Consider the following 104,566-nt stretch of genomic DNA (forward strand, 5'->3'; position numbering starts at 1 on the left):
CTGGCTGATGTGTTCCAAGGCAGCAGAACTGCAATCCCAGCCCTTCCCTTCCCCCTTTATCCAGCAGCTGTTTGCTGTTTGTGTTTTAATCCCCAGAGAGCAAGAGTTTTGTGGGAACACACTGAAGAACAATCCAATTCCACTCTTACTAACAAAATTGAAGATGCTGACAAGGCTGAGCTGGCTGATGTGTTCCAAGGCAGCAGAACTGCAATCCCAGCCCTTCCCTTCCCCCTTTATCCAGCAGCTGTTTGCTGTTTGTGTTTTAATCCCCAGAGAGCAAAGTGCAGCTTTGAGCTTCTACCTGTGCAGCACTACAGGGTCCATCTGACCAGTTCATGTGGCTCTTTTATTCTCCTCCAGCCCTGCCCACCTTTTTTTGTTTTTTAATGTACCACTCCTTTTCCCCCTGTATTTGTCTCTAACAGTGAGAAGAGGCATCCCAGTTGACCAGAGGGCACCCAGCTTTCTGCTCCCAGGGCCTGGGGTTTGCTCCTTCGAAACAAAAGCATGAGAGGCAAAGCAAACTGTAAAACAAGTAGCTGTGGATTAGACTGGTTTTCATTGCACTGATGAAAGAGTTCAAAAACTTTATTGACCTATAACCTGATTAGAATATGCCAGATGAGAACCAAATATTGTACAGAAAGTTGTACAGAATTTTTTTTTACATAGAAAACTTTACATATCTGTACCATATACATTTTGTCCATCTGAAAAAAATTTCTACATCCATTGTAATACAGAATGCTTGACAATCTCGTCTGTTAACCATCAGAGCACAATTCACAGTATGAATACATTTCCAATAAATTTAACCATCCCCAAACCATGCCAGATTTGTTACTTGAATATATCCAACATTAAATTCTGTACATAAGAGTGAAATCTACATCAAACAAAAAACATCTGACAGCAGACACAACCTAGACTTGTTTGCAGTGATTCAAGTTCCAGTCCTTGAAGGATCATCATTTCAATGGCTCGTTATATTTAAAAGCCCTAAAACAAGTATATTACAGGTAGTTATGTCAGTCGTGATATTTCTACCGCTGTTCTTGACAAAAGTCAGCAACAATAACTTCTGGGCTACAATGAAACAAAACAAAACAAAACAAAAATAACAAAAAAAGGAAGAAAAAAAAAATCACAACCCAAAAAAGAAACCCAAACTTCTAGTGCATTTGGTAAACAAGGAAGAGTTATGGGCTTTCAACAAATCAGTATTAAAGAAATAAAATAATTTGGGAAGAACTGTATAGTGTTAAAGAGTTTATATTACAGATCTGCATCTCTGTACATTTTCACAGAAGGATGATTACCAATGTCTCAGACAGCCTGAGTGTGCAAAAATCTTAGAATATCAGACATAGTTGCTAAATATTTTTTTTCCATGAACAATAATCTCCATTTTCTTTTCACTATAAACATTTTATCCTTCAAAATACAGCTCTCCTGAGTTGTACTTCTCGCAGAAGCTCAAACCTTTACATATATATGTTTCTTTGGGTACATTTCACTTTCACACCCGCCATAAACATCTGTTGCTATGCTGCTGTCTAGGACAGTAAAGGACACCGCAGCCCGTGCTGACAAAGGGGACTGTGCTATAAACTGGCTCCGTGCTGAGCAGGAGCCAGGCAAGAGAAACCGATGGGAGAGAATCCGCCAGGAAAGAGAGGGGCTGGAGTGTTGCAAGCCGTAATTACAGTTGGAAGCGTCTGTACCGTTAACCCTTGGATACACGTTGCCAGAGAAAGAAACCATTTATATGGAGATCCAGACAGAATGGCCCAGCTACCTGGTCCTTTTATTTAGCTGAGGAATATAAACTTGGAAAGAGAGCGTCACTATCTGCTAATGCTTGCTTATTCCAGGCTCTTGTTCTGGTGGTTGGGATATTTGGAAAACCACACCGATCCGCAGGAAAAACCTTCGCAAAACAGCCCGAAGCTCAGGAATAAGGTCAAACTGCATGATTTCACACAACAAAGGATAGTAGAATGAGGCATGGGCCTTGAACTGAGGAGAAAACAAACAAGAAAGAACTCTGTTATACATCGGCACACCTCAGACAGCACACTGCAAAATCAGAATTTTAAATACCCTCCCAAATGAGGGTGAGAAACCCACAAAGTGACAAGCAGAAACACCTTTACAACAGAAATCAGCAGTGCCAGAATAAGGCTAAGACAGCTGTGATATACTCTGACAGATGCTCACCAGCTATACAAAGCTCCTTACTAATGCTTATTCTCCAAGAGGAAATATTTTTCTTTTATGAGCTTTTTTCTTGCAGTTGGCCTTTTTCATCACTTAATTATTCAGCCAAGTGTTCTTAGAGGAGGATTAAACAAGGATTTATTTTCTGCAGAATTTCTTTGGAGAAGGTCAAGGTATACATATACCTGCAGCACTGGCAGCAGAAACAAGTTAATTCTTTGAATAAAATACCATCACTAATTGTCTTCCTCAGCAGGAGAGGGTAAAAACAATTTAACACACACTTCTAAAGGATTCCAGCATCTTTAAACTTCTCCGACACATTTTATTTTATCACTCACTGCACCTTCACACTGAATTATTAGTGTCAGTATCTGTCAAGCACAGTTTGAATGTATATTCCCTCAACATAAGAGTGTATACAGAGCAGCAGGAGCTTTTAAAGTCAAGTCTGTAACTGTGTGTGATGAACCAGTCTGGAACTACTTCTTACCTGTACGTGGCATCTCAAACATCATTCCAAACAGTTACTTACCCTTTCATCACTTATCTTCAGGACTTTAGTCAAAAATAAGAGTAAAAGGTTAGTCCAGGCTTCCCGATGACTTTCTGATGTAAGAGTAAGGAAATAGCTCAGAGCCTCGCTGCAGACACTGGAGACAAAAGACACCAAAATAACAACAGACTTTTCCTTCCGAGGTCTACTGCAGAAAGAGAGCTTTGGCTTTGCAAATTCTGGCAGTGTAAAGCCCTGGTGTAGAACAGCATTGCTTTATGAAAGCTGCTCTAAGCCTGGTTAATGACAGAAAGCAGTGACCTTGTTCAACTCAAACCCAAAGTCCTAGGACTTCAGTAATAAATAAGCTGACCAAACGTGATTATACTGTCTGTGAATGTATTTGAAAAGTATCAAGTGCTCTTTGAGAGGTATGTGACAAAACGCTACGTGGGCTTTAAGAATATCTCATGTTGATGTAACCAGGCAGTTTTCAGCTCTGCTTCCTAGGCTGTGAACCTTGAAGACTTAGCCTCAAGTGTTTCTGCTGAGGTTTAAAGCCCTCCCTTAGTCCAACAGTTGCTTGAAAACTTTATCAACAAAAAACATTCAGATCAATAACCAAAGAGCCAAAGGTCTCTGTATGCTCATAAGGCTGCTTAAGCCCAGTATCCATTTCTGAAAATGAGAATAAACAGTGACAGTTCCCTAAAACACCTGAGGTTAGTAAAAGGAAAAAACAGGGTTTAAGTGATAGCTGCTTTCCTTTTTAAAGAAGAGCCCCCACCTACCCACATGACAAAAAAAAAAAAAAAGGTGAAAAAATCTTTGTTCTCTCTGCAAAGCATGCAATGAGAACAAGAAGGAGAGACAGCATCAGTAGCTGGAGGCACAGCACTCCCCAGACAACATAAAACTCTTAATATTAGCTGTGACCACTACACACCTGTGCTGGATCTAGACGTTTACTGCAAACAGAGATGGTCTATCCTTTTAAATAACCCACCCCCTTTCTTTAGCATCAGAAATGACACAAACAGGCTCAGCTCCATGGGCCTTACTTCAGCAGTCTTTGCTGGACTTCCTCCCAGGCGCTGGTGCGGCTCTCGTCCATGTACATGCGGAACAGGATGCGCAGCCCACAGGCCAGGCTGCTCGTCTCCTGCTTCAGCAGGTTGGGCTTGGATTTGCCTTTGAAACCTACAGGAATTCCAAGCATCCATTTAGATTTTTGGTTCAGCTGACATTCTTTCTTACCAGTCCCCCACTTCTCTTTCTAGGCATCTTCTGCACACAGACAAAAGAATCACCTCAGGTAATTAATTTCTCATAATATTTATTACAATGGAGCATTGATAAAAATTAACCTATTTATATGTGCCATAATTGTGTTTGGCATCCGTTTTTAGCATCAGCTTACAAGTGGCTGTGAAACCTGTGTTTGTGCCTGCAGTTTCCAACCATGGGACTCACACCTACAGCCAAGAATCAGCGTGGCAGCTGTACCTCAGTGAAATCTTAAATTTTAGCAATACCAGAGGTATTTGCACCTCCATAGTTTAGGTCTCCTCCCTTTATGAACCCTTCGCTTGTAGAGCTAAAGTTTCAACTTTTACATTTGGTATCAAAGTACTTCTGACCTATTTTTGGGTCAATTCACACTGTCACAAAGTATTTCTTCAAGGGGACTGACTCACCTGCTTTCCAGAGAGCAGTTCTTTGTTCATTGTTTGAATTAAATGCTTTAGCAAATCTGTGAGATTCTAGCAGACAATCGAGAAGTTTGAAAAGCTGCTGCGATGTTAGGAAACGATACATCCCTTGATCCTGTGTATCCACATGGACATCAAAGTCTACTGCATCTCTCTATTGGAAAAAAAAGGAAGAAAAATATTTGACGTAAAAATTCACAACTGTTTTCAGCAAGCTCCTGTGATAACTCAATCCTACTCTGTTTACATCTGTATTTGCACTTAAACTTAACGCTGTATTAAAGGTTGTATCCACATGCCAGTTACATAAATCCCTTTGAGCAATACATGTTTTATTCTCCACAGTGCTGCCCTGGCACAGCAAATGCAATTTAATGGAAGTTGTAAAAGATGTCAACAGTCCAATGGAAATTCCCAAACGCATGTAAAAATTGTGAATTAGCAGATGCTACAGGAGTTCAAGAAACTTTACATTAAAATCTTTGAAGGAAAAGGTGTTAAAAATAGAGGTACCTATCAGTTCCACTTACTTGTGCTGCTGCTAGATTCTCTGCATCCTCTTTTTTGCTAGTTGCTGGGAAGAACACAATGTTGTCGATGGTCTGAATGAGTTCCAGCTGTACAACACATTTGATCAAAAGAGCAGCAAATAACTTCTGTTCTGGAAATTCTGTAAAGGAAAGAAAATTACTTGTTAACTAAAGAACTTTTCTGAGCTGTTTTGAGGGCATGTTGAAGAACGGTTTAACTTCTAGCACATGTGTAACCCAAACCTGGAATCCACCTGTTGGAATTACTAACACCAGGACAGATCATCATGTTACCAGCTGAACTTCTTAAAAAACTGTTTCCTGAGGTTGTCTGTGATATTGGATCAACCTGGTTCAGTGTTACCTAAAAATCACCAAAATGAGTGACGTGGACCTTCAGTGCTATAGCAAGAGCCAGAGGTTGTTCCCAGGCAGGAGGCTTAGCACAGCTTTGGCATCACGCTTGTTTGCAGCTGTGGCAAGTACTAATGTACCACATGACCATTTTAAGCAATGAAACAAAGCTGCAGAAGGATCTTAAATAAGGGTTTGATACACTCTCTTCTAATCATATACAGAATTCTTTGTCAGCTACTGCTTCTGTTGCATTTTGCACTGAAAAATCTCTGCTCCTAAGAAAAGAAATCTCACAGAGCACTGTAAGAAGACTATTTAAATATTTTGCTTTGGTTAAAAAGCCTAGAAGTTTGCAGTTGAACTCAGATTTTTAAAACACAGGCAAAAAATGCGGACCCACAGGAGTCCAAGAGAATTCTGTCATACTACATGAAGACAGAAATGTGATTTCTTCACATCATATTTCTGAAGTCACAGCTGGGACTGCAACTAATATATCAAACATCTAGTACACACTACTCTGCACAGACACCAGATGCCACAGCCCTGTGGAACACGCACTTGCTGCTGGCCTGGCTTTACTCGCTTCTTCCGCTACCGTGGCCCCTGTGCTGGGCTGATATGGGCGTCCATCTGCAGATCGAGGCTGGATGGAGTCATGGATATCCACTGACTTCTGGGAGATTGTATCCTGAAAAGAAAGAAAACTTCTGGTTATTGGTAATAGTGCTGTGCTCTTCAGAGCTGAAGACATTTGCTGTTTCAACACTGCACTTTCATTCTCTTTAGTCATATTTGCTATGAGCATTCATGAAAGATGTACCAGAAAGATGAGCAACTAAAAAACAACTGAAAATTTAACAAGTAACAAATAGTTAAGTACACAGAAAAGGCAATGAGCAGCATTTTTCAGATAGGTTTTTGTACTCCCTCCAAGCTTTTCTCCTATCACCCAAGAGCTACTACAGCTTTTACAAGATCAAGAGTAGGAGGTTTACTGGCAGGTTCCTGTAAAGAACACCTCAGCTTCTTATATCAGTAGATAACCAAAGTTTTCATCTCTACTAAGTAAAAATATATATTTTACTAAGTACCATGTCTAATGATAGCAAAACACTCCATCATATTTGAGCAACCTAAAGAAAAATGAGATGAAATTATCCAAAGCCTGCGAAGATTCCATCCTACTAAATGAGACAGCCAAAAATATTTTTCCTTTAGTATCATTTATTTCACCATTCATTTATTTCATTATTTATAAATTTATTAAGTTCTGTTAATTCTGAAGTTGCAAAATATCACATTTATTTGCCATTTATGCATGCTATTATATTTGATAAATGGATCAAAAGTATAGCCAATATGTTTAGATCAAACCATATTAAATGAGTCACGGTACAGCACAAAGGTACAATACCCATATAATGAAAACTGGCCTTCACAAACATTTGCTCTGTTTAAGCTGAATCATGGTAACACTTCATAAAGATAAATGGAGGGAGTCAGGCTCTCTCAGTAAAGCTCATTTGGGACCATTATCCTTGAGCAACTTGTATCAAGTGCTTCATTAATCTATAAAAACCTTTATGGAGCAATCTTGTGAGAATGTCCAAAAGCTAAACTAATTCTCATCAGCAGCAAAGCAGCTACAGGAGCTGTCACTTGCAGGCAAATCCAGACTTCACATCAGTTTGTTCAATCAACACTAAGAAATCTGATAGTTATACAAATTTTCTATTTTAGATAGATATTTAAGGTCTTACTACAAGAGAAAATTTGGAGGCCAAAAAAAAATCAATCTGTCAATCTATCCCTCTTCAGCAGTTTCTCTTTTTTCCAGTACATCAAAATGAAAGAAAACCATGACCCAAACCACAAAAAAACCCAAACCCCAAATACAGTATTAGAGAAACCTGCCAGACACAGGACATTACCTAAAACAAACACTACCTACAGCCAATTTATGGAAGTCATCTTTGCTGCAAACAAATACATACTTTTTTATCAATTAATTCCTTGCCATTTTTAAACATTAAATAGCACTTGAGCTGGAAAAAAAAATCACACAAATCAAAGCTGAAAAATGTATTTAAACCAAGTATATTTTTCACCTATCCTACATCACAACACTTTTGTACTGAGCTCTTGCAATCTTAAATTATTGTTTATTTATTTCAGCAGCTTACCAGTTTTTCTTTTCCATCAGAGGGAGAGCCAGAGCAGAACTCCCCACCGACCGGTCGCCAAGTCAGCAGCCTTGAAAATACAACACCAGTCCCAAATTTACTATGTTTCAAATACAAATCAGAACCAACACTCTAAAAAGTTCCCTGCAAGATGGTGTGGGTTTTTTGCATTAATTTTAATTCTAAGTGCACTTTATTTTTTCATCTATGTTTAAAAGTGTAAGTACTGTGTTTGTTGAACTTCAACATTTCTGCCAACTATCTTGGATATGGACAAGTGGACTGTATTTGAGGTGGATTAGCTTTTCTCAGAAATACTGGTTTGTCTTAAGGCAGTGTTTTAGTGCCATTAGTGGCCCTCTTCTCCCACTCTGCCTTAAGCCTGACCTAGAATAAGGAATGAATCTACTCCAGAAGAAATCACACAAACATTTGCATTCTCTGTCTGGGGTATATTCCAGGATAATGTTTCTAATTCCACTTAAAAATTCACCTCTTCCACTCAGGATTCATTGCCATTAGAGGTATCAAATCACTGACAGTATTTCTGATCTCTTCCCCACTGATTTCCTACAGGACACTGCTGTCTTGAGGATCTTAACCTTAGCATTAAAAAATTTCTACACTAATTGTAACTTACTGAGCCTGACTGTTCCTGCCAAGAATTGAGGGAAATTGGATGAAATAACCTAAGTTGTCCCATCATTTCTTGTTCTATCCAATTTACTGCTGCAAAGTAGGATTTGGGTTACTTGTCATTGCCGTGATCTCAAACTCTAGTCTCAATCTGCATGAGGTAACACATATTGGACATTTGTATCAGCATTTCCTAAGGGAGAGCTTTTACAACAAGTTAAGCATCTTAAGTGAATATACCACTGATCTCCAGAAAACTGAATACTGGATAATGAAAAAGAAAAATTGGAGATAAGAAAAGATAAAATCTTGAGGCAGGTCATAAGGCAACAAATAAAGTAGAACAGAGAACTGAATTGATTCTTGAAAGCTGCAAGAACATAAATTGAGGCATTGGGATAATGAGCCATTGTGAGCCGGTAGAGGCCAGACTATCATAATTTATGCAAGGAACCAATTCCAACTCTCGAATTTTTTGAAGACAAGAGGACACTCACACTGGATTTCTCAGCAACAGAAAGCCAAGACTTGCCCTCATGAAACTTCAGAAAATTTAAATTAACAAAAAAATATAAAGAAGAGAAATTAAACTAAAAGAAAAATTAAAGAAACTATAAAAATAAGCAAAAAACAATAGGCTAGATGAGCAAACAGTGAGGTGGATTGAAAATTGACTGAATAGCTAAGCCAAGAGGACGGTGATTAGGTGCACAGAATCTAGCTGGAGGCCAGTGGTACTTCCCAGGAGTCAATACTGGGCCCAATCTGTCCATCCTAATGACCTGGGTGATGGGGCAGAGAGGACCCTCAGGAAGCTGGATGACACGAAAGTAGGAGTGGCTGATACACCAGAGGGTCATGCTGCTAATCCAGAGGGACCTCCACAGGATGGAGAAATGGGCTGATGGGAACCTTGTCCAGTTCAGTGAGGGAAGAACAAAGTTCTCCACCTGGGGAGGAATGAGGCCACGCCCCAGGACGTGCTGGGGCCTGCCCAGCTGGGAAGCAGCTTGGCCCTCAGAGAAGGCCCTGGGGATCCTGCTGGACACCAGGATGAGTGAGCAGGGTGCTCTTGCTGCAGAGAAAGCAATGTCTGTCCTGGGCTGTGTGAGGAGAGCTGCCAGGAGGTGGGAAGGGGACCCTGCTCAGCACCATGGCCAGTCCTGGGCTCCCCCGTTTGAGAGACATGGACCTACCGGAGAACACTCTGCAAAAAGCCACAAAGGTGAAGAAGGAACCAGAGCATCTCTCCCATGAGGAGAGTCTGAGACAACAGGGACTGTCCAGCCTGGAGTAGAAAAGGCTCAGGACATCTCATCAACATACTATAAATATCTGAAATGTGGGGGCAAAGCAGAGCCAGGCTTTTTCCAGTGATTCACAAAGCCAGGACCAGAGCCAATGGCACAAACACAGGAAGTTCCCTATTAGCATAAGGAAACACTTTTTCACTGTGAGGGTGATCAAACACAAGGCAGAGGCTGCCCAGAAAGGCTGTGGAGCTTCCCTCCTTGTAGATATTTGAAAGTCAGGACATGGTCCTGGGAAAAGCACAGGGGTTGGGTCACCAAACCTCCAGAGCCCTTTCCAACTTCAGCCATTCTGTGTCTTTCTGTGCTGTATCTTCAGCTATCAACACCTCAGTAATCTGCAGAAGCTTGGCAGCAGCATGGTTTGTGGTTTTCTAGTAACTGATCCTTGCAGAAATTGGTGGCTGAGTAAATGTTATAGTACATTTTCCAAACAAGGAAATATGATCCACTCTCTTTGCAAAAAAGTAACTTGCCAAGAACCAGCAGAGGCTGATACTGCAACTAAGAACTCTGCAGCCAGTGTTGCAGCTCTTAAATTAGGGAAGATGCACAACACCTGGAAGATATTTCACATGAATGCCAAGAAAGAACAAATGTAACCCCATCTGATCAGACTAATAAGAACTTCTGCCAGAAGATACTTTACACTCCAGAGACTTGCAGCCTCTGACTATTTGAAGACAACTGGCAATAAAGCACTTGCCCATGAAGTTTTCATATATACCACCGTGTGATTTGTCTGTCTTCATTTCAACATTAACTACTGTGTTACTTCTAAGCATAGAAAAACAAAGGTAAAGAGATCATTTGCCTCCTAGGACTCAGAAACAGAAGGAAAAAAAGATGAGTACCCTCACATAAAATCAAAATAAGACTACAAAGGTTGAGAACCTCCCAGATATTTAAGAAGGAATAATATAATGAAGTTCTCAAAAGATGGTACAGAAAAATTAAAAGAGAAATAAAGAGAAAGTAAAAGGAAGGAGTTGGATACTCTCCCAAGGAAAAGAACCCATTTGAGAAGCAGAAGGGCCTCAACATCAAAGCAAATAATGCACATATTTCAAATTAGATATAAGTAAAGGCAACAGGAATATTCTGAATGTCTAAATATTAAGCTATCCAAAATGCTGCTCTAGAAAGGTTTCTAATATTCAATTATAAGAATACACAGAAATTTAAGTTTTGATCATAAGCTGTAACCAAAGCAAATGTTCTGCTAGTGAAAATTAACTTCAAAATCTTTCCAAGTATAGGCCATAAGAAGTTAGGGTTAATCCAGCTGGACTTCCACATCCAGAGATGTGGCTTACAATTTTATTTTTGGCAGTTATCAAAATGCAAAAGTATCTTGCTAGCTCCCAAATATTTCAGCTTCATTTTACACTTATTTTTTGATGGAATTAATTTATACCTACTTACTTTAAAAAGAAAAAGGTGAGGTAGTGACAGATTTTATCTTTTAATGTATGAATGAAGTTCTCTTACAGTGCTATCTGATTTACAACTCTAAAAATAAGGAAAGACTGACATGCAGAAGGTTCCTTTTGCTTCAGTTTTCTTCAGGCCTGAAGTAGGTCCCAGAAGCAAAGAGTATGAACTGGATGAAGCACAGCACTCAGATTGCTGCAGCCTTACTCCAAGAAACCTCACGCAGAGTCATTATATGAATGGAAAGAATTACCAAATATCCAAGATAATTTTCACAAAAATATTAAGATTCCTATGAACATATGATGGAAATTAACCATCAACCACAGAGACTTAAATCTGTAAGACTGTTGCAGTATTTTAGTATTTTATGTCAAAAGCTCTGCATGTAATTACAAACAGCAAAGCCTGCATCTTCTATTACAAAAAAGAAAATAACAAAAAAACCAGATAGGACTTCTCCAAAAATCCAAGACCTTAAAACTGATTCATGTTACATTCTGGGGGTTGTTGGAGAGTTTTTTCTTATCTCCTATACAGTATTTTAGTTTTTAACACTTCATCATTGACAATACAGAAGAATACCTACACCTAATTTATCATCATGTTGCAAGTAAGTCTGTTTCTCTTTAGTCCACTTAACAGTTTTTTGTTCACCCCACCTATATCTAAGAGTTTGAAATGAGTAAATAATCTAGTTAAACTATTTTACAAAGTATAAATAATAAGTTGTCTTACGCATGAGGGATTGTAGTTTTGAAAATATCCAGCATGCAAGTGCAAGTTTTATCCCAGATTTCTAGGGTAAACTTTTCACCATTAAGGATGACAACATTCTCCAAACAGTTTGTACCAGATCGTGCCAGTTGTTCATTGTCTGTAAGAGACAAACAGGGTATTTGTTCATTCACATTCAAGAGAGTAAAATGTTAACATTGTTTTAACATAATTTGTACAGTTCCTACCTTGCTGCACACACCAGTACAGCTGTGCAAATATATCATCCAAAAGAACATCACTAAGTACTTCTAAATACTGTGTAAATACATCACAGATTGCATAAAGTGCATGGTTACAAGTAGTTGTCATCCATTCAGCTTTCTAGGAGTCAAAAAAAAGAAGAGTTACAACCTGAAGGTGAAACTTCTGGACAAACATTTGTATTTATTCCATTTGCTTTGTAGTGACATGAAATTCATTTCTGTATCTCAAAACATTAAAATTTGGAGCCTTAATTCCAGCTTTGCTAACTAGCAGGTTTAAAAAGAACTACAGGAACAGACAAACAACTGTCTTAGTGTCCAATTCTAGCTCAATGGTTTAACACCAAGCTAAAGCTGTGTTTAAGCATTTTCCAGGGGAAAAAAAAAATTAATGAAGTGAGACATGTCCTACTACAAATAGCCAGACAAAGCCTCCCAAACAATTGACAATTTTGATCTAACTTCTAATACCAATAATTTACATATTAGTTACATTTTAAAGCCCATTTCAGTTTTTCAGAGCAGTACCTGGTGCTGGTTTGGCAGATCAAAACCCGAATGGCTGGTCAAAAGCGTGCAATGACAGCACAGTGCTGTTTTGGGTGGCTTATGTTTGTTTGTGGGCTGTTTACGGGCTTTTTTAGTTTCAGTTTGCCTGAGGGGTTTTTTTTGCCTTGTCATCAAAAATTTTGAAGTAACAGAACTTACTTCTAATTGTGACTTTACTGCTGACTACAATGCTCACTCAAGTGAGCATGTTGCGTGTCTCAGATTCCAAACATCACACATAAAAGCTACAGTTCTTCTTACAAACCCTAGATACATTGCATTTTATGCTATTCTTCTGCTGTTCCTAGTGTAAACTACTAGGTATTTTACACATACGCCTTTAAAAAATGAAAAAAGTGTCAACACCTGCCAACAGAATGCCATTAAAACAAACAAAACAAGGCTACTAGAACCACAGGTCACCATCCAAGTTTTGAGGTTTACCCTACATTACTTGACTAAGTTATATTACAGGTTTTCTACTGTAAATGTAGTTCTCATGTAAATTATCTTCCTCCACTTTTATCACCTCAGTCTGCTGTTCTGGCAGTTTCATGTTGTCAAATATCCTGAAGACAATCCGAAACAAATCTTGCCACCAGTGTTTTTCATAAGTATGGCCATATGTCTTCATTATTTCAAACATTACTGTTAAGCCCCTGAAATGAAAAAAGAACAACTTATACCAAGAGTTACAGAAAGACATGAACAAGACCAAGTAAGTACAACTACAGCAGCAGTAACAAACTCAAAATACTGTTGAGAACATTATACATACACATGAGCACACAAAATATAGGTAGAAAATCAGCTTATAAAAAAGCACTTTATAGTTGTAGGCAATAGCCAAAAATAGTTTTGAGAGCTGAGGTAAATTAAAATTAAAAGAGTAAATCAACTCTTTTACCAAGAGCCACAAAACTCAATAAACAAATATTTTATTAATTTCCAGTTTAAAAAGTACAAAAGTCTAGAAACCATTATTAACCTTCACCAGCTATAAAGGGAGTCCAGATGCACAGCTCCCATGCCAACGTGTAAATTTAAAGTTATTTGTGTGTAACCCCTCATATTTCACATCAGAACTGTAACTGAATACACTTTAAAAGGGAAAATCATATTCCAAGAAAACAAGCAAGTTTTACAAGAAATCAGAGTGCAGCTTTGCTTTTTTTAACCATTTCTGCTACCCTCAACCACTTAATGAATCATTGTATAAAACAAGTTTTAAAATCCCCAAGGTAAGTGGGATAAGACAGAATGCAATCACAACTACATAACTTTGTTGTTTATTATAACAGAAAATCAAAATTTCAGTTGTACAGAACACAGACTTAATTTCTATATTCCAGTGACTATTTAAAAAGGTGTTTGTTGTTTCCACAGTGGTATCACCCAAATTAAATACGCAAGTCATTTTACAGTGATTATATTTACCAAGAGTTGGTTTTGTTTCAAAATATAAAGTAAGCCTTTTAAAATTTGAATTACAAATACTGATTGTTACCTGGTTCTTACATCTAATTTGCATCTATTGATGATACAGGATAACTCAAAGAGAATTGGGAACCATCCTCGCACCCACACTCTGTCTTCAGGAGCTACATTCATATCATCACTTGTGTATTCCTTGAATGCCTTCAGAAGGAAACAGAGTCACACAGTCACAGAAGGTAGAGTCTTCAAAATAAAACACAATTTGGACTGTAAGCAACAATCTCTCCTGCAAGAGTATTACACCCTGATACCTCATGAGTTGGCAATCAAAACAGTAACACTGGGAAAGTGAAGTGTTTTTCCAACTAACGCTTAGTTTATTATGATGAATAAAGTTAAAAAAATAAACAAGATTACACATTCAAGTGCACCGGTTTTTGCTTGCAGTTCAGTGTGAGTCTCTTGTTCTCATTTTTTTATAGAGACAGCTCTGAAAGTGAGGACCTAACCATAACATTTTGAGGATATCAAGTATTTTTGGTTATTCATTTCTTCACATTTCCCTGCAGAGAGCAGATCCTGAGATATGCTGATTTCCAACAGCTCTCAGAAATGCGAGTCACCAGCTGAACAACTGGGGGTCGGGATGGGCAAAGGGGAATGAAAGAAGAATAGAAAAATCACTGATACTTTCAAAGCCTGTGGCATGTTAAACTCAATTGTTTCTGAATAAAATACATTTCTCATTAATCCATGAAACTTGGAGGGAAGCCAGTAAGTTTAGCATAACTATTTTTCTTTATAAAAGCACTTGTAATTTAGTTAACACGGACTATACCTGAGGCCTGTCAGACACATATTTTGCACAGTGGCGAATGAGGCGGATCGCTTCCATACTGGTATCTGGAAATGCTGCATTGCAGGCAAATTCAGACAAGCACTTCACTGCATCCTGGAAAGAATCTATGGTTGCTGGGAAGTGTTTTTCAAACACGATTGCTGAGAGAAAAGTGTGAACAGGAGAAAAAAAAAAAGTGTCATGCTTTAAAATCTATTAATTCTAATATGAACTGTCTGTAACAGAAATCATGAGAGACTGGTTCATTGATTGGTACTGTCAAATGCCTGAGATGAAAGAAAAACTAAAGAAAAAGAAGTAATAAAAAAAATTCCCAGAGGGCATTTAATTTTGACAGTGAGTATTTAAAATAAACGAAGGTAGCACCTGGACTAAAGCAGGGAAATGTAGCAGTTAAGCAAGGCTAGAGCAATAGGCTTAACTGTTTAACACTAGTCTGTGTCACCACAGCTTAAGAGGGACACATGAAGTTTGGAGCTCCATCTACTAATGGACCTCCTCCCCAGCAACATGTTGCCTTGTTTTTAAATAGCTGCCTTTGAAGAAAAAAAAAAGTGCTTCATCGAAGATGAAACAGTTTTATTAACTTGCAGACGTTCAGACAGAATAAAGAGATCCCTTAAAGCCTGGGATCTAGATTAGAACAGAGAGAAAAAAGAAATTATCATAGTGCTGATCTAGGGGGCCACTTTCTCCTAAACTGTACACAAGCACAAGTTCAGAATAACAGAGAAAGATAAGCAAACAACATATTAGTAAAATAGGTACATATTTTTCTTTTTTCCTAGGGGAAACCCCAGAATACTTCACTTAAATAAAAATGTACACATTAAATAGAATTTTCTAAGGCCTAATTTGTTTTACGACAGAATGCAACAAACAGACAAGTTTTTTTAAGAAGGCAAAAAGAAAACCAGTTAACTCTAATCTTATTGAATGACTTTGGTAAGCATTTTCCCAGAGAACTGACTGGAAAGTGTAAATCATTGGTTCCAAGACATGAAGCAGGCTCTACTATGCAGGCTGTGAGTCCACAGACAAAGCTTCTTGGACTCTGGAGTGACACTGGCTTCCATGATGTCTGAATGTTGTTCATACTCACTGACAATGTGTCCTGTAGTCTGGAATGCCAGTTCCACTATACTTTCATCCTGATCTGAGGCTGCCAGATGAAACACTGAAAAAATGTTTTTCCAGCCAGAACGAATGTTAGCAGCCTGGGAATTCACCATCTGTGCAATACACCGTACAACCATGTCTCGAATAGTAGGAGACCTAAATTAGGATAATAAACAATTTTTTAAAAACTAAATTACATAATCAATTAGAATAGTATAATTCTCTAACGACTGATTTTACAAAAGCAATTTGAAACATTGATTGCAGAAGTTGATGCTTGTGATCCCAGGCAATTCAGTTAATTGAATGTTATTACCTGTTTCTCTTCATGATATGTTCAAATGGTCTTAGGAAGTCCTTCTGGAATCGGAAATTAGCAAGTTCTCCTTTTTCCAAGAACTTCATTGACAATTGCCTTAATGAGTCCACTGCAAAAATAGCTACATCTTCATTGGGATTGCAGCCAACCTGAGAACGCAGAATAGAATGCAGAGTAAGCTTGCATCAGAATTCACATGGATTCAGCACAAGCTGCCTTTACAGTTGATAACAGAGAACTAAGCAGTACTGAAAAATGAATGAAATTAAACAGAAGTCAATTCCAGAAACCACACTGTTTATGCAATTCAATAATCCCTAATTCCAGCTATTTTCTATGTTAAATAATCTGGCATTTAAAACCTCCCAAAAATAAACAATCCATCTAAAAAAGACTTCAATAGCTACATTAAAAACACATGTCAAACATTCGTTTGATAAAGAGTCAATTTAGACTTGAAGACATTCTCTTCATGAAACAAGCATCATGAAACACCCCCAAAAATTACAGCAAAAAACTAACAGCAGCCAGTTTACCATGACTCAGGTCATGGTGAATAACTTAATGTATATTTTTGTTTTTATGTTTATTATACTGTGTACCTCTGCCTTCTCACAGGTCTTTCCAGCTTGACAATTTTTGTTAGTTTAAGCTTACAGAGAAGGACAGAAAAACCACTACGATTCATATAAGCATGATTTTCCAATAAATCTCAAAGTAATCTGTATCAATAACTGAAGGAGTATGCACTATAAGCATTAACAGGGATACCTTATTAAAATGATCACCAATAACTTCCCAGATCCTAGACCACTGTAACCGTATCCGGCCCATGTTGTAATAAGAAATCTCTACTATCTTCTGCAGACTAAACATTCGAGGGTGGGTAGCAGACAGCAGCTCATCCATAGACACAGCACAAAGCCAGCGAACGAAATCCACTGTTAAATGACCACAGATTTTAATGCAATATTTTTCCAAGGTTTAGTTTACAGGGGTGGGGAGGGGTAGGGAAGAGATGAAACCTACCAATAGCATTTCCATCCAACCTTGTAGATCCAGTAAATATTCTGTAAAGTGCAATTAAAGACATGTTAAAATTTCGTAAGAAAAGCATCTGTTAAATGTATTCAAGCTTCCTTGTCTTATTATTCTTAATATATAGATAGTCTCTGATTACTTTTATTTATTAAAAAAACAATTAGTTTTTCACAATTGTAAAGACACAGTGTGAATACTGTCAGCTTTTATCATCCCTGATTGAAATACAAACTCAAATGTCTCCAGAGTGCATAATAAGCATCTGCCATGAAAAGTAGATATTTGAAGCACTTCCCCATTATGAAGCAGGGAGGGACACTGCAAACCTAAACAGCTATGGCGTGTTTGACATCAAGCTTCCAGTGCACTTGATGTAATATTACTGCAAGACTTTTCATCGATCTTGCTGCCTGTACTTCAATCACAGAAATATTTGTAAGCCTTCAAAATGATATCTCTTCACCAATTTTGACAACCATTAAGAAAATTGTATGTTCTGATTTCTTAGATGCTGAACAAGCAAGATCCATGAACACCAGTCTGATCACTACTGTATGATATAAACAGAGAATGTTCATAATATGTATTCTGCCTAGCCAAATCCAGTTAAAATAAATGTGATTCATAGAACGGAAGACTGGAATAATAATTTTGGTCATTTCAGACAATATCTACATAACCTAGAGGAAAGCAGGGAGTCAGTAATTACATTTAGGAGAAAAAGAGTCAGACAATAATGTCCTCAGTACTAAGGCAAAATGAGATTTGTAATCTGTTACTATATACAGCAAATCAAGATCCAGCAGATACTACAGCAGACTCCATTCTGTAAGTCTTCTGCAGTAATTTTTTTATCAGTAAAAAAGCTTCTTGTCTAATCTTTGTCCTACTCCTTTTTGCACAAACACCCATGATGCAAAAAAATCCGTCCCTCCACAACTGAAAAGCGCTTTTCTATGGTAGTTTTTATGTAGGCTTTTTCCAAATACATTTATAAATTAGTAAGGTCCTTTTCTTAGCAGAGTATCAAATACTGCCTGATAAACTTCAGGTGGCAACAAGAAATTTAATACAGTACCTGTCTACAGCAACAACAACACTTTGGGAGCTAGTTTCACCAATGGACTCCTGAATACTTGCTATCTGCTTCCAATCCACGTTTCCACCAACTACAAAAAAATTGAAAAATGGGTAAGAAAGAATACAGAATGGGTTGGGAAGAAAGAGGAATAAAAGTTGTGCCATTACCACTATAATTAAATATCTTTTTAATTCACAAAAAAGAGAAGCACATTATGAATTTGCCTTGCATGAGCTGGCCATCTCAGTGAACAGTTGCATGTTGGTGTAAGTCCTAATTATCCTAATTACCTAATTATTATATCTCTATCCATGTATAAATTATATCACTCCCCCAAAATTGTCCACATTTGGAGCAACAGATAGAAGTGAAAAAATAAAACCCACAAGAATCACCTTTTTTTCCTCAATTTTTCACTGAAACTTTAGTAGTCTTGCCACTTAGAACACATAACATATGACATAATATAGCTTAGAATTTTTCCACACTTAATTAGCATCAAGTGAGTAAATCCAACCCAAAAGATTTTATTTCTTATCATTCAGAAAGAAGTGCTTCCACCAAAATTCCATCTTTAAACTACATCTAAATTATAGCAAAATTATCACCCAAAAATAGTGAGAAATATCTATAAATAAAACCAGCAATTATTTATTTTGGAGGAGGCTTGAAACTGCAACTCACATCTGGGAAAGCTCGTATGAAGAAACTGCTAAAAATTCAGATTTTTTCTCACTGCAAAGTTAGCAATCTCCAAACTCCTCTTGAACCACCATCAAAAAACGAGCAGGAATCTTGCAATCACTTTGGGTAATTCCACATACCCTGTATGCAGGTTTGGGGGGTTTTTTAAGCAATATAGAAAAGAACAAAAGACTGAAAGAAGGCAAGTAGTTCTGATCTCAGTGGTTTGCTGAGAGAAAAACTTCTCTTGTTTCAGCCTGCCTCAGAGTCTTGATGTGTTCCATCCCCACTTGGAGGTGGCTGGAGATGACTGTCTGTCAAATCTACATAAAGTACTGACCTACATGAAGTACTTTTCTAGGGCATTTATGGAACAACTTTTCTGTACATACAGATGCAACCTCATGCTAGTATCTCAGCAATGTATAATACCACTGGGTTTGATCAAGACTTCTGTAAGAACACAAGCTGGCAGTGTCAATTAGTTTGAATCTTGGTAATGAGCCAGCTAAGAAACAACAAATGAGCAGCAGAGTGTGAAGAGAATTTGAAGGGCTATTTCCAAGGAGTCAGAGCCTCAACCAGCTTTACCAGCTTACATGAGAATTCCTTGTTATCACAGGATTTGTAATTGAATGCTTGAAAACCTGAACAGACAGCAGACTTTAACAGTTGTGAAATCTTTTACAATCAAACACAGGAGTCAGCTAAGTAACTCTACTTTACAAAAAAGAGATTTCTCAGATTCCCCCTCTCCAAAATAGGATTTCTGGGTGCCCAGGAGGTACACTTTGGCTATGACCTACTCACAGCAGCAGGTTTTGTCTTCCAACTTTGTGAACAGAAACTGACATAAAAGAAATGTGAATTTCACAATTACAACTCCAAGTAAGGCAACATTCCTACCAAAGGAGCAACAGATTAGATGCTCATTCATTCATTTTTACAACCCCCATGCTTGTGATGTTTTGAATTTCCAAGTACAACAAAAAAAAGGGTCACAACAGGAAGGTGATACAAGAGATAAAGACATTTGGATGCAGATGCCTGAACAGCCACAACTGAATCCTTGCTGAGGCAGTAAATGAGCAAAGGAGTTTTTGGGTCTGGTTTTGTTGATCTTTGTTTTTTTTTTCAAAAAACACATTAACTTCATCAAGAAGAGTGAGTGCTGCTGCTTATCCACATCTGATTTTGCAAGTAGGTCTGAAAGATGGAGCTTCTGTGTCACCAGACTGCAACTCGACTCACTCTAAACAACTATTTTCCTGTAGAATATGTGTCTGTGTATATGGACATACACATTATGTGTTTGTGTTCTTCACAGGAATTTCGGTTTATAGAAAGCTTGCTTAAAACCCATAGTTCCCATGCATACTTTGGAGTAATCATAGAAAATTAAACTATCTGCAAAAAAGGATTTGTGGAAAAAAGTGAAATAACTAAAAACAGTTGAGAAAATATTCTAACAGCCCCTAAGTGCATAAAAACCAAGCTAAGCATTTTCCTATAAGACTGAAGCAACATTATTAAAAAAAAATAAAAAGAAAAAAAGAAAATGGTCAAGTATCCATATGTGCACTGTAATAAGCATTCCATAAATTCAATTCAGAGAAAAACATTTTATGCATTTGGGCATAAACTGTTTTCTCTAGAAATGTAGCTGACAGCAGCAAAAGGTGTTTATGAGCTGGACCTACACCAATGAGTGGCAAGTATGATTTAGGGACACCTGAACACCGCTTACATTCTTGAGTTATGAGGACTTAAAACCTTTAAAGGCCAGTCACTGCAGCACAGAGAAACTGCCAGGATTTGGAAGTAGCCAAGTTGCACAAGTCATCAGGGAACACTGAACTGAAGGATGCATATGGGAAGGGCAGGAAGAAGCTCAGTGTATGAGATGCTGGCAGACTCATTGATTTCCAAGCCCAAGTTTTCCCTTCATCAATGCTTGGCAAGGTGAGGGGAGTACAGAGAGGCAGGCTGAAGGGGAGCAGAAGAGAAAGAAAAGGAATGACTATAGAAGAAGAAAAGTGCTGGATGATTAGACTAGTTTGGGGGCTAAGATCAGCGAAAACAGAAAATTATCATCACTCAAAAAAAAAAAACCAAAACAAAACAAAACAAAAAAAAACCATAAAAAAACTGAGGGAAGAAAAATATTTTGTTTGGCTGTGAGTGAAGTTCAAAAGGCAAGAGATACTGAGCATCACACCATAACTGAAACTTTCTCATAGTCAGAAAGACTTGTCACTTTGATGCTTCCAGTTTTTAAATATCCTACACCTATATATCTTTAACTGTGTTCCCACTTAAAACAAACAAATAAACAACCCACCACGACCCCCCCCCCCCCCCCCCCACATTCTAAAGTTAAATTTAAGGTAAGTCCTGTACTTTTCTAGAAGATAAGAAACAATCTCATTTTTGCAGTATATTTTGATGCTCAAGCCTAAAAAGGGTACTTACTGAGTACCAAAGTAACCAGAAAGGGAAATAAATGGAATTTCAGAATTTAAGCTAAATTAAATCTCCCACTTGGTTTGAATTCTGTGTATTTCTCACAAAGCTCCACAACAGATGCTTAACCTACACATATTGACTTGCTTGCTTGGTAAAGTACTTGGCACACTAATGTTGCAATATTATTAAACCTGGTCATACCATCTGCAATCCATTTTTAGTTGGAAAGCGATATTTTAATAGAAGTGAATAATATATATAATCTTCTTACATTTTCCACCCTAACAATAATAACAGAGCAAACTAAATATTCCAGAAATTGGAGTAAGTCTACTCAAAGCATACATTTTACAAGGACTACTTCATGGTCTTTTGTCAGAAACTCACATAAAAACACAGAATAAATTTAAATAGTGCTCTGAACAAAACCAGTTAAATGAAATACTTCGTATCTGCATCACTTACCCAGTCCCAGCCCCACAAATTCATCAGGTGCCTGATCTTTTGTTCCAGTAAAAGAACCTTCCCTGCCACGCACTGTCCCTGAGATGTAGCGAGGTTTTACTCCAGTTCCTATTAACTGTGCCAGTTCAAGTTGACTGATGCATTTCAGAATCTATTCCAGAGAATAAAGAAGTTGTTTACCAACAAAAAGCAGTTTGAAATAGTAAAAAGCAAGTAAAGATCTTTAGGAAAAAAAAAAAAAATTCCAATACTTGAGGTCAAAAAATCTAGTTTTTTTGTCTAAAATGATATAAATTTAGATAGTACTGGATTAGTCTCTCTCAGTTTTATTTCTCACTTAGACCAGTTTTGCTACTTTAATAAGTATACATGCAGCACTTAGCAAAACCCCACTGTGTTTATGCACAACAAGCACACTACTGTGTTAAACATCAGTGAACATGCTTTCTTACTGTTTAAGGACAAATGACTAGTACCTCATGCCAAGAATTTCCTAAATAGTTTCCATCTGTATGAGCCACCGTGATGAGAGTTTTAATGGTGTCAATGTTCTTCTGCTTCATTTCAGTAATACCAGAGCTCACTGTAAGCAACGTAAATCTTGCTAATGCTTGAACATAGGCATCTCTTTCAAGCTACAAATGGGAAGGAAAGAAACACAAGTCTCATAAATATTTTTGCCATTTCTTGTTCTTAGTACAATCTGTGTGATTTCATCAACTATACCATTTACCTTTCTCTTCCTAGAACCGAATTTCCAAAGCATAGTGAAAATATCTCAAGTTCTTCACAAGTAAGAAGATATCTGTGGGATGAAATCGGGTTCCTTCTATTCAGGAACATGAAGGGTAATGTCTGACAGCACAGAACACATCAATGTGTTTAGGCTTCTGGTTTGGTCTTTTTTTGGGAAAACAGGATGCTGTTTCAGAAGAAATGCTGCTACTTAGCTAAGTTTTCAATATTCTTGTACCATACTCAGACCTACTCTGAAAATGCTGCCTTAAGCAGGCCCACTGAAGCTTTAGCATTTTTTGGTCAACAATACCTAAAAAATGTATCTAAAAGGCCTGTTATGCCAATTCTATGGAATTGCTCAAAACCTTTTTGATTTTAATTTGCACCATTTGGAGCATCTCAGAAGCTTCTGAGGCAAGTGTCATGGGTAAACAGCAAGTGACCAAAATGTAGACAGATCTCACAAAAGAAAATTCTACCCAGTTACCCAATTTTTATGTGTATGGTATCTATAAGCAACAAAGAGGTCTCCTCAGATCTCACATTCTCACATGAACCAATTACAATGGTAAAAAAGGGATTACAGTTGAGCCCACAATGAATTTTATTCTTCTGTTATATATCAACTGAAGGCTGTAAAGTGAAATGGTTGTATACCACATAAACAAATGACAATTATAAAATATATTTAACTGTTTGGATATTTAGGGCTATTTTGAAGTAAAAAATCATTAAGCACAGAAAACAATGAAATATTAAAAAAAACAAACCCAGGAAGAATGGGATTCCACAGAGAAAATACTAACACCACAACAGTGGGCTATGGTAGAAGGGACAGACTGCCACTGAACCACTGACTACAGAATAGCTGCCACATTCAAACCCAACCATTACTGCAGGGTACACTGGCAAAGGCAAAGAAAATTATGTAGAAGCACAGAAAAACAAAGTCTCAAAGAAAGAGTACTAAGCAACGAAGCTTTAGTTTACAGACTGCATATTTTCTGTAAAACATTTTCAGTCCTACTCATTCATGCAGGTATTCCCACTCCCCCTCCCCTTTTTCTAAGCCAGCACAGTAGAAGACAAACAACTGAACAATGTGTCCATCACCCAGAAATTTAAACTTGATGATATAAGTAGATTAAGTACATCCTTTTGATGCATATCTTTTTTCAGATGCTTAAAGACAAAAGTCAGACTTGGTGGCAAGTCCAAGATTAAAAGTATAAATAATTAAAACCAGAATTGAGCTTTTAGCGGTGAACATGCATAACTTAAACTATATTGTGTACTTTGGAAATTTTCTTAAAATTAAAGGAATCCAGGTCCCTCCATTATCTCTCAAGGTGTGTAAATGTTAACTCTTAATAGACACCAATCTTAATTTCTGGACATTTACACAATGAAAATTGGAAAGTTGCCATCACTGGTAAAGCACATGAGGAAAAATTTCATTCCAACAGAAAACATCCTTAAATCAGCTCAAGTACTCATGTGCCAGTCTCCTTTAAACCATCAGAGCTATGTGGTGTCTGCAGTCAGACAATATCCCACCTAACCAAGACCCTGTGAACTGGAATCATTCTGTAATACTGAAATCACCAATAAACCAGTACTGTTTTTAATTATATCAAAAACCCAGAATTTCCACAGAAAACCAAGAAGTAATAATGCTTATACTGAAAATGCAAAAGCAATGCTTCCCGTTTTCTGAAATTTAAAAACTTGGTTTTGGAACACCTCCAGTTCAGTCATGTCCCAAGCCAATGGAAGGGTACAACTGAAGCATAAGGATCTTAGAGCAAACATGTCCTTGCTCTCCCCAGCAAGGCTGACCACTGCAGGACTGGGAGCTAAACTCTGCAGCTGCTGAAACTGGTATTGGTACCAGTTCCACTTTTGCAGCTTAGAAACAAAAGTAACTGGAATATGTTCCACTGAACACCTGCAGGCTCCAGGGAAGGCTTTGTTCATCACATTTTTAAGTCTGTCCAGCTCAGGAACAGGTGGTCATGCAGAAATTAGGTGGAAAGAAACCTCATATGATCTCAAATGGGCTTTTTAAAGCAGCTGTATCACAGGTCCTAATGTACTTTTTCACATTTCCACATTAGTGGTAAAAAGTTAGCTAACTTGCCAAATACAAGGGGAGAAGAAAGGAAAGCGTTCCCTATTGTATCACAGTTCAACATCTTCTATTTAGTTTCATACAGTTGGTTTCTAGGTTGGTGTGTGTTCTCTTGGTAAGCATTTTCAACATACACATGAAATAACACAAAGCCAAACATAAGGATTTTCCCTATCCCTCTCTTCAGCTATGTCTATTAGAGACTTATGGTAGACCAGTACTCCATTTATTAACTAATAATTTACAATAACATAATTGTACTTTCCCTACCATTGGTTTCTAAATAGAAAAACAAAAGCCAGAAAAAGCCCAAGTTTAATCACCACCACCCTCTGGAGCCAGGGAGTCTGGCATTCTTGGCATTGCACTTCATGCAAGATCCATTCATTCATTACATCAAGAATGCCATTTTTAGTGCCATAACTGTTAGAAGGGTATCCATTTATAGACATCTCGGATTAGTATAATCTCTCTGAAGTTGAAAACAGTATTTCAAATACAGTTCACAGAGATACTATGTTTACAGGACAGAGACACTCATTTTATAGAACAACACAACACATCTAAGCAACTTGGTAATAATGCTAGAAATAAAATACTTTGACATACAAGTAATCAATTTTTAGGGAAATAAACATTCAGTGTTTCTCTAGAAAAACATGGAAGCACTTACCACAAAACACCAGGAAAAATAAAAGTCACTTCATATACACTTCCAATCAAATATCAGATGAAATAGTAATGTCAGAAGCAGGCAGCCCGTATCTATTGCAGTGCACAGCTTCAGCAGCAAGGACACTTAGAATCCCACTAACATCTTGCTGGTACATAAATCAAATCATTGTCTAATCTTACATTTTTTACCTGAATGTTGAAAATGCAAGCAATCCGGATTGCACATCGTATACCCTCCAAACAAAGAGAGGCAACTTCGGTGTCATCGCAGTCCTGCAGACCCACGCTGAATGCAGCCAGGAAAGGCGTCCATGCCAACTGCAACGTATGCAAAGCAAGTGTTACACCAGCTATTGTTGGTACTTAAGGGAATGTTATAGTTTCACCATCTTGCTGAAGTGTAAATTCCATTCTTAACTTACATAATCAACCTTGAAGCTGTCTTTTGACAAAAAGGAAAGAGAATATACAGACATTAAATATAATAGTAGAAAGTGTGGTTAGAAGAGACATGAGACACAAAATGAGGCAGAAGTAATGCAGAGTGGAGCTCCCCTCAAAAGCACTTGTCCTCTCCCTCAGCAACAAACACACAGGCACCTTCAGATAGTTGTAAAAACCAAATGCTAAAGCTATGTCAATCAGATCTCTGGTAAGAGTTTTAGCATTCCCAGGATGACATTTATCTTTGCACATTGAAAAATAAGAGTAAACAGTTATTCTAATAACCAACACACCATATAACAGATTTATGATGAAAAGCACATACTTAAGTAAGACTACCTTATCCTGATAACACCAGAAAAAAAAACAACAAAAGAAGGGAGTGAAGTAAAAATAAGGCAAACTACATTAATCATACTAAAATCATAGTAAGCTAACAACAACAACAAAATACAGGGCATGACTCTTGCCTTATCTCTCTGCTACTAATTTTGTTGCCCTTTTCCCTCCCTCTTTTTGTGCCTAAGACACTACAGATGTTTCTCATTCCTCCTGCCTTAGGTGGCACTGAGTACTGCAAGAGATCACACAGTACTTTCCTTGTGGTTAAGGCTCCCTCTCCCAAAGGAGGAAAAAACAGTGAGAAGATGCAGAGGATCCTGCTGTAACTACACGGAGTTATGGTGAGGAAAAACATCATGGAACCCAGAATGATTTTAGAAACAGTTTTACCTGAAGTCACCCCAGATGAAATACAGAGTCAATGGGCACAGCAAGGAGCAATAGATTTCACACTTAATTTCATAATAAAATGATGCACCACAGAGGTTTGGCTTCATTTAACCCAACAGCTCCAAAAGCACTACCTTCAAAACACATTTAATGCTTGCACATATCAAACTCTAACTATGGGACAGTATTAAAGGCATTGGATGAATTCATAGATTCAGGATTTAATTCCCTACTGTATCACCTTTAAAGGTCCCTTCCAACCCAAACTATTCTATAATTTTATGTTCAGAAATGTATGTTTTTCCCCAACGCCTTCCTAATTTTCCCTGCTATTGTAACCAAAACTAATCTTAAAAAAATCACAAAACTGAAATAATTTCTTTAGAACTATCTAATGGTCTGTATAATGTGCTTTGTAACTACATGTACACTGTTATTTGTAGGCTGAAAGAGGTGAAAATCAAGCCTCAAAACTGGACAATAAATTCTGGGCTGCTTAGATGGATGCATAAAGTGAATTTTTTCTGTTTTAAAAATTCAGCCACTCTGTATCTGTAAACACAGTTACAATGATCAATTTTATGTGGACATCAATGGGTGAGATACCCAGAAATTTGTAAATTTTTACTGAAAATTTAAGTCTAAATAAAAAAAAGGTGAAATTAGGCATTCAAATTCCACAGTTCTCACTTGTTTTTGAGAAGAGGGCCCTCTGTTCAATACATTACACTACCATCCTCAGTACTTTAATTACTTCATTAACATCCTCAAGTAACTTCAAGTAACAACTTCTTATTTTTTGTACCTTCATGAAATATGTTTAGGGTGTTAATTTAACCAGTGCTTCAGATTTTGCTCCTTTGAAAATGAGCTTTGAAAATACACTTTTCAGATAGTAAAGGGTAGGAAGTATTAGGGCTGATATCCTGAAGAAAATCACACTATGAATTTTACAGATGCCTGCATGTGAATTATTTAATTTCAGCCTTTAGGAAGTTAGCAGAGAGAAAGTATATTACATATCTGCTATGTGACACCTAAAAGTAAATTGTTAACAAGGTCAGTGCTTAGCGTTCCCTCCATAAAAATCAAATACTATGCTAATTTTTTTAATAAGGTGGCAACTTGCAATTTTGCCTCATAGACAGCAATCTTACACAGAGATCCTCAGTGTGCCCAGGTGGCCAAGAAGGCCAGTGGCATCCTGGATGGTATGAAGAATAGTTTGGCCAGCAGGACCAGGGCAGTGCTCTGTACTCAGCACTGGTGAGGCCACACTTTGAATCCTGGGTTCAGTTCTGGGCCCTCACTGCAAGAAAGGCATGGAGATGCTGGAGTGAGTCCAGAGAAGGACAATGGAGCTGGTGAAAGAGATGGGAGTTGGTCCCAAGTTACTTGGGAGTTCTCCCAAGTAACAAGGGAAAGGATGAGACACGTGGCCTCAAGTTGCACCAGGAGAGGTTTATATTGAATATTAGGGAAAATTCCTTCATAAACGCAACTGACAAAAGTTGGAACAAGTGTCCAAGGAAGTTGCAGGCAGCAACCCTGGAAGCATTTAACAGACATGTATATGCAGCACTTCAGGTCATGGTTTAGTGGTAGACTTAGCAGCACTGGGTCAACAGCAGGACTCAAAGCTTTTAAGAATCTATTTCAACCTAAAAGTTTCTGTGCTTCTTGGGCCTGGAGCTCCACCTAACCTCATAGCACATCCCCCTAGGGAACCATTTGCTTATTCAGTGATAGTGGTCTGAGACTTTACTTCCCTGGAGCAGTTCACAAAGGGGTCATGTGAGCACCATGACTTGAACAAGGGCACAAACAAGAGCATGGTAAAGCTGTAACAATTTATCTCAATGGCAGATGACTGCTGTGAGTTAGGTATGCCGGAGACCACATCCAAGAGCCCACTGAGGCATCCTGCACTGCTGAATATACTCTATGAATCTGAATCACTGCTATGGAAAAGGCATTTGGGACGCAGACAGCTTTGCACTTACACAATAGCAGTCAGGTGCTTAGAATAATAGTTTAATACATGTCCAGCTTCCTCCCCTACACTGGACCAGAGTCCCAGCTTTCTGAAGTATTAATTTGCAACAGACAACATTAGATAAATGTTTTTCCTGATAATTGCTCAACTGCTTCTTGTACCAGCACAGAAACTTCTTAAATTCCAGGGTAAGTGAAACTAGATTAGAAGGTTCAAAATCCTCTCTTTCCTGTAGTAAGTTAAATAATTCACAAAATGAGCAAAACACAGTGAATGCAAGTCCTTAGTATTTTTAATAAATCCTGTCAGTCAGCATTTTGTACTAAGAAACTGTGATATTCTACATGATTATCTAAACGTGTATCTCACCTTAAACATGGGTCTCACATGCTCCAGGTGTGTTGCACTGGTAAAAGGGGCCTGAACGTGGCTCACTGCCTCCATAAGAGCTTTAGCTGTTTTAGCCATTTGTTCCATTTCCAAGTTATATAGGAGTCTCCTCTGCTTCTCACTAGCAACACCTGCAAACACATTTTTTCTCTCATTTGTGCATCTTTAGCAATGGTGTCTTTAGGAATATAATAATTTTATGTTTTTCATTAAGTACAATATTCAGATGTATTTTTGTATCTACTTTCTGAAATTATCACACCAGCCTTCTCATATTTCTTTTACAATATAGATAAAATTTAAGACAAACCTGTATTTGAAATGTAAACTATTTTTAAGCCTTTACAGAATTTTAAGATTTGAACAACAGAGATTTCTTCTCCATCACCTCAACTGACAGCATAAATATCACATCCACTAAATTCAAAAAGAAGAGATATTTCATAGGAATCCATCAGCAGAGAAAATAACAATAAAAATAACTGGACTACCTTTTTCAGTGCGAGAACTACATTAAACCTTTTAATTTACATAACTGAACCTCCATCTCATGAAGACGGTGAAATCCAAGTTGCATGCAATAATAATATTTTTAAAAATTACAATAAAATATAATGTTAAGTGAATGAATACTGAAAACAAGAGTATTTCTTTTTCCCAGATGCACATTTCCTATAAGCAATCCATTCATAAGGCTAACCTAGGGCTTAAATTGTAGAAATATGCTGGGAAGAAGTTAAATCTCTCATAATGTTCTCTGTAGAAAAGCTAGAATGAGTAACATCTCAATCTTCACACTGTGCAAAACACAATTTTTCTGTAATCTGAGAGGAGAAAAGATAATTAATAATTAATAATAAAAGATAATTAGTAATTAATGAATTAGGGCCCTAAGAATCAAACATTGCAAAATATTTGAAGACAAATTGGTTATTGCAGGAAATCACAACAGTTACTTAAGAAAAAGAAGACACGCAAAGTGTGTGTGCTCTGCTCTGTACCTATTGACAACCACGTAACTTCATAGAGCCCTCCAATTTCTCTGTGCTGCTGCTCAGCAGCAAAACCTGCCTACTCCATGACCAATGCACTGATTGCCAGGAATTCAGATGCAAAGGGAAGTGAAAATAAGCAGTTGTATTTAATGCAGTTTTGAGGTTAGCATCATGTATTTGTGTTAAAAAGAAAAGGATATGATATTAGAAGCTAGGACTCACTGTGAGTTAAGTAAGTGGTGTTTGCTCCATTCAACTCCTGTTTTAATTAGGAGAACTTCATGAAACTTGAAGAAAGCTAACAATGCCACTACTTACTTTGTTTACTGGATTTTGTGGGTATTGTTAATTCTTTTGTTTCTTTCATTGAAATCTTCTTTCCAGCTATTTCATTATAGATAGCAGACAAATATTCTTCAGGGAGATCTTTACTGTCATTGATACCTCTATTCATTTTAATATACTGTTCTTTTGTCATTTTATTCTTAACCTGAAATGCAGAAAGTAGCTGTAAATATCAAGAAATGAGGCAAGCTTATGAGTTACAATGCTCCCTATAAAACTGTCCAGCCCACAAGAAGTTACCATCAAGGATAAACCTGCTGATTCAGAAGACATTTTAAAATATTCAACACATCCAAGACTACACTGTCAAATCTACAATCTGCCACAAAGCCATGAGGACACTCCAACACTCAAACGTTTGGTAGAATCCACAGATCAAATGTATGTCAAATTAGATGTACATTAAAAAGATAAAAAGAAAAAAAGAAGCTTTTTCTTGTCATACAGACTAAATTATCTATCATAGAGAAATCTACCTTACAGAAAGGCCTAAGCAAAAAAACTTCAAAACCTCAACACCCATGAAACATAATACTTAAAAGATGCATGAATGTACACTACCTTACTTCTTACACACATACTGGTGTTAAATTGGACATCAAGCTTTTACAAATACATTGTCACAAAGCCTGAAAGTTACATGCCTATGAATTACACAGATATTTATTCCAGCAACATACCTGTGGACTGTGAAGATCTGTTGTCAACATGATAATTGAGTAAGCTAAAACATATGCAGTATCTGCACTAGCAAAAAGAGTTTGCCTGAAGGCAAAAAGGAGAGAAAGAATAGCAAATTAAATTTATGAGGATTTTTTATTAATTACTCAGCTTTCCAAAGTTCTGAAGAAGTGTATCTTACCCTTGGTTACATTCTAAATATCTAGCAGCAAATTTCTCCATTAAGCGATCAATTTTTTGAGCTTCTCCGGGTAGACGAAATCCTTCTAGAAACATGCGCAGAGCTGAAACAAAATCCTTTCCCGAAAAGTCATGTTGGTCTACATATGCATACATGACTTCTTTGTTAAATTTATCATTGTCTCCCAGGAACTCCCCAACCTGAGTCTAAAATAAGAACAGAAAAGACAAACTAGTGCATTTATATTTGAAAAATAGATAACAACAACAGTCAAATGTCATACAAAAAGAGGCGTGTATTGCAGTTAACTGTGACGAATTCCTGCTTCTCCTCTATTGTCTGAAGCAAAGTATTTTGGCCATATCATCATATGTAATCATAATGAGCAATATGAGCATGTAAGAGCATCAGAATGCTCTTACATGCTCATATGTATCTGCCTACATTCTTCCTTCTCTAATGGCTTTTACTCACATGCCATTAGTACTGATCTCAAACAGATGCAAGGGATGCTAAAATAAAAATAGCTGGTACTCAAAATACATCTGAGTTGATCACTGTCAACAATACAGTACAATGAATACAGTACAATGAAAAAGAGCATGCATTCAGATAAAGATGCCTGGATATGTAAACTGAGGTTTACAGAATGTTTTAATGTCTGATTCTAAGCATTAATACTGAAATTTGTGAATTCAGCCACAGCTGCAAACTTAGGCACCAGTGGGTGTGGCCTTCATGCATAATGGTGAGAACTGCTGTACCAGAAAGTTAGGTCTCTCATGACAATATTAACATGAGATATTCCCACCCAGATATTGCAGGACTCTTCCAAGTCCAGCAACAGCTGCTAGCTGTAAATAAAATCAAAGAGCTAATCTCAATTAACTAACTTTCCTCTGGAGGCAGAAAAAGGTGCTTTTAATGTTGTTGCACCACATTATTATTTTCACCATCTCTGAAGGACAGATACTTCTGGCAGTTCCTTACTAAAGTATGCAGGATTTACTAAGTTGCTTCAAGCTATATTAACAACTAAGTACAAGTTCTGAGTCAGCTCAAGTAGCTCAGTCTCTTGCTTTACACCTTGCCGAACCACAGGATGCACAGAGCACAGAACAGAGCTCTACTGCACCCTCCAACTCAAATTCCTTGAACTTACAAATTTTAGAAGAGAGAGAGAGAAGTTTCCTTTTCTTCATTCCACAATAATGTGACACACACTCTGAACACTATCAACTGATTTGTAATTAGTATGAACACATGAGCATGAGCACAGACAACCATCAGGAAAACAGTTTCCTTACTGAATCTAATCTTTCCTCTTGATGCAAGAATTGAGCAATATCTTCAGGGGTAGTGCCAAGCATTCCTTGTTCTTGCAGGTACTGAATCCCCCTCTTTGGTTTCTTGTTGAATCTGTACAATGAAGAGCAAGATGAAATGAGAGTTAATCCTTTTACCCATGAAAAAAAGCTGTACCAGCCTAAGTAAAGAAATTCAGAAATTTCAGGTTAAGATGCTGAAAAATCTACATATTAAGTATTTTTCCTTTATCAAACTGCCCATTAGATAGGAATGAGCCATTTCCATTTACTCTGGCACTCATGAAGAAAAAAAATATTCCACAAAGACAGCAAAATCTTGAAAAGAATAATTATGGTGTTGATTTTTATCTTAATCTGTATGAAACAATCAACAAATCCATTAGTTGCCTGTAAAAATGGAAACATACAAAACATAGAACCAGGAAACTGAAAGAAACCGAAGCCCTAAAGGACTAAGGCATATTCGTGCAGGGTCCCAGAACTGTATGACAGGAATCTTCCATTTTTGCATAAAACTGACCTCACTGAAGAGATTAAGGCGACAAAGATAAAATCACATGGAAGATTCACGTCAGACTGCACTGAGAAATTATACTATCCTCCAGTTCTAATTATGGCAAGTTAATTAATCATAAGGACTCATCAGCATAAGCATACAGGCATTTTCACCAGTAACATGTACATGAAAACGGGTCACATTCAAATGATCACAAGTTCAATGTTCTTTTTATCCAAATATAAAAACCTTATTTTTAGACAAGCAGGTCTGGAGAAAAAAGAACAAACATTCAGAGTACTCATCTTCTAGCTGTGAGGAATTAGGTTAACACAAAACACTGTTGACAGGCTCCAAAGGGGACACCATTCAGCACTCTTTCACCAGAGGAAGTGCTGTTACATCCAGAGTTTTTTTCCTAACACAAGGTGAGTATCTATGAGGAGAAGGAAGAAAAACCCAGGAATCTTCATAGCTCCAAAAGAATCCACCCTCCCATGGGTGATAAAAGGGCACTCACAAGTCAATTCCTTGTTCTATTATTTCCTTTTGCTGCTTTAGGACTTCAAACTGCTCTGGGTTGTCAGTGCCGGACATCTGCGTGCTGTAACTGCCAATTCCTGATGAAGCAGTAGAATCCAAAGAATTTAAGCTTCCATATCTGTTAATTGTTTCAGGATGTTTGGTTTCACTGCTGTCCTGTTCTGTGGGTTTTTCTTGGCCTATAAATTGGACATTCAGTGAAAATAAATAAAAATCACATGTCAAATCTTCAATGCAGGCTTCTAAAACTCAGGGTTATCTTCAATTATGTATTTATTTTATATATATATATATATATATATATATATAAAGGAGAATTCATTCAGTTCATCACACACTGAAATTTAAGTCTTAAATTAAACTGTAATTTCTGGCACTTGGGAACAAAGCCCCAGCACCTCGGATAACCAACTACAGCTTTAATATTTTATTTTCAAATCTAGTGTCACTTTTAACCTGGAGCAACTGTTCTAAGTTTTGGAAACAAAGTGTCTAAAATAATTTAGGCATGTCAAGGAGCAGGTACACTCAGCTCAAGAAGCCAGCCATGCTAACCACTCCTAGAAAGTTTACTACTTCACCTACCAACTTTAAGTGCCTGACCTGAAAACTTCAGCGTAACCTTAGGCTGGATGAAAACAAGATTAAAACATGTAATTATTTAGTTACTTCATGGCTTACAACAGTCAAACTTGTACAGCTATAAAATGTATAAGTAAATATTCAGTAAATAAGTAATTCTTAAAATAACCAGTAAATAAGTAAAAAAATGCTCTCTATTCAGCTTGCTTTAGCAGTTATTTAATCAGGATGAAATTACATAAAAATTAGGGGAGCTTCAAAGAAAGTCTTCAGACACTTTTAAAATTAGAAATACAGAAAATAACAGGATTTAGATGTTTTTCAGTCCAGTAGCCTTCTAGGAATCCACAAAATTAGGAAAAGACAACTAAGAAAACTTGTTTAAATGACACCAAACTTTTCAATATTTCTACCAAAGGAAAAATACTCTGGACATTAACAGTACTGGAAGAACACACTCAAGTCCTGTAGCATCTAATTACTCAAGGCAGAAGAAACACATCATATGTCTTACCAAGGGTTGTTTGGGAATTGGGATTTACATATTGATCCTTACTCCACTCCACCATGCATTTCAAGATCGATACTAAGCATTCCAACCCTTTTTTCCTCAAACTTAATTCCTAGAAGAGATTTCATAAACAGTTAGTTAGTGGACTGGAGAGTTTAGTCTCAACCTATCGTGCCAAGAAACATAAAACTTCATAAAGTTTGGTGCAACTTTTACCTGAACATTGGACATGCCAAGTTCTTGGCTACCCCTTCCTTGAGCAATCTTTGATAAGTCATTAACCAGCCTTTCAAATATATTTGCTGCATTTAAATCACAATCATAGTTCACATAGATGTCCACCACGCTCTGAGCATCTATAAATAAAATGACATTGTCAACCTTAGAATAAAAACTAGGTAATTTAATGAAAGGCAAGTATAGTTTTATGATAAAAACCAAAATCTAGAACACAACAGTCCTTCATACCTGCACATATCCTTGTCAGTGTTTGTATAACCATCCACTTATGATCAAATGAGCTAGTAGAAGTTTCCAAGATATACAGGAAAATTTCTTTGAAGAAAACCTAAAAAATATTCCAGGAAGAGGGAGAAAAAAAAATCTATTACAAAACAGTCACTAACTTTGATGGTCAAAATTCTGACATAACTGTGAAAGCAGCACTTTAGAAGTATAGGAAATAATGAAAAGGCAAAAAAAAAAAAAGGAGGAAAGGAAGAAATACAATTGATACATGAAAATTAGGAATTGGAATTATTTACTTTTGTGAAAGCAGCACTTTAGAAGTACAGGAAATAATGAAAAGGCAAAAAAAAAGAGGAAAGGAAGAAATACAACTTACAATTGATACATGAAAATTAGGAATTGGAATTATTTACTTATGTGCTTCTGCAGTGCTGTCCAGGTTTATTTTCTAAGTGTACAAAAGCAGAAGAATTTGGAATAATGTCAAATCCTGAAGGACAGCTCAGCCTAAGAAGAAGCCTAAACTGCTGTTAAGAGTTCCCTCAGGATTTTGAAAGAAGAGGTATCACCTCATGACAAAAATACTTTATCTAAAAGATGATGACATTATGGCACAAAGATAACAAACAGCTACTTATGCAAATTTGAAGTATTGGACCTTGATTAGAAGGGAAACATCTTGACATGAAAGAATCACTCTATAATATTAGATTACTACTGGAAGAAGCATACTGGTCAAGCACAGCATGCAGCACCTCCATTAATAGGAAAGCTACTCTTCACTAGAATACTGATAAATTTGCCCTGAAAACATTTTGGTACAGGTGTTGTTGTTTGGAACAGAAACTATTTTGTCCCCTATCAATTAGCTCCTCACCAGACTCATCAGCACCATAGGCTGACTAATTCAGCCAAGCTTGCTTAGCAGCTGAACTAAAGTTTCTTCTTGATTTTTCCCTGGGCAGCTGCAACTGCTGTAACAGCACCTGAACTCAAAAGTGGACAGGGCATTACATCACTGTTCTGTACTTCTGAGAGCTCAGCTCTTCACAGCCACCTGTGGCTTCCAAATGCACAACACACAGTTTTTTTACTAGAGGACTGCTGAGAGTCTCAAGCCACTCAACTTGTCCAATAATATCACACAAATATCCAAATATATAAATACCCTTTTTTTTAATATTGACTGTTCCTTCATAGCACAGAATTTTTACAGAGATTTTTTACACTATTAACCAGGTAGAGAAAAACATAAGCTGTTTCCACTTTAAGTCATACACCTGGGGAAAAACAGCAACACTGATTTTTAGGCAACTTTGGTTGGTAAGGTATTTCTTCAAGCAAAATGTGCTAAAATAGTTACATTTTATTGATCTCTTTAGAGAAATAGAGGCACACAGCACAATGTCAAGCTAACTGTCTTAATAAGGAAAGCATCCCTATGAAACCTAAGGAGTTCAACACATTTCAAAGACTTGCACATGCTTAAACATACTTAAGTGTACTAGACTGATTTTAGCCACAATTTTATGTAATCAGAGAAAGACAAAAACTTAATACATGTCATGCTGTGAGTAACCCTTAGTTATACATTTGATGTTTTCTGAGTTTTTATTGAAAGACACTAATTCAATATATTCTCTGCAACTAGCAAAAGTATTTCTTTTCTGGTAGAAAATTTAAAAAATAAGTCACTTATGAAGCAGAGAAAAAGGTTTCAGGGACAAAAACTAAACCCAAATCTAAGCTAGAAGAGAAAATAGCTGGAAGCACTGCATACTATCAAGGCACTTCAGATCTTTATGCCTCTGAGACCAAGCTGACTTCTTGCTTCTGGTGTCACCTTTGGAAAAGCATATCCTGGAATGAAGAACTTCTCAAAACCATAGTTATGGTTTACCTTTCAGCTATTTAAAAATGCTGTTTATCAGTATATAACTTATGGCAATTCACATCACAGAGCTGAGACTTCATTCCTAATATACTGGAAAACTAAACCAGAGAGCTATTTATTATGTTTGGTCAACTGAAGTATGAGTTTTAAGGTATTCACAGTTATGAAAGGGTGGTAATGGTAAATATAGCTAAATGACACCCCAGCTCCTCTGATATCTAGGATTTGATGTGCTGCAAATATATTCATTAATCCATCCAGAATTACTGTTACAATACAACTAAGGTACAACTTAAACCATTTTACTGTCAGAGGGCAGTGTTAGCTAAATATTCAAGTCAACAGGCCACAGGAGGGTCACTTTCAACAGAATCTGAAACTTTTCTTTTCAAACATGCCAGAATATTCTTACACAGATGAGAAATGCAGCCTCAATCCCAAAATATATAGATTTTGCATATTGTAAATCAGAGCATATGGCTCTCCTTACAGCTTCAAGACACAAACTGCATGTGAAGTTATCTACATTTCTACCCACATCTTCAGAATAACCTTTAGGATCAGTAGCTGAAAGAAGAATTCTTAGCTCACAATCAGGAAAAAGAAGTTTCTAGAAACTGCTGTACTTTTTAATAAATGGGTACTTCAGCAGTATCAATGTTTTGGATTTGCTATTCACAAGGAGGAAATGTAGCACTGATATGTGGTGATGGTCTTCAGCATACTCTAGAACCTGCTACACTAGTGCAGGGCATCCTATAACCAGTTTGTCTCATATACCTTCATTTTCTCTTAGGAATTTGTGAAAGGCTGGCAGTGATGGAAACCTATCAAATTTCTGTCAGGGAAGCCAACTGCAATGTGTTCACCACCTACATGCTGACTTGTAAGCTTTCTGAACACAGCAAGCCCAACACTTCCCGGGAGGCAGGCTGTGGGACTGAGAACAGCTCCACCCAGTCTGTCTGATGTGCCAAACCCTGCACACACACTACAGTCTTGCTGAGCACACAGTTGGCCTTGAGGCTTTTTAAAATGCATCATATTTTCAAAGCACATTCGGTCATTTCTATCCAATCTATGCTCAACCTGAGAATACTGTAAATCTCACTTGTTTTTCCCCACAGAAGTATCAAAATAACCTGGAACACAATTTTCTGACATGCTACTGTCAAAATGAGGTTCTTCCTCCAAAGCTGCCATAACACATCAACTTGTCCAATGACATTCACAGATGAAGTGAATTCCCTGAATTCAAGGTCCTTATAACAGCAAGATTTATCAACATTTCTAAGCATCTCTTCACATACTTAAGCTCCACATGGATGGGGCAATCTGTCAGCTTCAGTATTCACACCTGAATCCCTAAAATAAGCAGCAGGGACACACTGCACACAGTACTACTTAATTCACCACAGAATTAAGATCTTTAACACGTGACACCACAAGAGGATATCCATGTGGTTGAACAGAGTTGTTCTGAAAAGCTGCTTGTACCTCATGCACAAAGAGCTGATCTCAAGAACAAGCCCTCCACATACAGAATTAGAGAATATTCCGAGCTGGATGGGATCTGCAAGAATCATTGAATCCAACTCTTAAGTGAATGGCCCTTATGGGGATACATCCTCCTTTGCTTGATGACTTAGACCTGCCAGGACTCAGAGAATTTATTGCAAAGAATATGGACTCATCTCCATTTATAGTCCAAGGAGTTAAATTGTGTGCACACCTTTAGAGGAAATGAGATCTTCTTCAGGATATATATTGAGAGAGGCCCTGATAAGAAAAGGGAAGTGGCTACAATAATAGAATAGCTGGGATTCCCCCAGAGAAAGAAATCTGTTCAAGTGATCTCAAAGAAAATCCACAATGCTCTTCATGACATTACTTTCTATTCCAAAAATCTTTTGCAAAATCATATATTACACAGTCTTTTCCTGAGTGTATTCATTTTCTTAATTTCTAATATGCAGTGCTGAGCTAAGCTTTCTTAATCACAATATTAAACACTGGTTGAACTTAGCCACAAACCTACTCAATTCTGAGTACTCTGCAATAGTACCGTGCCACACCCAACAGAAAACTTCAAAATAAGGAAAATCTGTTAAGTCTTACACAAAAGCTGTGAGTCACAAGGGAAAACAAATTTATTTACGCAACACCAAGCTACACAGAGGTAAGCAAATGTTCACTTAACACCTCCCACACATTTAATTAGAAATTAATGTAACATACCTCAATCTGCATCTTTAGATGAGTCTTAAAGTTTGACAGGAGGGTAAGAAATATGGAAAGTGAAAGTTCAAATACTTCTGGAACTGATGAGACTCCATTTTTTGACAGTGCAACACACAGGTACTGCTTTATAGCATTAATGAACATCTCATTTGTCCTGAAGACTGGTCCTGCATTTTGCAGAATGGACAGAAGCAACTGCAATGAAAGAATCTTTGATCGCAGTTCATGAGATCTAGAACAAAACAGTGCAGCACATCAGCCCAGTGTAAGCCATAAAAAACACAAAAAATATTCTCTTGAAAACTCAGTACAAACCACAATGATTTCGCAAGTGGAGTATTAATGAGACAAACTCAAATTTGACACAACCAGATGCAGAATGGGTCATAAAGAGATGTTAGGTCTTTTTTTTGTTACATTGTTCATTTTTCAACCAAGAATGCAGGCAAGACCTTTTCCAGAAAAGGAAAAATTACTGTTGAACCACTCTCTCTTCTGCACCACAGAACAGCAGCAACAAGAGGCAACGCTGCCCTTTTAGCCAGAGGATGAAGGAGCATTCTTTCCTGTTAACAGAGCTTTGGAAGATCCCATCTAAAATCCAGCCCATCTACCAAACCCTGACTAGTGAAAGGTGGAATTTCCTCCTCCTTCTCTATTTCCACCAGCACGGAAAGGGAGTTGAAGGACTATAAACACAATACTTCCTGCCAACACTGAAACCTCTTTTCTCAAATACAGCACTTATCAGCCACTGGGCCCATCCCACTCTGAGAGCAGGTAAGACACATAAAATGTGCCTATTTTAAGCATGGCAATCACCAAGTCGGGCAAGGGCAGTGTTAACAAGTGCTCCACAGTACCATTCTTACAGACTCACGTAAACTAGAATTCATGTCAGAAACAGTGCTACTATTTCTGCTCTACAAACCCCAAAACAACAAACACAACAAAACAGCCCAAAACCCCTGAAACCACGCACAAAAAAAGCATAAAGGAAATCTGCACCTATTAAAATCTAATGCAATAAATAACTTTCCAGGTGAAACCCTTCTCTCCTGAGACTCCTGATGCTCCTTCCCACTCCTGATCATTTCAAAAAAAGGCTGTATCTCTTTTGAAGAGTGGGTACAGACACAATTGGCTTTCCTACCAGAACAGCTTTCATTGAACAACTACCGCTGACAGAGGACAGTTACGAATCATAGGGGACAATGACAGGAAATTTTTCATCCAGTACAGCCCAGACACAGTAAGAAGTGCTTCAAGTCAATCTGTGAGACACAGAGTAGCTGGATATTTGCTATATATTGCAAATATAAAAGCTTAATTAAAAAACTAATCCCAGTCTAAAACAAAAAATGCTAATTCATATCAAGTATGTTGCAAATAAACTCAATTATTTCTGCCAAACAAAGTAGGATGGGGAAATCAATCTGCAAACGTTTCAAACTCAAAATTTAATTCCAACAGCAGACTTTTCTTCTGAAAATGCTTTTAAAAAGAAAAGAGCCAGTCAGTCAAATTGAGTGAGGAACTTGTCTCTCATATTTCTCCTAATGGGCTACAGGTCAAAATCAATCCAAAACTGCTCTATTTAACAGTTCTTCAAGAAAATGCTTGATGCTGGCACTGTATGGAAGCTCACATAGCAATATCTTTTGATGCAAAAGGCTCAGTTTTGTATCCCATGGTACTAGGTGTGCAGACAGCACATAACCAGATCATACTTTGCTATGGCATATAAGAATTTAAATATGAGGAGAATTTAAGTCATAAATAAAATATTAAATATTGCCAACTTCCAGCAAGTGTCAGCTCCCACCTGAAATCCTGGACATGCTGACCTTAACAATTTTGTATGATGTGTAAAGCCCACTTAACTTAGAACAGGTTTAAGGTAAAAACAAAAACCAGCAAGCAAACCTTCAAGCTGTATTTCACCCCCATCTTATTTTATTCCAGAGAAAAAGGAAACAAAGACATTAACCAGGTGCCCAGAAAGCAAAATGCAGATCTTAAGTTCCAGACTTGCGATTTTAAGCTAAAGCTGCAAGTTCAGTTACCTAAAATCTAGAAATATTTTCATTACAGACTTCATAACAGATTTCATTGAAAGTAAGATTTTTGAAGAGGCAGATAAGACTCCTGAAATGCCATAAATATCCTACACCTCCTCTTCCAATTACAGCATGTTTGTAATAGTTCAAAAAGCCATCAATGCCTCAGAACCATTGATAAATTCTAGGCACTTCTCCAAATATGGGATATCTTCAAACGTATTTGCAATGAATTTTGGTTGCCCTAAATGCCTTTTTCTCCAATTTGTTTTTGTATGAAGAGCTTCGCCAGTTCTCATACAAATGTCAAGGACTCCATGGATTCAGATGAGATTCTCCAAGTGCCTCAATAGCTATTACTGCTCTTGCAAGGGGAGTTAATCCACTAAAACCTTTAATATATGGACAGCTTTAGTTTCAGAGTACTAACTAAAACCACAGTATTTTCAAGGCATTTCCTGGAAGACAATTCTCAGCAATAGTGAGGAGAAACCCCCATGCCTCAGTCTTCATTCTCTAATATCCTGACTTTCCAAAGTACACTGCTAGACAATTCAAAAAGGTTCCTAGATTAAATCTTCAAACTCCTTTGACTACATAGTGTCTTTTCAATTTATTAAATCCACATCACACATCATTGATTTAACTAAATTGTCTTAAAGTTACCTGCTTTAAAAGCTAGACTCAGAACAGTACAGCTGATTTTATTTTGAAGAATACCAGGCCGTTCACTGTCACTTGAAATCATACTACAGTTTCAATTTGATCTCTTAACACTTCTGAGAACAAAAAAGCATTCCTCTTGAAAATGATTAGCAATTGTTCATAATGTGCAAATCTAATGTATATAAATTTTATGCATATAAATCCAAGATCAGAAAGCAAACCTTTCTGCTGACACTCAAATTTAATACTGGCACCCATCTATAGAGGAGACTCTATATTTGCTTTACAACCAACAATTCTATAAATGAAACTGAAGACATGGTATCTTCAGTCAGAAGAAACAACCAAATAAAATCTTTGTTATCAAACATTTGTGTTTTGATTAAGTAGGCTGACAGAAGTGTCCAACCTGAACAAAAGAATGAAACACTTCATCATGAATTTATCATAACCAGTTATCAGCTCCAGGTGAGAAGTTTATATTAAGCAGAGCTGAGGACGTGTACTGGATACACAAATGTGCTGGTTTCAGCTGCTGTAGATTTAATTTTCTTCCCAGGGGCCAGCACAGAGCTATGTTTTGGATGGAGAGCAATATGCAACAGATAAAAGAAATTATGGGGCACAACCAACAATGGTTACAAACCTAGAACGTACCAAAAGCAGAGTAATGTGAGCAAGACCAGAAATACCTGATAATCTTTTAAACAAACTCTTTTCAAATGCATTATAAACAGCAACTAGGAAGAACATGTTGTACTTATAAAAGGATAGGTGTTAAGAAACTTCTGAAAAAGATGCATTAAATCATAAAAGTGCCTCCCCAAAGTTTCTATCTTCTTTTCACCATACTGTTAGTTTCTCATTAACAGGACTCACAAAAATATTTATAGAATTTATTTTTATTTTTAGATTAATTAGGAAAACTTTTAAATTCTACTTACTTTGGATCGGGTGGTCCATCTGACAGGGGCTTCATGGAGAGTTTACACAGTGACCTGAATACAAGGAAGGCATCCTTTTGTAAAATGTGGGAAAACTTAGCACCAGGGGTAGGTCCTGAAGAATTTCCAGATTCCTAAGGAAGTTAACATATTTCAGTATTCCATTTTGCATTAGTAGGGTGTGTAGGGAAATCCCCACCTCTGAGCAATAAAAAGTTAATATATTATACAAATACAACCAAGTCACTTTAGCTTTATGGTCTCAAGATTAAAAAAAAACATTCTGCAGTCCAGCTGAAATGAAAGTCACTACTAAAAATGGCCTACTCAGTAAGAAGTCAGAATTAATTAAAGAGTGTCATGAAATTAGGTAGGTCAAGTTTAAATAGGGTAATTTGCAGTGAATTGCTGCCAGGCACTTTCAGTAGATAACTAGTTTAAAAATACCCAAACACCAGACATTTTAACGTTATACCTATCTGCTGCCAGATACATTTGATAAAATGTCTGTGGTACAATAAACACCCCTATTACTAATTTCTTGCAATTCTATATTATTGTTCCATTGTTTAATGTTAAGTCTTAACATTATTAACATTATTGTTTAATGTTAAGTCTTCTATTTGTATGGTCTACATGACTGTAACTTTTTGAACTTAAAATTATTACTCTCAAACCTAATTACTCATTACACTCTGACAGCAAATGTTCTTGGTAAGCTGACAAGTGTACACATGCCTCATACAGGAGAGGGAGTGTATTTTCACATCTATTTTGTTAATGAAAATCAAATCCTCTCAGACATGAAACTCTTGATCTGTAATCACTGCATTAAGATCATGCCATCAGCTTGAAATTTGTATTTCTTGTTTGAAAAGAGCACACCAAAATTACACAGGCACGTGTATAACTGTTTCATTATGTATATTGAATACTAGTTTTATAGTTTCTCAGGAGCACTTCATGAAACAGGAAACTCAGTTCTCTTGAACAGTAACTTCATGGGACAACTAAAAACATGCTGGTATAAAAAAGACATCACGTGCAAAATTTATTCAGAAAAAATTCATTTAAGTAGTGAACTGAAGTAGAGTAACATGACTTAATTATTGAAATTCATGTCAGTAACCTATTTTATGAAATTATACTAATCACTCTGCACAAATATTGGGCAACATTTAAAACATAATACTTTTTTTCAGTATTTCCTAATTATATCTGCCTGTACCTGAGTATCATTGGAAGAGACAGATAATCTGTCATCCGGTAAAGATGGTGTATAAGCAACAGAAATTGGAGTCCCTGGAATTCCATTTGCCTGAATGTTTTCACTGTCACTGCCATCCTCTAAGGATACAGTTGTGCCATCACCACCTGCAGTCCCTTCCACATCTATCAGAAAAGATGCAAAAATAATTAACAAACATTATATGATATAAAAAATTATAAAGAGCTTTTAAAACCAACATTTAAATACCAAAAATATCATAAGAAGGGAGCTTAAGACAGAATATACATGGCACTACAAAACGGTAAGAATTGCAAATATCCTTAATTCCCAATAATGAAAATTACAGTAAGAAATTTAATTATAACTTGTCAGGGGCACCACTCTACCAAGTTTCCAAGAAGTATTGGTATGCAACATCACTCACTAGTCTGATAAACAGGACAAACTGGAAAATATACTGAGACACTGCTACTACAGAGAGACCTATTTCTGAGGAGTGTTCATATAGAAACAAAATAAAATAATGATTAAAAAAACAAAACCACAAAACCACCAAGAATTTGTAATTTAAAAGAACATTAAGTCTCCAATATAGAGTGTAAATCAGTGTATGAAATCCTGTCCATTTTACTGCTAAATAATGCACTGCTAGAGTCTGACAGCACAATTGTCTTCTTTAGCATGTAAGTCATATTTAAATAATGATAAATTTTAATTAAATATTTAAAAGTGGTAAAATAATTCTTAAGGTCAAGAACCAGACCGCAGTCACTACTGAATAGACAGATATTAATCTAATACCTCCAACTACTATGTTCACCATTTCCTGCACAATACTTTCTACAATTTCTTGTGCCTTCTCTTCGCACTCATTGCTTTCACCATCGTAAGTTCCTCCATCAGCTTTAGAAAGATCTTTATGAAGAAAAACAAACACAAACAAGTATTAATGAGAAACTCTGGAATTAAGAAGGTACTTTGCTTGCACTTAGTATTTCAGAATAAATGTTTGGATGCTTCAAAAACAGGTATTTGCAGAATGCAAGAACTCCAGTGGTTAACCTGCAATGTTAATTAATTACCACTGTAAATGGCAATTAATCTACAGGCCTGCACCAACAAAACACATCAGTTTTGTATCCTCACATACATTAAAACAGGGAAAACTTGAGGGTTTTGAGATGTTCTCAAAAACTTTCACAATATGAGACAGATGCAAAAAGGAATTTTTGATACAGACTCCTACAGAGTGCAGGACTTAAGTATGCTCTTGAGGGACAGTGGTAACAAGGACAAATGGGCATTTTGCATTACTCAACTACTTGAAAACTACTTATGTCTTACTGCAGATTTGGGATAGAGAAAAAAGACAATCCTCAAGTCTTTTTTTTTTTATAGACCTTTTCCCTCCCTCCATGAAACAGAAATACACACTGATTACTTTCTGCTGCTGTGGCTTGGTCAGCTTCTGTCTGTTCATTTTCAGCACTAGAAATGTCAGATCCATTTTCTGCCTCAATATCTTCTTGAAGGTTCTTGTCCACATGGTTTGTGCTGTGGTCAAGCTCTCTCTCATGGTCTTTGGACAGCTGATCAGCCTGTGCTGGAATATGTCTCAACTGAGGTGATTCAGGCTCGTGATGGCTTACTGGAGACTGCTGGAGATGGTGTTGCTGCCTGTGTCTTTCCTTTTCCATCTGTTTGGCTTCCTGAAGCTACAAAAGCATTGCAAACACAGAAGTAGTTCACTATCAAAATAAAACAATAAGATATATGCATTATTTTATAAAGACGACATCTCTATTGTCTCTGCTTACACAGTAGCAGTTTAAGAAAATGCATCTTTGTTTAATTATAAATAACTTCAGTATCATGGGATAATCCATTGCAAGAGGGCTGCTTCCCAACTATGCATGTAGTTCCTACCTTCACTATCAAAGAAGGGATGACCACACTACAGAAACCATAGAACCCAGAGTTGTCTGCCTGCCCTATAAGGGAGCTTAGGGAGTAGATGTGACAATAAACAGGAGTGCTTGGAAAAACATCAAGGCAAACTTTTTTTTGTGGTCCCTTGCTCTGGAATCCCCAGAAAGGGAAGAATTTCTGTGACTTCTGTACACTACCCCACCCCCAAACTCCGTATTTTTCACCTATTTCAGAGTGGAAAACACAAGCAGAAAAATATCAGATACCAGATTCTTTTTTTTCCCCGAAGTACCCAAGTTAGAAAAACCAAAAACACTTAATAATGATGAAACAAATGTCTCAAGCTGGTTTGCTTTCAAGAGGTAGTTTCTAGATAAAGATACTGAGATACTCACTGCTTGATTTTCCATACGTGCAAAAATGACATTCAGCATTTGTGTTAGAGTGGCCTTGGCTGTAGTTTGATTTATAAGATTTTTGCTTGCTAGGTAGATATTGTAACATGTTCTTACAGCCTGTAGTACTGTTCCTTCGTGGATTTCTATGTGTTGAGATGTTACTGCGGTGAGCAAAGCCTAAATAAATACACATATATACATTTACCAGTCAAAACATTTATCAGTCAAAAAGTTTGCAAATTAATAAATACCAAAACTGGACTACTTCTAAAATATATCTAAATACATATTTTGAACTGCGATTTAATTATGTTTTCCCACATACTCTTGTAGCCATATTGGAAAACCATACCAGTTATATTAGACTGAGTGTTTTTCATCAACACATCTAAGAATTACATGTTTCATAGCATGCAACAGCAAGAAGTAACCAAAGGAACCATCAGAGAGATAGCTAATAGAAGTCATCCTCAAATTTTCTAGACACAAAACAGGAACAGACTGTTAAAGCCTGGAAGGGAAGCCAAAGAGTCCAAAAGTTGTTTTAGAAATTAATGTAAATGTGATGAACAAAGACTGACTATGAGGTCAGACAGCTATACTCAGACAACTGCCCATTATAACAGCTTTTTTGGGTAGATGCTAGAAAATTGTGTTGGCCCCTCTGTAGAAATTTGCTTATTTCTTCCTGTTCCCGGTAATATCTGCTTCTCTTTAAAAAAATAAAAGGACATAAGCCTGTGAAAGATCAGATAACACAGAAGTAAGGAACAAATTACTTTTATGTCAGGCAGAGGCAGCCTGGATTAAAGGGCAGGAATAGAGGCAGATAAAATCTGAGGACAGGGTTTGAAAACATCGTCAGAGATGTGTATAGAAGAGTGGAAAGAAAGGGGGAGAGCCTGGTTTGCAACAGTTTGTATTCATCACTGTAATCCAGTAGAAGGAATGAGGGAATTTTAAGCATTAAAAACCTTGACAGTTACCATTTAATGAGATGTTTAGGGTAATAAAGAAAGAACTGGGAGCACTGGAAAGCTCCTATTTTTTAAAATTTATCACAGTTAAAAACAAAAGTTATTTCAAGTGTTAGGTAATTTACTTGTCAAACCACACCTCAGATTTCTTACTGACATCGTCAGAACTTCTATATACACAAGGCACCAAGAAGTGGAGAAACAGTAGCCATCTCTCACTCAAACCCGTGAAAAAGTAAAATTAGTCACCCTTGAAAACAAGCTGAACAAGTGGAACCCAGGCACAAAAAGCTATTTTCTCCAAACCACTGCTGTCTGGACCCAACACAGTATATATTTACATTTAGTTAATATTTCTTTCACTCAGTTACAAATTATACCACTGATACATGTACACACACATACTTGATACACCAGTTTAAGAACCATCTACAGCTTTTCACTTGGAAGACAAGGTCTCCTGCAGCCTAGCACTCAGGACACTAATGAAAAGTGCAGGGGGATCCAGTCTCCATCACTGTTTCTGGTGATGTCATTCATAAAGCTAATGTCATCTTCTGTCTCCTTCTTAAATTTGGATGAGTAAGAAGCTGATATTTGAAAACTCAGTTTTAACTTCCATCTCAGTTCAGTGAAATCTTATGATGTTTTTTCACCCAACTTTTAATAACAGAAGGTAGAGCCAGCTAGTCGAGAAAGGTGACAAGGCTACAGATAGATTATGTGTTCTTTTGTGTTAATTGGCTTAACAGCTTCAATTTCCTAAGTTTTTTTCAATATGCTTGTTATGAATAGTAGAACCTGGTTCTTTTCACACCACCTGATTAGAGGTGTGGAAGCAAAGAAATGCTTCAAACACACACTGAGACATACCTCCTTAATATATTAATCCAAATTCGCTGCATAATATTTTCTGTGCAGCCTGAGGAATCAGTCTTTCTACAGCGCATCTCCCTGCAGATATCAAACTATACAAGAGTTAAAAGAGCTCTTGATAGTCACTTCTTTGGGATTCTTTCCTTCCCAGGCACTAGATACAAATCCTAATGACTACCATACACATTTGCAAAATGATAAGCATTTTTAGCTTTGATCTTTTGCTAATATCTTCCATCTTCCTTACAATTTAGTCATCCTCAGGCTATTATTTAGTCTAACTTCACATCTCAGTTCTGCTAGTATGCCAATCCAGTAGAAATACAAGAACAAATGGAAGACAGAAAGTATTTTATAATAACTTTCTGAACATCCTTCCCTCTTGACAGTTTGCATTTAGGGCTCAATTTGATAGTATGCCTTAGACACCATCACCTGATTCTCTATCACAGAAGAGTATATCATTATCACAATGGCGTGACAGCTAACCCTGAGAAACCACACGTTATGATCAGGAGTGGCAGTACTGCTCCTCTGAAACCCTTGTGAAGTCACACATTAGAAAAATAAACCCTTCCTTTCTCATTTTAATACTTTTCTTCATGTTACTCCCGTTTACTCTGTGACCAAACAACCACTATGTCCAACACGAGGAAGCAGAGAAGGGAGAGGGATGACAAATGAGTAGAGGACAATCACCTCAACCCCCTGTGAAGCAGGTTTACTCAAAATCCTAAACTGCTACACAACACACGTCCTTGAGAGATGGAACAACAAAAGCTCTGCCTTCCTCCCAGCCACACTCTCACTCTTACTTTGCAACAGGTCCAGAGCATGAAGCCACCTGTGCTATTTTAACTCATCAACACAAGTAAAAATTATAGAAAACAAAAGCATCCTCAGGTGGTTCTCTGGTGTTTAGTTTTGGGGTTTTGTTTGTTTTAGAAGTGATTTCAGTAGATGCAGAGTATTAAATGCTTGCTAGGACAAGGGATGGGGTAAGGGAAACGTCTGGGAGCAAAGTCTGGACAGACAAATAGCTCTCTGCAGAGGTTAGAACAGCAAGCTACTCCTATGGAGTCACAGCATTACGTTGCTTTTTTCTACCACATGAAGTTTTGCTGCTCAAGGCTTTTTGCAATTGAGTTCCCACTCCTTCTGGTCACACTTAGCTATCTGCTCTCACAGTATCCTCACTGTGAGCTAATAAATGAAGTAAAGGAAAAAAAGTCTACTTTATTTACTCCTCCCCTTTGCTGCCCTTTAGAAACAGAAGGAAACCTATGTGAAAGGTTAGAGCCACCTCATTATCCTTCAAGTCCTTCCAAAAAAGCTTTCTTTGTCACAAAGCCTGCAAAAATACCAACAGCCAACAAGTCTTCCTTGCCCTGAAACTACTGGCTATCTGACTGTGAGTTTGTTTCCTTATGCTTTCCCTCCAGTCCTTCATACTTACTGTTCTGTGTTTGGGAAAGACACTACCATTCTGTGCTGCCACCTACTTACTACAAATAAAGCTTATTAATTTTTATAAATAACCATTGGATGGCTTTGGGAAAGGAGAAAAATCCCCAGGATAACTTCCTGAGTTACAGATTATCATATCTTTGTGTGACACCCACTGTATTTTTTCATCTAGCCTGAAGCATATTTTCTAAGTGAATTTTCTATTATTTAAAACAAATGCATTAGAACAGTTCAGGAAGTATCATGCTTTGTGAGGCAAAACAAATGTAACTTTAAAAGCAAACTAAATTAACAATAGTCCTCTACTAAAAACATCCAGCATCCCTCTGTAACTCTAAACTTTTGATTCCTCTCACACTGAATATTCTACAAGAAGAGCATGGTTACAGCAAAACGACGTGACTACAACCAGGAGAAAAAATTTCAACTCAGGGTCAGTTTTTTCTTCCTCTCAGCCAACTCTGATCATCTTATCTTTGAAAGATTTATGACACAGTACAGCTGTCATCTGATCAGCACAGGCTTACTTTGTCTTGATTTTGTAATTCAGTTGCCTGGAAACTCCTGAATACTTGGAACAGCACATAAAACACAGTAGCCCTAGCTCTTCTTTTTAGTGTGAATTAGCTACTAGAATCACATAATTCTGTTTCTTTTGAGAGGGTCCACAGCGTTATTTTCAATTTTTTAAGTTAACTTGAAGTCCAAACACTTACTTATCACAAAATAATGTGTTAGCATGGACTGACTTTTGAAAAACACTGGAAACTGAATTCCTTAAGCCACAAAACAACAAGTACATCAAATAACCTTCATAGATAATTTTTGAATTTAAGTGACACAAAAAAAAGTCACTAAATAACATTCAACTTTTCAGACTACAGCTATCAAGCACACACAAACATAAGTTAAGCTGTAAAAGTACCTATATAACAGCATATACTTTCCGTATGGCAAAACAAGGAAAGAAAACATGAGTGTAAACAGTCGATATGTTAAATCCTGCCTCCTCTTCCCTATTCCTTCTTTACAAATTTAAAAAATAAAGGAAAAAAAAAGTTTTGCTATAGTTTTAGCTCTTCAGGCACCAAAAGGCCAGAAGACATGTAAACAGAACTTCAAGTAAGATCTCTGCAACCATCAGTGCAAGTCTGCACTCACACACCACAAATGCCACAGGAGCCTTAGGAAAGCAAGCCTGGAGGCAAAAAGATTCAATCAAGGGATGTTATTTCACACAATTTGAATAAACCCCTTTTAATTGCATCAGCAGTCTAATTACTTGCATTGTTTCTGCCACAACAATCCCCATCACAACAACTACACAAAAAAGTTGCATGACTTCACATCAGAATTACACCCAATCAAATTAAACTACAAGGGAAAGGAAGAAAAAGGCCAATTTCCCATTCTGGTTCATCAACAGAGTCTGCAGATGAAGAACAAGGGCATTACAGAAGTTAAGAGAATCAGCAAGTGATAGGAGCAGAAAAGTCAAACTGGTCTCCATCAGAACTACTGCAGGATATAGCTCTAAAGCTCAGACAGCTAAAAAAAGACAAAATATACTTCTCTGTGTCAGCAAGAGTATTTCCTTGGTAGTCAGCAGAAAGGCCTTTCCAGAATGTCTAAGTGGCCCTGGTAGTTGGGAACTGGCTTAAGATGACTCCACCCCGGAAAGCCACCCAGTAAGCAGGAAACCCGCACTAACTGTTAACCCTTGCCCCATGATGGCTCTCGGATCCCAGAGCGAGGGCAGCACGCTACACGAGGGTCACCATTCTGCATGCAGAACCAAGACAATCCTCCAGAGAGGAAGGCGACCAAGTGATCAAAGTTCTCAGCTTTCACTGTGGTGTTGGTGAAGCAGCTGCCCTGTGGGAGTGCTGCTTATGTTGTGGGTAACAGCCTGGGTACACCAGCACACAAAAGCAGGAGATCCAGGTCTGCTGCCTTCTATCTCCCTGATGGAATTAAGATTCTTCAGACAACATACTGATCACCAGAACCACAGAAGAGTCTAAGAAGATCATCCTTCAAATCATACCGTAGAAGCAGGGTACATGTTCATCTCAAAATTGAAGAGCTGGGAGGCCTAAGAGAGTATGACTGACTTAGAAGTTTCATTATTCTTCCAAAGTCAAAAGTTGTGGTCTTTGGCAAGGTTATTTAAAATTTTCAAGTCTTTTATGGTGTTCAGAGTATTGGACAAAGATGGAGTCAAAGTCAAAACACTACTCTCCACTTTCCCAGTTGCTCTAACATGGCAATTAGCTACATGTAAACAGTAAAAAAATTAAGGCACTAAAAGGGTGCACACACTTAACAATTGTTGAAGAATTTACTTTCTCAAATCTTCTCCTGAACAGAAGGACTATTAGCTCTTAAAGCCCCTTCAGGCAGGGAGGACTGGAATAAGAAAGCATTAAAAGAGACAGTATTGCAATGAGAGAGAGTTATAATAGTTTCAGCCACTGAAAGTTTAAATCAATAAAAACTTCCCTTTGCAGCATGGAAAACATCTTAAATGCATGGGCATTTAACAACACAAGAAATCTAGAAAACAGCAGCATGAACCAACATTTGTAACAACTATCTGCAGGAGAAGTGGAGTGCAAAAAAGAACAGGGAAGGTTTGAGCTATGAAAAGGAGAACAAAGTACATTCTTTGCATTAATACAAGCAAATACAATCTGCAAGAAATGCCAATGCCTCAGGATAAATATACAAAAGATTATGAGGTAACAAACACTCCATTTTGCTTAACTAACTTCAAATGTATTCTTCACTGCTTTCACCATCGCAGCCATTCAAAGAATGCTGTTACAGGAATAGGGTACAGCATTTCCACTAAGCAGCTCAATTCTAGTACTTGGCATAATAATTTCCTGAAACAAATACCCATAATTAATGGCTGCAATCAGAAAACAGGTTCCCCAGAAACATTTGTACAAATTCCACATGCAACATTTATATAAGCTGTGGAAACAAACCCTGGACCTCCTTCAAGCAAAAGTGTATGATACAGCAATACAAAGCTAGCATGGTAATGTCCAACTGCCAGGTCTAATTGCATTTCATCAACAAATTCCAAAATGGATTTTAAAATCTGCTGCTTAATTACCATTTCTCCCACTGGGAGTGCAGGATTGTTTGACAGTAATTCCTCACAATTAGAGGCTCCACAGGTCTACTGTGAATAAATTTCACCCAGTGGTCTATGTACAGGACTTGAGGCCACAACCATGAATTCACCGAAAATGCAGTGAAAGAAATTAGGGGAAGGGCAAAGAATAGGGGGTTTCCACCTCCAAGAAACAGGATGAAGAAAATATTTTAACACTATCATGACATTTACAAATTAAGCACTTCTGGAACTCTGAGGTCAAGAATGTCTTCCTGCTGCCACCACTCTAAATATAGGAAGTATTAAACATGTTACCTTTATTATTTGTAGCTGAACCCCTTCGTCTGTTTGAGGGCCTTGAAAACAGCCACATATCGTCTCAATAATTCTATCAATTAGTTTTTTTCCTGGAGCTGTACTGTCTGGAGCATTCCCTGTCAAGTGCCCATATGCTATAAGTTTCTGGAGAGAGATAAAAAACCCATGTAAATATGAGCTTTAAAAAATTAAGCCAGCTTTTTGTTATAATAAATAAATTCACCTGATAGTTCTAACTCGCACAGAACAAATAAAACAGTACCTTTTACCCCATGTATCATAAAACATCAAGGATTTTTTACATATCCTCCAGATTTATTCCATTTTCAGTCAGCAACTGCTATACAAAGTTCATCAGCAAGTTTCATGTTAAAGTTTTGTTCAGCAGTTAATGTTCTAAAACAAACAGGATTCTAAAAACTAACTCACATCACAGAAGTCGTCATATATAGTCAATATACAAATGCTTTTTACACCAGATAAACCACCTGCAAATGCTCTCTATTTGAGCTACTAGCTAGTGTTCTATTTTTTAGAGTTTCTTTTGGTATTAGGTGTTCTGTACCTTTTGCTTTTCCTAGGTTTTCAATACTTAGAAGTAAAATTTATCACAAAATTAGTAAAACCCTCTTCTGAACACTTTAGGTACAAGAGTATTTGTAAATCCCCATGCTACACAGAGCAGCATCATGGTACGAGAGCAGGCCAGGCACACATGTGCCTGTGACTGTAAACTGAGTTCACTGTTGGGCTGCTCTGGAGGAGTGAATGGCTAAATACAATGCTGCAGAATTTCTTCTGAAAACACTACAGGAACCTCAAGAGTTTTGAGAGACTAGACATCTCAAATTGAAAATATTTTACTGCAGTTATAAATAGAATAAAATGGATTTGCTAATGCTATACCTGCTGTGTTAGCTCAACACACAGGAAAATAGGTTGCTGTACATAACAACCCAACCAGGAAACGGTGCTAAAACATATATACAAAGAAACACACAAGTACATTACATAATAAATAAGGCATACATTCATCTTTTGGGAGAAACACATTCTACTTGTTGTGTGTGCAATTGAATAAAATAATAAAAACCCCATTACATTATTTATGACATATAACTGTACTCCCCCTCCAAAGCAACAGGATTTTACAGTTGATAGTTAAAACTCATCTTCATACAGACCTGTAAACAATCTAGGGATGTACTGACAATCCTGGGGCACTTGGACTGGCATGCCAATTCAAATGGGAGGAAGTATTTGTCCGCTTCAATGAAGCTTGTCTTTGATTTCACAGGTGGAAGAGTGCTTGAACCAGACTTTGCTTCTCCATGAGGGGGACTAAACAGAACAACTGTATTAGAAAACTGTAAAGTGATCACACAAATCCTTCTCACCACCACAATGTTTATGAATCAAATGAAGTATCAAGAAAATAAACATTAGGAAAGACAAACTTCTAACAATAGTAATATGTAAAGTATTCTTAACACCTTTTATACTTCACGGCTCCTTTGTGGACCAGGCAAATTGACCCACTCACCCACTAAGGGGCTATCCAGTGGGTAGGAAGCAGAAAGTCTTGCTTCCTCTCAAATACCAAAGGACTCCCCTAACTAGACTGGCAAAAGCAACAAGCTAACAGAACAAAATGAGCAGAATCTTTATCTCAATCTCTGCTTCAGGTAACACCACTTAATTTAAGAGCTGAGTGGTTACCAGCATATCTCGCTTGGGCGAATTATCTGAAATTACTAACTGCACAAAAGCAAGAAAATTCTGAGCTGTTGAAGTTTTACTGATTACAGCACCTTTAGAAAGGTCATGCTCATTAATACCACAAAAGGATAATTAGGAATGGGTCATTTTTCACTAATTCGAGTGAATCAATGCAGTTTTGCATTGGCTCAAAGCAAGATGTTTAGATTTTTCATTTCACAGAATAATTCATCACCTTCATATAAAGCATTCCCAACTTTTTTTATGCACTCATAGGTGTCTTTAGAGAAAAGGTAAACTACACTGTCTTACACAGGCTTGAAAAGCAGTATTAAAGTGCAAAGTGTCATATTCTGTAGTGAAAGCTTACAGAATTCCTGCAGCAATTCAAACAGATTTTGGTAGAACAACTGCATTCAAATAGAACTCCCATGCACATTGCTAATTAAAACAGATGCTTCAAGGAATGCACTCAATTTCATGTTCCTTAAGTAGACGAATGAACTGCTAAGAGTTTATTATAAATCCAAAGCATGACTGCAGTCCCACGCATTATGGAGTGGGCCTTAAACTAATCAATACAAATTAGTTTCAGCTTTTCAAGGGGCAGGCTAGATTGTCCTTGAGATTATATCTGTCATCACATTCAAACAAATCTTGTTTAGGTTGCTTAAAAAGGGCACCCAAATTCAAGACTTAAGAGTGAGTAATCAGTATTAAGATGCTACTTTTTACTGGCTACATCTCTTTTGAAGGTTTAAGAATTTATCTCTACACATTTTTTTCCTGAAAGAAAAAAAAAAAGAAACCTCTGAAGAAAACCAAAATGGTTCCTTTTTTTTTTTTTTTGTTGTTGTTGTTGTTGTTGGATGCATGACTTTATTTATTGCCCTGTATTTTTTTTTTTTTTGCTGGAAGCAGAGCTCTTTTGAACAATACCCTAATCAGATAAGTTGCATAGGAAGTACATGATTCTTCTACGTTCCTGAATCTCTCTGATACGCCTATAAAAGGTTTACTCTGAGGAATGAAAGGGAAGTTATCTGTGGCGTGTGTCTTATGACAAGACTGTTCCTCATCTAGTGATTATGTCCATTGAAACCATTAAAATTAAGTTAAAAAGAGCACTCTGGAAATAAACCCAGAATTGTTCAAAACAAGGAGTAGGCCATGGTGAGATTCTGAAAATGAAGAACCCATTCCACAGCAAGCTGCTACATTAGCCTGGAATGTCTCCTAATTCTCTGAATTGAAAGCTATTTTGAAATGGGCAAGATATTAAACATGGAAGATGATGCACATTTGTCTCTGGAAAAGCAACTCAGTAAGCTCTTCACACTGCTGGTAATGTAAGGGAAGGGGATAGCAGAGAGAGAAGAGAAACTCAAAAGGACTTCTTAACGTCAGTGAATTGCTTCTAAACCCAGCAACTATTCCCAAAACCTTCTTCCCCCAAGGCACCTACAAAGCATGGGAATGATGAAATATGCTGGTATTTATGTATTCGCCGTAGAGAAAGGCTAAGGTATGTATCAAATAATGGATTTGGAAATTTACTTTGGCAGTATTTGCTGTGTAATAGTTACATAAATAAGCTTGTACTTTTTTATTCCATTCCCCTCCAGCCCACTACCAAATACCAGTTCTGTTTAAAAAACAAATAGCAGAACAAAAGGAGCTGTTTTCCATGCAAAATTTCTGGAAAGTGGAAATTACCTACTCTTCAGTTCATTCCAGGTTAACTGAGATCAGTTACCTGAACTGGGACTGGAAAAATTTAAACACTCATCACTAGAAATCCCTTATTAGGGGATTTGAATCTCAATTACAGAAGTAAGAACTTAAAAATAATTTCACAGACTAAGAAGTTTCTCTATTCTAGGGCCCAGTAAAACAGTATTTTCTACTGCACCTAAATAATTTGACTCTACAATAAGGATAGAGAAGTCCATTCACAATTTCCAAGTCCAGCAAAGCCTTCACAGTAGCAAAAGGCTACTGTCAAAATAACGACAGCACCAAAGAAACTAAAATCTATTTAGAAAATGCCTATAGGAAGATAGGACATACACATTCTACCCCCAAAAAATCACAACTTCAGATATTGATGGGGCAGAATTATGTAGTGGAAGTTCAGAAATGGCTCAACCACATTTGTATAAATTATTTTCATTCTGTGGTCTCATTAGTTTTAGTATGGTATTTAACCACAGGACTGGATTACTTTTCCTTATTCAGTGCCCAGAACAAATATCTCTCACTGAATATTTAACATAAAACATTTTTTATTATCATGCTTCACAGTGTGGACTTCTGCTTTATTTATGCTACTCTAAGAAAAACCTATTATAAAGTCATATTATTACTTTCTGTCTGAAACAATCTTGTAGTGCTGGATGCAACATTTTCTAAACACTACATAAATATGAAATTTTTTTTTTACAATCTTACTATGAGCTCATTGTATTGACTTCATTTTACTGGGGGAAAGCAAAGCCAAATCTCAATGAGATTCACCCCCTAAGTTTTACGAGCTCAATTTGATAAGCTGCAAGACTAAATTTTTCAGCATATTTAATATTAAGTTTTCCTTTACATCGATGTAAGTTACGTTCCGACTAACTTAATTACAGCTAGAAGCGATTCTATTTTCCAAACCAAAATTGTAGATTTCTGCTCAAATATCCAGGAGATGAAGCAGAAATCATTAGCATCCAACTTTGACAGCTGTGGTTTTAATGATTTGCCCAGTACTGAAATCCTGTTACAGGGCAGAATAGATATCCCCAAGCAGCAGCCAGCTGCCTAAGAACACTTTCATCCTCAGTTTCACCCACTGCTCCAATTCTCTCGACAAGTGGTATGAACAGTCTTCACCTCATGGTCCTGACTCAGGAGTTAGGAATATACACTGGATGAGGAAGATGATCCTGTGGAACACGTAACAAAATGCCAATAACAGATCCCACAGCTTAGCAATACTTAGAAGTTTGTTGACAGCAAAAGACAGCTGAATGTCAATTTTTGGTTTTACCATCACTTCTAGAAGAACTGTCTTCACAAATCTATACCTATTCCCTAACAAGGTCCTTTCCAGACACTATCTTTGCCAGTAACATTACTTTTCTCTGCTCACTCCCACTTCCTTGCCCCAATCTCCCCTCTCTGATCACTGACTTCAAGTCTTTTTACCTGCATTCTTCCCCCTTCTCTGAATGTACTTCAAGGCTTTTCCACCAATACACTGAAAGAAATTTCTGCACCATACACAAAGACCTTTTCCAACTTTGATCCCTTTTCCCTATGCTCCTTGCCCAGAGAGTACCACCCTGCACCCTCTAACCTACCTTCTGCTGTTTCTCCTAAGCCCTGTGCCTTGCACCACAACAACCAGTCCCATAAAGCAGCACTATCTGTACATTTCCAGATACCACCAACCACCCAAAATATGCTGAAAATGTTTTTCAGAGAGCCCATACTCCCCATGCAGAATAAGTATGGTACACATTTTAAGATGTTAAAAGCACTATCACTTAATACAATGAACTATCACATACCTTTGCTTTTCTGTTTCAGCCTTTATTTCCTCTGTAAAATGAAACAAAGGCATAGTTATAGAAATGATATCATAAACACATTTATAAAATTAAATAACAGAAAACTACTGGATAGCAAAACTATTCAGGCAAACATTTGAAACCAGGATTATTATAAAACAGAAGATACATGTTCCAGTTTCATAAGTACCTGTACTCTCTACCTGCACTGATTGCAAACTGTATCATAATTACTTTGCAAATCTGTATTCAAAACTGCATGCCTAAATTTGCATCCAGTCATGCCAGCTAAACATCACGTCCCTGGAATGCTTCTGTGAAGACACTGGCCAGCTCTTTTCACAGCTGATGTATATAGAAATAATAAGGAAAACACAAATATTATTCAAACTATTAATTTACCCATAAAGAATATAAAATATATACTGCTTGATAAATACATATTATACAGAAACACAACCAAGCCACCACTGCTAGTTCTTACATGAAATCTGAATGACCAATTATCACCCTTGGTTTTAAACAGTGTAATATACCACAGTAATGACTAAGAGAGAGGCAAAAAAGTCTGTAGCACCTCTATTTCACACCATTTTAAAATATATTATAACAGAAGGTTGAATAGCTGGCAAAGATACCACAGTAATGACTAAGGGAGAGGCAAAAAAGTCTGTAGCCTCTATTTCATACCATTTTAAAATATATTATAACAGAAGGTTGAATAGCTGGCAAACATTTTCAGCAATTTTTTAACAATACATTTTGAAATAATTTTAAATTACTGGAACTAATTTTAGGAAACATCTTTGATTCAAGACTAGTCTTGTCTATTCTCTAGTAATTTTGCACGCTTAAATCACAGGGAATTTCATAAAGCCTAGGTTTTCCAGTGCTGAAGCAATACATACTTGAAATAAACTGTACAGGATCAAGAATGAATGTGTGTGTGGGTTTTTAAATATGAAATCTCAGATCTACTCCAGTATCAAGTCCTGCTCAAACATGCAAAGCCATAATCAACTAAACCAAACACTATACTTTGATTATTGCGTATAGGCCTTGAACTAGTGGCATGGATTGATTCTGACAAAAACCACACCAACTTAATCTTTCTAACCAAGTCCCCATGCAGCAAAAGCACACTTTGTCTGCATCCTGTCCTTCATTTACCATTTCACATGGTAATACTGATTCACTTACCCCGCACAGGTTCTCATGCTTGGTATTTTATCACAAATCACTTATAGCAAATATGTTTAGTAACTGATTTTCCCACTATTGAGAAAACTGAAAATATGGAACACACATCACCTTAAAATCTGTATCTTACTTCTGGTAAAACTGATGGTCATATTTACTCCCAGTAAGCCCCAGAGGTTAGCAGGCCATTGGTTCATCTCAGAAACAGCTACTCCAGAAGCTGATCAAATCTGGGCTACCCAGGACTAGACAAAACATGAAAATAATTCCATATACTAGACACTAAGCATTTGTCAGTCAGTAGCAATAATAAGACTCTGCAATGTTTCAGTAAGGTCTGCAATGTTTCCGTAACGTATACCTTCCTCCCAGATTATGACATTATGACTTTAACTTACTTGAAGACAAGTTCCTGACCAACAGAAAGAAGAAACTCTCTTCCTCTGTTCCAGCATCTTCATACCTTCCATTATTTTACCTCCCACCTCAGCATTCACACTCAGGAACTCTGTTCCCTGAGATACTCTGAAGTCTGTCCATTGAACAACATTATCAACCAACAGATAAAACTGAATTACTTCCAAGTGTACAGTTTCCAACAAAACTGACCAGAGGTAAAAAGCTTATACAAGTGTCATTCTAATTAAATGTTACTACCATTTCAAGCAGCATTGCCTAAGTCTATTACTGTGAAACCACTGATTTTATAACCTTTGTTAAATAAAAAGAAAGGTTATTACAGTGGCTGACATAAATTATTTTTGTAAGACTAAAATATTTGTAATTGCAGAGAAGCATGATATGATACTATTAGTATGAACGAGGTAAAACAGCAAAGTTGAACTTTACTTTTTACCCTTGAGAATAGAGAAAACCTAATTTCTTTCACTGTCTGATTGCTGCCTCTGCTCACGACACCAGAACACAAGTTAATTACAGTACAATTTCATGGTCACGTATCAACCACGTCCAGTAGGAATCACACAAAAAATTCAAGAAGCATTATCAGCAGAAAACCAGATTATAATAAAGGTAACTTACAATTCTCATGCTAGGTAACTAATCTGTTAAAGACAGATGAACCAGAACAGTTACTGATGCATTCTTTTCAATGGGAAAAAGATTACTTTTTCCCATTGAAAAGAATGCATCAGTAACTGCAGAACTAAAAATTAGCTAGAAAAGAAAGATGAAGCCAGGCTTGACAACATTCCTTAATTTGCTCTCCCTCTCTCCAAACACACAACCAAAACTGCAACAGAGGATCTCAGAGCTGGAAAAGCTTACTATCTCAGAATCACCGTTCACTCTGTGAGGGAAGAAATAAAGAGGATATAAGATGCTAAAACAGGGGATGAAAACTGTAGGGAAGGACAACAGCTTCCTCTGTATTTTCTGTGATGTAAACACAGAATTACTATGAAAAACAGCTCAGATTACTTCATAGTACTAAAACCATCACGTGTCCTAAAATGGAACTAACTGCAATTATTTAAAAGTGCAACAGAAATGACAAAATAAAACCCCTTCTGAATCTCCCATTCACACAGAGCTCCAGAAGACCTCTTTATAGAATTTTGTGATCTCTATGATAGAGTTAATGGAAATACACGAAGCTTTTGCACACCGAAGCTAGAGCTGATCAAAGAGATACATTATTTTGCAGTTTTACAATGGCATGCATCAACCGTTTCGCCAGACATGCAAAATGAGGAGCCATGTACATGAGTTTCAACATAATTTTCCATTTCATCTACACTCTTACAAACCATCATAATTTCAAAGAATTCTCTGAAAACATCTAAGACCTTTATTGTTGGTTTTGGCTGGGCTGGAGCTAATTTTCTTCAAAGTAGGTTGTATATGGTGCTGTGTTTTGGATTTGTGCTGGAAACACTGCTGATAATTCAGGAATGCTTTAATTAAGCAGTGCTTACAGAGAGTCAAGGCTTTTTTTCGGTTTCTCACTCCACCCCACCAGTGAGCAGGCTGGGGATGCCCACCACAACAGCCAATCCCTACAGACCTCAGGGGTATTCCATTCCCCAGGGTGTCTTGCTCAGCAAAAAAAAAAAATGGGGCAAGGGGCACGGGGTATATGCGGAGTTTCCCTGCTGCTGCTTGGGGACTGGCTGATAATTGGTCACCTGGTGGTGAGCTACTGCATTTTTCTGCATCACATGTTTCTTGTGTTTGATTGTTGTTTGATTTCTCCTGTCTTTTTTTTAATTTACCTGTCTTTATCTCAACCCAAAGTTTTTGTGCTTTTATCCTTCCAGCTCTCTGATAGAAGCCAGCGAGAGGCTGTGTAGGGCTTAGCTGCTGGCCAGAGATAAACCACAACAGGCATCCATAATCTCATTCTCACCTCTCCAGCTTTAATTCACTACTTTTAACATGTCATTTGAACACTTTTCCTTACTCTCTTCAGACTGCTTACAGCTTTTAGTATAAAAAAACCAAACTACTTTCCAGTTTTCCCTTTCTTCCTTTAACACCTTATTACCAGCTAATCTAATGTGCAACTATAAAATCAACCAATTTCTCTGCAATGACAGTGAGTAACCAACAGCAACATCAAAATGGCCAAGTAGGTCAAGTGGGTGCTGTGGGCAATACTGGATTGTAACACTGAACAAAACTCCAATTTAAGAATAATTCACTGTTTACCCTCCTGTATCCAATCCAAAGTATGATTTAAACCTTAAGTACATCAAAAGGCATCTCTAATAACCTAAATTTCAAAGGGGGTATCTTCAAGGTTTATTTCCTTCTGGTTACCTAAATACACTGTCATACTAAGTGAAATAGAAATATTCTAGAGTGATACTTTGCAGAAGTCAAGGATAACATTCTCATCAAGTGAGGAATAACTAAAATGTTATCTTCAGGAATGCTACACAGGGCTAAAATCTATGATATCAATATCAAACTGTACATTAGATTACAGGAAAAATAATTCTTATGGGACTTGATATTGAGAAAAATGCTAATTATTTACGATAAAGTGGAAAAATACTTTACAAGTTCATTATAAAATATAATGGTAGGCAAACCCCACACATCTAAAAGTATTTAATACATCTCATTCTGGTTTTCCATTCTTGCATCAGAACTGTATTCAAGAACAAGTACATATTACATTCCCATAATACTGTATTCTGAAAAACTGATGTTACCTGCCCGAGAAGCACATGCATAATTCTTAATTCCACAAGGATCTGCAGATCTAAAGCCTAATTCTCACTGTAAGCATCAGAATAAAAGTTTATTAAATATATAATTAATTCAAGACAGAAAGCATTGGTATTTTAAAAAACTGTAACCATCTTAGGTAATCAGAAGGTAGAACCATCCAAAGCAGCACAGGCTGCAAGAATTCAAGGAAACGAGTCAATATTTGGAGTTCACATGACTTATACCATAGAAAACTACTGTGAGAAGGAAGCAATTTGCATTCAATTCTTTCAAGTCAAAGCAGGTGGATAAGATCCAAGGAACAAGCAGTGAAGATGAATTTAAATTACACCGCTATCTGTATTAAAAAAGGTGAAATCAAATTAAAGCATGAAAGCTTTGCTTGAATTGACTTTGCTTGCATTCTTCCATCCAAGTATTCCAGTGACTGTCTCCAGTATCATACAAAATATTGTCGCAAATAAATCATTTGAAGACCCCACTTTTTCCCTCATTAACAATACTGAAAACGTCCTTCTCCCTTTCAAGGTATACAAAAACTCTCTAATATAAAACTAGAAGTTCCATATTTATTTGAAGATAACTTCAATTAATTACACTCCAAACTCCACTATGTAATAAGATTATTACACATAACAGTTTAATTTTAAAAAAGTACCAAGTTTGAACTTACAGTAGTAAAGCCATATAAATATGACAGGAACAAAAAAACCAATTTCTCCTTCAAAGAGAAGAAATTCCAAACAGACCATGCCGAGTACATTCTTCCCTGAATGGGGTTATTAGAATGCATTTCTTAGAAAATATCTCAAACTTACTTATTTCTGGATATCTGTTAGCTTCAAGCAGTGTCGAAAAGTTTATTCAGCTAAAGTAGTAACACCCAAAAGGCACTAACAGACTCCAGGGGAAAAAACCTAAAATAATTACATCTAAGAAGACCAAGTAATGAAACTGCAGAAACATACAGCTGTTTTTAACTCAAGCTCCATTATACTAAAAAAAAAAATAAATTATAATCCAGAGATGCTCTCTGTGGGCAATTTCTGCTAAATCAGTACATCTAAGAAAAAACAGTCAGTTGATGAAAAAATACATGCTTGCTTTTACCCAAACACTACCCTTAACATCTAAGCCATTTACAGATCTTCTATAAAGCTTAAGATTTGCCAAGAGAGAGTGTCCAGAACACACACACAGACTTCCCTGATGCATCCAGCTGACCACTCTTCTTGCTCCCACAGAGCCTTTGTGTCACTGCCCCTGAACTGTGAGCTACCCCAGGTTCAGTGTGTTTCCTTACATACTTGAAAGGAATGTAAGGACACATACTAAGGAGGTATGGAGAACTGTCCAACCCAGATTATGGTATTTTCCTGTCCTATTTCATTTTTAACTGTAGCAGTTAAATTAACTACTAAGTTAGTGGTGTAATTAACTTAATTAACTTTTAATACATCTATCTGCAATGCCAATGGAGTATCAGTGTATGCAATAGCAAACAGACAAAAAAAGAAAGCTTTATAAAAAGCCTCATGGGATCTCAAAAGCAGCACAGAATAATTAAACAGTTTAGTTAACACAGTACTAATCTATTCCCCTAGATTATCAAATCAGGTTGACCTGCCTAAAACTGGTAATAGAGTATTAATTATTTCATTATAGGAAGACAGTACTGAAATGATCAGTATTTCGGGTTGCCTGCAGATCAAACCACTCCATGTGAAAACTGAAATTGTTTCTTAAATGGAATTCCCAAGATACATATCAAAGTACTATGTCTTCCTCCAAATCCTATAAATAGCTTTTTCTGTCATACCTTCCAGGACGGACAGAGATCTCCCCTCCCTTCCCTCAAACCCTCTTCAACACAGTGTCAAGAAGGTGGACAAAAAGCGCCTATTTTTGGGAGTCCAAGAGCAAGCTGATAATGGCACTAGGCCTTTAGGGTGTTTTGTTCTGTTTAAATCCAGCTAACATAAAGAAAAATGGTATTGGAAGAATGCAGATGCAAGTGCAAGCACAACATAGCATCGAAGCCTGAATTTTACCTGTGTACATTCTCCCCATTGTGAAATATCACTAGTGTTCCATCCCTTTAAAAACTCCTGAGCTCAGACTTTAGCACAGGCCTTCAGTAAAAGTTTATTCACACATCTGCACAACTGCTGGTTCTTGCTGGGGTTATTTACACCTTTTCATTATACTTAGTTTCCTCTGTCTGTACAATTATAGCTCACACAGCTATGGCACAGGGACAGAAAAGAGCAAAGTTCTGTACAGATTTAAGAAAATCACTGCTGTGGTCTTCATTTAGCATTTATATAACAGAAAATAATTGCTGTACAGACAAAAAAAAGAATCTCAGGAGTATATGTGAACACTTCCACTTGCTTTCCATTCCAACATATTACACTGTTGCAACTTTATGTTTACAGGTATCAAAGGAGTAACCAAGGAAGAAGTTAATTTAAGAAGAAGCATTCCAAACAAACAGCAGTTACGTTTTGAGTATGATAACTGTTGATCAAATTCTGTATAAATCCTCCTCACTGTCCTCTACAAAATCTTGAAAGCCTCTAATCAAGTGAAATGCTTCCTTGGTACGAGAAGTCATACCTCATTACCTTTGAAACAAAGGAGGAGTAACCTTTGAATCATGTAGAGAAATATTTACATATACATACACACAAAATCAAAACTCGGAAATCACAAACACTGACTTTGGTAGCGTGCTTCAACTTTAGATGACACTAACTTCTTTGAAGAGTGCTAATACAGGAAAGGAACAATATCTGTTTGTTACTTCCCATGCCTTATTTTCTGATACACTACAGATTCGCAGCAAATCCTGTCCCAAGTGCTTAGCTACTTGTATATCTGCACTTCAGAAGTCATTATGTCTCATGCTCCTTATTGGTTTTCTTTTAATCTTTGAAGCCATCTCCTCTTTTATTCTCAGTTTTCCTTTTAGCCATTTTTAGATGACACTAATACTAGAACTACAGGTTCTCCCCAGCCCTATTCACAATATATCATTCAGGAATATGCAGCTGGTGTAAATTTAGAAACCTGAATGCACAACCTGTCTTGGTTCAGTCAAACTTAGTACCTGCTCTTTCAGTTTACTAGATATGACATTTTCAAATACAGAATCACTGGCAAATCTATACAAAAGCAGAAACTACTCTAGTGGCCTTATTCTGCTTAAAATTAATTCAGAATAATACTGCTTAAAATAAAATCAGAATAATGCAATCCAGTGGGGTTTTATAACTGGATTTTTCATAACAATCCTTCTATTTGCTAAACCAAGTTGAGACTACTGTCAAGTTGCTTCACTTCTTGAGGAGTGGTGACACACATATAGGTCACACATTACCAAGGATAACTGAACTACAGTCATTCTTAATAGCATTTATTTTCTAACATGTGGCTGAAAAGCTCACTTCCTACAGCAGTAAATCCTCTGCTTCCCCCATTACTATATGGGTCATCCTTTATGAAATCTATAGCAAACTCCCAGCGACATCCAAATTTGCATTTTTTCTTAGATCAATATCAAAGATTGGAAATAGACTATTTATTTATATCTTTAAACGGTTACAAGAGGATAGCCATGTGTATTTAGTTTAATCAAGCAGGGCATACCTTTCAAATACCTTGTGCCACCCTTTGGTGCCTCCTCCCAAAACCTCTGTGAATTGGTTTCATGCTCAGAACTGGTGGTACAAGTCGCTGAAAAGGTCCATTATGATAAAAGCAGCTTGGTTGCTTACCAAATAGTCACCTAATCAGACTAGAAAAGGATCTTGCCTAGAGAGACAGTTTTCCAATGTGCTTTAATCCAGTCTATCTGAGGATGACGACCAAAAAAAGTGGTTCCTCCTATTCCACTGTCTGTGCATATCTGCGCTTTCCTTACACAATAGCTACCAAGGCACTGCATTTAAATAGCCTGACATTTTTAGTTTTCATTAGGTCAGAGCGCTATTTCAACTCACTGTAGATCTACATGACCCTGAGTTGCCATACCTCACGTGCATCACATGTTTTGGGAAGGAAAAGCTGGAACAGAATTGTCCATTGCAGTGTACACCAAAAAATACACTGGAATAAATATACTGCAAAAATTCTATAAAGTCTACCCACTATGTTTCATCAACCTCAGTGCTATTTTTGTAATGAAGTAAAGTTCTGACAGGACAATAATGTTTCTTTATCACATAAAGGGGAGAAAGCCTGCAGCTGCTGTATATTCTTCTTCATATCCACAATGTGTATAGTTTTTCTAACTCTTCTTTCTCATGTCATGTATCAAAACATTTGTGAGTCACGTAAATTCTGTTTCTATAGGCTACAACCCCAGCAACAACTATTCAAATGGAAACAGGCAGCACATTTTGAAAACAGCATTAACTAACTTCACTCGAATATTTTTATTACTTTTTTGTAATTCTTGCCGCTCAAAGAAAGAAGGTAGCACACGTGTGCTATGCACACAAATGAGTCAACTACTACTCAGAACAAAGAAAGACTATTCAGCAAGAAAAATTTATAATGATGTTCAGTGTTCTGAACAGCAAAAAAACAGTTACTACTAAACATCCCTTTCCTCCTGGCTGCATTACCTATCTATATAAAGCCAGTACAACTGTCTTGCACACCTGCTATAGAATTGCAGAGGGATTTTACTAGTTAAAATGTAACAAAGTAAAATCAGATTCAGAACAAAAATATTGATATTTTTAACTTAAATTTTAAAAGACTTTTTCAAAAAATCCCACAACATGGATGAGTTCCTACACCTGATTTTACCATGTGGTGAAGGGTAGGATGGGGAAGAAAACAAATGCTTTACCCAGTATTACTGCTACTGCTAGGGAAGTATGGGTTGGAATCCAACAGATTGGAATAACAGAACAGAAAATGAAATTCAACATGGCAACGTGAAAATGTGTGTTGAGGGAGGTAATTTATTCTTTAGTAAAGAATATGAGAGGAAAAAATACTGCAGAGAAACATCAAAATAAGACAGACTTCCTGCAAGAGTTTGATCAAAGGGCACACTACAATTATTTAGGTCCAAATAAGTACAATTTAAAGAAAAAGCCATTTCACCAAGTGCAACAGTATACAGATCAGTATACAAAAAGATTCTTACCAGTATCTCTCATGAAAATAGCACATGCTGCTCTAAGAAAAGCATTGCAAGTCTTTGGAGACAAACAGACAAAACAAAACCTAAACAAACCATAAAAAGCAGCTTCTGTGCCTCAGGAATTGATTTTTCAAATACTCTTGCAAAGAAGCATAACTGCCATTTAAGCAGCACATAACAAGGTAAATGAAACTAACTTCAAATGATAAATTCTGTAACATAGTGATTATAATCAGCATAATGCTTGTCAGAAGTGAGACTTAATTTACACCATCTCTGTCAATGCAACCCGACATTACAAAGCACTCTGTGTGAATTCCTGCAAACACTTGTAACCCCCCTAAAAAGAGCTGGGAATCTACTAATTGAATTAAGTTTCAAATTTAAGGGAGGGGGCCAAGGTTAAGCCTCAAAGGATGACAGAATTTAATGGTCTGAAGTAATACGTAACTCCACCAGTCTCTATAGAATAGTTCATGCCAGATAAGGGGACTCAACCCAACTCCTGTTTACCTGAGTCAACTGATGGCACACATTATTTTGTCAGCATATTCATCAAAGAGAAAAGAGAGTGAAAAATCAGGACAGACAGAAATTCTCAACAGTGTATCCTGCAGAGAGACTAAGTACATACAGTCCTCCTATCAATTTTCTCAAGCATTCATTACTTCACTTGATTATTTGTTCCAGTCAGGAGAGCTGTAGCTTGTGCTGCATGCCAGAGCAGGGCTGCAGACACTCCCTGGGCATGGTGGGTTTATGCTTCCTCCAAGCCACAAGGAAACCAGTAGCTCTGTTGTTTGAAATTGTGAAGCATGCTTGCCTATTTCTAGAGAACGTGAGTCATCAGTAATTCTGGATTTGCCACAGCAGATTGATATGTTGCCCTGTGAAATTTCAAAAAGTCAAAATCGAGCCTCAGTTCTTCTTCTGCAAACTTAAAGCAACGTAACTGACTAAGTGTAACGTTTCTGGTGAAATCCATCAGATAGGGAATGTAGTATCATGTCATACAAAGAAAACAAGCTTGTGGTAATGCATGTTGTGACTTTTCGTATCAAGTTTGGCTTCCTCTCTTTCCATTCCTTTAACTGAACAACTTAGTTTCCTTCACTCTTAGAATCAGAAACTCAAGCACATTCCTCTACTTGGAAAAGGGTGGGTTTCTGTCAAAAATAAGAATAATTAAAAAAAAAAAAATATATATATATATATATATATGTATGTATGATGTAACTGTCAGACCAGTCTCTTGGCAATTTAGTGGATGCTGTGGTACCATCGACCTAAAACAGATGTTTAGGGGTTTCCCAAAATATATTAGTTTTTGTTGTGCTCTCCCAATATTTAGAAATACCTTTTCCTTCGACCACATTTACCAGGCTTACTTTAGTAGTATCACGTTCAAAGCACCACCAGGCTTCTCCTACAGGGTACTCTCCCAGGAGTGGCTGCCCAAAGGTGGCGGTGTTCCGGACTATCCAATATATTTTCTCATTCTCTTGATAAAGGATCAATTGGGAGAGGTTAACACAATTATAGTTTAGGTTGGGGTGGACGCTCAGCAAGGAACTTACTTCTTTCTCATAGAGAGGTTGGTAGCACTCACTGCAAGGCTCTCCTGGGCTCTTCAGGTAGAAACAAACTTTGCAGACAGAAAATTACATTTGAAGCAGGGACAGCATTTTTAATCAATTCATTTTTACCTGCCTGATAAGCTTATCTGAAATGAAATACATCTAGAACAAAATCCCGTGATTTGTATCTCATCTGAAGGGACACAATGAACTTCTCTCTGAAGAGCATCTTTAAGTTTGACCTTTAAGTTCAAAGCAGGCAAACATGAACAGTCTAACTCAAAAAACATCGAAGACCTGATAGTATGACATTATCTCACCCCTCTGCAATGTAATTGCTAGATTCTTCCACCATATCCATCCCCGTAAGAGAAATTTCTGCACACTCACTTGAAGTCAAGCAATGCAATAAATAGAAGCCTTAACAGAAACATCTCTTAAGTATCTAACTCTTAAAACGAAATTACCATTTTAACTGTTTGCATTTACAACTGAAAAAGTATCCCAAATATTCAACAGGACCTACATTTAGAAACACACAATGTTGCATTCCAGCTAGGATGATGCAGTTTGATATATATGACGTTTCTCCCTGCACGCTGTCTGCCTGACCTCTTGTAAATGCAACCTGTCACTGCAATTACGAGCTGGGGAAGCCGAGGTGCAGATGGACCAGGATGTCTGCTTCAGAATTTGCCCAAGCATTCTCCAAAGCCAACAGAGCTGAACAATAATTATGGAATACAGGAGCTCAGATCCATATGAAGGCCTCTAATCTTAAGCATTTTACTCTTTAACTGTGTCCTGCTTCAAGAGGTTATGCTCTCATGACAGCATGAAAAACATAGTAACAGAAGTAGCAAAAAACATGAATTTAAGTCACAAAGTCAGTTTCTCAATTTCGCCTCAGGACAAATACCCTCATATTTTAATGACAGTATAACAATTGTATACATGAAGTGTTGTAGTTACATAAACTCATAGAAACTCAAAAGAAATAAAAACTATTTTTACTTAAGTACTTGGGTTCTTTGTGCATCAAAATTTTAAGGCCTAACCAAACCTAACTTGGAAAGATCAAGCTAAAGTATATTTTGCAACAGTTGAGCTCTCCTTGTATTATACAAGCATTCTGTTCTTCCTGCTTCAGATATAACACAGCTTTTTACACCTACATGCAAAATTTAATTCTAGAATGAGTGTATCTTCAGTCTATGATGCCATTTCCAGAACATCAGTATTTCCAATCTTCATTTCATGTCATAAGTCACGGATTTGTATGCAGTAGCTCCAATCCATTTAATTAAGAAGAAATTTTTTTCTTTGTAGCTAACCATGCATTTTCATACATAAATTAAAAAATGGCTATAGTTTTGAACTTTTGTACTACCCAGCTCAAAAGCTTTTTCACCATAAAGTGCAGACATAGTAGAAAAATAAATTTCAAACAAGAGGAATGAAGGCATTGAATAAAGTTTGATGGACAATGAATGTTTCATGAAACACATAACCAAATCAGTGTCCAAAGATGCAAACAAAAACAAATCAACCCTATACCAGATTTTTAAGTAAAGCTCGTGAGACCTTTTAGAACTGGGGAACAAACTCAGAAATTAAATCTAAAAATATGTGACTGTATTGGACAGAAAGATACAAGAACAGCAAGTTTTTCTTAAACCCTTGATATCCAGTCTTCATTTTGGTTCCAGGAATGGCCAATAGCATATGCTCAAGTAAATGCAGATCACAAAAGCAGGGCAGGAATGCTGCAGTAGTTTCCTCCTACCAGTATTTAGCCATCTGCGGCTTACACTCTTCCTGTGCAGAGACTGTTCCTCCAGGTTTGACAACCCTTGTTAAATTTTCACTTAATCACTTTTCAAATCATTTTAACTTTTGGGATGAATGCAATTACAAGCTGCAGGAAAGAATTTTTTTTTTGCTTTACTTAGATACGCTGGGTTCTTTACAAGACCTCTCTATCTGCATTATGAGAAATTACAATTAATTACTCTCTCTTCATGTCTATGCCATTTACAATTTTAAAAAATTCCTTTACTTCCATCTCTCATTTTTTTCCCTTCAGGGAACAACAAGCAGTCTGCTTTATCACCTCTGCAAGACATTCCACACTTTCAATCATCTTTGCTGACTTCTGCATCAAGAAGGCAGCAGAGAGCAAAACTGCACATGGAACATGTAGTATCTTTACAAAGCAGCCTAACAATTTCATTTTTTCTCTGTGTTGTTTTCATATTTGTCTTTTTGACAACAGAATAAATATTTTGATGGAATCAGTCACAGTAATTCAATGCCATGCACCCTCTTGAAGGATGTAAGTCTTATTTAGAGCCCATGTTTGTGCACCCAGTTTCGACCAGTCTCCTCCTCCATATAGGTCAGTTTGCATTTGGCAGAACCCAAACAGTGCCCTTTGATCAAGGAGTGGGTCAGAACAGCACAACTGCTGCCTTAGGCAGGTTGTTTTCACTCTGTTAAGTGTTTTCCTTAACTAACTTTTGTAACCTCACCACTCACCCCCAAACACCACAAACCTCTACAGAACTGAAATACCTCATTGTAGGGAAAACAGGTTATGTAATCCTTGAGAGCTCAGAACCTTCAGGAACCTTGGATGAGCAACCTGGTTGAGGCTCAGTGTTAAACTGCACTAGCTCACACTTATCTATACACTCAACGACTCTGCCCTGCACATCTGGGATGGCAGGTTTCCCCTCAGAAAAGTCCACACCGATTCTTCCTCACCACAGCACACACATCCATTCTGTTCTCCATATGCTTTATTCTTTGCTACAGTTCAGACGTGCCAGGCTGAAGCTCTCAAGATTTCTTCATCCCTCATATCCTCGGTGCCTTGAAAAAAAAACCCCACCAACCACTGGCTCTAGTTACATTCAGCACCTCCCATTCCTTTGTTAGCAATTAATTAAATTTAAATCTTACATGCTCTATTAAACAATCCAGCAATTTCAGATTTGTGGCCCTTCAAAAACTCCTAATCCTAGCAAGTTAATAGGAGCTTTAGTTTAGACTTAAAATTGAGATTTTTTTTTCCCCCAAGTCATTCAATTTAATCCCTCTACAGAAAACTTCCTCAGCTTCCACAAACACCAAAAAAAAATCTTCTTCAGTACCTTGTATTCCCCAAATAAATTTGTAATACTGTTATCACTTACAAGCAAAATGGATATGGGTGTGTTTTCTTTGCTATTAGCTCACACCAGCTTTATCACAAAGCTTTGAGGAGCTTTTATCAATTGCTGATATGCACTAACTGTTAGCAAAACACCTGACAAACAATCAGCTCTAAGCACTTTGCTCCTCTTTCTGATCCCTCAACCTGGTGTTAGTGTTTTTGACTCAAAAAAACCATGGTCTTTAGTGAGTTTTTTCATGACTGCTATAAAGCTGATTTTGATACTACGTTTGAGCATACAGTAATGGGATTGCTCACTTTTACAGGTGAGCTCTTCAATTGCTACATCTTAAACCAATTCCTGGGTACTACTGAAGAAGGACACGAGAGCTGCTCAGTACATCTTAACTCAGTGTTACCTGTCAATGCAGTTGAATTTATTTACCCACTATAACTAAGTTTTCTGTCAAGTACAGCAAATGAAACATTCCTACCTTCATAATTAATGCTATGGAATTAAGAATTTTCCAAAAATTATCCCTTCACATTCCTGGCCTAAGACAGCAGCCTCATTTTAAAACAACTGTTACTTTTTCAGCTGACTATTTTTAAAGACTTCGGGCATTTACATATAAGCGTATATATTCCTTTTTGATAGAGTTACCTATTGATGAAACTATTTCTTGAGACTTCTGTTATTTTCTACTGCGCTCTATTTGACATTTGCTTGGATGGTGACAAATGAAGACTGAAATAAATGTTTTATTAATGCTCTGTATTTATTCTGGCAAAGACAGGCTGCTGCTGCAGAACAAGACTGTCATTATGTTTCTCAGTCTTGTTTCTGGATCATTTGGCAGCATGAACAAAAGCTACATGTCCCGTCTTCACACAGCTCACCTCTTCAGTAGACTTCATCATGTAACATGATCCTTTGAACATTCCTTTTTCTTTAAAATTTTTTTCAGCAGTAAGCACACATGCAAAGCAGTGATAATACATCCTTAGTCCATACTTTTTTCAAGTATAGCCAGCTACTACAACTACTGTCGTACACAAGTTTCACAGATTACCCAAGGCAATAAAAGTAATTACACCTCTGCTGTGCCCTCCATAAACTTAAGTATACAACATATTAAAGAGTTGTAATATACATACAGAACAGACTCACAAAATAAAAGAAATCCTGGAATAAAATTATTATTATAAGCCAGTCACATGAGCATCTTCATCTCAAAACAGGTATTTATTTTGACTGCTAGAATATTTTAAAAATAAAATCCAGATTTAAAGCTGATCAAACTATGGGTAGTAACCCTTCCTACATCCTGCAAAAAGGGAAGATTCAGGCTTTTTAATTATCCTCCTGACAACATGGACAATCATTTCCTGTAACATTTTCAATGTGTATAAGGTCTATTTCTCTTCTGTGAAATGACCAGAACCACGATTTGTCAAAAACAAGATACAGCCAATGACAGTGAGGTCTTGTGCAGTGTCAAGGTTTATGAATCAAATAAAAAGATCCCTTCATAATATGGGGAAAATCTACATTTTATTTTTAACCTTGCTGTAGATATTTGAGTGCAATTATTTTTTCCCCTTTTGGAAATGGGTAGTTTAAACTGTAATTTAAAAGTTGAAGATTACTAACCTTTATTTCAGACTTAAATAGAAGCTAATTTTAAGTCCATGATACCAAGAAAAATTGCAACCAAAAAAAACCCCAAAACAAACCCCCAATATATCCCCATTAAGTAGCCTGCTCACTACAGTAACTTCAAAAGTAACAAAACACATGACACTACAAGACTCTTATTCATTTCAGGCACTAAAACTTTAAAAGGTCACATGCAAGTCTATACATGAATTATACTACTGGTAACCTTCTAATTAAAAGAGCACTAAACCATTTCCCTCCCACAGTAGCTCTAAATTGTAAGAAAATCATTATCTTTTCCAGCTACAACATCATGGCCAGAAGACTACAATTTAGTGATTGTTTACATAACTCATAGTTATATTTGATGGAGGTAACAAAAAAGGATAACAATAAAGTATGGACTTCAGTTTATTTTTATGTCTGTGGTATGCCCCACAAAAAGGTTACACCATATCAAGTTGGTAATTTTCACCCAAGCGAAAACTTGAACTTGTATTTGAAAGCTCAAACTTTAAATCAGAAGTCCTGACATGAGCTCTTTTCAACAAAGCATTCAAGGTGACCATACTGTTACTGAAGTCCTGCTTTCTTCATTAAGTGCTGATATAGGAAGCAGGTCAGACTAGGATATTTAAATAACATAAGAAATGAGAAGAGTATTATTGAAAACTCCAGTGTGATTGCCTTCAGTACAGCACATATACATTAATTATTAATACAATGAAATCTTAATTTTCCATGTTCTTTACATTTATTTACCATTTATTTTTCATCCAGTAATGTTTTTTAGAAGTTCAGACTGCATAAATTAAGACAATTACTCATATGACAACTATTCTTTTCTCAGATGCCCATAAGGCAGCAAGTGGAAGGCTACACAGTACTATTAACTCTACTCGAGTATTATTAACCCTAACTCACGTTGCCAACCATGCTACAAGAAAGTACTTCTTTTACCACTGCTTACCAAACTCTGAAGAATTTCAGGCATTCAGTTCCATATTTACTGGATCCACCACATCCATATTTCTAAATACAGTATTATTAAAAAATGTATTTGCATTGACTACGCAAATTCTTTTAATTTAACAATACAGCTAAATTTATAGTTTTTTAACCACATGTCCTAAAGTGCTCCTAAAGAGCAAGTAGGAAAGGCACAAGATCAGTGAAGGAGAAAGTGTAAGTAATTACTGTTAAGTAGAAACTGTTACAGACTATAGCAGTCAATCAAAGAAATTGCCACCTGCATCAAGCTCATCACTGGAAGGCCCGGAGAGCAATCAAGCAGACAGCAGCTTCAGCTTGCACGTGATAACAAGGTGAACAAGGAAAGAATGGTCTAAGCGCTGTCTTTCCTTCAATATGAAAGGATGCTAATAATTTGAACATGGATTTTGTTCTGAGCAAGACTCGGGGATGGAGGTCAAACTTAGGTGCAGAGAGGAAGAGAAAAGGAGCTAAGATACAACCTGAAGCTTCTCCAAACATCACTACCACAGACTATATATTCCACAGTGCTAGGTACAAATTTAAAGAAGCAAACTACTTATCTTTCCAACAAAATTTCTAAGCTTTTAACATCTATTTATATGCATAATCACATAAAATCAGGTTTCATGTCTTAAACCACAAGTGAAGAACATCCACGTGTCTCATTTTGATGCAGGTGAAAAAAATTTTAATCACACTTCTCAGACATTCAGTTTTTGTCCAGCTTTCAAACTTCCATGCAAATACAGCTGCTCTATTCTAGCAATTTTACTTAAGGTTATAAAGCTCTGTCTCTATTTCAGAATAATGGAAAGAAAGGTTAATTTATTCCTATCCACTTTCCTACACTCCACATAAGACCCACGCCAGCTATTTTGCACACATCACAGTCCATCAGCCAAATTAAGCAAGCCAAATTAAGCAAGCCAAATTAAGACTCTGCCTTTTCTAGCTTTCCTGAGTTGCAGAAAGAACTCTGTGACTTCATACTGGCTGCTGCATTCTCAGTCCAGGTAACAGTACCACCCAGACAGCCCTTTACAGACACTGCTAACACGTGCAAGGTCACTTCCCAGGCATGCAGCAGTGTGTCAGTTTTACACACAACAGAACCACACCTTTGCAAAAAATACCTTCACTTGGAAGGACATTCCCCTTATTCTTACAACCTGCATTAAAAGTACACTGCTCTGTGCAAGTACATCTGCGTCAATTCGTAGCACAGTTTGAAAACTAAAATATGATGGGAAGCCACCAAAGAAATCATACCAGTGGCACACTTATTTTTAATTTACAGATTTCAAACTCTGAAAGTCCACCTCATACTACTCAACTGGACAGCTTAGACTATAGTACAAAATGCTTTCTAGTATCTTCAGTAAACCTCAACAATTTTATCACAATTTCAAAGTCTAAAAATATCTCCTCTCTCATTTCTCTCAAACTGCAAAGCTGCACACTGCAATGTTGAAGGATGTTGGTCATTCAAACCAACTGCAGTGCAAGCTGACACCTGGGGGTGACTTCAAGTGAAATAAAAAAAAAAAGGAGTGAAACATTCCTGGATCCAGCACTGGCCAAAAGATCTTAATGTAAAATATTTACAAACCTAATTACACTTTTATTTTTAACTGAAAAGTAGGAATAACATTACAAACCCTGTTGAGATTATTAGAACAGTAAGTGCTAAAGGCAGTATGTGTAGAACTGCTGTTATTAATGGATGATCTTCTTGAAATTTATCTCCCTCTATGTTTGAGTAGACAAAAAAAAGAGGGCTTGAATAAACCCATTTATCCCAAGGGCAAGTAACTTCAATTCTCTTTAAAATCTAATTTTTCTAACATAAGAAATACATTAAATGAAAAAACCTGAAGACCACTGAATAGCAGACATAAACCATTTGAACAAAAACAAGTAATAAACAGCACAACATCAGTAACTATGCAATCTTGTACCACATGAGTATATATGATAGAGTACCAGAAACAGAGGGACAGAAAAAAGAAAAATTAAACCTTCTGAAAGTCATTAAAAAAAAAAAAACAACAAAAAACCAAAAAGAGAAGTCCAAAGCAATCATGCCCTAAATGTTTTATTAAAAGATACCTTTGGTTTTGGAAAAAATGTAGCTATGCTATTAAACTGTTTATACAATTCTAAAATAAAAAGCATGGACTTAAGACAAAAAACCCCATCCATGCATGACAGAACAGCTCTAAGTTGTATAAGGTACAGAATTACTACAACCTCCACATTCCCTAACCCAGCTTTTAAGCTGTTCTTGACCACAGCATCATAACAAGAGCTCAGCTTCCTCAAGACTTCAAATTATTTTATAAGTTCATGCCTCCCAACTAAAATCTCAATCTACTAATACATTTAAAAATTCAAATTAAAGAAAACCAGCAAACACCACCAAATCCAGAAACCACTGAAGAAACCCAAGCAAAATTAACACCAAGAAGAATACCTAAAAGCTAAGACCAAGGGTAGACTAGAAAGAAGCAACATAAAAAACAAGAGTAGGGAAAAATAACAAACCAAACTAACCAAGCAAAAATCACAAAATAACCCCTCACACCAAAATCTGTTAGTATTTATCAATGCAAATTAAATGTTATCAACCATTTTTCTACTAGCATGGCAATTTTTACTTCTAATCATTTGAAGTTAAGAACTGAAGAACATAAAAGTTAAAGACTAGTAAGTGGTGAAAATGCCTTATAATCTACCCCCAAACTTTAAAACTGGTAATGACCTGCCTTTTCTGAAAACGATTTAAAAATCATTCTCAGATCCTTGCTGATGGCCAATTTTGTTCTCACTGACATATGTATCAGTCACTCCACTACTTTGCCTGGGATCAACATTAAGCCAATACACCAGTAATTACCTAGGTCATCCTGGTAACCATGCTGGCACAGAAAGCAGATGTCTTCCAGTCCTTTGGAATTCTCTCAGTGTCCCAAGATTGATTAGAAATCAATAAGGGAATTGGGCCAGGTATTTCAAACTCTTGGGGCTTGACAGACCTATTTTTAGTGTCTCTTTACATTTATACTGAAAATGGAAAGCATCATATAACAAGTATTATCTACCTTATCCCTTGGATTTTTTTTAACACTCCCCTGCATTCCATTACTTATATAATAAGTATCTATAAATTATGAGCTGGGTGGTAGTGATTGGTAGGTTTGGGGTTTTGTGTTTTCTACTTCATTTCTGGTTACCACATAAAGTGCTTTTCATAGAAACACCAGCTACTATTTGTTCACTTATCCTTGTATATTGTCTTTCCATAAAATCCCAGAGAAGCATTTTATGTTCTCCCTGGTTGTTTGGAGACCTCTTGTATGTGATTTTTCTTAAAGGTCTATTTTGCCTAGGTATAACTTATAGTTTCTCCTACTACTTACTTACAGGAAAGAACTACAGGCCAAATGAACTATGCACAGAATACTTCTTGGTCTGTATGCATCTGACTAGCACAGCTACTACACATTATTTCTGTCTTTTAAACACACACAGTAAAGGTCTGCCTCCTTTACAGATAAAAATTACCAAACTTCTTACTCAGCTGTATTTCCATAATATTTCCCTCCTTCCTTGAAATCTGCAGAGCTGGTATGTGTAGTAGACAGAAATAATGTGTGTTGCCTCCTTTACAAATAAAAATTATCAAACTTCTTACTCAGCTGTATTTCCATAATATTTCCCTCCTTCCTTGAAATCTGCAGAGCTGTTTCCCAAGTCCCTTCAGCCTATAAAGCTCAACTGACAGTAGCTATCTTTCATGGACCAGAGTATTTTCTCCCTGCAAACCATCAATTTACACAACACACAGGAAAGCTTTCCAGCTGGATACAGAAAACCCAAAACTCTTTTCCCCTGCCTATTCGAGTCCCTGATCTACCCTAGCTATCGCAGAATAGAGTAAGAGTCATGGATAAGTTTGCAGGTCTTGCTTCCTAAGCTCCTGGCAACATTCAAAGTACAAACTAATCAGCAACCTGATAGAAGTATCAACACCAATCAAACCCCCAAAATGACAGCTAGGCACCCCCCCACCCCAAGAAAGGAAAGCCTTACTCATCTTTGCAAGCCCATGATTAGATGTCTGCCAAGAACAGGAGAGACTGACTAGAACACCAATGGTTGATGCCTCCCTCATTATAAACACCCATTAACACCAAAATCCTTTCTGACAACTGCACAAGTTTACATATTTAGAAAATCTTACCAAAATGCTATCTCAATACTGAGTGCTTTCTGAAGGATTCTAGAAAAAGTCGGGAATGTACAACTGATGTCAACAGGCTTTTTTTCATTTGTATATGAAGAAGACACAAAAGAACAGGCACAGTTGTCATCCTGAATGAATGACACAGTGGTTAGCTGGAAACATGAACCAAGAGAACAAAGGAAAATATTACAATCACAACAGTTAAACACTAGAAAAGGGTATAGGAAGAAAAATCAACTAGACCAAAGCCCCACAAGACAGTAAAGATAGTTCTTACAAGAAACAGATGCATTCTGGTCACAAGGCAACAACTTCTCATTTTAAGCTTCAAAATTCTAATTAAAGCTCTAAAATATGCAGCAGAATACAAGTATTTAAAAGCTGTCCTGTGTCACAAAGATATGTTGAAGTCTTTGAAGATTAAATTTTAAAAGATAGTGAAAATCAATGTTAAAACTTTCAAAATATTAAAGGCTTTAACTGAACACATATTTCAGGATAAAGTCAAAAGAAATACCATTTTAAACTTCCAAGACAAAACCCAAGCATGTGATATTCATTCTCCATTAACATTTTTCTGACCTAGATACAATCCACCATGTTTTCTAGAAAAGTGTTTTTGCATATATCCTGCCAACGACCCCTTTCTAAAAAGAGATTAAATCTCATCAGCACTGTCATTCTGCACAGCCAAGATCTGATTGCATCTGAAACAACAAAATAGCAAAACTCACACAACTTTCCTTAAATTAGCTCCATAACCTCTACATAAACAATCAAATGCTGCAGGCAACCTGGAAAACAGTTTATAGGGCCAACCAAACCTTACTGTTACCAAGCCAAGTTTTAAATCTTTGCAAAAGTAGATCTTAACCACACTGAAAACCTGCTAGTTAAAGCCCAAGCTTGGTAAAGGAGAGAAGATCAGCTGCAATCTTCAGGGGTTTTGGTTTAAAAAAAAAAACCAAAACAAAACAAACACATACATCTTGGTTTCTACTAGCATGAAATCTCCATTTATCCTCCTTGCTGACAAACAAGTGTTTCAGAAGGAGAAATACAACCAGAAAAACATTTTTATGGACAACAGTGACTTGTAGATTGTGAAAATAAAAGCCTATAGCACATGAAGACAACACACAATATTGCAATACCAATCTCTTTTGTATCCAGCAAAGAAAAAAATCCAAAAATCCTGCCCTTCATTTTCTAAAAAAGGACAACTAGTTTTCATGAAAAATAGAAGGCAGCCTACAAAAAACAGCACTATCCAAAATACAGACAGGAATTTAGCTCTTCCACAACTTCTCCAGTAAAATTAATTTCAGTGCAGTAAGACAATTATGGTCTTTAAAATGCATTTTTAACTGTTCATTATAATATAGGAAGGTATTTTCCAATGCACCCAGAGTTTCCAACACATATACAATATCTATTAACCACACTCATTCTCATGCATCAAGATTGCTTCATTATGCAAAGGACACAAAATGAAACTAGGAAAGGTAAAAAGGGAGACACAAAAACTTAATTAAGTGAGAGGTCATTTTCAGACCTGCACAGATAAACCTTCACACCTCTAGGTTAGTTCTACTCCAAGCATTACCTGTTTCCAGAGAAAACAAGTGCTAACTATAGCCCACTGCTCCATCATCACAAACTGAACAGAGATGCTACTTTCACACTGTGTGAGACCACTACATCATTCAGCGGGATCCTTGCATGACTGACTAAAATAAATTATACAAGGAGCACTAAAGAACCTTTTACAACTAAGTTTTGGCCCTCTTCAGTTGGTAGCTCCAGAACTCCAGGCAGCATATGCATACTTTTCTTTAAAGTACGTACTAGGGACATATCCATATCATTTCATTTCACTTGTGGCTTAGAGTTTTATGGAACAGCTGTTTGACTCCTGATTTGCAGTTGAACTAGCAGACTTTATGCAAGCAGGGCATTCTGCTTTGCCCAGCTTAGTGCTCTGAAACCACCTTTTCAGGCAGACAAATACATGCTCCAGATTTTGACACGAAGCACTAACAGGTCTTTGTTCAGTCTATTAAAAACTTTATGTTCAGATGAGGATATTTTTTTTCCCCCAAGACCTTTCATTGTTTATGCAAACACAGTATTTTTACAGTAAGGTTTCCTAGACTGTAGCATGGCTGAAAAGCAATACAGAAACAGCAGTGGAGGTAACTCACTGGAAAAGGAGCTTCTAAATCCAATAATCCTTCTGACAGCTTGCTGCCTCATGCCTTCTGCAAGTGGACAATTTCAAGGATAAACTCATTCCTTACACAGATTAAGAGTTGTTGCTATGGAAGTAAACAATACAAAGCTCTAAATTAACTGTACTTCATTAGCTGACTAAAGAAATCTTATGTTTTCCACATAGAGAGAAAACCTCTCAGAAAGGACAAAGTTAAATCAAACTCAACTGTCCTGTACAAACCCAGACACAACCTGGCGAATCATCAAATACAGGATGCTACAAGTATCAGGCTTAATTTCATCCCTGTTAAAAAGCTAAAGAACATCTATAATTCAGGTTGTGTTACTTAATTAATATTTTGCTTTCGTATCTTCTAATCACCAGAAAAAATGGTCATACTAGAAGGATGCCATCTTAACACCTGTTCAGAGGTCGAGCTGCCACAGTCTGGAATGCTGCAAGGTTTTTCTCCCTAAGACTCACAAATTAAAAATAGATGATGTATAATCTTAATGGAATGCAACACATTTGCAAGAAAATATATGGGGATTAAAAATGACAAAGGGAGGGCATTAAATATTCTTAAAATACTGCTTGTTAAATTCAAACTAAAAAGCAGAGCTACTGTTAGTTTGCCTGTTGTACAGGGATACAGTATTTCTGATAATTTTTATCAAACACTTCAATAACAGATCATTTTATACAAATAATATAAAACAATGTAAATAGTGGCTTTAGAAAATGAAATAAAAAAGCCTGAATTAGTAACAACTACTAGTTAGAATACCTGACCTATTATTAGCAGTAAATAAAAAGCAACATTTTACTGCTCTCATACAGCTGGCAAAAAGGTCTTAATGGAGCACACAGATAACTTCAGTGAAGACTAATCAAATATTCACACTGAAAAAAAAAAGACTTTGATTTGGAAGATATGGATTTGGAGGCACGGAAGTACTGCCATGATTTTTAAAAGCCACTTTTTATTTAACTAAATTTTAAAAAATCCAGTAAAGCCATGAAGTTAGACTTTGCCAGACTTAGCACCAAACTGAATACAATTCTAATTTACAATTTTACTAATGTTTTATCATGAATGTTGCTGCTCTTCAAAATAAAGCAGTAAGAAGTCCATACCCCCTGCTTAAGATGGCAAAGAAGCACCCAGCTGTAGTCTCAACAGATGAGGAGCTAAAGGGACAGAGCACAACACATGCATCCTATTTCAAACACTGCTACAAAAACCACAGCTCAGCTTTAACAGCCAGTTGGACTGTATGTGAAATACGGATGATAGGTACTTTTCTCCAAAAATTTTCTTACAGATAGACACGAGCACTACTCTGCTCAGGAGTTACATATTGCCACTTCTGACCACACACAAAACCAGACAATGGAGCATGCTAAATTTACAATACAACTGTATTTTGCTGTGCTGTAACCAAAAGAAGTTTCAATAAGCCTCTACAGTAGTTAACATCATGTCTGGTATTTTTCAAGTTCATGAAAGCCCTGTATATACATAAGGTAGTACACACAACCTTCCATTTCTTCTTTCCTGCCTTAATGGGTTTTATACCCACACCACATTGTTTTCCTATTTAAGCCCAAATTAGATGCACAGGAGAAGGATTCAATAAAACCGTAGGATAGAAACCACTGGGATGTGTGCTTGAGGGTCTTCTCAAACAAATCAGTTTTCATGACACAAGAGGCAGACTGTACAGTCTAGAGGGCTTGCTTTATAATCTGCAGAACACAATGGAGACAAGCTTGGAGGGATCTGGATGATACTTAAGATAGATTAAGCTACTGAAATAAAGTATGGCAGAAACACAACATCAATACCAGTGTCTAATTCTATGGATGACATACAGATTGGACAGAAATTCAGTTTAACAATAAAAAAACATTTATTGGTTTTATTTCTAACTTGAATGCACAGTCTAAAGTCAACAGAAGGGCTAAAGGGTTATAAATCTAATCTCATCTGCATAAATCGTAAGATAAAATAAAAAACCTGTTTCTCATTGATTTTAATTAAGAAGAACTAAATAGCTGAAGTACAGTTATTTCTGCCCCTCCCTCTGTCTGGATCTTTCACAGAAAAAGAAATCAATAAAAGAATGGGGTTTTTTTATGAAAAAAATAAGCACTAACATATAAATTGATAGAATGACAAGAGAACAACTTCAAATTACTTATTTTTAAAACAAGCAAGCTTTAATTTAACATTATCAAACAAATCCATTTAAACAGACATTACTGTACAAAATCAAGATAATTATCCCAAAACAGAAACGATTACACTAGAAAGGGAGGGACATAATGCATCTACATATTACTTAAATGAAATAGGTTTTTCTCCAGAAGTCTTTCAGTAAGTATGTCAGTATTTTGCCACATAGGTTCAAGGCCCGCCTGTACTCATCATGTCAGAATCGTGAAGCCCAAGTTGTCCTTTTAAGCTGCCTGCAACTGGATGCCTACATGTGCTTTGTACTATCCAGCACCGGTACTTCCCTCACGCTTCCAGGCGAGGCGGCGCTGACACAGCTGCACTACAAACCCAACACCCCTCCTTCGGCCCGAAGAAGTAAACGTTCCCACATCCTGGGAATCCAACAACATGGGGGTTGGACTAGATGATCTCCAGAGGTCCCTTCCAACCCTAACAACTCTGCGGTTCTGTCATCATCCATGGCCGCTCCAGCTGCGCTATGCATGAAGGAAGCTCTCCTACCCATCAGCTGTTTCTGCACCAGGAACAACTCGCCTAAGGCTCTCCCTCGCACATCTCCCCGGACCATCCTCTCCCTTCTCCAGCCCTCCTCCCGGCTCCGAAGAGCCACCAGCTCCAGACATGGCCCGGTGTCATTGTCTCTCGCTCTTCGCCACCCCCTCTTCCTCACCCGTCCCTCCGCCCTCACCGCTGCCTGTCACCTGCTCCCTCCCCACCGGCCGTCTGCTTCCAGGTCAGCTCAGCTCAGCTCCGTGGCTGCCTATTCATCCTGAGAGCGGGGAGGAGGAGGGAAGGAGGAGGAGGCGAAGAGCCCGGCGGGCGCCGCAGCGCCCTCGCCGCTGCTGTCAGCACGGGGCCGCTCCCGGCGAGGGGCGATGCTCGCCCGCAGCCCAGGGCGCCCACACCTCCGGGGGGCTGTGCTGCACCACCCAAACCTGTGCCACGGCTCAGCCCACAACCGCGCCGCCCCCGACCCTTCCCTGCCGGGCAGCCCCTCTGCCTCATTCCCTCAGAAGCCCCACAGCCCCCCCACAACACAAACACACACAGGGAAAGGGGGCCCCGAAGCGCACCCCGACCTCTGGCCGCCCCTTCCCTGCCCGCCCGAGCTGCGCCTCACCTAATGCCACCTCGCAGGCTTTGCGCAGCTGGGAGTGATGCGCCTTCTTCACCTCCTTGTCGGCCAGGATCTTCTCCAGGGCCCGGGTCAGAAACATGTTTTTCGTCTTCTTCCCTTCATACATGGGCGCGATCGAGCCGTGAGAGGAGGAGGAGGAGGGTGGAGCGGGGAAGTGAGAACGGGGCACCGGCCTCTCCCAGCGGGAGCGCTGCCAGGGGCCGCGGCGGCCGCGGGGGAAGGGCTCCCTCGCAGGGCGTCCCGACACCCGCTCGGCGGCTCCCCCGGGGGAGGCTGGGGTGGGCCCGGGCGGCGCCGACAGCCAACCCCCGCGGCTGAGGGAAGACGAACCTTCTCCTCCCTTCTCCTCCCGCCCCCGATGCGTGTGTGCGCGGACGGCGCCCGTCAGTCCCCGAGCCGCCCCCGGCCCGCGCCCGCCTCCATCAGCACCGGCGGCGGCGGCCGCAGCAACAACCTGCCCTCGCCATGTTGGAAGGAAGCGACGTCAGGGCCGCAGCCGGAGCGGGAGGAAGCGGCGGCCGTGTCCCGGGAGGCAGGGCGGGCGGAGGGAAGCGGGAGGGCGGGGGGCAGTCGCCTTCTGCCCGCCCCGCGACTGCGTTACAGGTGGAGCGGAGCCGCTGAAGGCAGCGAAGAGGGACCCACGGAGATGGCCGCTGCCACCTGGGAGCTGGATGAGGAGGAGGGGCAGGACTTCCCTTCCGGGCCACCAGCGCTAGGAGGTGGAGGAGGAGAAGGAGGAGGAGGAAGGCTCTCCCGGGATGCGCCACCTGCTCCTAAAGGGCGGGCTTCGCCGGGGCTGGGGCAGGGAGTCTCCCTGGGAGAGGAGCTGCCTTCTTTCACGAGAAACACCCGGGGCTCCGGCTCATGGGGAGTGAGCGGAGAGCAGCCTCCGACACGGAGGGAGAAAAGATGAGAGAAGCGCACTGGGGCGTGGGAGGTGTCCGGGCTCCCCGGGGCAGTCCCTCAGCCCCTCCCCGCCTGGTCCTGTAGCCCTGCCCGCACCCCCCTTCGGGCAGTGCTGCTCCTGCGAGTTGGCGTGGTAGCCGTCCTCTGTCGTCTTCGTCCTCTAACTAAAGCGCTGTCGTCCCGCGTTTCTTCCCACTGCACATGCACTAGGAGTATAGAGCATTGAAAAAAATAATAAAAAGCTCAGGTCGACCCTGCCTAACCGGTAAGTGGCGAAAACATAACAGGACCACTTTTTGCACTCAGAAGTACTAGTATACTAGTATTTACAAATCGAATTTGGTGCTAACTGAAGGCAGGTCTGGTTTAGAAAATTTTTACGTGGTTAAAAAAAAAAATAAAAAACCTTAGAAATTAATCTGGAAATGAAAGAGCAGAAGTTCTAGATGCACCTTACAAGCAGAGTGGGACAAGGCTAGAACATCAGTGTGCAGAAAGAAGGGATGGTTGTGGAAATCAAGGGGCATCTCTGACCTCTGAGGACAGAGCCAGCACACCGTAAAGAGGTTATCCCCAGCAAGCCTTTTCAGTCTGTTCTCCATTTCTGTGGTTCTGATGTGTTAGTCAGGAACATGACCTTTGGAAGTTAATCCCAACACTTTCCTCATGGAGCATTTAAGAGAGTTTGCTCAGGCTGTCATGCCTCTCTGCTAAGGCCTCGTAAGGAGTTTGTTTGAGCACCTGCTTCCTTATGTACGATGGGGCCATTGTAGCAGTATTAGTAAAGGTACAGTGATGTCTGTCAGTTCCCCAATGCAGAGGCAGCTAATTCTGCCCAGAGTTGCTTAACCCAGTTTGCCAAATGGGAAATTATGTGTGCCAAAGTGACTTGATGCCTTATAGGAACTATTTGACTTTTTAAGGAGCACACTGGACAGGGAATTCTGCTGAAGCTAGAGGTGAATGCAAGATTTAACTGTTTGAGCAAAACACTTGTTCTGCTGAAATTACTGTATTTGTTCCAGTGGCTTTTTCTGGTTACTGACTATTTTGCCACTCAGCTGATAAACAATACAGAAAATATTAAGAGGGTGCATCTGATTTTAGCATTATGACAGCTTTATGAGAGAGTTAAAAGTCATATCATCAAGCACATTGTTTCCTGAAAAAAAGACCGTATTCAGGTTGTGTTGATTTATTCAAAAGATTGTGTCTTCAGCAGCAAGATTTCTAAGCATACTTGAATTATTTCTAGTAATTTATTTAGGGAAAACTATTTGCCTGTTAGCTATTTTTTTTCTTAATGCATATGTGCAAGTGCAAAAATGCAGATCAAAATTAGTTTGGTCTTTCAAAGCTGCCTGCCAGTGACCAAATGGCAAAAATGAAGAATTTCCATGGAGTTCTTGCTGGTAGGTTTGCACAAATCATTTGAGTCCAGATTCCCTTAGCCAAGTCAGGGCTTGCAAGTTATTTAGCAAATTGAGTTTGCTATTGATTTTCACAGTCCATCTAGCAGAAATAGACTTGCTATATGAAGGAAAAGGGTATCTGTATGTAAAAAGCACTGAGCACTGCAGTTATCTGGTTTTGTTCATATTAATGTCTATTTTCATATTTTGCACACAAGATAATTTTACATGTAAAATGTGTTTTAGTTGAGCATGTAGAATTACTGCTGAAGCGTCTGGAGAAAAAGACCTGTCAAAAAGAGACTCAGTTCCATGTCTTTCATTCCTGCTCTAATATGAATGCTTGCTTTGGTTTGGGTATTTTTTAATATGATTTGAATCTTCAAATTCTGTTCTCAGTTTCAAACAATTGCTCTGTTGACTCAGTTTGTAACTTGACACAGGTGGTAATCTACATCTACATTCTAGTCACAAGAAAACACCACCTGCAACAGTGTAGAGCCTGCTTCTGAAGTTGCACAGGGAGATCGTATTGTAAATCCCCTGTCCAGTAGGTTAACATTCAGTTTCCTTCCCAAAGCTGAGTCAATAAGGATGGAAATCCCAGGGGGAATATTGTATAAGTATTGGAAAGAAAAAGTCCCATGCACTCATTTAGGGAGAGGATATGAATGGTGATCACCTTGTGTGCTGGGTCCCAGTGCTTTGAATAAAGGTAGTTGTTATAACAGCTTAATTTAGTAGGTGAGCCAGCTACTGAATTAATGTTTGGTCAATTGTAAAGAAAGTTATGGAGTTTGAGGAAGCATTTTGAGGGAAGATTTTGTTACAGAACTACAGGAACGTGTTTAACTCGTTGCTGATTACTTTAAAAGCTAGTGGTTTATGTCTAGTGAAAGGAGAATGAGAAAACTCATAAGAATAAAAAGGTGAAAATTTAGAGTATTTGTCTTACATGGATCCCTAACTAGAATAATTTAAGTTGGGAAAGACCTTTAAGGTCATTGAACCTAACTGTAAAGCCAGCACTGCCAAGTCCACCACTAAATCATGTCCTTAAGTGCCACATCTACATGCCTTTTAAATGCCTTCAGGAATGGTGACTTAACAACTTCCCTGGGAGGCCTGTTCCAAAGCTTGACAACCTTTTCGGTGAAGAAATTTCTATTAATATCCAATCTAAACCTCCCTTGGTGCAACTTGGGGATGTTTCCTCTTGTTCTATCACTTGTTACTTGGGGAAAAGGCTGACACCTACCTGGCTACAACTTCCTTTCAGGTATTTGTAGAGAGTGGTAAGGGCCTTGCTGAGCCTCCTTTTCTGCTTGCTGAACAATCCCAGCTCCTTCAGCTGCTCCTCATGAGACTTGTGCTCCAGACCCTTCACCAGCTCTCTTGCCCTTCTCTGGACATGCCCCAGCACCCCAATGCCTTTCTCTCTAGCTGGGGGCTCAGAACTGAACACAGGGTTTGAGGTATGGCCTCCCCACTGCTGAGTACAGGGGGACAATGACTGCCTGGCCCTGTTGGCCACGCTATGCCAGTGACCTTCTTGGCCATCCAGGCAGACGCTGGCTCAAGTTCAGTTGCTGTAGACCAGCTCCCCCAGTTCCTTTTCCAATGGGTATCTTTCTGGCCATGCTTCCCCAAACCTGTAGCACTACATGGGGTTGTTTTAACCCAAGGGCAGGACCTGGCAACTGGCCTTGTTGCCTTGTTACATCTTTCTGGCCATGCTTCCCTAAACCTGTAGCACTGCATGGGGTTGTTTTGACCCAAGGGCAGGACCTGGCAACTGGCCTTGTTACACCTCATAAAGTTCATTTTGGCCCATCGATTCAGCCTGTCCAGAGATGCAGAGCCTTCCTGCCCTCCAGGTGATCAACACTCCACCCAACTCAGTGTCATCTGCAAAGTGACTGAGGGTACACGCAATCCCCTTGTCCAGATTGTTGATAAAATTATTAAACAGGACTGGGACCACTACAGAGCCCCGAGAAACAGATTGTGCTATACGACAGCAGTGCCTTGCAAAGAAATCCAAAATGCTTTTTGTGTACAGATGCTAATGCCTGAATTGTTTTGGTTTCAGCATGCAGATCTTTGCTTTATTAGTAATTTGCTTTACTAGTAAATGTCTGACCAAAGAACTGTAGTCCTCATAGCTGTAGATTCCTATTTCGTTGCTGAAGTCCTGAACATATAGAAAAGGACTGTTTATTGTTTTTTTCTGCTCAAACTGCTAAGCCTGCTGGCAACATGATGTATGAAATATTATAGTTGTCCAATCAAACCTGAGAAATTTTTTCTGTCCAACCTAAAAGAAGCATGTTGTATATATGCCCTAAAGGCCAAAACCACCATTGCTTTCTTGGAGCCTTAACATTTAAACATAGAGCAACACAGGAGAAAAAGGTGTATTAGAGAAACACTGCAAAAATTACTATCTAGTACATTTTTATTTACCAGTTAATTGGAATATTCCAGAAGCTATTTATGTTGTTTCATATATTTAAACTGTTCTGAGTGAGCGTTAGATACTTGTTTAGTAAAAAACTGTAGAGAACATTCCATGTGAGAGGGAGCAATTGGCAGCTGCTTCTGCTGGCTTTATGTACCACAGTTGTATGTAGTGCTTGTTTAAAAATGCTGATAAGCTAGGACTAGAAGCCTTTGCTTGAAAGTCAGATGAGCAGTAAAAGGGAATAGTAAAATTGCAGTTTCATGCTTAGAAAAATCTAATGATTTTCAGCTGTTCTGCCTCCCAAAGGGAACTCTTTCACCTGTCTGAGCTCCCATCCACTTTCTTGTGTTGGTCCAGCTGTGTAACTGTGCCATCAGTTAGTTCACCTGTGGTTCAACCAAAGATCAGTTTTACAAAAAAGTTAGTTTTCATTGGGATCAGTGAATTGATCCGACTTACTGGCATATTCAGTAAATCTTACACAAGAAAGGGAGTGGGGAATGTGGGTGATGAGGAGGACTGCTTCTCGTGGTGGCACTGTCTTCTTAAATCATCTTGATGAGCTTTGAAACAGCACGGTGATGATTAGACTGTGATCACTTTTAGCTAGAATAAGACAGATCTACTACTACAAGATGCAAGCCTTCCTGCTCCTACCTAAATGTTTCCTAGTTGCTTTGTCAGTGTAAGCATTTGCATTGCTATGTGGTGAATTATGTGCTGAATTATATTCAGAATTTAATTAGATTGAAATAAACCTGACAAGGAATAGACTGTTTTGAATCCAGATATATTTCATATCCCAATTTAACAGGCAACCTCACAGATGTTTGTGTTAGCTGAGGGGAATGGATAACAGAACAGGAACACAAAAATAGGTAAGAAGAGGTCAGGCTTGTTTTTTTGGTTTTGTGGGATTTTTTTTTATTTGTTTAGGGGTTTTTTTTGTGTGGTCTTTTTGTTGGGTTTTTTTTTTTTAATGCAACAATATTGGTGTATGCCAGCTTAAAGTATGGTTGAAACTACTACTTTTAATATAAGTTTTCTTGATTGTTTCCATGGTGCAAGAGAGCACTCAGCCCTGTCTCTGTATGCAGCCCCATATGTAGGATGGGTGGGTCCATAGATAGGACTAGTGCATTCCTGCCAGTGCATATGAACCTTTAATTGTGGTGGTTCACTCGTCACCTTCTTTAGCTCCAGTATAGCTCCTTCTTTAGTTCACTTGTCACCTTCTTTAGCTCCAGTATAGTACTTTGCATCTGTTCCCATCCTGTTTTCATGTACCAGATGCAGTTAATCAGTGCGTAATTGATCAGAGTCCAGATGGATCTGACAGATGGGAACCTGGAACAGGAGAGAAGCTGTGATTATGTTCTCAACTGCAGGCACCTTGGTGGAGAAGTTTCCAAGATTCTTACTGAATGCATAAGATTTAACAGGTCTGCTGGTGGTGCTTGGTTGTGTAATACTGGGGTTCAAACCAAGCCTTCCTCTCAGTCCCTTTATGCACTCTTTTAAAATTAGGTGAAGCATAATCAAGAATGTTCAGTGTATCAGTTACGCAAAGGATCACAGTCTGTCAACCAGACTGCAAGAGATACACTTAACTATAAATGTACTTCAGTATTTTAAGAGTTTCTTTGTTGTTTCAGGCTTTCTTTGCATAAGTTCTGGAACTGAAGAGATCAGTTTGTTCATAGAGTGAGTATTCTATCAGGTTGCAGTGTATCCACTGTTGCACTGAATGAGAAAAAAAAGCAAGTGTTCTTTAGCAGAGGGAATATGCACCAGCAGGTAGTTTTTTCCAAACATTTGTACAAAAGCATATAACACCCTGGAGTGACCAGTAAGGAAATAAACCTCCATCACTGTGAGGAGGCTCTTTCAAGGTGACAAATTCATACCTTAAAGCTAAAAAGTACAGTCTCTTGCTGTATTGAAATATATTCCTGATACTACAGTTAAGTGAGGAAACATACTCCTAGCAAAGCATGCCATTTCTCAGTTTGTGACATGTAGGAAAAATGTTGGAGAGCAGTGAAGAAAAAAATCCCACCTCTTGTGGTTGATGGAATAAAGTTTTGAATTGTGGCTGAAAACTGTGAGAAGATATTAATGGCCCCTGGCTGTAGCTTGAATTGATGTACTGGAAGTTATACCAGTGCATTTGATGGAATATGATTCCTTTTTCTTGTTCTTTTTCTGCCTTTTCTTCTAGCCTACCTATAGGAGTTTTCAACTTGTTCTTCTGCATGTTGCTCTTGCTGACAGATGAATAATTCAATACCCAGCTTCCATGGCCCCTCAGAATACTGATCCCTAATACTGTGAATGGAGGAATATAAGTATCCATCTTACAGGCAGAAGGAAATGCATTTAAAAAGAAAGGGTCATACAGGGTTTTTAAAAAGTTTCTTCAGTAGTTTTTCTAACTTAAGGGCTTGATTATGTATGTACCAGCCCTAACTGTTTGAAAAGGTGATTTTCTGGGGCACTATTTAAGAGGGTGCTTTTTGGGGAACATAGTAATGAATAGCACATATTCACCCTGAACTATGAAGCTACTATACAGTAATTGTTGTATGCGAGACTATGCAAATGCGAAGGTAAACTCAAGCCGGTATAGTGACTCCTTCATGACGGCAAATATTTCTATCTCTAAATGGCAAGAATATAAAGCTCTGGCAATTAACAGGTCCAGCAGACCTGTTAAATTTCCTGAGAGCCTTTGCACTGTAAAAGAAGACATGTGGACATGTGGCAAATCTAGCAATTAGATCCCCTGATTTGTTGCTTCTCCCAGCCAAGTACAGAAGAGAAAATTGCTAAGGAACTATTATTGCATACTAAGGTGAAACTGTTGAAGAGGAGGAGGCCACAAAATGATTGCCCTTTTTCCTGGGAGATGCTGTCACTACCATTATGGATTTCCCGGATTGCTCTGTGGGTGAGCCTGGTTAATTAGTTACCACCTCAAACACCTGCAATAGGAAGGACTATGATAGTATACAGCTTGTCCCACATTCTTAATCTTCAGTGTCTGTTGAAAAATTGGGAATAATCTGACAAATGAGAAAAGTAACAAATTTACTGAAAATGACGACTGTTCCACCTTTATATCCTAGCTTCAGTCTCCTGAAGGTCTTCATGACTGATGTGACATGATCAGTGTAAAGCATGCTGAGTTTTCCTACAGATTAGTAATTAAATAGCCTAGATATAGGGTGCATGAAGCATTAGTCTGAATCTAATTTTTATATGCTGGATGCCTCTTTTCCCCTTGATCTGAGGTGAATTTTCACTGTAGCACTTTAGACTTTGAGTGTTTTCAATGGTTTATGCAGATGTTTTTCTTTGAGCTATTAATAAAGAAGAGTTGAAAATGGCAGTTGAAAAGAACAGTTGAAAATGAAAATCAACTGAGAAAAGTTGAATGGAATTCAGCTGGAGAAAAAAATCCCTTAAATTTCTGGGCAGGGTAAGTCAAATTAATAACAAGGGTGAGTTCCAAGTATTTTAATATCTGTGTTGAAGCACTTAGGTCATAAAAGTTATGTGAATTAAGGTGCGAAACAATGAGACTGAAGTAATAACCACTTTTAAATGCCATGAAATGAGCTTTGAATCTGCCTGATTGTTTCCTCCAGCAACTGCAGTGGGTCATTTCCTGTCAAAATGCAGTAACTGATGTTTGAGCATGTACTCTATAAATTGTGGTCTTCATTACATGAATGAAAGATTTTTAATATGAATAACTTGAAAGATAAAATTGAATGGCAGTTACAGATACTTCTGCTTAAAAGAAAGATATTAAAGAAGCACTGCAGTGATTCATTCTAATATGCCAGTTAGCTAACTGTTTGCTAGGCGTGTACTCAAATATTTTTACAAGACATTTTGAAACACCTGCAACAATTTTGATTAGGCTCCCATTATGTTTCTACTTTCAAGTCAAATGTCACAGCTGATATGCAATCTGGATCATGAAAAACTGAAGTGGCTGCTTCACAGTATGTACGATGGATGGTTTTTCATGACGTTGAAAGCTGCTGCGGTCTGGCTTTTGATCCAGGCAGACCTGCAGTGTTAAGTTTTGATATTTGCAGGTTTATATTGTGTGCTGTTTCTTTGTTTTGTACTTCTAAGTCTTTCCATGAAGAAGTATGGACAGTGGCTATCAGAGAATTTTGCTGAGCCACTGGTACTGTTGAAATTCAATTTATAATTTTTGTAGCTAAGAAAGTCAAACAAACATTGTTGGGCTGGTACAAATCTCATTTCTCATGGTTTGTGAGGCATGCAGCAGATAGTTCTACAGGGCCCTTGTAATAGATACATAACAACACAGATCAATGCTAATGGTAGTCCTTATGGTGTTTTATATGTATCTGGACCAAACTTACTAACTTGGCTGGCTCTGGGACTAGATACATTTAGCAATTAATGTTGCTTTATTTAATAGCAGGTTATAGCATGGAACTTAAATTGGTCTACTTGGTCTACACGGGATGAGGGTCATGCCTCAGAATTACTGGGGGTGTCATCCTTAAAATCCTCCCTTGACAAGCCCCTTCTATTCATTAGTTCCTCCTTTCTTAACTTTTCTTGGTTTAAACTCTTGTCAGCACATTGCTTCTCTTTTGCTCACCATTTTAGAAGAGAAATAATGTATTATTGTGCAGAAGTATATTAACATATATATATGTTAGTATATATAACAAGGATATTAATGTGCACAAATGGCATGAAAACAGATCTACGGATGCAATATGGTGCAGTTTTTCAAAATGAGGCATGCTGGAAGTGAGCTCTCTCACCTTCATGAGGTCAGTCCCAGTGTGGACACTTAGAAACCAGAACATTCAGAATAGGCACCTGGAATTTCTGGTTTTTTTGGTGCAGCAGTATGTACGGCACCTTCAGGATAGCTGCCTTAATCCTAAGGCATAATAGTTCATGGAGAGATATTTAAAAGAAGGTACACAATCATGCATTACTTTATAATAGCAATTTGAGGTATTCATGTCACATAATATGAGACCCCATCAGAATTTTCCCCGAGTTTGTGGAGGTTTAAGTTCCTATTTTCACTTTTTACTGTGGTGCTGTATCAAAGGTAGAAGATTAAAATGCAAATTTGCTTTAAATTCACAGTGTACTCTATAAGAATGAGATTGTGTCCTTTGAAATAGGTGTGAGCCCTCTATGGAAGCTGACTGTGCTCTGGTTTAAAAATCCAAGAGATAACAGCAATATTTTATAGGAAAGCTTTGTAAATTTGAGCACATTTGACAAATGTGGTCACTCTGTGAAATATAGTGTTAAACCAGTCTGGTGCATTTTCAAGCATAAATTTTATTGCAATAATTGCAAAAACATTAATTGAAAAAAAATCACAATACAAAAATCTGTAGTCACTAGTTCTGCGCTTAAATTCTGACGTTGCTTTTACTACACCATTTACTAGAAAGTATTTTTTTCACACATGCAGTTCTGATAAATGTTTTACCATCAACCTGTGACTGCATTTTATTTTACTTGCTCAGAAAAAACTCAGAGCGTGTTTTCTTTCTAATGAAGGTATTGACTTTTACAAGAAAAAGATTGGTTTTGCAGTGGGAAACTGAAAAGGTTATAGCTTGTTTTGAATATTTGTTTACTAGTCTCCATTACTGATAATTTGCATCAAACATGGGGTTCTTATACATTCTTACAAAATTATGATAACATTTTCACTTTATATCCTTTAAATATCAGAAACAAGAAAAAGAGGTAATTAACACAGGAGACTGACTGTTTACAGGGGCATTTACTATGGATTCAGCAGGCAGCTGCTGGAGCTGTTAGGGTAAAATCCACCAGGTCTTAAGAACCCTGGAAATTGCTATTTTCATTGACAGATTTGGAACTGCCCTGTGACAAAATCTGAATACTCTGCATTGCTTGATTATTCATGTACTGGTATGCTATGTGTCTTTGGTATTTTCTGTATTCTGTATAATAGCGTTTGTTTGACTTCTAAAAAATCTGTCCAGGAAAAAAAGAAGAAGAATTCACCAAGCAGCTAGCTTATTAGATTAGTGTTAGATGGCTAATTGTTATTTATGGGGGCTCTTAAATTTTTTGGCTCTCTCTCTAGCAAAATAAAAGGAAGGAATGAAATGTGAATGTAGAGTAACAAAAATAGCAGGTGGGATTAAAAGAGACATGAAGACAGAAAAGGAGAAGCATTCATGGTCCACAGCACCTGAAAGATGCCAGGCTTCACTTGTGGTGGCTGAATAAATTAGGCCTGCCTGAGTTAAAGTTGTGTGACAGAAATACATATAAACATTTTGCTGATTTATGGGCATTATTTTCTGTTAGACAAATATTTATAGCTGAAGTAAATAACATTTACTTTTAAGACTCATAGGCTGCCTCTTGCTATGCAGAGACTGACATCTAATGAGTAACTCAAGCAGTACCGATGGCACCAAGTCTAAGGTAGATGTGACCTGTCATCTACTACATCCTTTATTTTTCTCTACCAACTACAGAGGGAAGCAAGTTGATTTAGTTTAGATAAATAGCTTTGATACAGAAGTCAGATGAGTAAAATCCCACCTTCAGAGCAGAAAGACCATGAATTTTTTCTCCCAGACAGGTGAAAGTTGAGGCCTGCCACCCCAGAGAATGAATACAGAAAAACAGAAGGTGAATGGCAGCATTGGTAAGCCTATAACTCTAACATCTCTTTGTTCTTTACCATGCCCCAGCATAAGGTACAAGGGTGCTTAGTTATTTTAATCCAACACATTAAGAATGGGTAGATTTATTAGGATATCTCAGAAATCTGAAGTAAAGCTTTTGGCTGTAGGATCACTGCCAGTTTTTGTCAATATGCTGAACTATACTGACTGTGCTGTTAAAGGTTGGGATCTTTTTTATGGTGGTGTAGGTAATTGTCAGGGAACACCTAATGTGAAGTACAGTGGGAGTTTATGAATTAAGTGTGTGAGCCTTGATATATTAAATTCTTTTGTATAACAAATTTGCAGAGTTTAAGGATTATTTATTGATTGTTCCTTTTAAAAATAGGTATAAATTAGGCAAATAGACTGACTCTGGCTGTGTTAAAATATTCCCACACTGAATGGCAAGTAAAATGATACATATCTAATAGTTTTCACATTTCTTGCAGCCTTGACTTCTATACCCCAGTGAATCTGAGCATGAAGTGTGATTTAAATAGATACACATTGTTGAGATTTAGGGAAGACTAAGAAAGGCTTCCTTAGAAACATTCCTGTGTAAATCTCATCTGGGTTGCAGTGCTGCTTTTTGCTTGGAATTTATTACATCTTTAGTTTCATACTGTATATTGGTTGTGCTGCAACTTCATCCTCTTCAGCTATGGTACAAATCTGTTTTTGAAAAGCTGTAAAAGTGCATTGAAATGCAGGATAATTGAGAATAATCATTGCTGCATGGCATTATGGGTGTTTAAAGAAAAGTGGAAGAAGAAATGCACTTCTACTATGCAGTGGGATCAATATTTTGATGAATTCTATGGCAAGCAAGACTTTCAGTAGAGGAAGCTAATCTTAACCCTCTTTTAGTTTCTAGTGCCTTATAGGAGCTACATGTTCTATAATACTTATGCCTGTTCTCTTGTGGAATAATGCAGACAATTTCTGCTACTTCTGTATGGAATCCACTGCTCTGCTTCTTCACGCAGCAGCTACCAATCTGGCTTGTCTGTGTTAGGCTTTATCCACATGTACAGCTGGAGAGGTAAAGTGCAAACTTGCATGGAGGGGGAAACACTGGTATTGCAAAGTAAGGTAGTAAGCAATACTAGATAGGTACCTTTTATCTCTTTCTAATATCCACATACACCCAAAATTAATATGTCAGAAGGTCACTGAATATTAATCAACATTGTCCTCATGGGTGCACTCCAAAGGCAGGTAATTTTTTAGGTAAAAGAAGCTTGATTATGGGCTTCGACACCGTCAGATGAACAGAGAAGTGATTCTCTTCATTTTTGTGTCCTTCTCATCTTCTGTGCTTGTTACTTTTAGAAATAATCCTGGCAGTATCTGTTTACTTCACTTATTCAAGATGAAGTTATTTTTATCCTCCTCACAGAGTGTCATTCAATCTAAAATGATTAATCTTTGCATGTTTGCCAAATTTTTTCTAAGTTTTGTTCTTCCACCTGTTTGTTTGGTGACTGATAGCTGTTCACTTTCCCAATATGTCATCTGACCCAGCAGTTCTGGATTTTTCAAATATCAGCATTATTCAACATTGTTTTCTTTCATCTTTCGAAAGTATTGGTGCTTCAGTGATTTTATTCCTGGTTAAAAATAAAAATACCTTTTTATAATAGTTAATCTCTGCTGCTCTTAGGGCATAGTATTGCTACTTAATTTGGACCTTTCCTCTATTCTGTGTTATAGACTTCTGTCCTTTGCCCTTATTTTTAGTCCTGATACCAAGTGAAAATAGAAAACATACTCCAAATGTCCCACCTTTCCTCTGTGCATTCAGAATTAGGCCATGAAGATGATACATACTGTACTTGGTTTAGTTTTCGATAAAACTTTCCATTAATCATTTGTCTTTTGGGATTATTTTTTCCCTCATGTACATACAAACTGTTGGTTTTCAAAAAAATGGAAATTGCTGAATCCAAAAAGGAATTTTTAAGAAATCACCTTTTTGTGTGACCTTCAACAGACCCCTGAATGAGAGAGTGATTCTTGTGCATATTTAGGCTTTAGCACTGATGGGTTGTTTATGATTTTCATAAGGCAAAAGAAAAACAAGACAGCAATTCCATCAATTTGAAACAGCCCTGTTTCTGATGGGCTGGGTGCCAGTGGATCTGCAGCCAGGCACAGCAGCAAAGGAGCCCTTCCCTGCTGCTGTGCAGAGGAGCATGAAATGAATGGGGACCTTCCTTTCTCCATAAAAACTCTGACACAGACTAATGTTTTTTTGAAAAGTGCAGTCCTGACAGCTGTGAAAACGTGATGTTCCTACTCTCAGCTCCAGAGGAGAGTACTGTAGAAGAGCTTCCCAACATTCATTAGCCAGTCTGCATCAAAACTGCTGTCTGAGGAATATCCTGGTCTTCAGACATGTTTGCAGCGAGGTCTGTGCTGAGGCCTCTGCTGAAGGTTGCCCTTATTATCTGCAGTGCTGGGAAGAGTCTATTTGACAGGTAGTGGGCTTCATCCATTGGCTCTCTAAACAGCCTTCAGCATGACAGCAACTTTGTATTTTTTCCACCTCAGCTTCTCTCAAGAGACTTAATTTCTCAAAAAAGAAACCTCTATAAAATAAATACAAAAACTTCAAAAGAAAATCTTTAATGTGGGTAAGAAAAGGTGTTGTTTTGGTCTTAAGTTACTATTTTAAAAATGTATTCCTGCAAATGGATAATGTATAGAAAAATTGTTCATGGGCTGAAGCAGTTTCAAAAATCCTGGTGGCAGTTAGTACAGGTCTGTAGGCTCTCCAGTGTTCTCCTTAACACTTCCATACTTTCCAGGCACAATCTCAACACCCCGTTGTTCACTCTTGGCAATGCTGTAGGACCTTCTTCATTGCACACAAGATAACAAAAGCTATCTGGGATGCAATCTGCATTTGGAGTAGGGGGCATAACACCCTCTGACAGCCTCTGCCCTAATGTTCATAACAGCAAAACTGGACTTCTGAGCTCTGTAGGGTGCAGCACACAAAGTGTGCCATGAGGGGGGCTTGTGGATGTCAACACTAGTGATAGGTAACCCACAGAGAGACACTGCAGAAGTGAGAACTTCCTGTGTTGCAGCAGTGAGAGTGTGAAAGGGCTTTTGGGGAACTGGCCAGATGAGCTGAAGTAAAGTGTGCTTCCAGCAGGCAGAGGAGAGATGCTGAACACATGCTACCTGCCATCAGAAGCCCTGTGGCTGCCAAGAATTGCAGCTACACCATTACATAAACCATCACACAGTACACATTGTGCAGCCAGACAAAGTGTTTGTGTGTGAGTGGCTCTGCGTAGGTGTGTGGGGAAGTTCACACATGTTAACAGGTTCATGTTTTAAATTTAGTACTAAAAGTTAGGCTCTTTTATAGCCTGAAGTCGTCAGCAGCAGACAGTATTCACTTATTTTTTGAAATGGAGGTGCATGTAGCATGATAGAGCAAATTTGTCCTGTTAGAGAAGGCTCAGGTACAGATTCTGTGCTATGAAGGCCAAAGAGCAGCTCTGGTTCTCCTACAACACTAGTAGGCATGTCACTATTTTAACCCTTAGAAAACTGGCTGGCTCACAACAAAATGACAATAGATCTTCCCAAACCATTTCGGTGAATGTGATAATTTAATTCAAACAGCCTAAAGCAATTAGTCTGTGTAAAGAGCTTAAAATAGACAAAGCTACTTTTCTTTTTTCTTTTGAAGTAGCTATTTCTAGCTCATTAGGCACAGAAGAATCCTTTACACTCAGCTTTTTGACTGTACTCCATCAATTCAGCCCAATCAACAGATTTTCTCAATCTAGAAACAAAGCAAAATGAAACAAGAGAAATTAAATAGTGAGCAGATCATTCATCTCTGCTCAGCTTTCAAGGCTGCTATAAATGTTTTTTTCAGTTATGACATGCTAAAAACAATAAGCCACCTGAAAACTATGGCCATGATTTTAACAACTGCATTATTTTCAAGAAAATTGAAAATGCTGTTTTAAAATACAACTTTATCTGGCTGTTTTGTATGTATTTTCAGGCCTAACTTGCTATTCTGCTCAGGACTGGGAAAAAAGTTTAATTAATTGGTTAAAAAAGAGACACTCCTCCCAGTATTGATCCATCCTGGTAGGCAGAGGAATAGCCTGGCACATTATAGTCAGCAAAAACTACTAAAACATCTGCTCCCAGTCATACCACAGTATTTATTTCAGAAGCTGCTATCTATTATTTTATATAAAGTCTATGCTCCTACAGGCCTGGGGGTAGTTTAAAATATTTCATTATTATGGCTATTCTGCCACATGTCCTTTTCAAAAGGGCCAAGCAGTGTTAAAGTGGCTGCATTTTAGAGCAGGCAGGACTGATGGAATATATTACCCCACATTTTTATGGCAATGGATGGATTTTCCTTGTCACCAGCAAACTATGCTTTCTGCATGGCTGGGGATAGTGGCAGATTTTTTTAATTAACATTTGAATCTATTATTTATGAGTGCATTCCCTGATGTCTGAATCCAAGGGCAAGTCCTGCTGTGGTCTCTCACAAGAGGCCTTGAAAGGACCTCCACCTTACAAGTGGAGAGACCTGAGACTTGCTGCATGACTGACTGCTCCTGCCTGTCAGGCAAGGACAAGCATTCAGGGACTAAAGATTTCCCAGTTCTCAATGTCCTTGCCCCAAACATCATTTTCTAAGGAGAATCATGTGTTAGCTCACTGCTAGTTCCCAAACTTGCAGATGTTAACAGAAGACCTTGTTGTTAAGGCAGGCCCTTTTGACACCAGGAGCAGCCTAAGGCTGTGAATTTCTGACAAGCCGCTCAACCAGCACATCATGCTTGGGGTGACAGGCACGTTCAGCCAAGAAAAGTGAAAACCACTGTGCAGTTGTTCCACTTCCTCCAAGACAGACCCACCAAGAGAGTCAGTACTCTTGACCTGGTGGTACTCACAGGGCTGGAAAATCTGTCGATGCAGTCACTCAGAAGGCAGCTCTCTTTTATCCTGAATAATTATGAGAGTCAGGCATACATTAAGCACATGGCAAATAATGTACATTTTCTGTGGACGGAAGATTTTAAAATTTCCAACAAATTTACAAATTATTTTGTGTTGTGAGCATTTAAAAATGTTTTTAAGGGAGTATACCTAATGCCACAAGGTTTATATTTAAAAATCTTTCTGTAATTTATTTAAATTTCTGTTCTCATTGTGTTTTCTACAGCAGAGCAATAGTTGTATCTCTGTTCATCTGAGATTCTGGTGTTTTACCATCACTAAAGAACTGCTTGAAGATGGTAATATGTGGCTTTTAGGCGCAGAATTCAAAAACAGGAATGCATGTGTGAGACTGAATGTGACTGCTACATAACAGTGAACTATGGAAATTATGTAGTTTTGCACAACTAATGGAAGGATCAAAGTGCTTACAAAAGTACTTATTACCCTACCAGTGCTACCAAGTATCTTATTCTTTAATTGCCATTAAAATGAATGTAAATATAAAAAGTGAAGGGATTGTTTAACAGAAATAAACCGGAGCAGTTGAATATTAACTTGTTTTTCATAGGAAATACAAAGCTTCTGTATGGAATGGATATTTTTTGCAGTCCTTGAGTAGGCAGCTCAATCTGCACAATGCTGTTTCCTATAGACAAGCACACTGGCTCTGCATATAAATGCATGTTGGCATTCAAGGTCATTTGGACTCTTCCAATTCAGATTTCAGAAAAGGTATTGCAGTTTTCAGAAAGGAATTGCAGTTTTCCATAGGCTTTATATGTTATGAGTGACTGAATACACTGACCTTTCTGAAGCAACATCTGGAAAATACACAAGGAGCTTCAGCCATCAGCAGTGGTCTTTAATCAAGGTTTGCAACAAAGCTCAATACTTTTTTGATCTCTAAAGGCATTTTAAAATCAATTTATGAATGATGATTTAACATAATATATCATTTGTGATACTTGTTTTTGGGAAGGGTGACTTGAAGAGGCATGGACCTATTTCCTTCCTATCAAATAAACTCAGAGGTTTGTTTATAAAAAATTATAGCTATTAAAAAAAGAACAAAGCTATTTAAAAAAAGAACAAAGTTACAGAAGTGGTTGTAATTATTCTATCAATAATCAATGGAAGTGTAACTTCTGGATTTCACATAATCACTCTATATGTGATTTTGACTGCTGGGTTACTACAGTGTTTTGTTGTTCACTTACATTTTATTGTGTTGAATGAGAAGCTGTACCTATGATCATAAAATAAATTCACTTTTCTCAAAACCAGCTTTCAATTCAGTTGTCCTGTAGTCAATAAAAATTGATGAAAAGTACAAAGGGAAGAGAAGCAAGCAATTATAGAGATAAAGAAGAGCTGTTCTTGAGAAGTAACATTTATAAGTCACAAAAGCTATATGATTTCATATCCAAATAGCTGGTTGCCATTAGTCTTTTCCTTAGGGTAAATTACTCCATTTAAATCACTCTTTTGATGAAAAATTATCTTACAAAAATTTAATTCAGGAAACAGAGTTTGTTCTTTCCTAGCAACTGTCTTTCCACCAGCTTTAATGACCCTGACATTAAAGGGCTCAGAGACTGTTTACACTTGTATTCAGCTATGGGGCATTAAATTACTCTGCACAGGTCTTAAAAAGTCAGCTCAGAGTTCTCAGTTGCATGTCATAGGTAGTATTCAAGCAGAGTCCATCCATATACTAGTGTGTAGCTTTATTCATTGAAAGGGTTTGCAAGTGCTTTTAAATGCCAAAGCTTCTTAGATAAATCTAAGAATACTTACAGTTATTCCTGTCCAAGAAGGTCAGCTAGGTCTAAAATGTTAGGTCCTTTTGGTACCTAAAGGAGGATATTTGTTTGTTTCCTTTCCTTGTTCCAAGAGTTCAATTACTTTTCATTGCCAGTGCTGTTGTAATGATATGAAGATAAAGCTGAAATATTTCACATGGTGAACTACTGGACTGCGAGCAGGAATCAAACCATCACGTAAGAATCTGGCTGCTCCTGGTCCATGCTTGTAGTGTAGCAATTCAGAAGTAAATTTGCCTCATGCTAATTAGACATCCCTCATTCATTCTCTTCTTCAGTCTCTTATGTCTTTGTAGTAAGTTCAATCTTGTTACCTAAATTCAGGATAACACATAATGATTGGTACTAATCATTTATACTGCTGTTAAGGCCATTGGTTAGGAATCTGTGCGACAGTTATTGCTGTCTTCAAAATATTTAATGGTTATGGTCATAAGCAATTGGAAATTACTGTTTTGAGGGCTTCTGTCCCCTAGACATTTAATAAACCAGAATAGAAACTTACATTACTCAAACAAGACTGAATTAAACAAAACTTGTGTAAAATAAACACATTTATTAACAAACTGTTAGACAAATAGAATGTAATTCTGTCATCTTTGTTCACTGATTGCCTTTTGCAGTCCTGAAAACAATTACATGCTTAATTAAATACAGTACTTCCCTTATAAGACTTATAAAGATTGCCCATTTGCTAAGTTCAAGTGCTTATTAGAGAGGACTTAGGTTGTTTTTTTTTTTTTTAAATTCCCTATCCTTAGCGTCAGGAATGTTTTACAGACAGGTAAAATTGCTACATACTTGAACTAAAGTTTTAACACTTAAGTAAAATATGAAGAATACTTCAAAAGTATTTGACCATTTTATTAACAAATGTTTTAGTTAATATGTAGTGGGTAAGATTAAATT

At 37.7% G+C, this 104,566-nt stretch overlaps 1 protein-coding gene across 1 annotated transcript; it reads right to left on the reverse strand.

The window, feature by feature from the left end:
• Positions 1 to 543: 543 nt before the first annotated feature.
• ARFGEF1 (ADP ribosylation factor guanine nucleotide exchange factor 1) lies at positions 544 to 85,423 on the reverse strand. Its single transcript, XM_041412686.1, has 39 exons — positions 85,300 to 85,423; positions 58,528 to 58,558; positions 54,436 to 54,592; positions 53,249 to 53,395; positions 46,484 to 46,663; positions 45,601 to 45,874; positions 44,961 to 45,074; positions 44,157 to 44,320; positions 42,929 to 43,062; positions 39,256 to 39,490; positions 35,124 to 35,223; positions 34,872 to 35,011; positions 34,659 to 34,767; positions 33,540 to 33,741; positions 32,503 to 32,614; positions 31,196 to 31,401; positions 31,014 to 31,098; positions 30,307 to 30,478; positions 28,973 to 29,124; positions 25,621 to 25,749; positions 22,364 to 22,522; positions 21,888 to 22,038; positions 18,270 to 18,360; positions 17,180 to 17,220; positions 16,922 to 17,091; positions 16,148 to 16,299; positions 15,815 to 15,987; positions 14,692 to 14,852; positions 13,924 to 14,054; positions 12,946 to 13,075; positions 11,850 to 11,985; positions 11,623 to 11,761; positions 7,505 to 7,574; positions 5,880 to 6,009; positions 4,962 to 5,101; positions 4,417 to 4,585; positions 3,781 to 3,919; positions 2,759 to 2,876; positions 544 to 2,022 (listed from the first exon to the last, which is right to left on the reverse strand). Exons 1-39 carry the CDS (start codon positions 85,421 to 85,423, stop codon positions 1,858 to 1,860), a joined length of 5,532 nt encoding a protein of 1,843 aa, XP_041268620.1. The 3' UTR covers positions 544 to 1,857.
• Between the last annotated feature and the right edge of the window lie 19,143 nt (positions 85,424 to 104,566).

Source organism: Onychostruthus taczanowskii, unplaced genomic scaffold, assembly GCF_017590055.1.
Source record: "Onychostruthus taczanowskii isolate IOZ18803 unplaced genomic scaffold, ASM1759005v1 scaffold4, whole genome shotgun sequence".
Classification (NCBI taxonomy): Eukaryota; Metazoa; Chordata; class Aves; order Passeriformes; family Passeridae; genus Onychostruthus; species Onychostruthus taczanowskii.

Excerpts from the sequence above, each read along its gene's own strand:
- ARFGEF1 (XM_041412686.1), bottom strand. The coding sequence starts at position 85,423 with ATGTATGAAGGGAAGAAGACGAAAAACATGTTTCTGACCCGGGCCCTG. Across the intron at positions 31,402-32,502 it reads AAGAGGAAAGATTAGATTCA|ACTCAGGTTGGGGAGTTCCT; the intron begins GTAAGGAAACTG and ends TTCTTATTTTAG. Across the intron at positions 2,877-3,780 it reads GTCCAGCAAAGACTGCTGAA|TGTCTGCAGCGAGGCTCTGA; the intron begins GTAAGGCCCATG and ends TTTTGTCTCCAG.